A 137,272-nucleotide genomic window follows, 5' to 3' on the forward strand; every position below is an offset into this window, starting at 1 on the left:
GACAGGATACTGGGCTAGATGGACCTTTGGTAGGACCCAGTTTGTCCATTCTTATGTGTGACGGGTTGGATCACAGAAACCCCCTTGGGAGCTGCCAACTGATGTGCCAAGACTACCTCTGCTCCTATTTTCCCTGCCAGCTCGGGACCTCAGCACCCTGTCTTGCTGAGCCAGACACGCCTGTCTGCTCCAACACAGACCCAGGGTCTGAATTACTTGCCCCAAAGATGCAGACTTGACTGAAAGCAGCTAACAAGTGTTCTTATCTCTAACACTCAGATGCCCAACTCCCAATGTGGTCTAAAACCCAAATAAATCCATTTTACCCTGTATAAAGCTTATACAAGGTAAACTCAAAAATTGTTCGCCCTCTATAACACTGATAGAGAGATATGCACAGCTGTTTGCCCCCCCCACCCCAGGTATTAATACATACTCTGTGTTAATTAATAAGTAAAAAGTGATTTTATTAAATACAGAAAGTAGGATTTAAGTGGTTCCAAGTAGTAACAGACAGAACAAAGTTAACTACCAAGCAAAATAAAATAGAACATGCACATTTATGTCTAATACAGTAAGAAACTGAATACAGATAAGATCCTCACCAGTTCCAGAATGCTTCCTTTTACAGACTAATCTCCTTTTAGTTTGGGTTCAGCAATCACTCATACCCCTTGCAGTACTGTCCTTTGTTCCAGTTTCTTTCAGGTATCTTTGGGGGTGGAGAGGCTCTCTCTTTAGCCAGCTGAAGACAAAATGGATGGGTCTTCCCTGGGCTTAAATAGACTTTCTTTTGTGGGTGGAGACTCCCTTCTCTCTCCTATGCAAAGTCCAGCTACAAAATGGAGTTTTGGAGTCACCTGGGCAAGTCACATGTCCATGCATGACAGAGTTTCTTACCAGCCAAGCCACATTCCTGGGAAAGCCCAGATGTGGATTGGTATCTCCAAGTTCATTGTTGGCTTAAGTGTTTCTTGATTGGGCACTTACTGAGAATAGTCTTTTCTCAGGAAGCTAACCAACTGCTTCACTACAGCCTACTTAGAAGTATGCAGCCAATATTCATAACTTCAAATACAAAAATGATACATTCATACAAATAGGATTAATAGATTCAGTAGATCATGACCTTTACAGAGATATGTTACTTGGCATATGTAGCATAAAACACATTATAGTTATGTTATATATATAATATATTCATAAGCATATTTCCATAAAGCCTTATGGGTGGCACCATCACATTATGTTCTTATGTTCAACTAAGATTACTCCTGCCCATTAATATTCTGTTGGTGGCTTTGCAGATATTTCAGATGCCAAGAATATAAAATTTAGGTTTTTAAGGTAAGTCAAATTTTGGCCTACAAACTTGATGACTGATGAACAAACATAATGTTGAAATCAAATGCTTCAGTACATTGTTTTAATATGGAATCTTTGCTTAATATGACTATATTTTCATTATGGGCAAAAATATCCTTTTGGCACACATTTCAGAATCATTATCTAATGAAACCATCTTACCAAACAACTTCATTGAGGTTCATGAGATCCAGGGGGTTGAGAAGGGATATTCAAGGGTATTGTGGGAGATGGTGAGGGTGTGTGTGTGTTGTGAGAGGAAGAGAGAGAGAGGAGGGTGATGGTTGAAGGATAGGTATAGCACATTATAGACTTTACCAGTACACACACCTATGAAGATAAGCATATCAACAGCACCTCACAGGCACTGGTGTTGAAGGAGCTGTTAAATCTAAAAATCATCATGGACACTTGGCCTCCCTGTCACAAAGAGCAGATATTCAACATTAAGATCAGGTCAGTTCCTGTGCCATTCCCAGGTTTAACAGCAAATTGACTGGGGTCAAGAAAATCTGCTGCATGTTCTCTATGATCTATAAAAGGAAGATTAGTGACTATGGATGCTAATTAATGAGATTCTTGATGTCAAGAATTGGTTCCTGGAGTAAAAGCCTCTTAAGACAGAGCTGAGCAAACTATGGCCCACGGGCCACATCCTGCCCACGGGACCGTCCTGCCCAGCCCCCAAGCTCCTGGCCCGGGAAGCTAGCCCCTAGCCCCTCCCCTGCTTTTCCCCCTTCCCCGCAGCCTCAGCTCACTTGTTCTGCTGCCGGCACAGTGCTCTGGGCGGCGGGGCTGTGAGCTCCTGTGGCAGCGCAGCTGCAGAGCTGGCCCTGACCCAGTCTCTGTGCTGCGCGGTGGTGGCAGCAGCGTGGCCCGGCTCCAACCGGGCAGCGTGGCTGTAACGCTGCCAGCCACCGGTGCTCCAGGCAGTGCAGTAAGGGGGCAGGGAGCAGGGGGCATGGAGCAGGGGGGTTTGGATAGATGGCAGGGGAGTTCGGGGTGGTGGTCAGGGGACGGGGGTGTGGATAGAGGTCGGGCGGTCATGGGGGAACAGGGGGTTGAATAGGGGGAGTCAGGAAAGAGGGAGGGTTGGATGGGGTGGCAGGGGGCAGTCAGGGGCAGGGGTTCTGGGAGCCATTGGGGACAGGGAGAAGGGGTGGTTGTATGGGGCAGGGGTCCCAAGGGGGCCGTCAGAAATTAGAGGAGGGGTTGGATGGGGCGGCGGAGCTCCGGGGGCAGTCGGGGACAGGGAGTGGGATGTGTGGATGGGGCAGGGGTCCCGGGGGGGGCCATTAGAGAATGGGGGGGTAGGATGGGACAGGAGTCCCGGGGGACGACCCCCTCCCCTAAACGGCCCTTCATACAATTTACAAAACCCGATGCAGCCCTCAGGCCAAAACGTTTGCCTGCCCTTGTCTTAAGAGATACTTAAATTCACTGGCTTAGCATCTCTATCTTGCCACAATGATGGCTAAACACATGCTTCAGTGAGGTCTCTTTCCGTCTGTTTCTGGGATTATGTTGAGCTATAGCCGTCTGTGCTGTCATTAGATCACCTCCATCTTGCTAGTTTTATGTGTAGGACCAGAGTTCTAAGAGGCTAATGGCTCAATACCTCTAGCATGATTATCTGATGTCCAAGCTCAGACATCTGGTAGGGTTACCGGCTTAGGACCTCAAGTTTGCTGAGTTGACATATATGTTAACCATAATTCTGATCACAACTAATTTATTGTATTTGATGATTATATGTTTGTGTTTTAGGCATGTGAATGCAGGCTGCCTTAGCTATTTCTAACAATAATTACTTGAATTAGTGGACACTGTCTAATGTGACAAGTATCAAGCTGTCCAGAGTAGCTCATGAGCATGAGTGCCAACCTCAGGGCAGACTGTCAAGAACCAGGGCACAAACCCCAAACTGGTTGTGAGTTCTATACTTAGATTTCACCAACGAAGTAACAAGTGTGAACTCCTTGTGGTTAGGCTGCTATAGTGCTTGGAGTCACAGACAGTCTCCTTGGGTACTCCAGTTTATCTTGCCACCCAGGCAAACCTGCCTTTCTGATAGATGGTCCCTAACACCCAAAATCACAACAATATTCAGGTTACTCCCAGTCCCAAAGGATCAGTCACTTATCCCAGGTCAATTGCACCTTAGATCTCACACCAAAGATGCTTGTAGCCAATCCTATAATAAACTAACTAATGATTTATTAACTAAGAAAAAGAAATTAGAGTTACTTACAGTGTTAAAGCAGGTAAACATATACACACAAATGAATTAGCCTTAGGTTCCAAAAGGAATTAGAAATTGCTGCAATATGCAAGCTTTCTATGTCCTTTGGAGCTAACCCAAGCCAAGCAGTTTGGGGATCACTGCTTATGCTTACAAATACTGCCCTATCCATATTCCAAGCAGCATAGTGATCCTTCTGGTCGGGGATTTTTTTATTCCCTTTCTCCAGAGTTCACATTGTGATGGGATAAGTGTTTGCACCCATCTCCTCTTCATGGGTCTTGGGCAAGTAACAAAGTCTTTGTCCTTTGGTCTTTCACAATGGCTCATTTGGTTTCAAAGGCCCTTCTGGTGTGCAGGACCAGCCCTTTACATTATTTCATTCTTCTTTCCTGCTTGGTGAGTTACACAGTTACAGAAGTTTACAATGCAAACACTTAATGTAACTTTATATCATGGGATACGGATGTTATAAGTGAGATCAATACATGCCGCATCCTACGAGCATTTCATCCAGTCTAAGTACTAAACACATTCTTATAAAGGTAACATCTATTTTAACAATGCTCACACGTAGGTGAGCCAGGCTGGTTTCTGGCTATGCGTCTGTCAGTGTTCAGTGAGGCTTCGGGGCCTTGACTTGAGCTGGCATCTGATCTGCCAGCGTCACAACTAGTATTGACCTTTTTAAATCCTGACTCACATTAGGTGTCTGGGGTCAGGGAATGAAGATTCATTTCTTGCATGTCACATGTTAAACCTATGATTGCCTTGATTTTTAGTGTTTGTGGGATTTACGCTTGAGCAACCTGAACGATATGCAAAACAAAGATTTTAATTGGGAGACGGAGTGATACATTGTTATAAAAGTTAGAAATTGCTGACTGCAGGGAGGCATGAATCCTGCTTCCTGCCTTTTGTCTAACTTTTCTTTAGGTGATTTAATACCATCACTTTTCAGCTGTCTCTAGTGTAAGTAGCAGAGCCATGCATGAGAATTCTGCCTGTGCAGTGTCATTAAAAAACTGTCATATGATTTGTATATCTGTATCAACACAACACATTTTACAGTAACTCCTCACTTAACGTAGTTATGTTCCTGAAAAATGCTACTTTACATGAAATGATGTTCGATTTAGTTGGTGTTGGTCCTGCTTTGAGCAGGGGGTTGAACTAGATGACCTCCTGAGGTCCCTTCCAACCCTCATATTCTATGATTCTATGTTAAGATAATCCAATTTCCCCATAAAAATTAATGTAAATAGGTGATGGGGGTTAAGTTCCAGGGAAACTGTTTTTCACCAGACAAAAGACATTTTATATATATATATATACACACACACATACAGAGAGAGAGACACACACACAGAGTATAAGTTTTAAACAAACAATTTAATACTGTACACAGCAATGATGATTGTGAAGCTTGGTTGAGATGGTACAATGCCTTGTACTAAATGATGAACTAGTACTCGGCTGAGCCCTCAAGGGTTAACACATTGTTGTTAATGTAGCCTCAGACTCTACAAGGCAGCACGAATGGAGGGCGGAGACACAATAGACACAGGGCAGTGGCTGCAAACATTCCCTGCGGAAACTGAACCAATGCTGATGAACCCACGCTATCGTACTGGAGTGCACCACTCCCTCCACTTTTCAAAGTGCTGGGGGGTGTGCATGTGTGTGTAAGACAGAGACACACACCGTGTATGTGTGAGAGAGAGAGAAAGCGAGAGAGACAGATGCACCGTGTGTTTGTGTGTGTGTGTGTGTGTGTGTGTGTGTGTGTGTGAGAGAGAGAGAGAGAGAGAGAAAGAGACACGCATTGCCACTTTAAGTACGCTGACCCCACTCTAAGTACACTGCTTTTTTAAGTAGATCAACAAGTAGAGACAGCAGCTTTTGCCAGCAAGCTCCCTCCATCCTGAGCCATGTCATGTCCCCCCCTGCTCTGTGGAGATGGGGTGCAGGAGCAAGGGGGGACACCCTAACATTAGCACCCCTCTCCCCCCGCCCCCTGCACAGCAAGCAGGAGGCTCCCAGGAGCAGCACAGGGCAGGGGGGTGAGGGATACCTGAATTGCCCAGGGAACTTAGGGGAGTTGATAGGGGGCTGCCGACCTACCTTGATTCCATGCCCCCACCAGCTAGCTCCAACAGGCTGCTCTTCCTGCAAGCAAAAAGAACAGGAGTACTTGTGGCACCTTAGAGACTAACAAATTTATTAGAGCATAAGCTTTCGAAGAAGTGGGCAGTAGCCCACGAAAGCTTATGCTCTAATAAATTTGTTAGTCTCTAAGGTGCCACAAGTACTCCTGTTCTTTTTGCGGATACAGACTAACACGGCTGCTACTCTGAATCCTGCAAGCAGTGGACAAAGCAGGCGGCTGCCAAACAATGTTATAAGGGAGCATTGCGCAACTTTAAACGAGCATTTTCTCTAATTGATCTGTGATGTACCAACGAAACAGTGTTAACCGGGACAACGTTAAGTGACAAGTGAGGAGTTACTTTATCATTAAAATAGAGCATACATGAGCTGGTTTAGTGTCTGATACACTTCCCTAGGTAGCTGATAGAAGGACCTTAATCAACTTCAACAGGAGTTGTATTGGGCCCTTAAACAAACAGGACTTCAGCCATTTTCTCCAAGTTACTGAAGAAATTTCAACTAATCCTGGAAGGAAAGTCTGTTCAAGAGCTAGGAAATGTAGACTGAAAGTTAGTAAAGAATGTTTGAGATTGTAAACTAGAGAAACAAGAGACTGATCTTCAGGGTTCTCTCTCATTAATTACATGTAGAAGTGACTACCTGTGAAAAGTTTGGTGTAGGGATAGAATCCAATTTTCCAGGATGGCATTCAACTGTCCTAAACAGGAGACCATGTGTTCTCTTTCTGCAGTCCCCTGCCTCATTCACTACATATCTTCCAACTTCTAAAATAAATGAGGCAAGGGTCACTTGGGTGAATCATGATTCTTCCACTTGTCGGGGACTCAGAACCCAGACGGCAAGGTTCGTTGTCTGACCGCAGAGAGAGACAGGCAACACCAGCAAGGTCCAGTGACAAGCTCTTTATTGAGGAGTGCACACAACAATAGAGAGCGGCCCGTCTCCAGAGAGAACCAGCCACAGTTTTAACAACTAGTAGGGTTATATAGACAGTTCCATCGCGTCATAGTTAAAACAACCCACATCCCACCCCCTTTGTTAGCAAGAAACTTCTAGTATTCATGTATACCTATCCCCCTATAAAAGCAGCCTTAAGCAATTCATAATGTCTCAGCAACTTCCTTATCAGCACGGTTAACAAGCACCAGAACTAGGAGAAAGGGGGAGTTAAGAACATACAAAGAACAGAAACAGGGAATGGAGACAGTATATCTCCTAATCTGTCTTCTGAGCACACTGTTCTTAGCACACCTGGTACAGCAATGCAACTCCCCTTTTATCTCACTTTTTCAGCTTAAACACCTATGTCTTCGATTCTGCCCGGGGACTACCCAGAAACCTCTGTTGGCCTAATTCTGGTTAGGTTGGCATAACTGCTCTACAATTTTCTTTTTGGGCCTAACACACTCTTAGACCAAATGCTAGACTATAGTATCCTGTGTACCATCTGTGCTTACCCCCAACTAGTTTCACTGGACTCAGTACCTCCTAGTCTTCCCTTCAGGTGCTGTGACTAGGAGTGAATACAGTGACCGTAAACAGTCTGCTTAAAGCAAAGTACTGTTTAATCTTAACCGTAGGAACAGCAAAGCAGAAGAGAATGGGATTTAAAAAAAAACCAAAAGGCTTACATGCATATCTATCTTGAAATGGAGGCTTAGGAAAGCTAACCTTTCCTCGAGACATTTCTAACTTCTGGCAGTCTGTCATGGGAATCAGTTCCCTCCAACCGTCCAGCTCCCTTCTCTCAAAAGTGTCTGTCCATCAAACCTCCTGAGGTTTTGATTTCCCTTCCCCTCACAGAGACTGAGTTTCTCCTCAGGAAAACCTGTCTGACAGGTCCAGCAGGGCCAGCATATAAAAGGAAATGGTTCTGTGTTGTCCCTCAAGTGTTTGCAGAAAGGGGCCTATCAGGATTCACCTCCCTCTTCCTAGGTGCATTTTCTGACTAACCAGCACTGAATTAACTCAATATATGCAGACAGTAAACAGCGATAACTCGGTCAAGATACAATATTCATAAATTATTACTGGCATCTCTAAATGCATCAGAGGCATTTATTATGCTCAATACCTAATGTTTGTTAAAGTTCCAATATGTCCTAGAAGTATCACTGAGAATTCATGTAATAAAGGCTTGTGTTCAATGCCAATGTGTTCCCAGCAAATGATAAACGTTGGTAAAAGCTTTGCTTTTATGTAGTGAAATTGCTCTGCCTCTTCTGAATAGAAAATACTCTTTGATCCATCACCGTTCTGCTGTCTTTTGGCACTTCCATGTGAGTGCACCCTGCTTTCCCTGATATATCTCCTACATATTGCAATTATCGCACATCATGTTCTAACCAATGTGAAAGAAATGGGAAACAATCGATTGATTACCGATTTGGTTATTTTGTTCCCCACATCCCATAAGTTACTGATGCATATTTATAACCTTGCTCTAGTTTAATTGCATGGTTTTGATTTGTACATGGAATATAATTGCAGGTGTCCTGCTCCTGAGAATTACAAGTGCTTAACCATGCTTACACAAACCTCTGGATGTAATAATCTTGGCAGCACAACCCCAGCCACGCTACCCGATTACATAGTGTTTCCATGTATAGCCTTAGCTCCTTTGTCAACTCCGGTGCTCTCCAGGTTTGAGGGTGAGGCTCCATTGTGTGTGCCTCAGTTTAATGTTGTGCAGGTCACATATAAGCAATTACCTGTCCACTTTTTATTGCTAACAGTCATGATTTTCCAACCCAGCCTGCTGATGTGTTTCATATTAGCATTAACAACATTAGGAGCTCTGTTCCTACTGGCCCCAAAGGATGCTTAGAATACAATTTAAAAAGAACACAGTGTTCCTTGTGCTTTCCCAAATACATGCTGTCAAAGAGTACAATGCAAGGTAAAACAAGTTAAAAAGGTTGCCAGCAAGTAATACATTTTAATCATCTTTGATTTTTTCCCCTTCTTTCTTTTATTATCTTGAAAATGTGGCATGAAATCCTGTCCACATTGAAAGCAATGGTAAAACTCACATTGACTTCAGTGAGCTGGGTTTTCACCTGTGATCTTTTGTCCTTCTTCATCTATCAGAGATAAAATCAACAGGTTTTTCCTATATCAATAAGGTAAAGTTATTGACAGAGTCTCAGCTGGTGTAACTGACTTACACCAGCTGAAAATCTGGCCCATATACTATCGCAGGGGTCGGCAACGTTTGGCACGCAGCTCGCCAGGGTAAGCACCCTGGCGGGCTGGGCCAGTTTATTTACCTGCTGACACAGCAGGTTCAGCCGATCGCAGCCCCCACTGGCGGCGGTTCGCTGTCCCGGGCCAATGGGGGTGGCGGGAAGCCGTGGCCAGCACATCGCTCTCCTGTGCCGCTTCCCGCCGCCCCCGTTGGCCCAGGATGGCGAACCGCAGCCAGTGGGGGCCGCGATCGGCCGAACCTGCCGCGTCAGCAGGTAAATAAATCTGGCCCAGCCCGCCAGGGTGCTTACCCTGGCGAGCCGCGTGCTGAACATTGCCGACCCCTGTACTATCGGAACATATCTTGACACTTCTGTTTATTATATTTGTATTGCAATAGCACCTAAAAGCCCTCCATCAGGAATGAGGCCCCATTGTGCTAGGAACTGCACACGCACATAGTAAGATGTAGTCCCAGTTCCAGTGAGCTTACAGTCCAAGGCCCCTATGCTGCAAAGATTTGTGCATGTGCTTAAATTTAAGTATGCGTAATAGTCTTTGCAGGATTGAGGCCTAATATAACAAGCAATATAGGAAGAACAGGGGAGTGATCTAATAGAACTATCTACAATTTTATATGCAAATTATGTTTACAGTTTTAAAACAGAATTAAAATGTAAACTGTACCCTACTGCTCTTCAGCCCAATCATAATTAATTGGTGATTTATAGACATTATGGGAAAAGTGGCTATTGAGAAAGGATAATGCTAGTTTGGCTCTAGGAATAATATCTGCAAAAGTAGCACCAAAATACAGGGGTCTGATCGTGGGCTTTTTGAAGTCAATATTAGAGGTTTCTCAATGATGTAAGTAGGGCAGGATTGGATCCACTTTTTTGCTTGACGAATGTATTACTAATCAGGTGCTATATTAATAAAATTCTGAACAATCTTGATCATTACACCCCAGAGAACTTGCTTTATCAGATTATATTGATTATAAAATACTGTAGGTCAAACTTTGATTTTGTGAATAATACATTTGATAAGAGTTTTTACTTGGAGATTATGTATATTAAAGGTACTATCAAGAATGATAGGAATAAAATTTACACATAACTTTGTCTTGGGTTATGGATGTAAATGTGTATTGCACCTCAAAGAACAAGATTCTTGTAAAGTTACTTGCTCTTTTAAGGAACAAGATAATTGAAGAGTGGCTGTTTTTCTAGGGGAGTCCTACAGGAATTGGTTCTTGGCTGTTCACTATTTAGCATTCATTGCTGACAAACTTTGCAGATGACATAAAGATTGGGGGATTGGTAAATAATGAAGAGGACAGGTCACTGTTCTAGAGCAATCTGGATTAATTAGTAAACTGGGTGCAGGCAAACAATAAGCATTTTCAGTATAAGATCATACATCTATGAACAAAGAATATAGGTGATACTTTCAGAATATTGTCTATCCTGGGAAACAAGGGACTCTAAAAGAATACTTGGAGGTCATGGTGTATAACCAGCTGAAACGATAAGTGCAAAAGGGATCAAAAGGACTAATGCAAACCTTGGATGTATAAACAGGGAAATCTCAGGTAGGAGTAGAGAGGCTATTGTACCTCTGTATTTGACACTTGTACGACCACTATTGAAATAATATGTCCAGTTCTGGTGTCCATAATTCAAGAAGGATGTTCAAAAATTGGAGAGGGTTCAGAGAAGACCTGTGAGAATGATTAAAGGATCAGAAAACATATACCTTAAAGTGAAAGATTTAAGAAGCTCAATCTGCTTAGTCTACCAAAGAGAAAGTTAAGGGGGTGACTTGATCAGTCTATAATACCTGCATAAGGAAAAGAGATTTTATAATAGAAGACTCTTCAATCGATCAGACAAAGGCATAACAACATCTAATGGCTGGAAGTTGAAGCTAAAAAAATTCAGACTAGAAATAAGGCACTTTTTTTTTTTAACTATGGGTAATTAATCATTGGAAAATTTTACCAAGGGTTGTGGTGGATTCTCCATTACTGGTAATTTTTAAAGCAAGATGCCTTAATTTAAACAATATGCTCTAGTTTAAGTACAGCTATTGAACTTGAAGCAGGAATTAATACATGGAATCTTATGGACTATGTCATGCAAGTGGTCAGACTAGATTATCACAGTAGTACTTCTGCCCTTAAAATTTATGAAGCTGTACATATGTGTAACTGTGTTGACAAAATGGCATTCTGGCTTTGATGGTGGTGAGCACCCAGTGGAAGAGCTAGGATTTTGCATTAATATTCTAAGATCTGGTTCAGTTTTTGTTGTTAGGGCAGGCTTAATTTCAGACCTATCAACACATTTGTTCAAGGTCTCTCTTAATTCTTCCTGAGAATGAAGAACAGTTGTTGCTTTAAAAATAATTATCCTAACTTTTGAAAGGAAATTGCTTGTACAATTTTGTTACCTGTATGGAAAACTTTTAATGCATAATTTCTATTGTAAATCATGAAAAATCTCTTGGACTACAGATATACCATACTGCAGCATTCAAAGACCAAGAAACTCTTCACTAAAACAGTCTCTCAGTGCCTTTATACTGTAAATACGTTATCGCTTTACATACTACCTGAAACCACTTCACTCTTTTATGAATATAAGCAGAGAACATTAATATCCCTTTATTTAAGAAACCCTTGCATTATATATTACATTATCCAGTCAATGGATCCTAATCATGACATCTTTTGTATAGCACTTTGAAGATACTAGCACTACATAGGTGCTAATTATAAATTACTACTGGTGTTTGAAAAAGCCACACTCCCACTCACTATTGCAACTAGGAAGCATTCTGTGGTGAGCCCACAGCCTAAAACATCATTTTCTCAAGAATTTTAAAAATAACTGCTTCCAGCCTTTGATTGTGAAGGTAACCTACCAAATGTAAACTGATGCAGTTTTGTGTTCCTGAATCTGTAGGCAGAAAGCTCCAATGCTTCTTCTGCTCCTCATAGTTTTCCCAAGCAGCTACAGAATGAAATTGACAAGTATCTGAATAGTTTGGTTGCTGGTGTTCAGAACCCTGTCTGCCATCGTGAAACTGACAAGACTTATTTATTTTGATTGAGAGTATATGCCCAAACTAAGCTCCGGACACCCATATAAAATATTTCTAAAATACCTACAAAAATATTAAGTGACACTATCAACTAGTAAAACTCCCAGCCCAACAAGTTTACAGATAAAACTCACCCACTTAGAAAAATACTGAGAAAATAGATAAGACTTGCCATTTTAGTTTCACTTTGCTGCTGCTTGGGAAAGCTCTGAGCAGCAGCACAGACAGACACAGGAAGATCTGTACATTAGGTACAACCAAACAATGGAAATTGGATGAGGGATAGACTAGCTGAGATCTCCCAACCTCCACTTCTAATAGTAGCCAGGAGGACTAGGATAGCAGAGATCCCCTCACTCAAACAGCTAGTTTGCTCTTCCTCTTCACAGGTTGATGCCTCCCTTTTGTAAATGTAATGCAGGACATTTAGGTCCCAATCCTGCAAACACTTTTCCATCGACTTTTCCATTAATCAATGGGATTACTCACATGAGTAAAATTATGCCCATGCAAACGTGCTTGCAGGATCGGGGCTTTAGTTGCTATGGGATAACACAAGCAGCTGCATGGGAAGGTTTGATGGTACATAATTCTCCTCCTTCCCAACAAATTTCAAACTTTTTGATGCTAGGAGCTGCAGAATGAGGGGTTTTTTTTTTGTTAAGTTTTTACTCTTTGTTCAAATAGAAATTGCATTCTTTTTACTAAATCTTCTGCATAAAATCCATTATTGGACATTTTGTCTCTCAATAATTACTTCTATCAATAATCTTCAAAGTTTTCCATGTGCTTCATTGTCTGTAAAAGGATGTGTTACAGTACCTTGATAAACTACTTTCCTTCTGCTGTTCTATTTCTTTTGTTCACTGTTTGAAAGAGGAATCCAGGATGAAGGAAAACATTTATAACTAGCACAATGTAGTTAGTAACTGATCCCCTCTCCTATGGCTTACAGACTTTGAAGTAAAGGTGAATTCCAGAGTAATGGGAAATATTATATAACTGCATAATAATTTTCAAAATGTGTGAACTAATTCAAGATGTTAAGTAAGAAAATAATAAGCTGCACCCATATGGAAATTTGTAAAAGAAAAGTGAATTTTTAAAAAGTGGCCTCTAATTATGGGCACCTCTGTTTTTTTGGGTACTGAACTTTTCAGACATGAGTGTCTCAGGTTGGGCATCCAGATAGTGAGGCATTCAAAATCAATGGCCATTATCAGCTAGTTATCTTCACTTATGACTTTTCCAGTCTATGCTAGTTGAAGTAAAAATGTGGGTCAAACGAACACAAATACTGGCTACAGGATAGTGCTGGCTGGTGACTTAACAGGGATAAATGTGAACTTTTAAAACATGAATTTGATACAATTGAACTCACATCTTTACAGTGACCACAATATTCAAAAGAAATATTGTTTACAAATAAAGTGGTGGGACTTGGGAGACTGGAGAACTCAGGAGCTTGATAAAGGAAGTGATATGGAGACTTGGTGGGGTAATATGGTGAAACTCCCATGGCTACTGCCCATGGTCTGTATCACTTTGGTAGGTAAATAGATAGAGACCTTGTTTTTCATTTTATTTCATGTTATTTGGCATTTGTGAAAAATAACTTGTAAAATGAAATAAAACAAACAAAACAAAACTACCCCACAGTGGCAGCTTCTGTCCTGTGGTGGCTGGGCCCAGCTCCCCACTCCAGGCTAAGTGCACAGGGTCACAATGCTACTCATGTTTGGACCATCTGCCCCTCTATGAAGATGGTGGGGTGGCTTCAGCCAAATTTGAATGAGCGGCATTGCGACCTAGTATGTGAGGCACAGCATACATAGGGTGATATCGCCTTGCGAACCCTCCGGCAGGGCCTCCCATTCTGGACCCTGCTCCCAGGGCATCTGAAGATAAAACTACAGTAGAACCTCAGAGTTATGAACACCTTGGGAATGGAGGTTGTTCATAATTCTGAAATATTTGTAACTCTGAACAAAATGTTATGGTTGTTCTTTCAAAAGCTTACAACTGAACATTGACTTAATACAGTTTTGAAACTTTACTATACAGAAGAATAATGATGCTTTTAACCATCTTAATTTAAATGAAACAAGCACAGAAATACTTTCCTTATCTTGTCAAATCTTTTTTTAAACGTTCTCTATTTTTTTAGTAGTTTACATTTAACACAGTACTGTATTTCAATTTTAAGTAATCCTCTTGCTTCCTTTTAGTGTTTGTTATCCATGAAAAAAATGCCAACCCAAAAGCCCACTGATTTTAATGTCCATTCAAATAGCACTAAAAAGAATGCTGCAGTAAAACATACCAGCACTAGTCTTCATAATGACAATTAAAAATAAGTATCCAAACTTAATGTTCCTGCTTAAGTACTACAGGATAAACTATGTAGACTTGAAAAAATCTTTAATGGTACCCTGCTTGAGGTTGCTAACACACTTTTTTGCTGCCAAGGTGCATAGCTCTTGAGGCATCATTAGGTTCATTGGTGTGGCTTCAAGCTGTTGTCTTCAATTGCTTGAACAGGCAGCGAAGCACTCTTCTGCTTGCATGTGTGGGATCTTCTTGGTGTTTCTCCCCCTCCTTCTTGTCACGGTCTATGTCACTGTCCATTTCTCTGTGCTGTTTCTCGTACTAATTCAATTATCTCATGGTCACTAACAGGGCTGGCTCTAGGCTTTTTGCTGCCCCAAGCCAAAAAACAAACCAAAAAACAAACCAAAAAAAAAAAAAAAAACAAAAAAAAACAACCCTCCTGGAATACCGCCCCTGGAATTGTGCTGCCCCAACCACGTGATTGATTTGCTGGTGCCTAGAGCCGGTCCTGGTCGCTAAGAATAGGGTGTCCATGCTCATATTTATCTGCGTTTAGCCATTCCTTCCTGTTCCTCTGTGGTGATACCCAAAAGCTGTTGCTCTTCAGAAACGTTTAGTTGTTTTATTTCCATCTGATCCTTGTTTTCCCAATTATCAGGTTCAGTGTTATCAATACATGGTCAAAGTTTATTCCATGAGCATCTCAAAGACTCAGAGCCAATCTCACTCCAAGACTTGCACACATGTAGACAGCATCTTTGATTGCCAGCTGTTTACAAAAATCTGTAAGATTCAAATCACATTGATCCCAGTAATAATTGCCATAAGAGGTTTCATTTGTATCTACGTTTCATGTTTTCCAGAATGCCTTGGTCTATTGGCTGACCGTTTGTGATGTTTGGTGGCAAAAGCAAACACAGAATGTTTCCATCAATAGATTTTCAATGGCAGGGTGAGATGGAGCACTATTCATCAGTAGCACAGCTCGGCTAGGTAAAGATTTTGACATAAGGCAGTCTTTTACAAGTGGAACAAAGTTTTTAAAAAAACAGTCGGTAAAAATGCCATCCATCAAAGCACTGCACTGGCTGTAGTAATGGATGGGTAGAGCTGACACAGTGATGTCTGCAAAGCAGCGAGGTTTCACTTTTGTGAACGAACAGCAAAGGGAGCCATCATCGTGATCAGATCTTTACTCGATTTGAAATTCTTTGCCTGTTTTTCTGAACTATCTACCAGAGTCTTGTTTGGAAGCAGGTGCCAGTACTGGCCCATCTCGTCACAGTTAAGCACTTGGTCCTGGGTAAGTTTGTACTGTTCAATAAATGATTTGAAAGTGGTTTTTAAATTCACCAGTGGCATTCGAGTCAGCTGTCAGAGACTCCTTGCATCCCCAACTGCTGTATTTCATGCCACCATGTGCTTGCTTTAAAATTGTCCTCACCTTTGTCTGGATACATTTATCAGTAGAGTAACAGTCTTTTTTGTTACTATCACACCGGTTATAGGCATGCCTTTTGATCTTGCTCTTGCAAATCACAGATGCAGTGCCTTATTAAAATCAGCAACTCTGTGTAAATCTCTGGTCCTCAAACTTTTGTACTGGTGATCCCTTTCACATAGCAAGCCTCTGAATGCGACCCCCTCTTTTAAATTAAAAACACATTTTTATATATTTAACATCATTATAAATGATGGAGGCAAAACAAGGTTTGGGGTGGAGGCTGACAGCTCGTGACCCCCATGTAATAACCTCATGACCCCGAGGGGTCCCGACCCCCAGTTTGAGGTAAATACACCTGCTTTTTACTGCTTCACTGTCTTTGGCTTCTTTTGCAAATTGCTTTATTTTTTCCTGGCTTTTCCGAATATCAGTGATGGTTGATTTTCTGATACCCTATTCTACTTCTATGTGGCTGAGGCTAACACCATGGCATTGTCAAGTTTTTAAAATATTTTTAGCTTTATGTCAATTGAAAGTGTGACATGTTCCTACTTGCTACTGCTTGCCATTCTGCTTAGTCATGCAGCATTTGCTTTATTATTTTTTAACTCTGCTGATGCATGATTGCGTACTTCCAGGTCCAGATGAGGGGTGTGGGTTGACCGGTCAGTTCGTATCTCCTGTGTTCATATCTCAGAGGTTCTACTGTAAATTCCAAACAAAAGAAACCAAACGAAACATTGGAAAAACATCCCAAGAATGTCAGGGGGCTCCATAACCCAGGAGCGCTGTCCATAATCAGCGCTGCCGGAGGCATGGGGGCGTTTTGGTGGTGCTATGGGGCAAATGGGAAGGTTTCCTCCTATTTCCTGCTACTAGGTGTCTGGGTTGGTCAAGATATGGCCGGGCCTCAATGCCTGCACGGCTGCCCGAGGCTGGTGCAATGGGGCGGCTGTGGCACTGGGGCTGCCTCTGCAGGGGGCACATGGGGGGAGCCCTCGCTACTGTCCCTGTGCCGCGACGGTGCGATAGACACGCGTGGGGCCCGGCCCGCCCCCGGGGCGCAGCAGCTTGAGCGTGGAGCCGGCTGGTGCCCGGAGGGGCGGAGGGAGCTGCCCAACCTGCCTGGGAGCGCTCAGCTCCCTCCCCGTTCATTGGCAGGCTCCCCTCGCCGCGCTTCCTGCTCTGTCCGCCGCGCCGCCAGCAGCCGCCCCTTCCTCCGGGGGCCGCGGGGACGTTGCTGAGAGCCGGGAAGGTGCTGGGGGCCGGGCTGTCTCTCAGGAGCGGGCCGTGCCGCGGCGAGCAGCGCTGCAAACGGCGGAGAAAGGTGAGTAAGTCTCGGTGCCGCCGCTTTGCGGGTCTCCCCCACCCCGCCTCCTCCTGCCCTTCCCCCGCGGCGGGAGTGCATCCCTGCGGGGACTGCCTCGGTCCCGGGCCGGGCTCCTGCTTGGCTCGCTCCTCGCTGCACCAAATGCCTCGGCTGGAACGTGCGCGAGGAGAGCAGCCTGGCCATGGAGGGAAGGAGACCAGTTTCCCTCCCCCCTGCAGCTTTGGGGGGGGGGGCGGTCAGCAGGCTGGAGGGAGCCCCATGTGATACGGTCCCTCGCAGAGATTGTGTCAGTCAGCTGCCATGTAGCTAATCCCTGCTCCGCAGAAAGCTGGCAAAGTGTTTCTCGGCTCTTGCAGACTGTCTCTCTGGTGGGGAGTTTCTTCACCCACCACTGAAATGCAGCCACCTCTTGGGGGTGGGGTGGGGCATTTAAGTGAGCAGCCAACTATACTGAGGTGCAGCCCCCTGATTGGTGCAGGGATGGTGAGAAGTAAGAGAAGGAAGTAAAGTACCACAAGGCTATTCTGGAAAAGTGTCACCTTCTGATTCTGTTCCAGAAAGGGATTTGGGGAGGGGGTTCATCCTTTCTCCCGGGCTTGCCTATGGTCTATGGAAAAAGGAGCAACCCAGAGGCTGGATTTTAGCACGTGGAGTGGAGACTTGGCTAGGGAAAGGAGTGGTTGGAAAAATAAACTTGCTCAGTCATGGTAATTATCAGATGGGGTTTACTGCCAGATTGTGAATGTTTCATGTTTATTTTTATCTAGGGCTTGTCTACACTGGCAGTTTACAGCGCTGCAACTTTCTTGCTCAGGGGTGTGAAAAAACGCCTCCCTGAGTGCAGGAAGTTTCAGCTCTGTAAAGTGCCAGTGTAGACAGTGCACCAGCGCTGGTAGCTACGCCCCTTGTGGAGGTGGTTTTTTTTAGAGCGCTTTCCCGTTGCCTGTGTAGACTAGCCCTTAGAACCTCTGCTTAGAGTGGTGAGGGCGTGTGTGTGCACATATTTATTTACATTATATACATTTTTGTGTATTGTATATAAATATCCACTCCTGAGCAGGGAAGGAGAACTAATAATGGGTGACATTAAGAAGGTTGTGGTGTTTAATGCCTATTTTTCTTCAGTCTTTACTTTAAAATGTCACAGATACACAACATAAGTAATATTAACATGGGGGAGAAACAGATTTCAGAATAGGGAAAGAGCAGGGTAAAGAATATTCAGCTAAATTAGATGTATTCAAGGTAGCAGGGCCTGATGAAATTCATCCTAGGCTATTTAGGGAACTAGCTGAAGCAATCTCAGAACCATTAGTGATTGTCTTTGAGAACTCATAAAACAGATGGGTGAGGTCGCAGACAACTGGAGAAAGGCAAACATATTACCTATCTTTAGAAAGGAGAACAAAGGGAACCTGAGTAATTATAGACCAGTCAGCCTAACTTTGATACCTGGAAAGATACTGCAACAAATCACTGAATAATCAACTTGTAACCATCTAGACAATAATAAGTAATAGCCGGCATGGATTTGTCAAGAACAAATCATGCCTAATCAACTTAATTTCCTTCTTTGACAAGGTTACTGTCCTAATGGATGGGGAAAGCATTAGATGTGATAGATCTTAATTTTAGTAAGGCTTTTGACACAGTCCTACATGACTTGCCCATAAGCAAACTAGGAGACTGTGGTCTCTATAAAATTACTATAAGGTGAGTGCGTAACTGGTTGAAAGATCATACTCAAAGAGTAGTTATAAATGGTTCTCTGTGAAACGGGGAGGGTGTTTCTAGTGGGGCCTTACAGGGGTCTGTCCTGAACAATTCAGTATTTTCAGTAATGACTTAGAAAGGAGAGTATGCTTATAAAATTTGCAGATGACATTAAGCTGAGAGGGGTTGCAAGAATTTTGAAGGAGAGAATTAGAATTCAAAATAACCGTGACAAATTGGAGAATTGATCTGAACTCAACAAGATGAAATTAAATAAAGACAAGTGCCAGAGTATCAAGAAGAAGAGGTTAGGGACCCTGCCCTAACCTAACTGTTGCATGGATTCTAAATATCCACTGTTCTGTTACTAAGGACTTCCTATTTTTAACATTTCTCCCACTTGATAAGGCACTCCCCCAAAAACATATGAAATCAGTTGTCTAGTACAGTGTTTCTCAACGACCACTCCATGGAATGGCGCCAGTCCCCGAGATCTCCATGATACAGTTTAAGAAGGCAGCAAGTCCCTGCTATCAAAAAGGTTGAGAAACACTGGTAAACTGTTGAGTTGAATTGTTGACATCATGCAAGATGCCTAGACAAAGAAGTAAACAACTGGGAGCCACACTGTTCTTTGCTTACACTAGAAACCCAGAACAATTTAGGGATTCGAAGGCCTATTCCTATCTTTAACTCGGCTTGATCATGGGATGGGTCCCTTTCACTTAGGGCTAATCTACACTGGCAACGCTAAAGCGCTGCCATGGCAGTGCTTTAACGTGGCTTGTGTAGTCACGGCAGAGTGCTGGGAGAGAGCTCTCCCAGTACTCTAAAAAACCCACCTCCATGAGAGGTGTAGCTACCAATGGTGAGAGTGCGGCTCCCAGCGCTGGTGCACTGTTTACACTGGTGCTTTACAGCGCTGAAACTTGCTGAGCTCAGGGGTGTGTTTTTTCACACCCCATGAGAAAGAAAGTTGCAGCGCTGTAAATTGCCAGTGTAGACAAGCCCTTAAATTAACAACAGTTTGCTTAGCAGAAGGTGTTAAGAGGCAACATGCAGTGGTTGCAATGTTAATGCTTTTCTAAGAAGAGAACTTCCCCGGGTTCAAATGCCATATGCAGTGGCATTAGAAGAGAGAGACTGCAGCATCACTTTGGTGCTTTTTTTCTAGACATCCCTTTTACTCTCCTAACATTGTTTTATGTGGCATTTTTGTGGACTTGAGGCATTGTGAGATTCCGTTTTAGATGGTGGTATTAAATGGCACATTAAAAGTAATAATCATATTGTATAAAACTTTCCAATTCCCTGCTACTAGTCACACCCTAGGTTATTAAAACTGAAAACATAAGAAATCCGGTTTATGGGGATTATTTGTGGTGATTTTACTCTTTTGAATTTTATTGCTTGTGCAATTAAGCTATTCAGTCTTGCTTTCATTCATAGTCAATTTCACTTTCAGGTTCTCAATGTTGCAAAGAAATCAAAGGGAATATTTATTTAAAACAACAGTTGCTGTTGGATTTTCTAAATCACTTGTGAAAACACTTTTATTGGCTGTTAATTTTTGAAATGTATATGTAATTCTGAAACTTCAAACTATTTTGAGCCACAAACCTCTCTGGGTTCTGCTATCTATTAAGTATAGGGAGGACAAAATTGTTAAAGCAATTAGTTCTACTTTTGGCATCTCAGAGGGTATTAAATTAAAGGAGAAAATAAATATTCCTTGATTTAAAGTAATAGAGTAGTGGTAACAAAGAAGGAAGGAATAGTACATTTCAGTATTTCCTGGCTATTTTAACAAGCTATTTGTGGCTTAAGTTCTCCCTTTTATCATGGCTCTGAGCCCGTGAATCACAGAGGGGTTTCATATGATGCTTGCATCAGAATGATCAAAATGTTAAGCAGTTTAATTTGCTATGCTCTCTAAATGTTACCCATTCATTTCCTGTGGACTTTAAAAAGAGGTAATTTGATAGTTTGAACAAATATTGACTCAATGACATCACTCAACATCTGATATATTCTTTTTTTTTATTTATTTTTTATGACGACTGCCATCTTGGATCAAACCAGTGGCCCTCCTAGAGACAAGCACTCTGGACAGTGGCTATTGCCAGATGCTTTAAAGCAGTGGTTCTCAACCAGGGGTATGCATACCCCTGGGGATACATAGAGGTCTTACAGGGGGTACATCAACTCATCTAGATATTTGCCTAGTTTTACAATGGGCTACATAAAAAGCACTAGCAAAGTCAGTACAAACTAAAGTTTCACACAGGCAGGACTTGTTTATACTGCTGTAAACTATATACTGAATATAAGTACAATATTTATATTCCAGTTGATTTATTTTATAATTATATGGTAAAAATGAGGAAGTAAGAAATTTTTCGATAATAGTGTGCTGTGACCCTTATATTTTTATGTCTGATTTTGTAAGCAAGTACGGTAACTCCTCCGGGGTCCACCGGTGGGTGGGAGGCACTGTGGGGGAGCATAGGGGGCTGCCAGCCGTGGACAAAGCAGGCGGCCAAGCGACATTATAGAGGAGCATTGCACAACTTTAAATGAGCATGCTCTGTAATGGAGCAGTGACGTAACATCAAAACAACGTTAAGCAAGAGGACGTTAAGTGTGGAGTTACTGTAGTTTTTAAGGGACGTGAAACTTGGGGTTCACAGGACAAATCGGATTCCTGCTATGTGTTTTCTCAGTGTTTTCCTGTATATTTTTATGCAGGTAACTGGACACATTAATCTCATGATAATACCTGTATGATGGGGCTTACTTACTTACTTAATGTGACTTGCTTACCCATGAATCAAAAAGCTACTTACATAGCAATTGAAATAACTATATGTTGTACCACCAGACAGCTACATTGTACAAATTAATATCTATATAATCATGTTTGTAACATTTACTAAGTTGCTTGCTTAGCTGTGTAACAAACTGTTTCAAATATGCAGTGCTATCTAGGTACTTTAAGCAGGCAGAAACAGAGATAATAGTTTAACAGACTCTTGCCCATTTGGTGAGTAAAACTACATCTCTATTTCTGTTTTCAAGATGGAAGTTTTGCTGCTTGTTAACTGAAAGGGTCCTTTCTCCCTTATTCTCTGTTGGGAATGCTTGTTTTTAACCATGGGTCCTTCTTTGTTCTAAAAATAATAACTTCCTAGTAAAAGAATGTTATTTTACTTTTTGATGAATCTTCTGATTTTTAGTAGTTTGGGATCCTGTTATTGTAACTTTCAAAACTTTAGAGAGATCCCCTTCAGGTCTATCTACTTAGCCTGTAAGCTTTTGGGGAGAAGACTGTCTTCATGTGGTAAGATTTTTGTTTTGTTTTTTGATAGCATCTTCCACAATAAGGCCTTGATCTTGATTTGGGGTCTGGGATACTAACTTAATATGAACACTAAACTCTCAGACAGGTATAGAACAATGTTTTCATGAATATTAACTGTTTAAATCCAAGCAACTTTTTATGGAGTTTCCAGAGAGACAAACCCATTAACAATGCAGTTCTTATGGTAAAATCAGGACTTCTGGAGAGAACTATATATAAGCAATGGGCTATCACATTTGTGCATCGTAACAATCTATCAAATCTTTTGAAATCCCTTTTGAGCTTTCTGGCCATTCCACATGGGAAGGTGAATGCTGAATTTACAGTTCCTTCATTTGAACAGTGTGGCTGCCTTACTAGCAGTTAGTCAGCCAGTCTGTCTCCAAAGTAAATTATTCTGGCTTGCAAAATGACTTGTCTCTTCTACCTCAAACTGCCAAATCCCCCACCCACCAACTTAATGACACTTTATGAAATAATTGGAATGAATGTTGCAATATGCTTTGCAATATCTCGTGCCATATTGTATAATCTTTCAGTGTTTGCAAGTAAGCAAACGAGTAAGCATATAACTAAATACAGAGAATAAGTTAAAAATGAAAGTTTCATTTTGCTTGTAATTTGAGGTGATATTAAGCTAGATTTCAAATGTATATAAAAAACAATTATTCCATGTCATTTAACTAATGTGTCAGTGTGAATCATCCCTCTCTTGCCACCTCTTATCTTCGTCACGGATGAGAGCTTTTTGACTTTTTCCAAATGCTATGTAAGAGGAGTAAAGGCTTCCCACAGCTTTGCTGGAGCCTCCCTGAGAAGGACAGGTAGCATTCCACTCCATAGTGACACATATTCACATATGTCCCTTCACTTCATGCACTGACTAAATTGTCACTGTATCTGTCTCTCTCTTTTGGCCCCTATCGCTTTGTTGATCTTGTGTTGTCTTCTGTGTTTCATTTTTATAAACTTCCCCCCCCCTTTTTGCTGCTCCTTCCGTGACAGCTTCCACTCCATGTAGCTACACAGTGCCTGTGGTGGCCCCTTGGGACTGTGCTGTAGATTTTCTTAATCCTGCGCCATGTGCAGTGAAACCAATGGCTGACTTCTGTTTGGTGGTGCCACCGTCCCCCTGCACATGTGAAGTGCTCCCATAGCCAGCTGACTATATTTAAGTTTTTGTTGTTCCAATTAAGCCACACATGTTTTTTTTTTTTTTTTTTAATAGCAGGGAGGGAAGGCAGGTGTCTTTCAAGAAGCCACACTGTTGCAGCAAAGACAGGACAGATACCGGGTTATACAATTTTATCCGGCATTGCTTCTGCCCTGCTTGCTATTCAAACCCTAAAATAGTCTGGTATTTTGTGCATTCCCCTACCCCTCTTGAGGTTGGGGAAAGAAAAAAGAACAGGTGTTGCTTAATTGGAACAACAAAACCTTAAACATTGTGTCAACTATTTTTAAAGCAGGCTCTACTAGGGCACTGTAATACTGGTAAGCAATAAAATCAATTTCTCTGCTGTTCACTAGCTGCTGATATCCTCTTTCACCCTCTCTGTGATTTGGTTTACTTCCATCCATAGATCTGCTGGGAATTTCCACCATCATTAAATACTTAATAAGGTAGACACTGGGAATTGCATCCCATTGGGATAGCTAGTTGGTCTCTTTATTAAAAACACACCTAGTCAGAGAATGTACGAAATATTAATAGAGAATCCATCCCATTCAAATTGGGGCAATGTCCCCAAACTCTGTGTTTGATATTCATACCCACTGCATCAGGCTCACTTCTGTTTGTGAAATTCGAGCAGCACACAGAATCTTAGATGTAGCTTCTTTCAGAGAAGATACTTTATTCTGTAGCTGTTTTTTATTTGATTCTTGAGAGTTTTGGTACAAGTAATATAATGGATGTTCAGGCTGTAGGAAATCTACTATTATGTCTATTACAGTATGCCTTAAGATTCCAAATGAGACTGGGGGGGCCCTGTTCTGCTAGACCTCATATGGGCATTAAGAACAGATGCTATCTTGTGAAATACACTGAGAGGTATATTTATGAAGTACACTGACAGGCAGCTGTTTTTTTCCACATAATGTGATCATTTCTCTTTGCTCCTAGATTTATCAAAATATTCCATTTTATAGAAACAGCACTGCATGCCAAAACGAAGTAATTCCTATCTGATTTGGCACAAGAGAATTGTTAAATATCTTACAACTATGAGAAGATGCACAGACCAAGCGTTAGCAGTGTGTGGTTTGAACCTATATACCTTACTAATTAAATGTGCCCATTTAAGTCAATTGAAGTTTTATCTCGATGCTTAAGAACTTCAGGATTGTCCCTAAAATAGTCACATCTGATTTAATAGCTTTTTTTCTCCACCTCCAAAAGAAAGAGGTTCATATTTAATGCTGAACCTAACTCCCCAATTATGCTGACTACTACATGGTCGTTGGTAAGATCACTAGCTATTTAGAGATCCTTGAAATGTCAAGACACTACATTGTTGACTGAAGAACTGCAATGTGATGAAACATATTATTCTAACTGCTTCATCTAAACCAGGGGTCGGCAACCTTTCAGAAGTGGTGTGCCGAGTCTTCATTTATTCACTCTAATTTAAGGTTTGGCATGCCAGCAATACATTTTAATGTTTTTAGAAGGTCTCTTTTATAAGTCTATAATATATAACTAAACTATTGTAGGTAAAGTAAATAAGGTTTTAAAACGTTTAAGAAGCTTCATTTAAAATTAAATTAAAATACAGAATCCCCCGGACCGGTGGCCAGGACCCAGGCAGTGTGGTTACCACTGAAAATCAGCTCATATGCCACCTTTGGCACACGTGCCATAGGTTGCCTACCCCTGATCTAGACGCTGAGAACAAATCTCTGGGATTAAAAATTAAATAACAATCCAATAGAAAGCTGATACCTGAAGTATAATGTTGGTTGAGGCATAGGAAATTCAGCTTCTTTCTCAAAAGGAAAGCTGACACCTTAAATCTGAGGTTGGTTAAAGCAAAGGAAGTGCATCTTCTGTCCAACCCGAATGCATGAGAAAGACAGAACTTTCAGAACTGTAAAGTGGGTTCTATTTATTTATTCGAAGTTGTGTAGTTCAACAATGGATTGGCCCCAAAACATTTATAAAACTTTCCAGTGGGCAACTTCCAGTATCAGTAAAACATTGGTTTTAATTTAGAGAATGCAGGTGTCTTCTGGGGAGTGGGGGAAAGATACATTAGTAAAATATTTATTTAGCTGCAATACTAAAACAATTGTCTTTTTCTTCAGGGTCAACTTTTGTGTTCTTTGTTTCTGTGTATTTAAGTGGAAATACAATGTTTCATTCACTTATTTTGTTGTTTCGGTCTTTTAAAATAAGATATGAGGTGTGAGGAATGCACTCAAAGGAGCAGATCTAATATGTCATGAATAGCCCCATTTAGAGCAGTTTAATCTTTTTTCAAATGAAAAGTCATGCCTTTCTGGTATATAATGTACATCTGTCAAATAATCACACACACATTACTAGAACTAAGGAAGTAATTCACTGATCAACACATTCTTTCAGTCATGATAGTGGATCAGTATGTGTATATTAACTTCCCCATGACATTAGTAATTTGTCTATTTGTGATGGCTGTGTATTCCAGTGGAATAAAAACGCAACTATTTAAAAATTTTCAATGGATTTAATAATTACTAAATTAAAAAACACAAAGCTAATTCTGAGTACTAAAACTTCTACACAACACTTTTTAAAAAAGCATTCTTTAAAGTCACTAAACCAAGCATGTTTTTCAAAATCCCCAATGAGGTTTTCATATACTAAGAGGTATCCTAAGACAGCTCTTCACATCTGACCTAGGCAAGATGTTTAAATTCTGTCGTTGTTATGCTTTCTCCTCATGCCTGCAAATAATACATAGCACATAGTGTAGCACCATTCCCTGCCCTTTATGCAAATGCCAAACTTGTGCCACCAGAATCTACAACTTGCAAAAAAGGAAGCTTTAAATCTGTCATTTTGCAAGCACAGGAGAAGAGCATAATATCAGGAAGAAACATTATTCTATATTCTCTCCTGATGAAAGGAGCTGGAGTAGTCAATGTCACCAAGAAAAGAATCTGAAATTATACTAGCTTGGACAATTTTTAAAATGAAGACCTAAGTTAGCCTACTGCATTGGGGACTAAACTGATCACCAACTGGGATGAGATACCAAAAAAAATTCACCCCTTTCCTCCTTCTGCCAATGGAGTAGCATTGCCCAGTTAGCACCCAACATTAGCCACTGCCAGAGAGAGGTTAACGGACTAGGTAGATTTCAGAGTAGCAGCCGTGTTAGTCAATGAAACCTGTCATTATGCAAGGCACTGCATTTAGCCGTATGGACTAGGTAGACAATGGCTTGTTCCAGTATGACAGTTATTGTGGCTCTTTATTATCTCATCAGGCTTTTATGCAGTACTCCACACTGAAATCCAGTGAAATTTGCCATAAAAACTGATGGCACAGTATGGCCTTGTGACCTTCAGGTTACAAATCCAGGGGATAATGCTTTCCTTGCTGGGTATACTCCAATTCTTATTTACCTAACTAAGCTATTGTAGAACCACAGTTCTTCTTAGTTCCAGTGAAAGTCTGATATATTCATGAAATTGTCCTAGCAAAGAAGTATGTAATGTGACTTCTTTATTTTAATTTACAGATTTCCACAGTCTTTTGAAATGGTCGGGCTAGGAAACAGCCGTCGAGGGATGAAATCTCCACCTCTTCTAATAGCTGCGCTTGTGGCTTGTATGATCGTTTTGGGTTTCAATTACTGGATTGCAAGTTCTCGCAATGTTGATCTACAGGTAGTATTCTTGTACTCCTTCCTGTAGATTCAAATAGATATGGCTGCTAAAGGCATTTATTCTTTTGGACTGTATGAAAACAAACCAAAACAGGGCAAAACTTTGCGAATCTCCACTCCTAATAGTATCCCAGCAAAGGGGTGAAGAGAAGTATCTGTGAAAGGCATTGCACTAGCACTAGCCAGTCATATCCATTCAATTTTGCAGCTTTATACTGCTATTATAGCTCCATGATAAACTTCCCTTGTTATTAAATATTCAAGTTTGGTTTTGGGTTGATTTTTTGTTTTTGTTTTTTCAGTACATCACCACTGAAACACCACATTTTTGCTCTTTATCAGCTACTGCCAACTTTTTTGTCTCCCAAAATTTTCCTAGCCTGCTCCTGCATTTGGGCTTATGGCTGCCCTTGCTGCTTAGGACATTATAGAGTTATATAAAGAGGCAAGCAGCAGTTGGTATCAGGCAAGCTAAAATGCAAAGTAACTTTCCCAGATTTTTATTTCTATCAGACATAAGAAAACCTCTTTTTACTTTTTCAGAGGGGTGTTTAAAAATGACACTTTGACTGTTTTCAAGGCAATGATGTTTTCTTAAGGAAGATTTTGACTGCGACACCTACATTAGATTTCTCAAATTTATCTAATCTTGATGTATGGAAATGCGGTGCAGAACAAACTACTGCAGTTATGCAAGACGGAATGAATGAATGCTCAGGGCCCTTGTGGTCCTTGTTAACTGAGCTGGGGCTTTTTATAATGCTCATCAGACCTTACAATCTAACTGAGATTCAATGGGGCTCCACGTGTGTAATCTCAATTTGCTTTATAGACCTTGCTGAGGACTTGTGTCTTTGGCTGTTTTGTTGAGACGATGAATGTTCGAGATTAAACTAGCTAATGAGGTTCTGCAGGGAGTCTGGCCACATGAATCGAATTGCAAGATTGATGTCTCTAAGACAAGCTGCTCTTGAGTTATGACATTCTTCCTTTTTAACGTTGAAGTGAAATATTCCTGTTATTTTTCCATTAACACCTTATCTGATTACTGTCACAGTTGCAGGATAACTGCACTTATATCCCCCATTCCATGCTCCACTCCAGGAGTTCCCAATCAGGTCTCAAATCTCCAGCTATCACCTGTGTCTAGGTAAGCACCCTGTCCCACTCCCTTCTGTCTAGGAGTGTTTCAAAGTTGCACAGCCACTTACTGTACACTATGATACCCTTAGCAAGCCACTGTGCCTGAAGGCCATTGCCTGTGCTTTGCTTTCTCTCTGAGGGCTCTGAACAGTGTATTGCCAGCAGTTATCAGTTATCACACAACTCTTTTTAAGCAAACACATGTATTCATAAGGTGAAAGCATTACAGAGAAAATGCACAAAAAATTCCACAAAAGTTCCTATACGCACGCTAAAAGCAGAGGTCACCCATCAGACTTATGGGACCCTAGTAGACCAAAGTCTTTCCAACCCTTCTGCAAGGTTGGGGTCCTTAGACAGAAGGTCTTGAGACAGTTTAAATGCAGCCTTTTTAAGCCCAAACCCTTTTCTTTGTTTTCCTACTCTCTGGAAACTCAGTTTGAACCAGTATATGCAAACTTCCCTGGGGCGGTGGGGGTTGGGTAGCACCTCTCTGGAGATATTTATAATGAGAGTGATTCATTGTGATCACCCCCACTGTTTTAGTTCTTGTAGGAGCCATGGTAACCCTTCCCGTGGAGTAGAATACAATCATATATACAAACCCTGGCCCACAATGATACATACATTTAATACAAGATGTTCCCCCAAGATACTGTATCTAATTACAATATCTGTCACAATTAACCCCACGCTTTCTTCTAAAAATGTCTCCCCTGGCAGAACAGCACACCAGAACTATGCTGGATGGATTGGTTCATTTCTGGTGAAGTTGTGGGGAGGAATTGTCAAACTGGGTTTGTAACAGAAAACTCATCACAACCTTGTCTATGGAACAGATGCTAGATCTTCAGAGTTTACTGAATTTTAACTGGATTGACAGCCCTAGAAACCAAATCCTCTTTTCCTGCAGAACTGGTACCATACTGTGTCATGACTTAATGTCAGGATAAATTTTTCACCACTGCTTTTCCAGTGTGTCTTAGCCCTTCTCTGAGGACAGAATTTCATATCTTATGGGGTTAGTTAAGCTTCTTTAGTCCCTGGCCTCTCTGTGGTAGTTGTTACCTACCCATTAAGACCTAGGTTGAGACCATTAAGTCATGACACAGGCCACAAAACTGATGACAGATAGTGAATCAAAAGTCATTACCATCCTGGATCACACTTGATTCAGTAACATAGAGGTGAGTTTGCTATTATTGATTCCTACATTGTGCAGTGCCTTTCCCCAAAGGAAATGTAAAGTTCTTTACTTCCATTAAACCAACCCAGTGCCTTGGCAACAGTTTGAAAGAAGCACCATTCAGATCTTATGGGTTGGGCTGCACTTAGAGTCTTTACCATTACATTTCAAAACACTTTCTATTTACTCACACAGTTTCTTGGCAGGACTTTACTGCCATGCTGACTAAGATGGAATGAGTTTTCTCTGCTCCTGCGGTTTAATCATGAGCATTTTTCTCTGTTTTTCCATTCTCTCATCTCCTATGGTAATTGCAGTGTAGGAGCTTAACCCCAGCTCTAAAGGGTAGGCAAGTGGCTTCCTTAAACGTGGCTCTGTCTAGCAGGGCATACTGTGGAGTAACAAGGCTTCTGCTCTTGAAGACTCAGTAGATAAGATGATTTTGATACATCCTGTTAGATTCCAGACTGAGTATAAGCTTCAGTCTGAGGCTGTAGATGTTTTAATATGCTTGACAAATGCTGTTGAAATTTGTACACCCTCCTCCCCAAAATCTCTACTGATTCTAGCAGTTACACAACTTAGAAGGAAGTATATAAATGACTCTTAGAGAACAAGCAACAGAACATATGAGATACCTCCAGAGTGTCCTGCAAAAATTGAATCAATTCTTAAACAAACAAACCAACCCAAAATCCCCAGACTTAATTCCTTGGCATTTTCTCTATATATGATGGTGATATTTCTTTTGTTGAATCTTCCACTGGTTCTCAGTATGGTCTTGAAGCGATCCAGAAAAAAGTGTTAAACTTCCCATATTTATAAAGTTGGGTTCTTCACAAATATGTATCTTTGCCCTTCAGCCATACACCACCTGCTGTGGTCGTACCTATTCACACACAATAAGAAAGTCAGGCTGGGGCAGTACTTGCATGGGGGGTCAGAGGTTGGGTAGCTCTTCAAGAAATATCTATTGGTGATCTGAGTGGTGGTGTTCTTTCCTCTGAGACCTAAACACGTTCTGACCACTTAATTACTAAAGACCCTAGGGCACTTTTTGCGAGGGTGGGGGTTTTAACTCTGGTGTCCAACCAACTTGTATATTTCAATCTCTACTGACACTTTTCATGCAGGTTTCGTTATAAGGTATATGTGGTATTTGCTCCCTGCCCTAAACTGTTCCATGAGGTTGCTGTGTGTGGTTAAACAGCTACTGGTTTTCACTAGTGGATGAAGTGGCCTCTTAATAGAAATGGCATATTATTTTGTAGACTCTTTGTAGGCCATAGAGCTATCTTAAAGGTATTTTATGTAGTGGCAATGCAAGAAACCTACAGACCTATATTCTGTAAGACCCTAGCTTAAGCATTTTTATTTGGGTTGAAACATTTGTTTTTATTAATTATAATAATACAAATATTTAAAGCTTTGCTTTGCCCTCAGTGTGAGTGTTGTCGATGTGCACACTCAGATTCCCAAACAGACATAGAACTTAATTCTGCTGTGCCTGATTCTGGGACCAAAGCCTTTTAAACCCTCAAATCTAATCAGTGACAAATTGGAAATTCTTAAAAATCAATAACCACTCAATGGATTAGGCAACAACTTTGAGATGAGGGGCACTCCATAAATGCAATATAAAAAGTAGCCAGTGAAGATGAAGGTGGTAGACTGAAAATCCATAACAGGTGAATCAGATTTTCTCTTCACAGAAAGTTTGAAGTCAGATCATACAAAGAAATACTCCTTGTAACACTAACTTATAGGAACCATCTATATTTATCTCTTGTTTATCTGCCTCCTTTCAGAGTCGGATTATGGAACTAGAAAGGAAAGTCCGCAGGGCGGCAGCAGAGAGAGGGGCTGTTGAACTCAAAAAGAACGAATTCCAAGGAGAACTAGAGAAGCAGCGTGAGCAGATTGATAAAATCCAGTCCCTCCACGGTTTTCAGATGGAAAATGTCAATAAAGTGCACCAGGATGAGAAGGTATTCAGAGTTGTAACATAAATGATGAATAATTTTTAATGGAGAAAATAATCCTTCATGGGTGACAAAATGGGCAATACACCAAAATCTAGTGTCTCATGGATGCGTTACATGCAGTTATAATATAACAAGTATAGCACATGATGCTGTTGCTAAATAGCACTTTAGAAGTTACAGGTGGGATTTTCAGAAGTCCTTAGCATTGACCAAACTCTGCTCCTGTTTTGAAGTCAGTGATAAAAATAACTTAACTTGGCCTCATGATCCTATGCTGGTCCTTTCTGTGTCAAAAAACCTCTGTGTATATTGTTATTCATCATGATGGTAAATTCCAAAGGGTCATGGTCTCTTTGCAGGCTGAACACCACCTGGATCAATCTCTGGCTTGGTTCTTAAGGTAGTCTGGCTGGATATTCAGTTTATGTCCATCACTGCCAATCTTAGCATGCCACCGAAGCTTTTGGTCCCCGTGTGATCACCGGCCATGTAGGGGCTTTCCTTGGTAAACATGCTTTAGAATTCATTGGTCTTCCATTCTAATAATATACCCATACCAAGAAAGCTGGTGAAATCCAGCTGGTGCTGATGGAGGTGGTTGCTGGGTTAAGCTTTGAATATCCTCATTTCTGATCTTGTCCTGCCACTTGCTATGGAGCATCTGATGAATACGACAAGAACTGAAAACATCAATGCAGTGGTCTTCAGTCTTCCTCAGGACCTTCTTTTCACATGCAACAGCCTTTGTGTAACTGGTTTTCTGCAGCTTCTTGGGAAGCTTGATGTCATGATATCCCGACAGATGCCGCTGCAGGGATGGAAACATGGTAGCATCTGCTGTTATAGGAGTGTTCACAACTTCCAAAGTTGTCTTTGACTTTGCCCAAATATTTGACAGTTGTCACATGCTCGACATCTCATCCAGGTTGTAATCTCGAGCTAACGGCTGCTTGATGGTAATGTCCAGGGATTTTATTTTAACTGAAGAAAAAGTCAGACTGATGTGCGCTGCTCTTGCCTGACCAGACTGGCCTTCAGCTGCAGCCATATGCCAGATTGAGCCAACAAGATGATGTCATCAGCATATTCAAGATCTCAAAGTAGAATGGCGCTCAGCTACCTGCCACTGACAACTGCCTCCTGAAGCTTATCCACCAATCAGTCAATGCCGATATTGAACAATGATGTTGACAGGATGCAGCCTTGCTGAACAAACTCCCGTGGAAATAGGAAACCATTCTCTGTATCTACCATTAATTTGAACAATGCTTTGCATTCCATTATAGAGCTCTTCTGTCAATTCATAGATTCATAGATTCATAGATTCTAGGACTGGAAGGGACCTCGAGAGGTCATCGAGTCCAGTCCCCTGCCCGCATGGCAGGACCAAATACTGTCTAGACCATCCCTGATAGACATTTATCTAACCTACTCTTAAATATCTCCAGAGACGGAGATTCCACAACCTCCCTACGCAATTTGTTCCAGTGTTTAACCACCCTGACAGTTAGGAACTTTTTCCTAATGTCCAACCTAGACCTCCCTTGCTGCAGTTTAAGCCCATTGCTTCTTGTTCTATCCTTAAAGGCTAAGGTGAACAAGTTTTCTCTCTCCTCTTTATGACACCCTTTTAGATACCTGAAAACTGCTATCATGTCCCCTCTCAGTCTTCTCTTTTCCAAACTAAACAAACCCAATTCTTTCAGCCTTCCTTCATAGGTCATGTTCTCAAGACCTTTAATCATTCTTGTTGCTCTTCTCTGGACCCTTTCCAATTTCTCCACATCTTTCTTGAAATGCGGTGCCCAGAACTGGACACACTACTCCAGCTGCGGCCTAACCAGAGCAGAGTAGAGCGGAAGAATGACTTCTCGTGTCTTGCTCACAACACACCTGTTACTACATCCCAGAATCATGTTTGCATTTTTTGCAACAGCATCACACTGTTGACTCATATTTAGCTTGTGGTCCACTATAACCCCTAGATCCCTTTCTGCCGTACTCCTTCCTAGACAGTCTCTTCCCATTCTGTATGTGTGAAACTGATTTTTTCTTCCTGAGTGGAGCACTTTGCATTTGTCTTTGTTAAACTTCATCCTGTTTAACTCAGACCATTTCTCCAATTTGTCCAGATCATTTTGAATTACGACCCTGTCCTCCAAAGCAGTTGCAATCCCTCCCAGTTTAGTATCATCCGCAAACTTAATAAGCATACTTTCTATGCCAATATCTAAGTTGTTAATGAAGATATTGAACAGAGCCGGTCCCAAAACAGACCCCTGAGGAACCCCACTCGTTATGCCTTTCCTGCAGGATTGGGAACCATTAATAACAACTCTCTGAGTACGGTTATCCAGCCAGTTATGCACCCACCTTATAGTAGCCCCATCTAATTTGTATTTGCCTAGTTTATCGATAAGAATATCATGCGAGACCATATCAAATGCCTTACTAAAGTCTAGGTATACCACATCCACAGCTTCTCCCTTATCCACAAGACAGCAATGATGCTGTCTTCGCAGGGACGCAGAGTTGCCTATTAGATTCCACAAACTTGTAGATGCACTGAATGAAAGGCCTGATGGAAGTCTCTCAAAAATGCTGTGCATGCTTATTAAATTAAGCCATCTTCTCAACAGCTGCCTCAAGATAAAAATCTCGTTGACAGTGGAATGACCAGGTCTAGCTACACTGAATCCCAGCCTTTACCACAATGTGCATTGCTGATTCAAGACATTAAGATAGAAGTGATGATTTTCCCTGGAACTGACAATAACTTAGTACCATTATAGTTGCTATATTTGGCCTTATGGCCTTTACACGAACTTCTAAAATTAAAAATAGCAGCAAAAATTACAAGGATGTTTGTATTCCCTTGTGCTTACATAGGTGGTAATGGTTATTGTACGTATGTGAAGATCTTGCACATTGTGCACCCCTCCCCAAACCTAATATGATTAGCAAAAAAGCTCAGAAGTATTCAGATACTTTTGCAGAAGAACTAGAATCTGTGAATTTTGAATGCTTGGGGCTGGCAATTCTGCTTTAACAGATGGAAAATTCTTTATATGAAAAATGACACACATCTACTTTAAAATAATATTGTGACATCATTCAAATATAGCTTTTCTCAGCCTTTGTTACTAAAGTTCACTAGGGAGATGTTTGTTCCTCAAAGATTTCTTCTTTTGGAAACCATCCCTGATCCAGTAGTAATTTCCCCACATTGCTGCTGGATGACTTCTGCTGATGGGAATCATTTTGGGGTTATTTTTCCTGTTATGGAGTGCCTTCTGACCGATACTCTGAGTTGTGGCCTTCAGGGACCACCAGATCTCAGCAAACTGGAGGTAGCTGATTAAACAGGAAAGTATAAGAGCTGTGTTAAGATAGACTTGTGCTCCACTTGAAATTGTATGGCACCTTATTCTGGACCATAGTTTGCTATTCAAACCTTTGGATGGAAAAATACATCGTAAGTTATGAGATGCAACACTTACAAACAAAAATCAGCAGCGGGCATTGAGACACTATGGTGAGGGAGGCGATTTAAGAATCTAAATAGTGTTGGCTTCCTGTTACACCCCAATGTACTTTTTAAAAACCATGTTAAGATTTGTTTTCCTTGAAAAGGCTTGACAGACCAGGTTTATTATGTACTTTTATATATTTTATTTAAAAAATTTGCTCCAGTTTGAAATTAATCCTTGGATGTTTTAAACACAATGCTCCAGAAAGTGGTTAACACTATTTCAGATGTTAATGTAGACAGAATCCCAGCGAGCACTTTCTTGTGGTTGGGTTGTTGCCAGATTTCCTGTCTAGTAGTGATGGCTGCGGCTAGTGCTGGGTCCTGTGGGACCCATTTGCCCTTACTTTCCACAGTGAAGATACCTCTGTTTGCATCTCTGAACGTACAGCTCTGTAATGCTAGGTACAGCACCTCCCTCTCTATTTTTGGCATCTATTCATGTTCCATTTGTGCTCCTCAAGAAGCACAGTCAAATAATGTCACCAGAAAAATGACATTACACTCTGCCTAATGCATAGACATCAGCGCTTATGATATTTTGAAGTAATGTGAACTTTTGCATTTTACAGTTCCTTCCCTTTGGTAGATTTCCTCTGAACTGTGGGAAGATTGTTAGACCTCTGTTTTCAAAATGCTTTCCTTTAAATGGTCCCTTCTAAAATGCAGGCCTTTAACATTCAGTAATAGAATACTCCCTAGGGTCTGATGTTAAAACTACAAGGCCAGCATTGTAGCCCAAGTTATGTGAACATTAACAATCTGGGCTCTATGCTATCCTCTACTTTTGTGAACAGAGAGTAGCACGTTCCTGCATACTAGCACTGGAAAGTGTGTGCGCACTAGCCTGTTACACCTTCCAACTCGCCCATGGAAACCGTTTGTGATGTGACACGTGTTCAGTCTCTGCCGCTTCAGATGAGGGGGATGATTTCCATGGCCCCATGATCCCACCTTCTCCCTCTCTCCCTGCCACCATGTTGGTGATCTTAGCACAAGATCACACTGACTAAGCTGACATGGGTTCCCGCAATGCAGACTGGAAACCCTCTTGGAGAGGGAAAGCCGATGGAAGGATGGTTGCTACAGGAGCGTGCTGCTCTGCAATATTGACCTTGGCCTCCAGTGGAAATCCAGTGTACAATGGTTCTGTGGACTAAACTCCCTGCCATTGTGGGGATGGAGGGCAACCCTGCCTTCTATGGTGAAGGAGGAAGAAACGGAGTCCAGTTCAGTTTCCTTGTTCCTAGGAGGGAATGATGTGCATAAAAGAACACTTAGTCCTTTATGGGAGAGCTTATAAATTAGTACATTACTCCCTTTCTTCTTTCATACCCATGCATTTTAAAGTGCTTTGACTGAGAAGAGTAATGGCTTTACAAATGGGGAAAGCTCTCAGAAGAAATGCTCTCTTGCACAGAAATTCCAAGCTCTCAATTTTGGCAGTTACATGCAATATGGTTAGCTAACTCATATTTCAGGCTGTTCCATGAATGATCAGCATTTCAACAAAAACCTGATTGAAAACCAAAAGTATCTGATGTGAGAGAGGGGGGATTTTTATTTATTTATGTTTATGTTTTTGCAGGGCCCATGATGTGTGGGGGAAATAGGGAGAGTTCCATGGGCCTGGGAGAGAACAAATCTTTGGGCTGTAGATAGCTTTTACCAGAACAGACTCTCAGGTAACATGCAAGGCCAATCTATTGCTGCAGTTCTTTACTAGATGTATTGCCTTTTATTTCATTGTCCTACTGTCTGTGTGACAGTGGATGAATAACTTTCAGGAGTTAATTATGCACTGGATTAGTTGCATATCAAATATGTATTGCCATGATGGCAGATAGAATAACACAGAAGATTTTTGGAAAAGAATTGTGAGATCAAGCTCAATAGAGCCCATCTGCAACTGAGATCCTTCTCCCTCCACTTCCCCAAGGACCTGCAGGATAGCAGCTTGCAGGGTGGCCTGCTGAGCAGGCTGACAACATCGGGGCTACCCCTAGCTCTTGAACAGGGTTAACTGGGATGAAATCTACTTAAAATGGGTCAGATGCTGTCAACATCCGTGCCCTGTTGTGGCTTAGGGGTGTTAGGAGCTTTGCCCTACCCTAGTGTCTGGCAGAGAAAAAGCACCATGCCTTCTCTGAGGAGAGGCAGACTCTATATAGGGACCCCTTTGAGGTCAGCACAAAAGACTTCTCCATCTTAATACATACACCTGATGCCCCAGGGTGGCTGGAGTTGGGAGGAGGGGTTGTTGAGGTTGTCTCCTGGGTATTAGCAGGAGAGTCACTGGTTGCTAGGGGTAGATGGCTGTTCAGGCAGCTGGCTGCATGAGGATCCACCTGAGATGAAGGCAGTAGAGCTGGTTGGGAATTTTTCAACAATTTTTTTGTTGGAAAGTGCTCCATAGTCAAACTGGAAATGTTTTCCTTTTGTAGGAAGTATCATCTAAACTTTTTTGGGTTTCACAGTGGAATTTTGGGGGTGGGGACAAGAGACCATTGTAGCCAGTAGCCCAGAGGTTATGGCACTCAGCTGGGATGCAGGAGATATGAGTCTCTCTGCTGTGCCTGAATCAGAGCAGGAACTTGAACCCAGATCTCCCACATCCACTGTGAGTGCCCTAACCATCAGGCTGTAGAGCCCGTCTCTCTTCCATTCTCAGTCTTTCCTGTTAGAACTGTTCAAATTTTCAAGGATTAATCTAGATTTGGCAAATCACTTATGGCAATTCAGACAGAAATAGACTGAAGAGAACAGGAAGCTTACATGAAGTCTCAATGAAGACAGATAAGGAATCAGAATTTCAAAAGGGCCCTTTTGAATCCATTAAACAATTTTTTAAAGGAGACTAATATCCTCTCTAGTTATCACTCAGCATTCACAGCATTTAGGATGTGCACAGGTCCACCATTTTCTGTTTAAACAATAACGGGGAAAAATATCAGTTATATATGCTCTAACCAGTGTTTGGATAAACAGTTAGTGCATGTTCTAATTTTTTGTTGTGTTTGAATTTAAATAATCAATTTTAAAATTCAAAATAGGAACACTAAGTAGTTTTAAAAAGAATACTTACAACAGCTTTGTATATTGGATGTGGAATACATTTCCCCATTGCTTATTCACAGCTTTTCACAATGGCCACAATTGTTCTTCATACCTCCCTTGGGGAAAGGTTCAGTTCATATTGCATGCATCTGAGATATATACCTATCAATATGCTTTGTTTTAGTTCAGTTAGTGAGAAACCACAATGTGGAGAGAGGAAAATGATGTTGTCTTTAATACCCCACTGTTGTCTCTATTACTAGTCCTATATGTTTCGGCATTTATAAATGTGTATATTAAATACTTTTCACCTACATTAAATATGCATATTTACAGACTGTATTTACTCAGCTTTCATTGTTAATTGGTCTGAGCCGTTTAGTGTTGGTCACCTGAACATTAGAAAAAAGCAATAAATAAACTTCAGCATAAATACCCACAATTTTTCATTCTATCTTATAAATCAGTTTCTTAATGGAAGTACAAACACATCCTTATTTTGGAGATGTGAAAGAAAGTACTACCCCTTTAAGGGACAGGCTGGAGCCTACAGCCTGGGAATAATCCAGCAGGCAGTGCCCCACCCTGGGACTGAGCTATTTAAACACAGGAATGGGAAACTGAGGAGAGAGGGGAGTAGAAGCAAGGCAGGTTACAGAGAGTAGCGGTTTCTCTTTCTGGCATCAGGAGACCAGCCTAACCTGATTCAGAGACTTGAGTATGGATGTTAAATTTGGGAGCACTGAACCGAGATCATGATGAACTGTTTGTGGTAATAATTCCTATCCTGAAGCCTTATTAAAAAGGGAATGTGATATGTGTGTTGGCTTCTCTTTGTCCCATCTGTTAAAGCAATTCTATTGCTGCCCCAATCAGGGGAAGTTGCAGGGGGGCATATATACGTGTACCCCACGCAGCACACCTACACGCTTTCACAGATTCGTGCTGAAAATCTTTCTATTATGCCTTCTACAAAATCAAATAGCAGTAATTTCATGTGGGATTGTGCATTGCAATAGTCCTGTTTAATTTTACTGTTACCCTGTTGTTTGCTATGCCAAATTCTCCATTTTTAAAATGGTCCATGGAACATGAGCCAAACTGACCCTTGGCATATGGTGTTTTTATCTGAAAACATTTCTATTTCCCTGGGTTACATGATTGGAAGAAAAGAGAAGTTAACTTCTGCACTCAATAATTTTGTCTCCTCATAATTACATGAGCAGTTTCATATTAGAAATTTTGAAAATTTTCAGCATCATTAAGTAATAATATGGACTAGTCCCTTTGGATATTTTGAGAGGGTGTCCAAGGTACAATCAAATTATTCTGACTTAGAAAAGAAAATGCAGTACACTTGCATTAATTTGGTTAGTTTTTAAATACCCTTTTATAGATATTTTTGACATGTGATCTTGAAGCACACTGCTCAGTACTGACACTATTGATTGGCTGCCTTTTTTTTTGGTGAAAGATTATAACATCTATCAGATTCATAACCTGATTTTTTGGTTTAGTTCAGTCACTCGTGTTGAGCAGGTTTCTTTTCCTTCTTAGAAGCAGATTAAGAAAAGATAAATATATTATCTAATTCTGTAGTACATCTAGACTCAAATTGTAAATATTTGACTATTAGGAAGCTCATATGGTTGTAAAAGACTCTTTAGTCAAATCTTTGTAATAACCTGAGCCCCTCAAGCCTAATGCAAAAAATTGTGTACAAAGAGAATAATCGATAAATGTTATATACAGTACTCATAAAATATAATGTAAAACTCATAAAATATTAATACCCAAATGTTAATGAATATGGTAGAAATCTACAAAATGACATTTAAAGTTGTCTATCACTTTGTCCTTGGATCATGTTGTTTGGTCATGTTATTTTAGAGGCCTTAAGTAAGGGAATAATGCTATGGGCCTTATCCTCATCTCGTTTACACCAGTTGTATGTTGGGTGTTAGTCTGACCCCATTCTGATAGGGATCCTCCAGGCAATAAGGGTCAGTACTAGTTTGAATATCAGTAAATGTGAAGGTGAAATATATTCTATTTTCCTTCCCTCTCCGGTAGCTATTCCTCTGCATATTTAACTAATCATTCAGAGATTTCTTTAAGGTAATCTCTGTTTTATTTGGCCACTCAACAAATATGTTCTTGAATATTGGTTTTCTGATTTGCTGTGAAATAGCAACACTGTGGGCAAAATTCACCCATAAGTCTTTTTATGTCAATAGCGTTGCACCTGCTTACAACAGTGGTGAACTTTGTTAGCATTAAAAATTGTATTGAGCAATCATACTTCTGTGCAAACTTAGAAGGCCACGTGCTCCCGGAACTTCTTTGCCTTTCCATATCCAATGTCCTATTGCATGCTGTTTTCCCTCTTCCTTCTGCTACTAATATGGTGTGGGGGGAGGAGGAGGAGGAATAAGAAAAAAGGTAACTTAAAATAAGTACCTTCCATGTTAAGCTATGTAGTGCCACCATTTTTGTGAAGGGTGCAGGAGTTGACCAGGTGGAGGGAGAAAGATGAATAAGCACTACTGTATGAGAGGTGTAGGCCAGAACATAGCAAGTTTGTGGTGTTTGTGTTTTCATAATAGTGTCAAAAGGAATGGAGAGTTTGTACAGTACTGAGTATGGGATGGGGTGGCGGGAAGTAAAAGCCCATGAGCCAGAGGAAAGTTATACAAACATCGCAGTGTCCCCCTGTGGTTCGGTTTCATCCTCCAGCTCTACATAGAGGTGGTTTGGAGCTTTACCACTCTGGTTTGCTGGGCTCGCTGCATCACCCACATCCAGGATTTGTGGTTCAGTCAGGGAATCCACATCAAACTCTGGTATGGTGGTAAGTATCAGAGGGGTAGCCGTGTTAGTCTGAATCTGTAAAAAGCAACAGAGGGTCCTGTGGCACCTTTAAGACTAACAGAAGTATTGGGAGCATAAGCTTTCATGGGTAAGAACCGCACTTCTTCAGATGCAAGACTTGCATCTGAAGAAGTGAGGTTCTTACCCACGAAAGCTTATGCTCCCAATACTTCTGTTAGTCTTAAAGGTGCCACAGGACCCTCTGTTGCTGGTATGGTGGTGTCACTTCTAGCAAACATATGGTCAAGCTCTTCATAGCAAGAGCAGGCTGTAGTTAAATTGTACAGTTAAATTGTGTTTCACATGTCTGTGGCCACTCAGAGCTCCTTTTCCTTACTGCAGCACTGCAGAGAGTCTTGGTTATGCCCCTTTCTGAGCAGTGTTGATAGTATCTGCTTGTATACCTGTGCCAAGATACAGATAGGCAAAATAAAGCTCCTCTCACCAGAGCTCAATAAAGTCCAGAATCTCAGTCTGGGACCATGGTGCAGCAGCAGGAGGCAATGTACGGTGTGGTGGGGGGAGTAATCAGGAGTATGACACAAAAGTATGTGTGAACTCACCACAAATTGGAATTACAAAGAACTGCACCTGGTTATATGCAGCTATTTAAATGGTGATGTGACATCCAGTTAGGATGACCCTGGAGCTGTAGAGAGGACACAGCTGACCCAGGGAGCCAGAAAGCAGCATGGGATACTGGCAGGAAGATCTGACAGATGCACAACACTTGTTACAGGATGTGGTTATAGTCACACCTGCTTTGCCATGGGTAAACTCAATCCAGATCCAAGTAAACCTGCTTCCAAAGCTGGGTTTAATAACACACATTAAAACACTAGATAATATACAACAAAACATTTTGTTTGTGGACGAAGACATTTTAACAGGAAACATCTCAAGTTGACCTGCAACAAATTTGAAGTGTAGACAAGTCCTTATACATGGCTGATTGTAACATAAACCTCTGAGCCACTACACCTGCAGGCAGAGCTTTAATTGATTATGGTCTTTCTAGTTTAATTACAGTTCAAAATGACTTTGAATGTATTGTGACATTTTTCAGCTGGGCCAGAAGTTAGCCTTATATTTACAATAGATTTAGTAGTAAAGTAATGGACTTGTCAGTGTTCCTCCTCCAGTCTGGTTTTTATGTTGTCTTAAAAGAGGCTTTTATTTCTTTCATAGAGAAATGGGCTTCAAACACAGCATTCATTAACCAGAAGTTCTCAGATGGTCTGTGGATCCCATGCTGGTGGTCTGTGCAAAGCTGGCTGATCATGTGTTACAGGGTCTCTCATGTTCCAGTGTCTAAACTGCATTAAAAGAAGCTAAAATAAACTAAATACTTTCCCTTAAGCAACTGCTGTTGAAATCTCATCCTTGGGGAAAGTACATCATCAACAGAGATGGTCCACATACTCATAAATGGGAGCGGAGATTCTCTTTTCAAATGTATTTGCATTATGAACAAGTTTGAGAATCCCCGCATTAGGCCAATACTTAGGTTTCCAAGGCATGGAAATTCAGATCACATGTGAATTAAGAATATCGTATTGAAAATTTCTGCCTTTTCACATATGTAGTAAAATGGCTGACAAGAGAAAAGGGGTTAATGTACAATGATTGCTGTAGCGAGTTATAGCAACCCCTGCCCAGAGTGCATTTTATTCCATTCATACTGCCAAATGTTTCTTTACTTGTAATTGAATGTAGTGATAATACATATGCTAGATTGACGGCAATGATGACAAAAATCCTGTGTCCACAGAACACACACAGCGCAAGCGCGTGCACACTGCTTTGCAGGTTTGGAAGGATAGTTCATTCTTTATGCCCACTGTCTCCTTGGTGCCTCTTTTGAGACTGTTGACAAATGAGCCGATTGTGGTGATGTTTTTTGTGATGTGTTCTGTGGCTCACTTCTGGAATAAGATGAACTGAAACCACTGACTGCTGTCATGCAGAATAGTTGCCAGAAGCTGTAGACTTTTAATGTCCAACAGCCTTGACCACAGTCCAAACACTGAGCTAGAGGTAAAGGGCTTGGTCTCCCATTATCAATTGTCTGAATCATTCAGTCAGTTCCAAAGAGTTGTTTCATTCAGCGTTTAATTTTATTGAGAACAGGCTGTAACTTCTAGAGAGAATAAATGCTAAAGTTCGGTGGAAAACTGTATGGCTTAAATGCTCCATTATTGTCTTGAAAATTGCTTTAGACTTTTTTCACACAGCACTCTTGTTCAAAAGTGTAAAATGAGTCTGCAGCATACCGACAAGCCTAAAAGAAATACAATAGAGAAAATATGTTCAGTGACCTTGAAAGCCTTGGGGGAAAAAATTAGTTCACCTGTTGATGTTTTACTCTCATGACCTAGGATTGAAAGGCTATGTGGCTAGCATGCCTATTCAAATCATTTTCAAAGTGCTGAGAGAGAAGAGCATAAAGACACTAGAATTGAAGAATGTTGCCAGACAAATGGTGGGTAGATCTGTGTGGTGAATGGTGAAGGAAGGGAAATTTTAGGGTTTAATTTAAACAAATAACATTCAATAGCCACCAAATATGTAAACATAAGGCACATGGTTATCTTCTCACTGATCTCTCCTGAGTCTCTCCAACACACTTTCTTGTCTTTGTCTCATTACTGTACACTCTATGAGACCAGAGCTTGTGGTATTTTGAGAACTACTGCAGTCTTAACTAATAAACTATAATAGTAATCAGTCTAATTAATGTCTGATCAGTTTAATTGCTTATACAGCAACTTTTCCCCTAATGTGAAAACTACTCTGAAAATACAGATAAATTACAAAATGTTATTTCAGTCAATTGCTTTGGTATGTTTTGTTTTGTTTTGTTTGTTTGTTACCATTTCTTGTTACAGTGCTTCTTTATGTCTTAGATACACTGTGTACAGTCAGTGTTGAAAGCAGATAAACCAATTTTTCATTTTTCGGATCTGTGTTAGCCTGGTTTTAATACAGCATTGGCTGTTGTCATGGGAAATGCTGAAGGAATTGACAGATAACATGGAATGTTACAAGGGAATGCCTTTCTGGAGGATATGCTTTAGCCAAATGAGTTATTGGGTTCAATACAGGGGTAACTGGGTGAGACATAATGGCCTGTGATATACAGGAGGTCAGAACATACCGAATAGACCCTTCTGGCCTTTTCTGTGAAACTAGAAAACTCTCTTGCAGGAATTACTGTTCTCTTTAGGGTAAGTCATTCTCTGCCTACCAATTCAGTGATGTTGCTATACATTCCATTGCTTTCTGTCTCCCCAATGTGGACAACGGTTTCTACACAGACATGCTTTTCTCCCAGCAAATCTCTGGCAGTCACTGTAGCAACTGTCATCCAGCTGGGAGACGCTTCCAACTTTGATGATGATAGTGCTGCTTTTTGGTCAGGCATGTGAAAACATGATTTACTTGCTTTCAACAGCACTGATTGTAGTCAGGAAGTCTTTCTGCTGAGTGGCTTGAGGGCTGCTGTACTCAGGCACGGCTTGTGTACAGAGTTGCTAAGCTCTGAATTCTCCTCTTCTAGAGGTTGTATGCAATGCTTTATGTGCTGAATGAAATACCAAATCTAATCCTCCTCCTGGGTCTAAATTGACCTGGGCACAGGCCTGGCAGCCAGGCGCACCTGAGCTTCTCATTGTGGCTATTGACACTAACTTGTTCTCTGGCCTTTGGCCAAGTTGTTTACCTTTTGTGTGTCTATTTCTCCACATGCAAAATATGGGGAGATTGCCTGCCTACAACAGAGCAATCTGGTGAGGATTAGTTAATGTTGGTACAGCTCTTGAAAAATATAAAACTCTAAGTATTAGTGCAGCAACATTAAGAAACAACCTTCTGGCCGTTGTAAACATTTTCTTGTAAATTATTAAACAGGATTTGCTGCAAACATTAAAGTGCTTTTACTAACCAGCGTTTCCTGATCGCTTTCTATATGACCCTCTTATCATATTTTCACATTCTGGAGGGTACTGCAGCTTCACTAAAAGAGTCTTTTGTATGTGATGCATAAAGGATATGAAGTAATGCATTTTTTACCTGTGACTTAATAAGTGACCTTCCAATAACATGTACCTGTGCTTTCCCCTTTGAGATGATTACTACTCACCCTTACTACCATTCTGAGTAATATGAAATTTAGCAGTCATTCTATAATGCTTTCAGAATGAAGCATATTCTTATTTCCATATTCAAAAATTAGGAAAATAACATGGGAACATAGGGATTTCCATACTGAATTGGACTGCTGGACCATCTAATCCAGTAGCCTTTCTCCAACAATGGCCAGTACCAGATGTTTCCAGTATAAGAAATCCTGCAGTTGGAAGTTACAGAATAATCTCACCATAGGCAAAGCACCATTAATTAAAGGTTGGTTTATGTGGTGAAGCAATCAGGGTTTATAATCCTTCGAAAACTCTTGATTTTTTTTTTCTTTTTTTAAATCCTGATGAGTATAAGTCTGGGTATTCTTGTCATCCATATTAATGGTCTTTTTTTATGAAACCTGTTAAGCTTTTAACCTCAGTGATATTTTTGGCATTGAGTTTCATGGGCTGTGTGGTATTGTGTAGAAGAAAAATTTCCTTTTATCTGTTTGAAATTTGCTCCCTCCGCATGAAGATGTGAATATAACTTACTGGTTCCTGTAAACAATAATACTGTCATTACATTAAAATAACAGTTTGTTTGGGGAACTAGATGGTAGGACACAAATCTGGTTTAGGCTGCTAGTGAACAAAAGTCATTACCATCTGCCAGGTGTTTGAGATGAACTGGTGAACTCTTTCTCTAGCTCCTAGTGAATGGCTGATTACATTACAATAAGCACAATCAAAATTAGCACTATTTGGCATCATTATCACTAGCCTGCACAGACTGAATGACCATCTTGATCATAGAAGTGATCCTTCCAGTTAAGGCAGCCCATATACTGTATGGCAATAGCGCTACTTCTGTGAAAAAAACCTCTTTTGGGAATGGTTGTATCCTGATCTCTGAAATCTGTGAAATACTGGGTGCATCCTGGGATGAATAAATAGGAATCTTGATAATTTACATCCAAGCACAGTGAACAGATACTTCAGAAGATATTCAGATTTATAAGTCTAAATAGGCATGATCATCTGTCATCTTCAAAACTAAACTGGTTTCCTACACAATTTCTAAATATTAGACATTGAAGCTGAGTTCTCTGTTGGCATTTGTCTGTAACTATTTTCTTGTAGTGTTATTTTTCCCCTACACATGTCCAATTTCATGTGTGTGTATTTCTGCCCTTCTCCTCCCTCCTGGGATTACTGCCTTTTTAGTGTGTCTGGAGTTAAAGATATGGGAATGAAAGGGCATTACATCTCTCACTTGTCCCAGGGAAGGAAAAGAGGGTCCCATTCATCAGAGAAGTGGACTAAATATAATGGTGCATAATATAAAACCTAATAGTACAGTAAAGCCATTTCTCCTTTGATTTACTGACTTTGGTAGAGTTTTTATTTGTGTTGTTGGAATAATTGTTCTTTTGGCACTTTTTCCCTGCAATCCTGACAGTAGGCTTATTGGTTCTATCTCAAAAGAATTATTGAAAGGATGCAGTTTGGTGAATCTTTCTTAAGGGTCCAGTTGATTAATACACTCTAAATCTGATTGTTACTGTGATTGTAAGATTAACATGAAATGGAGACAATGGTAAACAAGTATTTAGCAGTGGACTCTTTAAACTCATAATTCCAATGAGTAACCTGTTTAAAATGTTGTGATCTTGCTTTATTTTTAATGATCTTTCATTGATTTGGGTAGTACAATTTTTTTTGTTTTTTCATAATCTAGGAATTGAAATAACATAACTGATCTCAACTGCACCTAATACAGCGTTTGTTTGTTTTTTAATTGTATCATATTACTTAGAAATACATTTTTGCTTTATTTTCAAGAATTACTTGATTATAGTTTTATTAAATAAGTGGTTTGATCAGCATTGTTTTAATACAGTTTCACTTTTTCCCCGCAGGCAGTGTTAATGAATAACATAACAACAAATGAGCGATTTATCCAGAATCTAAAAGGTACCTTTTTATTGTAGTTCTATTATTATCAGACAAGCCAGTTCTCTCAAAGACTCAGTCTTACTCCTATGTCTTTTGGGTGTGTGAGCTCTCCATCTTAAAGCCATGAGAAAGTGTAGGAACCACCATAAACTAGACCCTGACCATGTACAGGTTCCTCATGGGTGCAGGGCTCATGCCATACTGCCTTCAGTGGGGCTCTGTGTAGGCAAAAGGGTCCAACCATGTGGCTCTTAGTGCAGGACTCCACGGCCTTAGATATTAATGGCAGAAAATAACGAACATAAATAGAACAGACTCCCCCTATATTAATAATATATACTTGAACAACATATCTGTTTCCACCCACATAGTATAATCTTCTTTCAACTCTAAAATTCTATACTCCTATATATGGATGGAGTATACATATCTAAAAGGAAAATTTGGCCCTATTAATTATTAACCACTTTGACACTTTTAGAATCGTTGCTAGTGAGTTATGCCTTCTAGCATTTGGGCCATTGGTAAATATAATTGTCAGCCTCTCTGACGTGCTCAGCTTTCTGATGCAAAGCTTTTTGTCAGGAGCAAACATTCAGGGTGTCACCGCATGATGGAGGAGGTTCCACCACAGAAAACTACTAACTTACAAACAATCAGGCTTTGTGAACTGTAAACTGCAATTACAGAGGTTGAATGTGACGTTCCCCTCTGGTGTTATCTGGACTGGTGATCTGCTAGGTCACTCCAATCTCTGACTCTGAGAGCCAGCCTTACCCTGCTCTGCTGTGAGAACCCCCACTCCTGAGCTGTTCATGCACTGCCTCTGGCATGTAAGCTGCTCCTTGGATTGTGCAACTGAATGACACTAGCTAATATCTCTGGTCCCAGACACAACCCTAGGAACCTCCGTCTTGCAGTGTCCAGTTATGCCTGCTGGATGCTGCAAGCTTACATGAGTTTGTCAATTTAACAAAGAAATTGATATGTACAAGGCTTGTTATCCCAAGGGGAGTCTCTGACATGCTTCAAACCAAACTCACTGCTTCAGGTAGAATAAACAAACAGATTTATTAACTATAAAGATAGATTTTAAGTGATTATAAGTCAAATAACAAGTCAGATTTGGACAAATGAAATAAAAGCAAAACACATTCTAAGCTGATCTTAACACTTTCAATGCCCTTACAAACTTAGATCCTTCTCACCACAGGCTGGCTGGTTGCCCTTCAGCCAGGCTCTCCCCTTTGATCAGTGCTTCAGTCGCTTGGTGGTGATGTCTGTAGATGGAGGTGGAAGAGAGAGAAAGAGCATGACAAAAGTCTCTCCCTTTATTCATGTTCTTTCTTCCCTCTTGGCTTCGCCCCCCCCCTTCAGAGTCAGGTGAGCATTACCTCATCGCAGTCCCAAACTGACCAAAGGAAGGGGGGTGACTCACTGAGAGTCCAACAGATCCTTTGCTGCTGCCTAGGCCAGTGTCCTTTGTTCCTGTGAGGCTGGGCTGGGTTTGTCCCATACATGCCTTGATGAGGTGTGAACTGCCCTTCTGCTCTTAGAGAGTTTTTGCCTGGGCTTGCTTTAAGCCATGAGGATACATTTTCAGCCTGATAACTATATACATGAAATTATAACCTATAACATTACTGAAACAACAATTACTATAACAACAATGCTCAGTGCATCAGGAGCCTTCTGAAGAAAAACTTTGCATTAGATACCACACAATCATGTTACAAGGATGAACATGGGAGTGTAGGGTGTTCCCACGAGGTACAGAACATCACAGTGAGTTGTAAACTTGAATTTAGATAGTAGTAGGAAAATTACCATTGTAGCCTGCACTATAGTGACTAGTCCTTCAGTGACCTCTAGTCTGCTAGGTTGCAAGCCAAGAGCATCCAGAGAATATAGATGAGTTAGACCTCTCCCTTTGGAGGAGGGGAGGCAGAAAACCCTCCCACGTCCTCTTTGTTTTTGCTGCTGAGTAGGTGCCACAATGTGACTGTGTATTTGATCTACCAAAGTATCATGAATTTGGGTAGGGTGACCAGATGTCACAGATTAAATATCGGGACGCGGAGGGGGGAGGGGTGGAGGAAAAAAAAAGCCGCGGGGGCGGAGAAGAAAAAAGCCGGTGGCGGAGGGGGAAAAAAAAACAAAAACGGCCGGAGCGCCCCCCAGCCGAGCCGCGCTCCGGGTCCCTCCTGCAGCTCCCTGCCCAGCTGTTCCCGGGCTCCATCGCCCCGGCCCCGCAGCAGGGGCTGCTCCGCTCCACCCCGCCAGGGCTGGGACACTCGCCCCCGCAGCCCCGGACAGCCCCTCTCCAGCCGTGGGGAGCTCGGGGACCCGGGCAGGGGGCGAACCAGGCAGCCGGGCCCGGCCCCTCCCGGCAGGAGCGTGTCCACCTCCGACCCACCACACTGCCCCGCGGGCTGCAGGGCTGGAGCAGCCTCTGTGCTGTGCTCCCAGCCCTGGGCCCTGAAGGCGGCGGTGAAGCCAAGGGGCTTGCCCTGGTGACCCTAAATGAGCCTGGCACACTGAAGGGGTCTCCCAGGGACTGGTCCAGAGCACGAACATGTGGGTGCGGGAAAGGGCTGCTTCATGGTCCCGGTGAAGCCAGTCTGAGCAGTTTCCCTCCCATTTGCTACCTGACTCCGAGCTCTGCCCCCGGAGCAGGTTCTGGCTGGAGCGGAGAGCACAGGGCTAATTACCATGTTAATGCGGCTCCCTCCTGCAGCATCACTACACCAGGGGAGCGGGTTCCTGGGGCTGCGAGATCCGAGGGCCCTGGGCCGGCAGAGGCACTTTCCTGCTCGGCCCCAGCACTTTTCCAGAGCTCGCTCAATCCCCTGGATGGCGGCAGCAGCCAAACGATCCTCTAACCGCTGCTTGGTCTCTGCTCCATGTTCCCCCAGCACCAGCTGCTCTCCTCAACTGTGCAGTGGCCTGGGCAGGAGCCCTCTGGTGCGGCAAAGGGCTCAGAGCTGAGCCCCCTCGTTTCCCTCCTGGGGGAGCAGCCCCCTTGCCCGCCCGGTGCCGGAGCTGACTCTCCAGTTCCAGGAAGCACCACCCTCCCTCCCAGGCTTGCGCCGCCATGCTGCAAGCCTGGGAGGGAGGAGGAATTCCGCGTGGTTGGGGAAGAGGTGGGGCCAGGGCGGGGATTTGGGGAGGGAGCCAATGGGGGAAAGAGGGGTCGGAGCCAGGGCGCGCGGGGGGGGGGGGGGCGAGAGTCCCTCCAGGACGGCAAAATTGCTTGTTTGTCCAGTGTCCCGACCGCACATCGGTCGGGACGCGGGACAAACAAGCCAATATTGGGACAGTCCCGATAAAATCGGGACGTCTGGTCACCCTAAATTTGGGAGACCGAGAAAAGTAGCCAATAGAGCTTTCTTACTGTCAAATTTGCATCTTTGATTTTGGAGGGAGGGATTTGTTGATCTTAATATAATATTCCATTAAAAATAATAATCCTCTTTTGGCCTAGAACACTTGATAAAGTTACAGAAGGAATACGGAAAGCTACAACTGGATGTGTACCAGTTTCAGAAAAACCAGACTAACCTTCAGAAGAAATTTTCCTATGATATGTAAGTTTGTTCTTTTAAATACATGACTTACAGAATGAAAGGTCATAAGTCAAATTATTCTTTTGAAACCTGTACTTGAATACTGCACTTTTCCCCATAGTTAACAGTTTTAAAATATAAATGCGGCTAGTAGATATTTTGAGACTAGATAGCATTTTCAGAAAAGGAAAATACTATACCAGCTATGGTCCTGATTGGTTTCTGCTCATTTGTGTGAGTACTTGTGGCTCCCATCACCATAGTATTGGATCACTTCACAAACATTTCTGACTTGTGTTCCCCTCAGTTCTCTTGGCAGACAGGGAAGTACAATTATCCCCACTTTACAGATAAGGAACTGAGGCACAGAGAGACTAAGTGACTTGCCAAGGTCACACAAGAAGTCTGTGGGAGGGCCAGAATTTGAACACAGATCTTCCAAGTCCCAGCCAGGGCTTTAATCAGATTTTTGTTGTGTTTCCTGAAGTCGTCGTCATCATCTTCTTTTGTATGGCTAAAAACAGCAATGTTAGATGTCCAAGTCTAGGTCAGCAATCTAATTGATTGCTTTAGGTGACAGAGTGTATTGCTGAGATGCCACTGGGATGTGGATTGTTTGGGACACTGATTGATGAGGTGCTCCATAGTTTGAAGTCAATTTCCACAGTCAGAAATAGGATGGTGGCTCAGTCCCCCTTTATGGAGGAGGTAAGAGCATCTGCCATGTGATGTGTGGATGCGATTCGAAGTGCACATGTTTTTCACAGAAGTGAAAAGCCACTGGGTTTTTCATTTGGGTCCTTGAGGTGTTTATTTGGCAGTTAGTGTCCTTCCAGCTTGCTTGCTATTAATCTTCAGGGGAAAACCCCAAATCTTCAAGCTCTTGTGCTGCAAGCCAGAAAGGTTTTCTGGAGTTGAGTTTGAATCTCAGTAAATTATATAAGGACTTAATGTATTGAAAAGACCTTGTTAACTCAAATATGATGGAACTTTTGAAGAATTTTTTTAGATGAATTTGAGGTAGGTGGATATCTGCCAGTATGGGAAGCCATGGTTAAGGTGTTGATTTCACTGTGCCCTAAACAGCAATGGAAATAGGTACTCCTGAAGCATTGTAAGTTGTGAATAACAAAGTATATGTGCAGGGATACTGGTAAGAACTTCAATAACCCTTAACACTTCTATCTACTCACTAGGAGTTATTCCCTCCTACTGAAACTGTTTGAAAATACTATTTCCTGTACTAATTATGAGTTCTGTTTTTTTCCCTTTCTTGCTAACATTGATGTTCCTTTCTCTGTATCTTGTGAAGGATGAACCAATGCAACTTTCTTTGCTTGCATTCTTATAATTATTATGGATCTCTACTCAGTTAGCAGCAAGTTAACTTGTGCTTCCTATGCTGGCAGGACTGGTACTTCCACAGCAATGGAATGAAAAAGTCAGGCCCTATATAAGTAGTAGCTTACTTTGGTTTCTGATAAATCTTGACAACAGTCACCAAGAAGAAAATTTTTGCTATTATGGACTTGATCCTGCTGTTTTTATACAATGCAAAGTCAATATGAATTTTGCCTGCTTTAGAACTGAAGGATCAGTCTCTGTTTTGTTTCGTTCTGCTGATTGTACTCAATACATTTGTAAATTGTAGCTTGAGAACTGATATTTAGTATGTGGAGTGCCTCCTGCACAAGATTAGGCCCCATATTCGAGCTACCTTTCAAATAGTTATACATTACTAGGCTTTGTTTAGTTTATTTTGAATTGCATGTTAGGTATGGGTCTTCAGACTTCTAGCTCCAGAGAATTTGTGTTGAACGTTAATTGTCAGATGGTCTCAAATGAAAATACCTGTAAAACAATTGACCTTGTTTCTTGTATATATGGAAAAAGACAGGTGACATGTTAGTAAACTTTGTAGACTTTGTTTAAATTGTAGAGCAACTGACTTCCTGATGATTCACCCTGTTTACTTAGGTAACTGCTGACCTTATGAAATTGAAACCTTAGAATCATAGAATGTCAGGGTTGGAAGGGACCTCGGGAGGTCATCTAGTTCAACCCCCTGCTCAAAACAGGACCAGTCCCCAGACAGATTTTTGCCCCAGATCCCTAAATGGCCCCCTCAGGGATTGGATTTACAACCCTGGATTTAGCAGGCCAATGCTCAAACCACTGAGCTATTCCTTCCCCCCCCCCCCCCCGCTTATGGGTCTTGTACACGTAACCTGGTTTTCTAAATTTGTTGAACCCAACAGATGGCCAAATGTACCCATTGGCATGTTTAAGGTGTGGAAAGGGAGGACAGAATCATGTATTTTGGGCCTCTGCTGTATAATCCTCTGCTAGACGCAGGACTAGAGGCAGCGAAAATCAATTATTTGCCAGAAATTCCCATGGAAGGCTGAGACCTGCAAGAGCAGTTTTATACCAAACCCTAAATGGGATGTCTTTAATGCTAATGAGCCAGATCTTCACACACAGGAGTGAATCTATGCACAAAACTCCCCCTTTTATTATGCAGTGGGCCTCAGGCACCATCCACCCATAACCCTCTCCCTCTTCTTCCCCAAGGCTCTTCAGAGAGTATTGTGTGCTGTGTAGACTAGGTGTCAGGGATATATCACACAGTAGCCTAGCCCAGGTTGAAGACCTGGTAGTGTGGCACCAATGAATCCATGCTTCCAGGTTGGTGGGGGTCAGAACACTTGTGGATGTGTAGGGCCTCTGAGTGGCTTCTGGGGATCAGGCATATTTTAAGGGTGGGAGTGAAGGGGTTAGGAAACATGACCTTTTGCAATTCCAGCTCCCCAACAGGGGTAGCTGTGCGGAATCCCTATGGAGCTTTCCTCCTTCTGAGACTCCTCCCATGGGCTACCTGTGCAGGGGATATTCTGGGTTTATGGTTGCCCAATTATAATCTCAGTCAAGAGAGGCAGAAATTGTTTCCATAACTGCATAAGTTGCATTGTACAGACGTACATAGTTCTATTCATATGTTTCTTATTTTTCTAGCTATAGAAAATACTTTTCATGATTTTTATGGCACATTTCACAGGCAGTATAATGTGTCAGACTTAATGTTGCTGTTAACTTTTTATATTACCTGTCGTGCTTTCTTTTTACTGTTGCCTTAACCCTGCATTGCACTTTGTATTTCATTAGTCATAGAAATGTATACATAAGTGTGCTCAGTAGAGGGCAAGTCACACTTTTAAAATGTGTATGGAGAGAGAGGGAGAGAGAACTTGTGACATAGACATTCTAAAGGCTTAGGAATTATCATTTTCCATTTTATTTGTGTATCAAGCCTTTTGAAGAAGTAATTACTTTGTTGGCAAACATAAAAAGATCTTCACAGTGTTATTTACTCTTGAGGAAATAAATAATATCTTCTAGTTCATTTTAAGAGCAATAAAACCAAACATTGCTGTTAGCACAGTGAGGTCTATGGTGTGTGATAATGAAATAAACATGAGGTGGTGGTGATTAAAGAAAGGGCAGTTTCACTGTGCCTACATGTCTGCTGTTGAGAACTGCTAATCCTCCATGAGTTCAATTTAAGTTTAGTGAAGGGAAAAAATTAGGAGGGATAGTATCATTCAGTACCAGAAAATGGGTTAAAATTAGAAATAAATTTAAAAATTACTCAGAAACATGACTGGGAATAAATTGTCTTGTTTTAAAAAAAGATACAGACAGCAATGCTACAGCTCTGAATTGTGTATGTTAAATTAGAAGACATTGAGAAAATCAATTATTATAGTAGTCTCTAATTAACAGATTTGGTTCTGAATCTTGTGGGAAACATACTACTGTCTTTTAGGAGGGAAACTGTTCATTAAAGCCTTAGCACAACCTAGTCATTCAGAAGAATTTGTTACATCTAGGAATGAGAGTAGGAGCTCTTCTAGCAGTTCTTATGTTCTTAGCAAATTGCAATTCAGAAATGTGGTTTCATGCCCACAAAATGAAAGAGTCTTTGTTGTCTGAATTGCCGTATATTGGCAGCAGGTTAAAATGCTCTTTATTCAGTATAGTGTCTCTCATTTCCTCCTCTTGGAATTAGTCATGATCAGTAATTAAGCTCACCTTTCACCTTGATAGGAATGCAAACACTTTCACATAGAGTAAACTCCTGAGAACAAAGAGTGTATATTCCGTGTGCTTGTGATTCAGTGTGATAGTTCTGTTTGATGTACTGTCTTCTCAGGATGCAGCAGGGTACTTCTGCTACACTCAGAATTACAAGGCAGTGAGTAACAATTATTTGGACTATATGCCAGTTGAATGTTTTGTTATAAGAAAAGTAAGAGCAGGAAAATCTGCAGCAGACCTATTTGTTTCTATTAGTTAATCTGGTTTACTCTAAAATTATCTGAGCCAGCTGAGGTTACTCAATCAGGGTGAACGGTAAACAGAATGGAGCAAGCAAACCCCAAATGCTGGTGAATATTCCAATACTTAGATTTACCAAGCCAGCACAAAACAGCTTCTATAGCATTTCACTGGTTACTCAGAAGTCCAAATAATGCAGTTTCCGTAAAGTGCCCAGCCTTAGGCCTCCATCCAGACACACATGTCAGATATGACGAATATTACTGAAAATCTTATCTCATCATATAAAAGAAAGGTTCTTCCAACCCCAAAGGATCAGCCACATACCCAGGTCCAATTATAACTTGGATCTTACCCAAAATACACGCTTATAGCCAATTCTTATTAACTAAGCTAAAGTTTATTTAAAAAGAAAAGAAGTTAAAAGATCAATGTACATACAGACTTGAATTCAATTATTGAGGTCCAGATACATAGCAGAGATGACAGGTTTCAGACAACTCCCACCTGTTCATGCTCTCTGTGTGTGTGTATATATATCTCCTCAATATATGTTCCATTCTATATGCATCCGAAGAAGTGGGCTGTAGTCCACGAAAGCTTATGCTCTAATAAATTTGTTAGTCTCTAAGGTGCCACAAGTACTCCTGTTCTTATAGCAGAGATGAGTTTGTAGTTGCCAAAAGTCCTTTTAGAAATAGTCCATAGGTTATAGTCCAATGTCCATATTCAGGGTGGCTCCAGTCAATGACTGGGGATCTCAATCCTTATGGCTTAAGGTTTCCCCCTCTTGAAACCCAAAGCAGATCTGAGATGAAGAAGGAGCATGTCCCAAGATTTTTATACATTTCCTGCAGCCTTTTGGCCTGAGAAAACAATAGGCTTAACTTTTCTTCTCCCAAACATCACGGCAATTAGCGCAGGATAATTTATCCATTAAACAGTTCAGATACAGGTTACCACAACCTTCAAAGAGACATATAGACAATTTCATTCTCAAGTGTCATCATAAATGTTAATATTCCCTTTTTGATCTGTGAATTAAAGCTATAGCAATAGACAAGACTTGTTTGCTTACATCACAAGACCTGAGCAAACATCTACCCTTCTATCTCTAACAATGCAGACTTGCATTTCAAAGCTCTGTTCATTTACCTATCTTCCTAAACAGTCTCTAAAGTTCGGCCATGGGTCAGGTCAGTCTGTGAGTTAATTAACTCTTTCTGGCCCTGTCACCTTTCAATGAAATATTATATTACACTCATAACGTCACAGCAGCACCGCCCCCAGCAGCAGTGCAGAAGTAAGGATAGCAGTACCGCAACCCCTCCTACACTAACCTTGTGACACCCCCTACCCCGCAATTCCTTTTGGGGGTCAGGACCCCTACAATTCCAACACTGTGAAATTTCAGATTCATATAGCTGAAATCATGAAATTTACTATTTTTAAAATCCTGTGACCATGAACTTGACTAAAATGGACTGTGAATTTGATAGGGCCCTAGTTATGAGCTGGGTGAAATCTTGGTATGGGTTGAGGTTAAAACCTCATTCGTGTGTGAATGCGCCCATCTTTGTAAGAAACACTTAAGGAGCCACGTGTAAAACAGAGCCTAACAGATTCTGTCCAGGGTGGGGAAGGGTTCCACTGGGTATTGTGACAGGATGTGAGTTTGTGTGTATGTGAGGGAAGGCAAAACCTACACAAACTGAGAACCAACAAGTCAAAAGAGAGAGGCAGAAATAAAACAGAAAACCAAGAAATAGCCTTGTGAGCATTGTGTGACCCTGGAAAAAGCTAGAGAGAGCTTTTGGTTTTGGGTCTGGTGTTGACCAAAGAGGCTTGATTGAGACTGTAAGCTAAGAAACTGCGTCTTGTGCTTGATTCCTCCTGTGTTTGGAGAAGCAGGACTTTGTACATTCCTTGTAAATAAAAAAATAAAAAATACTTGTTTGTTCTCTTGAATTCTTATCTGAATGTTCAGTTGCATATTCTTCTAACTAATCTGTTCTTAAAATGAAGAGTTCAATATTTTGTTCAATCTCTGCAGCTCTAGTAAGTGAAAAATCATTACGACCCGGTGGCTCTCTGGTGGCCAATATGAAATGAGTTGGTGGTCTGAGTCTAGTTCCTAGTGGCCAGTTCAGCTCTCTGTACAGCAAACATGCTGCTATAATTGGCACATTTTATTTAGAATTGGCAGAGAGATCAATCGTTGACCAGGCCAGGAGGACCGAATTTATGAGTGGTAGATTTTCCAGGTGTGGATGGGGCACATTGATCGCCCCCACCAATGTGGAGAAGCTTGCCCTGCTGCTATGTGCACATTACCTGTCGTGTGTATGAACAGAGGATTTTAATCTCCAGAATTGCTGATCTGCAACCTTTCGCAAAAAAAAAATTCTTCTACAGCAACAACAATCAAAACTAAGTGCTTACATGAGTTGGCTTTATTAGCACATGCAGTATGTAAGCACACATAAAATGGAGAGTGAAGCAAGTCATTATAGGCCACAGTTAGCACCCTCCCAGAAGATTCTCAAAATCTCCCACATTACATAAAGACAATTTTAGATCTCCTTATCTCCCCCAGGAGTTAAGAAACTAATATTAATATAACTCATGCCTGTGCTCAGTTTTTCTACAGTCCGTGGTGTTCACTCTTACTAATTTTAGGTGTTTCCTTTAGTTCGATGACTTTCTTACATTTAGAAGTTAGTCAGCCAAATCTTGTTTTTGAACAGCCAAAACTCTCCTGGTGCAGCACAAACAAAATATTAGCAAAGGTCACTAACTTGACATTCAACAGCACCTCTGTCTACCTATTCCTTTCCTTTCTAGATGTGAAGTAAATGCCTTTTTGACTCTTGCATTAAAAACAAATGACCTGCTCACTTGGGATATGTCTTCACTGCAGAGTTTACTTGAGATAGCCAAGACCATCTGTGAGTCTCCACACTGGAAAGCCATACTTGGGTCATACCTGTGTTGCCATGTCTACACAGGTGTTGCAGCAACCTGGGTGAGGCACTAGAACTTTTGGGGACATATCCCCTGGTTCTCAGTGGTGCATTAAACTGAGCCACATTAGCAATTGTTTTGCAGTTTGTTGTGGCAAAGTTGTCTATCCTTCTTGGGCCCATGTACGTGGAACAGTTCTGAGCCCATCAACACAATAAACTAAAGCACTTCCCTAGCTCTGCTAAATTAACTTAGCTTCTCCCCATGCCTGCTGCATGAATGTATCAGCTACCTCCTAACGTTCCATTAATTCAGGGGAACATCATCAGTCCAACTGTTTCTATGCAGAATCAATACCCAAAGGCTTAAAACTAGTACTTGAAATGTGTAATTTTCCCCCATCCATCTTGAGAAGTCACATGCCAGCTGAGCTATTTGCAACATGGCTTTCTCTTTTAAGTGTTCACCTCCATTTTCTTGGCACTTGCTGCAGTGGCATTTCAGTAAAGAACTAAGAAAGGAGTATATTTTCATAAATGAGGCACATTTTGAAATAACATTGTTTCTTCTAATGGTAATTTATATCTAATACAAAATGCTTCTGTATGGGCACTGTTATACTAATTTAAATGAAATCATCCCCTCAGATGATTCTAGCCCCACCTCCTATTTCTCTGTTGTTGTTGTTTTTTCAAAGTATGCAAATGTAGGACTAGGAAATCAGCAAAATGGAAAAAGGAAAGATATGCACCGTTTGTGAGATTTTGTTTTTTTTGTCTGTTAGAGATGTTCGGATGACAGTACCTCTATAAGCTACTTGTTCTTTCCCTCAAGGTCCCAGTGCATCAGTCAGATGAAAGAGTTAAAAGAACAATGTGAAGAAAGAATAGATGAGATCACAAAAAAAGGCAGTGAGGCACCACAGGCCAAGGAAATCAAAGAATTGTTGAAAAATTCCAACAAAAACTACCAGGTAAGCATGTGTTTTGGTTTTTTGGTTTGGTTTTTTGGCAGAAACTCAGTTGTACCATTATTTAAGATGTCAATGGAGCTGTTCTATGTTGCTTTCTCCGATAGGGTGCTACTCTTTGATCCTTTAACATATAAAATAGCAACAGATTCTCATGATTTTTAACGTACTAGATGATCCTGTTATGCTTGGGAGGTTAGTGTTTCTGATAATAAATGAGGAAGTTGCAGCTTGACCTCTGTTGTCAGAGTGAGGCTTATCTAGGGTTGCCAGGTGTCCGGTTTTTGACGGGAAACCCCAGTTGAAAGGGGACTTGTGCAGTGTCTGATCAGCGCTGCTGGCTGGACCATCAAAAGTCCAGTTACCACAGTAATCCCGATCGGCCTCTGCCACCAGGAGGGTGGGAGGAGCAGCTGCTGCTGGAGGAGGCAGGATCCTGACAGTGCATGGCATTTAATACATTAAAATTAAAACACAAGTTTAAAAAACAAGCTTTAGAGTAATATGTTATAAAGCAAATTTGCCATTAATTGTACCTTAAAGGATTTTTGTGTTGCAGTTTCATTTTATAAAGTAAGCTGAGGAATGAAAAATGGTTTGTGTTGAGCCTGAAAAGTCTCCTATTTAGTTACCTAGAAAGTTGAATGTCAACTATGCACCACAAATAAATGTATTCAAGTTTAGCCTTTTTTTTGTTTGGCAATTATTCATTGTTCATTGTTAAAAATTGTTCACACATTTTGTGCAAACCTATTTAATCCTATGGGTTACTTCTGTACTATTTAGTAAATGAATGGTTTGAGTATTTGCTCTTTGTGCTGTGCTTGGTCACCCAAGTCAAAGCCCTGACTTTGACTGAAATTGGAAAGCCTTAACAAACATTTCCATAGTTATTTAAGATTTCCCCCCTTCCCCCCCCCCCCGACATTCTTGAAAACAAATTGCTGTATAAATGTTTGTAGAATACACAAAGGTGCAAATACCGTCCAAGTGAATTTGTGTGTTTTATTCAGCCATTGTTTGTAAATACTTTATTGCAGTATTTGTTCATCTCTAGCTTTACTGAAGCTCAGACAGGAAACTTTTTTGTGCATGGTGCATGTGATTTTCTACACTGTCGGGTTCCTATTTGTTGGCATTGACAATTTTATGTACTGTGCACATAAAATATTTTATATGCTCCCTGGCTTCTGTGAGCTTATGTCGAATTGTTCTTCTGCTGCATACATTGTAAACAAGTACAAAGAAGTAATAGCTTTATTACAGCCTAGTTTTCAAGTTGCAAGAAGTTGATATAATACAGCAGAACTTTAAGTGCTGCTCAGTTTTATGCTTGTAAAAGCAAACTAGCTTAGCATTTAGCCAGTAAAATGCTCATAGGTGTAAGGTTTGTTGCCCCTAAAATTTCAATGGCTGAATTTCTAAAGTGGCAGATCTTTAAGCTGATATTCTTTTACACCCATTAAACTTTAAGCAGTTCACTAGAGTAAGGGTTTCCTGGTATATGCTCTAGTGTTCTATCTCTAGTCTACTTGTAAATTAATCAGTGATGGCACTTGCTTTGCTTAGCTTAGCTGGGGGAGACTATGACAGTTTAACAGATTTCACTGTTAAGAACTTTTCTTGATACTATTTTTAGCCTAGTTCCATTGCATTACAGTGAAGCCTGTTAAACTGAAGCTTGGTTCTTATAATCCTGGGGTACCTACATCCTGGGGTTTCTTGGTGCATGCCCCTGTAGAGCCAGCCAATTGTAATTCCTTTTGCTGCACTCCTGAATTGGTAGACCAGAGTTGCTTCTTTATAGCGATGCCGCCTGCTTCCTCCTTTCATCTGAAACCACTTTATCTGAGATCTCAGAATGCCCCCTAAAGATTCAAATAAACTCAGAGGTGAAAGTAAGCCGGTACGCCCCGGTACGGCAAACCGGCAAGAGCCGGTTTGTGGTACTGGGGCGGCCAAGCTTCCCCAGGGGGCAATTTAAAGGGCCTGGGGCTCCCAGCAGGAGCTCGAGCCACAGGCCCTTTAAATTGCCACCAGAGCCCCACTGCTGGAGCCCTGGGGTAGGGCTGCGGGGCTCTGGCTGCTATTTAAAAAGTCCAGGGCTCCTGTTGCATCTACCGCCCCGGCCCTTTAAATAGCCGCGGGAGCCCCACCGCTTCCCCAGGGCTCTCACGGCTATTTACAGGGCTGGGGCGGTAGAAGCAGGGGAGCCCCAGGCCCTTTAAATAGCCCCCAGAGCCCAGGGGTAGCGGGGGGGAGGAGGGGCTCCAGCTGCCTCTGCCACCCCAGACCTTTAAATAGCCGCGGGAGCTCCGCCACTTCCCCAGGGCTCCCGCGGCTATTTACAGGGCCGGGGCGGTAGAAGCAGGGGAGCCCCGGGCCCTTTAAATAGCCCCCAGAGCCCCGGGCTGCTGCTGCTACCCCGGGGGGCAGGGGGAGGGCACTTACCTTACAGGGTGGGCTGGGGCTGGCTCTGGCTCTGACTCCCTCAGCCATGCCTCTTTCGCCCTAGGCCCCGCCCCTTCCAGGGGCCAGCTGGCCCCAGCGTACCGGTAAGTCACTGGACTTACTTTGACCCCTGAATAAACTGGACTATTCCATATTCTGTATACCACAGTTGGAGCTCAGCTGACGTTTCTTAGTGACTGATCCATCTTGTCATCTAATGCTGATGTCTGCTATGTAGTTACTTGTGCACACAGTCTCTGTATCAATGAACACTCATGCTGTAGCAAGTTGTGATAGCCGAAGTGGTCTCTGGCTTTGTAAAACATTTGCTGTACTAAACCCACACTTGTTAGCTGCCATCTGCCTTTGTGAACAGTCCTGATGGTGGTCACTCTTAGGGTATTATTTTGGCTTTCATCTGTCAACAGGTGTGATAAAGAAGCAGATGGTGCCAATGAGGTGGAGGAAGGATTACAATACTTTTTTGTAGGAGATGGCATTTAGGGGTTTACAAGATGTCCATCTAAACCCATGTTTGCCACTCACCCACTCTCTGGCATAAGGCTTGGATAAACTTGTGATCAGGCATTACGACAAGTAAACAACAGAAATATGTGCATTGAGTGCAGAGGAGAAAGGCAGGACTCCTAACTGGTAACATCAGAACAGTCCAAATTGAACTAATTCATGTATCTGAATTAGGCTGCCATAAATTAGTGTTCCCAAAACTTATTGAAAGCTGAGCCCTCCTTGAGAAAAACAGTAGTAGCTCCTCCAGCCCAGCAGGGCAGCCTGGGGGCAAGTTGCACTGCCTCTGTTCTGTATCCAAAACTATTTCTTGGTGCTCCAGAGGGACACGTCCTTCACCCTTGGAAACGTTGCTTCAGAGAACAATAGCTCCTGATGCACTATGCATAGCAACTACTGAATCTGATGATATTGGGTGGAGTAGTACAGGAAGAGGCATTATATCAAACTGTTCCGTTGGTGTACTGTGTGTGGAAACTGTGCTGCCTGTTTATCGGGGTTGCATTTTACTTCTGACTCCAATGAAGATTTCAGTTCAAGTCTATTTCTTGAATTGGTTTTGGAGCATTTAGATTTCTCTAGTCAGGGTTAAAAATGAAATATAAATCAGAGCATAGGAATAAGCATTTGGATGGACAAATCACATATGTCTGTATATGCTTTTAAGGGTAATATTCAGCTGCCAACTTTTAATCGACCAGAGCTCCAGCTGCATGACCTGGAAGAGCAGAAAGGAGATGAGGAGCAAGAGAAGAACAAAATTCCTGGAAATGTAGCTCTAGAAGCATCAAAACCAACACCCAGTGTAAAAAAGGTACCAGAGATTGAGTCTCATGAAGACAAAGGTAAGATTGGCTATTTACATCACTAACACCTTAATAGCAACTGAGGTGAGAAATGGCTTCTCACCATTTTTATTTTAAATGGTGTTTTAATTTAATTAAATGTATTTTCATTCTAATTTAATTAAACATAAAAAATAAATTTAATTACAGGTAGAAAAAATTGGATACAACTTAGTTCAGCAGATTGACATTGATCATTGTATTTTTTCCGTGCTTATGGAAAGTTAGAGTTAATAGCTAATGTCTGTCAAAATATATATATTTTTTAATTAAAATGCTTCCATTGGCTGAAAAATATGTTAAAGTAGTGGTGGCTACATCCACAAAGAGGACTTGGGCTCAGCATTGAAACACCTAACTTTAGGCACCCAGGCTCCCTATACGATGTATGGGGAGAGTTAGATGCCTAAGAATGGGATCCACAAAAGCCGTCAAGCTAAGTGGGGAGCTGCCTAAGAGTGGCAATAGGAAGTACTGAGGAGAGGTGCATGGACTAGACTTGCTCCTTAAAAGGACTTAAGCGCCCAACTCTGGACCAGATAGAGGCACCTATCTCCACTTGGGAGTCACAGTTGTGAACCCTCTCCTGGAGTTAGGACTGACCAGACTTAGGAGCCTTTCCTGCAAAAAACAGTGGTGGTGGGTCAGAGCGAGAATGAGTGACTCTGTAGCCTAGTGATTAATGCACTCTTCTGGGAGACCCAGGTTCCTGTCCCTGCTCTATTGCATACCCGCTTCAGTAGGAAAAAGATTGGGACCTGCCAGCTAGCCCAGTGGTTAGGGCACTCACTTGGGAAGGGGGAAATCTGTGTTTAAGTCCATGCTTCACATTAGGCAGAGGGGGATTTGAACCTGGGTCTCCCACAGGTTAGGTGGCAGCTGAGTTTCTGAGGATCTAAATTTTGGATTTAGACATCTGAAGTGACAATGAGGTGCCTAATCTTTGTGAATCTAGCCCTAGGTGTACACTGCAAGTAACAGGACAATGTTATGTTTGGCAGGCCTAAATTAGTATCCCTAATTTGCTATGGAAAAGGCGCTCTCTTTTCTGAAGACCTTCTGAAACAAGGACTTGACTTTAATAGCCTAACACATTATAGTTTGTTTTTAGTAGGTGTGACCCTCCTGCAACTGCTGGAAGTTATCCTTTAATCAAACACAAGTTATTGGGCTCAACGCAGAAGTAACTGGATGAAATTTAAGGGCCTGTGATATAAAGGAGTTTAAACTAGATGATCTAATGGTCCCTACTGGCCTTAAACTCTATGAATATGAATGAATGAATGGTTGCCACATTCTCAGCTTAGCATCACATACGTTTGAAATTCAATTTCCTTGTAAATTTTTTTTTACCATATTTTCTTAAAATACAACTCTGAGCATATTGCAGGTCTCATTCCAGAGAGCTAGTATTTCAATGTGACTTTTTTTAATAAGGATCTTCTTGTGAATTGTATCTCAAACCGCTGTAAGAATACAGCTACATGGCGAAAATGACGCAGCAGTGTATGCTGGGACCAGTAGTGTCCCTGAGCTACATCTCCATATTAAAGACAAAAGCAGCTACAGGCTATTTGTAGAACTCACATCTGGTGAACCTTGTAGTAGGCTGACTCTGTTTAAAGCCAGTTGCATTGCTAACAGTATAGTGTGCGCACACACACAAAAATAAGCTTTTTACACTTTTAATGCTGTGAGAATAGGCATTTACATAGAACATTAAAACTCTGTATTTAAATAGTTCTACTTTGTATGTGCAATTATTAATTGATCTCATTATAACCTGAAAGGGATTCAGACTTTTTCCCTATTTACTATAAAACAAAGACAATGCAGACTTTAAACCCCTTATGAAATACAAATCCTGCAGTGGTTTCTAATAGTACCTTTAACTTAGGGTACCCTGATTTATGCCTATACATTCTTTGGAGTTGATGCAGCTTAAAGAGATGTCCCTGCACAGGAAAAAAACTGAACGTGGGTGGGCAGAGGGCAGTTGATTCTGTTCTAGCTTTTTAAAGGCTTAAGCTTTGCTAGGGTCAAAACTCTGCTTAGTGCACAAACTGTGATTACATTGCTTTTCAGAAGGGACTCGTGATCTGGTTGCGATGAACGAAGAGGAGCCTAAAACAGACGATGAGAAGCTTTTTGTTGCTCAAGGACCCCCACACAATTCAGCCAAGAGTGCCATGGATCATGAGGAACTATCTCCTGAACTAGGAAAGGAACCGAATCCATATGAGGGGGTAAATGTTCCTAAAGAAGGTGATGCAGAAAGGGGGTCTGTCAAAATGCAAGAACCACCTGCAGGCCATGCTGTCAATCAAGAAAATGCTGCCAATGAAGAAGTGGAGCGGGAGCACCTCTTAAATTATGATGCTCAGCCGGATGACCAGGAGCCCAATCAGGATGGTTAGTACAAAGACTCACTCAGGCTATCTAGCTGCCAAGTGGCTTATGTCACAATGCAGTGGTCTGTCATGTGAGAGACTGGTGCTCAGAGACAAGTTCCCTGCTTTCCTTGCTCTGTGGGTGGAAGCTGGAATTTGTTTCCAGCTCTTATGCTTGTTAGTTGTATTCTGGAGTGGTTTGGGTCCAAATCTCCACTGGGATCAGCTGTCCTGCCTGTTTGGTACAGATGTTGGGCCATCTCTTGCTCTTTTACCTGCACCAGCACATCCATTGACATCAGACTCCTTATGAGTAATTCTAATAGGATTAAAATATATGTATAGTGAGGGTTGGGGGTGAAATGTTTTTGTTGGTTTGGCAAAAAACCACCACCCTGCTATTTTTAATAAATTAAAAGGAAATTCTTTTAAACAGTAATATTTCTGTTGGACTTGACTTGGCAGACTTGCACTACTATATATGTACCTGGAGACAAAGCAGTTTGAATTTACTCTGCATTACTTCACGCCTGATGAACTAGAGCCATTATGTTTTAGTTCACTGCTCAGTGTTTACCAGCCAGATCACTCAGTTTCTCCTGCCTATATAGTAACTGTCCTTAGGCTCTGTCCTTTCTATGGATTTGATTCTGTGAAGCATTGAGTCTCCTGTAGATGGCGCATACCCTCAGCTTTCATTGATGCTTTCAGAATCTTGCAGGATTAAGCCCAAAGGCTAAACATTTAGCAAGTAGTGTGTTTTTAAGCAGACATGAATTTTTGGCTTCAGTTATAGCCCAGGGATACACTAGAAAAAGTTTGCTGGTAACACTACTGACACACGTTCCTAGTGTTGATATAGCTTTTGCTGAATATAGTTTACCAGTCCTCAGGCCAAATAAGCAATACTACCAAATGCACTTTCATCCTGGTATAACTGCATCTACATTAAGGCTTTGTTGGTATAGAAATGTAATTTAAAAAAACCAATCACTCCCCTGCCATTACAATACTGGCAAAATGTCTAGTGTGAACAGAGCTTTATAAGTACATCAAAACTTCTAGCTACAGTCATCTTGCGAGTGGTGCAGTCTTAGGCTTGGTCTACACTAAACCCCCAAATCGAACTAAGGTACGCAACTTCAGCTATGTGAATAACGTAGCTGAAGTCGACGTACCTTAGTTCGAACTTACCGCGGTCCAGACCCGGCAGGCAGGCTCCCCCGTCGACTCCGCGTACTCCTCGCGGCGAGCAGGATTACCGGAGTTGACGGGGAGCACTTCTGAGTTCGATTTATCGCGTCCAGACAAGACGCAATAAATCGAACCCAGAAGTTCGATTGCCTGCCGCCGAACCAGCGCGGTAAGTATAGACAAGCCCTAAGTGACAACGTTCTCAGCTATATCTGGAATTTCATCTAAAGTACAAATCAAAAGCACACAGGCAACAGGATGGTGCAGAAGAGTTCACGCAGGCCAGAAAATGAAGATTGTCTGATTGTAGCAAAATGAAAAGACTCCCCCATTCCCAGTTTTGCTGCAAACCAGTTCTCTACTTTCCAGGTACTAGCACATATTCTCTTGCAGATAAAGCAAAGTGAAAGTAAGAAGCCCAAGATTAGTTTTCTGAACTTCATTACAGTCTTTTATACTCTTTGAATGTGATACATGTAGTTAGGCTAACTTTACATACAACACTTGCTCTTCATAACAGTCTTTCAGAACTGTCATGAAAATTTACCCGCATAAGCACAAAATCTCCTTGCCCACACTCGCTATGATAAAACTAATTGTTACTTACCTACCAAACTAGTTATTTGTCCCATGTCATTAGACAAACAGGCTTGCAAGGCTGTCATATGTGGACTACCATTGTGAATCCTGAAGTCCTGTGTTCCTGGGGCTTGTTTGAAACATCTTGCTGAACAGAGGAAGCTATTCATTATTTTCCTTTGCACACGCCACTAATAGCTACTACTGTTTTTGTTCAGTTTATCCTTCTTTGGTTGCCATTTACCATTTCTTTCTGTAACCTTTTGCTAACACTTGCTCTTCCTATTCCGCTGAACATTGACTTGTTTAGCATCCTGGGGTATGGGAATTTTAATCTGTCCATTGGACAGATTTGCAGCAAGGGAGATTAGGTTTGAGTGTTTTTCTTAATATCTAACTATAAGGATAGTTAATTACTGAAGCAGGTTATCTAGGGAGGTGATGGAATCCTTGTCATTTGGAGCTTTAAGAACAGATTAGACAAATATGTCATCAGGCATGGTCTTGGTGTATGCATTTCTGCTTCTCAGTAGGGGCAATGGTTAGATGACCTCTTGAAGGTCCCTTCCTGCCCTACATCTCTCATGTTATCAACCCTTCTATATACAAGGGTTATAGCAAACTTAGTTCTGAAATTGGATAGGCAACTGCAGCAAATAAGAATAGCTGAGAACTGAACCTCTAAGCAGAGGGTAATCAAATTTCAAAGGTTTAAGATAAATTCTACCTGTTGTAGAGTTGGAGTATGAGGGAGACTGTTTTTCTAGCAACAGTGCTCTACTGCAGCTGTAGCAAGTTTTTGGCCACTAACTAATGAAACTAAATATCTTTATAGATAAACAGGGAGCCGAAGCAGCGAACCAGAACAACATAGCAGTTGACTACAACTTAGATGAAAATGAGGCTGAATCTGAAACTGACAAGCAAGCAGCACTGACAGACAATGAAAATAACTTGCATGGTAAAAACCTGAGTTTTTTTTTTTTAAATCCCCTTGTACACAGGATACTGTATTTTTAGAACTGTCCCATTAAAAGGGTTTTGGGAGGGATGAAACTTACTGGCCTTCTATTCATCAGTTTAGTTAACTCTGATGCCTTTGTGCTTGCTCTGACTATAGCTGGGGCCAGACTTTGCTATTACCAATTTTACTCTGGTGCAATAAGACTTCAGTGAAGTTACTCTCAGTTTACATGAGAGAGGAGAAATGGACACTCAGTACAGTTTCATGGTATATGTAAAAGCAAACCATAACTAGATACTTGTGATCCAATCCTTTCAGTAAGGACAATGTTGTTTCTCTTGCTGCTGTTCCACCTCTTACAAATGGAATCAATTATTCCAACTCTTACAGTATTAAGAATTTCACTTTTTTCCTCCCTTAGTAGCCCAAAATCCTGAAGATCCGAATATGAAGAACCACTTATTTGATCAAGGTGAAGAGGAGAGACAGAGGCTGTGAATAAGGAAGCACACCATGTGTGACTCAATCACCTGCAAACAAATCCAACCATAACGATCCAGGTGAAGCTAGAATGCTTGATTGCCATCTCAAGGCTTTAAAGGGTCCCAAATAAAGTAGATTACGGTTGTGAAGTTTTAGTACTATGCTTCAATGGTTAAAATTATACTTTGTCTCTTACAGAGGTTTAAAGCAGTTCTGACTTCTGTCAAACTTTTTTTACTGTTTTAAAACCTTAATTAGCTAGCAATAATTGTAATACTTTTAAACAGTCAGCTAAGTTGTACAATCATACAACAATGGCATGAAGTAGGTGAAACAAAGTAATTCTAAGATCATATTTTGAATCCCTACCTGTGATTCAGATGCTAAATTTAGACTGATCCTCCCCCAGTAAATGGTACGTTTAGTCCTTATCGTCACAAAGGCTGGAATAGTTAATCTGACCCTCTCAAACTACTACAGGGCTTTTGGATAGCCTTTTTTCCCCTCCTGTAATATCATCTCTCTTCACCACAGAAGAATAGCATGGTTCCCATGGGAGGTCATGTCAAAGAGGCTGAACCTGCATTCAACAAAGCTAGCAAGATGGTGTGGATTAGCTTTACAACTCATTTTAGTAGGAAGATTCGGTTTTTGCCAAACTGACTTGAAGCTACCACTGTCTAAGGGAAGGCTAAAATGGTGTGCCATATATATTCCTTCCTTCACCCATCCACCATTGCATTTAAAGACATTTTTATGTGGGACTCCATGAGTAAACTTGAACACATTGAAGTTTATTATGCATAACAGAATACTTGCTCACTGTTATTGTACAATGTTTTTATTGTAACACGTTGAATGTATTCATTGTGGTAAACAAACATACAATACCTCCTCGTGCCATTAGGAAAGCTTTGGGAATGCTGGTCTCTCGTTGTTACTGCAAGGTGCCTGTTGAAGCAGGAGTTTAAAGTGGGGAAAGTCCACCACACCATCTATCACAGATTGTTTTAAAACAGCATGGTGAGAGCTATTAGCATCACACATACTCTCAGCTACCCCGGAGGTTTTGTCCTTGATTCCACTTGTAAATCCTGGTTGATAAAAGTGGGTAGGTTACAGGGATTTGGATCCTGATACTGAAGGTCACCTGTATGCCATAGTCCAGTGTTTCAGACAGAAAGGGAAAAGAAAATGAAAGCAGCTTGGATCCTGTAACTGCTTGTTCAAGAGGACTATTTTTATAACTTTAACAAATCCAAATCAACAGTTCAGATACTAATGCAGAATAGGAGACAGTAAAATAAGATTAGAGGAGAGAAGAGGTGGTAGGCATGACTAAATTGTACAAAGGACTGCACACTGCCTTTAAGTTATACTCTGCCAGCCAGGGAAATCTGATGCTTCACTCACTACTCATGCACTTTATTTCCTTTCCAGTTATGTACTGTATACCATAGCTCACAGTGCCAGTAATCTGGCTATAATCATTTGAGCACAATTTTTTTGTATCTTAAATAAAGGTAGTTGCCATACAATAAATAGGGCTGTGCTCAGAAGCTGCATTACACCTGGCCTTTGTTATACATAAATGAATGCATATAGACAAAATACACTTATGAGAGGTGAGAGTTTCTGAATAATGTAACTTTAAGCGGTCCTAAGAAATGCATTGCAATGTTCTCCTCTATACAGTAACAAAGGCAGACACAGAAATATTACATTTCTGAAACTTTTCCTCTCACAATACATTGTGTTCATGGTTTGGGGGTAGGCTATACAAACTTAAGAAAAAACACAAGCATTTTGTAGCGTGACAGAGGAATGGGAGAGACAAGAGGACACCACCTCTAAAAATGTGGGCAAAGTTGGGATGTATTGCCTTTGACAGTACATAGTTGCAGTTTTTAGTGAAAAGGTCAATTCTCTATCCCAACTCTCCAGCCATTAGGTAATATTACACATCAGACAGCTTAAAAAAATAAGATGGACATTAATTTATGACTGTCATGCATTACATGGGGGATTGAATCATCTGTAAATAAAAACTTACTTTCTAAATGGTTTTTGAAGGATTTGGATTCTAACTGTAATTTTTTAAAATGTAAAAGGCAAGGGGCTTATGTCAACTGTATAGAAAAGAATTTTAGAACTAAAGCTTTTTCTAGTGGGGCAAGAGAAATTAGATTTACTCAGAACTGTGGTTTTAAACAGCTTTGTATATTGCCTAAAATCATTTGTACTCACTTTGAGTTTCCTGAATGAAGTTATGAACTTGACAGGGTGGCGAACTGATTTTTGTTCTTGTTCAAAATGTTTTTGCAATGAAGCCTGATCAATTTTAGAAAAACATTTTAAAATAAAACTAAAACTTTTTCAGTGTGTATTTAACTAATTTTAAACAGGGTTGGCTTACTTTCAATGTTAGCTCCTAGTGTGGGGGGTTGAGGGGGAGGAGAGAGCTGATTCATTCACCCAATTTCTAATTCATGTATTCTATAAATGTGATACAGTACAGAAGTTATTGCTAGTTTCTTAACATGTTACCTGTTGACCAGCTTGTGTATTTCCAGTAGAAGGTGGTTTCCTTTGAAAGTGTGCAGTCCAATTTGCCTGGAAGTCTAGTAATAATAATTCTTCACAATGCAGAGAAGTAGAGAGGTCAGTACACTAAAGTATTTTTGTATTGAATTTACATAGGAGAGAAGTTAACTTAAATATTGATTTCTAATATATTTAGTCTGCCAATTTTGGGTGTTCAGTTTCAACTTTGATTAAACCATTTTGTAGAGATGGTTAGAAGTTGTCCAGCAGAACACTTTACCATCAATGTCAATTTATTGAAAGCTAAATGTTGTTTTTCAAGTGATGGTCCAACTGAATTTAGAAAAAAGTGTTTTATAATAAAACTCAGCCAAGTTCAGAACAAAACGTTTTGATAAACATTTCAATCAACCCCAAATGAAGGCTTTGGAACTCTTGATTTTTGGGAAATTTAAATGTTTGTTCCATTTTGGAACACAGACGTTTAAAATTACATAATTTCCCGCAAAAAGAAAAATCCAGCTCATCTTGCCTTCTGGTCTTGCTTTTAATCCAACTGTTATTCTTAGCACTGGCTTAGAGTGAGGCATAAACTCAGTCAGGAGTTCTGCCACTCCTAACTTTCACAAAACATCTGCTTGCCTCAAGAGAAGACTGTGTACTGTTGCTTTGAATGAATTTTCAACCCTCTTGTAACCAAAAAACCCTTCCCCTACAGTAGATCTGGGCAATGAGGTAGGCAAAACTTTGCAGAGAGACTATGAAGTGCCTGCTTTGCTTGCTGTATTACCAGTTTGACTTGACAAGTGCTTTGCAAACAGATCTACCTTTCCAAATAGGTTTATAAGAGTTGGAGTATCAAGCCATTTAAAGATTCTGGCCATGATCTTCAAGCTTCTTGAAAGGCCTAGACCCAAACTCCTCAAAGACAGGCTCTTTGTTACCATGATTTTATAGCAGTTCTGATCAGGAACAATGGAACTGTCAACTCCCAGAGTGGTGCTTACAGCTCCCTGTCCATGGTTTTGGAACTCCCTTCCATAAGAAATTAAACAAACTTTATCAGGTTTGAAACATGACCCAACTCTATTAACTATGTGTAAATGCTATGATAAACAATTTACTATACACTCATTCTTGCATAGAGGGAAGGTCAGAGATTAATGATGATTAGACTGGATGGTAGACAGATGTATCCAAGCACCTTACAGCAGTACCATACTATCTCATGTAGAAATACTGATTAAAGCAACTGCTGTGCAGTTGATTTGAGCAATTAGCCCCTTGTAAGTCTTCATGTCCAGACAGCTACAAAAGCTAGGTCTAGAAAAAATTCCTTAATGAGATTTCCCCCCCTCTTCCTTTTGTTACATCTTGGCTTAACTGAGAAGTGTTTATATAAATGTGAATACACTGCTTCTCCCTAAAGGTAACAGAGGCCCATTTTGCTTTTAAATGAAAAAAGTGAAATTATGTAAATCACATGGGATCAGAGTAAAGTAGCTGCCTCTGGAACAGCCTGTAGTTATAGCCATCAAGTGCCTATAAAAATAGTGCTCTTACACTACAGCTTTGCCGTTGCATCATAACTACACTTCATTCAAATAAGTAAGTTATTTGGCTCAATATACCAGAGAAATTGAACACTTGTTTCATACAGGCAGACAGACTCTCCTGGCCTTAAACTCTATCAGTCTATGAATATCTTTTGAGTTTGCGAGGCTGGGAAAAAAATCATTTTTACTTGTAAGCTGAGCAAATGTGATGGTAATTAAGATAAAAACCTGGAACCCCAGGGACAAACATATCAGATTAGTATCGTCGATATCTGTATATTAATGCAAGAAATATGGGGAACAAACAGGAAGAACTAGAAATAAACATAACTATGGAATAGCTGGCATCACAGAGATTTCGTGGGATAATATTCCAGAAGGGTACAGCTGGCTCAGGAAGGACAGGCACGAGGTGTTGCCTTGTATACAGTTTTGATATACACTTGGACTGAGGTTGAAATGGAAAGAGACAGAATTGTTGAAAGTTTCTGGGTAGGTGTAAAAGGGGTAATAAACAAACAAACCAGGAGTGATGTCATGGTAGGATTCTATTGTAGAACACCTAACTAGGAAGAAGAGATGAATGAGACTTTTTTTTTTTTTAAACTAACAAAAGCATCCCAAGCACAGGACTTCAACTATCCAGACATCTGTTGGGAAAATAATACAGCAGGGGACAAATCATCCAACAAGTTCTTGGAATACATTGGAAACAGCAATTAGGAGAGAGGCTGTTCTAGACTTGATTGTGACAAACAGGGAGGAACTGGTTGAGAATTTGAAAGTGGAAGGCAGCTTGGGCAAAAGTGATCATGAAATGACAGATCATGATTCTAAGGAATGGTAGGAGGGAAAACTGCCCAGTAAAGGTAATGATTTCAAGAAGGCAGCTTTAGCAAACTCAGTGAATTGGTAGGTAAGATCCCATGGGAAGTAAGTCTAAGGGGAAAAACAGAGAGTTGGCTGTTTTTCAAGGAGACATTAAGGGTACAACAGCAAACTATCACTGTGCCACAAAGATAGGAAATATGGCAAGTGACCCCGCTGGCTTAACCAAGAGATCTTCAATGATCTGAAACTCAAAAAGAGTCCTACAAAAAATGGAAATTAGGTCTAATTACAAAGGATAAATATAAATAAAGAATACAAGTATGTAGGGACAAAATTAGAAAGGCCAAGGCACAAAATGTGATTCAACTAGAGACAAAGGGTAATAGGAAAACATTCTACAAATACTTTACAAGCAAGAGGAAGACCAAGGACAGGGTAGACCCATTACTCAATTGGGGGGTGGGGGGTGGGGGGAGGGACAGGAGAGAGAGAGACAATAACAGAAAATGTGGAAAAGGCAGCAGTGCTAATTGTTTCGTTTCAGTTTTCACCAAACAGGTTAGTAACTACTGAACACCAGTAAAAATGAGGTAGGAGCTGTGGCTAAAATAGGGAAAAAAGTTAGATGTCTTCAAGTCACCAGGGCCTGATGAAATACGTCCTAGAATACTCAAGGAGTTAACTGAGGAGATATGAGCCATTAGTGATCATCATCAAAAACTCATGGAAGACAGGAAAGATTCCAGAGGACAAATATAGTGCCAATCTATAAAAAGGGGAATAAGAACAACCCAGGGAATTAGACCTCTGTGTTTAACTTCAGTACCTGGAAAGATAATGGAGCAAATAATTAAACAATCAATTTGCAAACATCTAGAAGATAATAAGGTGATGAGCAATAGTCTGCATGGATTTCTCAAGAACAAATTGTGTCAAACTGACCTAATAGCTTTCTTTGACAGGATAACAAACCTTGTGGATAGGGAGGAAGTGGTAGGTGGTATAGCTTTGACTTTAGGAAGGCTTTTCATACTGTGTCGCATGACCGTCTCATAAATAAACAAGGGAAACAACCTAGATGGAGCTACTCTAAGGTAGGTGGATAACTAGTTGGAAAACCATTCCCGAAGAGTAGTTATCAGTGGTTCAGTTACAATCTGGAAGGGCATATCAAGGGGGGTCCTTCAGGGATCAGTTCTGTTCATTATCTTCATAAATTATTTGGATAATGGCATAGAGAGAACATGTAAAGTTTGTGGAGAATAGGAGTAAATTCAAAATGATCTGAAGTAAATAGGATGAAATTCAATAAGGACAAATGCAAAGTACTCCACTTAGGAAGGAGCAATCAATTGCACACGTACAAAATGAGAAATGACTGCCTGGGAAGGAATACTGCAGAAAGGGATCTGGGGACTATGGTGGATCACAAGCTAAATATGAGTTAGTGTAACACTCTTGCAACAACAACAAGCCACCATCATTCTGGGATGTATTAGCAGGAGTTCTGTAAGCAAGACACAAGAAGTAATTCTTTCACTCTACTCCATGCGGATAAGGCCTCAACTGTAGTATTGTGTCCAGTTCTGGACGCCACATTTCAGGAAATATGTGGACAAATTGGAGAAAGTTCAGAGGAGAACAACAAAAATGATTAAAGGTCTGGAAAACATGATCTATGAGGAAAGATTGAAAAAACTGGGTTTAGTCTGGAGAAGAGAAGACGGGGGCATAACAGTTTTCAAGTATATAAAAGGTTGTTACAAGGAGGAGGGCAAAAAATTGTTCTTGTTAATCTCTGATGATAGGACAAGAAGCAATGGGCTTAAATTGCAGCAAGGGAAGTTTAGGTTGGATATTAGAAAAAACTTCCTATCAGGGTGGTTAAGCACTGGAATAAATTGCATAGGGAGGTTGTAGAATCTCCATCTTTGGAGGTTTTTAAGAACAGGTTAGACAAACATTTGTCAGGAATGGTCAAGTTATTACGTAGTCCTACTTTGAGTGCAGGAGACTGAACTAGATAACTTCTTGAGGTCCCTTCTAGTCGCACACTTCTATGATTCTATAATGTCACTTTCAGAGAGTCCTTGTTCAAACCAGAATTTCACTTTAACTCAGCTGCGCCTATCAGACAGGCTCTACTGTACTATATCATATTCAGCCATGAGTGTTATTAAATCCTTACAAACACCACTGTCAGTCAGAATTCATTAAAATGATTTATGATTAAATCTGTAATAAAACCAAATATCGTACAATGTTGTTCAATAATGCAGTTGATTAAAAACCATTTCACCCATAGAACATTATACAAACCACTTTAAAACAGCAGTTGTCATTCAGGTCATAGAAGGAAGTCAGACTAAAGATATTCCATACAACAGTACTTTTATCCAAGAGATCCATTTAACTTCTGGCTACAGTATAAAATACTCCATTTCAAAGCAGGTATCTGAAATACAGATTACAGTTCAGGTATCCTAATAATAATCTCTTGTCTTTCAAACAAGTTTCACAACTGGGAAATATTTGTGAGGAGAGAAGTCAAATTCTGGAGGAACCTAGAAGAAGAGAGAATATTAAAAGATTACTCTGACATACATCACTACTGATTTTATTCCAAAAGGGGAATTCATGGCATACTTATCTTAGAAGAAAATGCTAGTTTTGCCTACTTGTTTTTTTTTCTTGTTTTGTTTTTTTAAGATTTAAAATATAAAAACACAAACCAAGAAAATCCTGTCAGCTAAAAATCAACTTAAAAAAACCCAACAACATCAAAAGCTATTCTGAGTTGTGGAAAATAGTCTCTGAAAGACTAGTCATCACTAGTGAGGGGCGAAGAGGGACGCTGCCATCTGGGGAAGCCATCAGCCTTCTCAGTTAGAGCTTGTACTAAGATAGAGTTGGTACCAACAGAGAGAGGGGAAAAAAGAAAAGTACAACTGAACTGATACAAAATAAGGAGATAGATGGAAAAATTAAAATCTCACTGAGTCAGACATAAGACCTCATGTGGGCTGTAGCCCATGAAAGCTTATGCTCAAATAAATTTGTTAGTCTAAGGTGCCACAACTACTCCTGTTCTTTTTGCCTTGGGGAAGTCAGTCCTCTTATATACTGTATTGGAACCATGCACAAGTACTGAAGAGGTGAGGCACTTTTTTTATTTTTAATTGTCTTCCTGAAATTGCTTCTCTTTCCAAGTACACAAGATTGAAAACTAAAAATGCTGATCTACCCTTTTAATTGCTATCCCACCAGCACCTTGCTTCTTGTCCACCCACCCACTTGCCCAAAATGTGTGTTCCCCCTACTTCTGTTTCCACCTTCTGGATACTCCCTCTGCCCCACCAATGCTTTCCTCTACTCTCCACCTCACCCACTATCTGCCCCAGGCTCAGCTAATTTCTTCTGTTCACCCTCCCCAACCTGCTGCTGCTTCTCCCCAATCCTCAACCCTTCTACTGCTTACTTGTACTTCCTTGGACCCATTGCTATCAACTGCTCTCCCTTCCTCTTAATGTCTAACCCTATCCATACACATCTGCTGTTGCGTCCATCATTAGCCTCACCTTCCACATCATAGCTCCTGTCTTTGTTGCTATTTATATTCTAAATGCAGCTTCCCAGCTAATTTCCATCCCAATGTTCAAACATTTGAGGGAATAACAAATTTCAAAACTTGAAGTGACAGCTGGTCAACATTTATTTTTTAATTCTAATTTTTTTCCATATTTGGATCAGATTTGTATTCCCTCTAAGGCTTAGAGTAGTTAAAAACTGAACCTGTGCATTCAACTATTAGATCTGTGGCAGAAATGGAACTGTTGACTGTTATTCAGTAGTTAAAGACAATAAATTCAATTTGATTGTGATTTTCTTACCTTAGAATCCTTCTTGTGACCTCCTGCCAGCAGCTTCATGACCACAATGTTGGGTTTAGCAACTTTTAGAATTCGGTTGACCTAACAGAAAGTAGTAAAACTTTCAAGTGACAATTTATGGCCAAGAAAAAATAATTGAAAAAAAATCAAGCTGCTTTCAGAATATAATACTTTGACTGGAATATTGATCCCATTTTAAAAGAGGTCAAAGCAATTTGTACTAAATTTTCAAATTATATTTAACCAGTTTGATAAGGCAACTAACTATGTTTAATACAATAGCATTATTAATATAAAATAGACCATACAAAACATGGTATTTCATATTCATTCTCATGATTGTCAAACCTCTGCAGATTTCAAAGTATTATTTGTCAGGGGTTGACTTTGTGCTTCATGTTGCACAGGACACATTCCTTCCCTAACAAGCTGCTGTTCTTATACACCATGGTATACAGCGAGCAGCTCAATGTGGGAAGTTGACAATTTTAAATTAAATACTTGAGCACTTTAATAACTAAATTATAATTTTCTGATACATTTTAATTCATAACAAAAGTATTTCAGTTAGAACTAATGACAAAGCCAATAATGTATTCCAAACAAGAGCTTCTACTTCTGTTTCTCTACATTTCAGTTCAGCCTTACCTCATGATCTGGGTTCGGAATATTCTCCAGTATCATTTTAGCCTGTTGGAAGTGTTTGCTAGCTGCCATATAGAGATCAGAGGACTGTGGAGGGGGGCTGTATTTATTTAGGTCAGACATTTCCTAAATATCACAAAATATATATATATATATTAAAACTAATAGTCAACAACACATAAACCTTTCTACATTGATTTCTGATCCCAATCAAAGCAATCAAAATATTTAATTAAAACCATTTTTTTCTTAAATCAACTGAGTACTGGTTAAAATATTAACACCACTAAATAGCAGAGGTCAAATTAGTATTTGTTTTAACCAGTTAAATATCTCATGTATTTTAATCTTTATTAAATAGCTTATTATTTTAGAACACCAAAAAGTGTGCTAAGACACCTTACAGCACAAATAAATGACATGATCCCTGCTCTGGAGAACTTGCAATCTATTTGCAGCAGTGATGCCATCAAGTAGGCAGCAAAACAGTGAGGAGTAACTAAGGAGGAAAGACGGACAGGGGAAGAGCAGTAAGATTAGATGGTTATTAAGCACAGGCTTGCGTGCACAGGTTGAAGAAGTTACTTTTCCTTAAAAAAAAAAAAATTGCATAATTCTAAAGATAGGTAAGATGATATAGCCTTGTTGACACAGAAAGCAAGGACGGTCTGATCGGCATTATCAATGTTTCATTTTACAAACTGCCTTCATATTTGTTTCACATACCTTGCTTGCTTGCTGCAACAGTAATAATACTTTGGCTGTTCAACAACTACCTTTTCTAAATGTATATCATTCTAGCTGATAGTCTGTCAAATTTGATATCTTTTTCACACAAATGCACACATTACAAAGAGTAACAGCAACAAAACTTGGCAAAAAAGTCCAATTTTAGCAAAGTTCAATTCATTTTCCTTACTGCAAATACAGTGAATAGCCTCGTCATTCTCTACTTTGGTTAAATAATAACTTAGAAAAATGAAAGATACTTTTAACTTATAACACAGTACTTAAAGGCATGATACTGTTCTTCAATACATTGAGATGCATCAATATGTGCTATAAAATCAGCCACTAGGCATGTATGTGTACATGCAGGGCCTGATTTTACAAGAAATGTACAAACATATTGAAGAGCAGAGTTGAATCTAAGTGTTTTAAGATTGTTTGGAAAGAGTTCACCTTGAACTGCAGATAGTGCACTGGTGGTGGTGTGATGACACTGTTGAATGGAGCAAACCTGTGCTCATATCGAACTTGCTCACTATCAAGCTCAAATTTGGGTTTTCTCACTTTACCATCCATGTCAAAAGCGATCATTGTCTAAGGGGAAGGAAGGGAAAAAAAAGACCAAAGTGAAACCTTTAGCATTTTGTCATAACACACAAGCACTACCGCATCTTGGAATCAGCAATGGTACACACGGGAGGATGGGAAAAAAGGCATTCTGAAATACTTTTCCAGGCATTTGATGCAAAAAGGTTATAACTGTATTTCTCCTGTCTCTGGATTCTACTCTTGTCTATTTGTCTGCCTAGAGAATGGACTTTTCATATGTGCTTTATAATGCATCAAAGAAGTCAGGCAAATGGTTAGCAAGATAACTCCTCTTCTTTTTAATCTTGAGAGGGTGGAGTGATACATGAAAGAGCCTACTCAGATATCAAATCACCTCTGAAGCACTTCTGTTGGGTCAGCTAATATTTCACCTCTACTCACGTGTCAGAGAGCAGAAAATGGGGAGGCTAGGGAATCAGCATTCCATTTCTTTTAGCACTATATGGTACTTCCATTTTAACGTATCTTTAGTGCTTGTTTTATAATATTTCAGCTAGTATCATTTACAGTTTTTGGTATCCAACCTGGTTTAGTGACAGGGGAGGGCACTATCAAGTTCCAGTGTCTAAAGATAATGGCTTCAGCAGACTATTCATCCTTTCTCAAAAAAAAAAAAAAAAAGGGTGGGGGGATTTTAATGCTTAACACCACCATATAACAAAATTGAACCCTATGTAGACCATATGTTCAGTAATAAGTTACCTTGTACATCCCAGCACACATATTCTGATATGCTTGGCTCATGGTGATCTCTCTGCTCAGAGGGCGAACTGTAAATTCCATATACAAAGATTTTTCACTCAAAATAATGATACAGAACAAATGCAAGCAATTTTTTTTTTGCAACTACTAGTTCATTAAAATCGTTAATTGCAAATATCACATGGTTTTCCTGTCACCTTCTCTAAAAATTAGAAACTCTCCTTTTAAATTAAGACTTACAGACATGTTCATTTGGTCCACAGTTAAGCAAGGTACTTAAGTACATACCTAACTTTTATTCACGAGTAGTCCCTGGACTTTAATGGGACAATTTACATTCTCAAAGCTAAGCACAAGCTTACATACCTTGCGGAACTGGAGCCCGATAGAACTTCTTAGGAATAGAATAAAAATTTGATCTGACAATACATACTCTACCTCACACTCAGACAAACGTTGCCTTCATAAAGCTATACTTTTTGTAGGACAGTGTTTCCCAAAGCATGGGCATGCTCCCCTGGAAGTGTGGAACAGTAGTAATAAACATTTCTCTCACAGTGTGCTGCTAACATGGTGCAGTTGAAGGAGAGAGACAGGTAATTTGTCTTCCTGAAGAGAGGCTCAGTTTGCAAAGAGTTGGGAAGTGCTGGTGTATGGATTAAATCATATTCAATTAATCAAAAACAAGTTTCACATGCAGCCCCAGGCAACAACTCTGTTTTTTTTCCCTAATAGAAGACAGTAAGGACAAAACATTAACCTCACAAGTATAAGAATCAGGAGCAACTCTTTGGGTATGTCTGCACTGTAACATAAGACGGGCTTGAGCCTGGGCTCAAGCACAAACTTCCACTGCATCTACCCAGCAATTGCGCTAACCCGAGGTTTGGACCCATGGTCCCAGGTCCCGGCAAGGCTGGAGGGTCTGAGCCCTATTGCTTTGCAGTGTAGATGCAGCCTTGCTTCATTCAGGCCCCCGGGGTCAGCCAGAAGTATCACATGATTCCATGAGACAACTTCCTTAACGCTCTCTATCCCAATCTGCAATCCACTCTATTGAAAACAGAAGCCACCTCCCCTTTGTGAACAGCAGCAAACCAGATCAGCATTAACCCACTCTCTTCTGATCACCAATCTGTCAGAGAGCCTTCTGGGTTTGCAATGGAGAGCGAAACAATGAGGCCTTTTGCAAAGCGAGCTGCTTCCTGGTAACAAACAGGGCAGGCAGTAAAGTCTTCCCACCGTGCACCACAGTCCTAGTGGCCACATTTGGGGAAAGGGATGGTGCTAGGGACTCTGGGATATGCGCACTGCAGTGTGAATGCAAAAGCCCTAGGTTTGAGCATGGGTTAGAAAAGTACCAACATTGGGTTAAAATACAATGTAAGTGCTCATGCCCAGGGTTCCCTAACATGGGTCAGCTGACTTGAGTCCCATGAACCCTGGGCTTACATTGCAGTGTAGACATACCACTTGAGGTCAGTGAAGTTACACAGGTATAATGCCAGTATGAGAGAAATAAAAGACACTCTAAACCTATTATACCTTTTTTCTTTTTCTTTGTTTTCTTACTACTACGGCCTTTCTGCTGCTCTTCCATTATTCTCTCTTCTGCCATTTGAGAGCTATCAGCACGGCTCAGTGTTGACATCAGCCAGGCATAGAGAAACTCAGACAGATACCTACAATAAAAATAGTATCCAGCTATTACATACTACACAGCAAACTATATATAATGCGTGTGCTGTTATTACACATTGTGCATTTTCTTTCATGAAGAAAACAGATGGCCATGCTCAATTGATATTTCCTTTAGACGAATTGAAGGGAAAAAAAAGTCTCAACATCATAAACTCAGTGATGGTATAAAATGACTTTTGTTCTTTTGCTAGTTTAAATCAAAGCCAGGGTATCGTGTAAATATTCAGTTAGATGACTTCTAACCATTTCAAAAATCTTTAAAAAGACTTCAGGCTAATACTTAAATCCAAGTTTAGGAACAGTACATATTAAATTACAGAGACTAAGTATTTTAAAGGACAGGTTTCAGAGTAGATTATTGAATCTATTTCCCCATGTTAAGTATCCTCACACCTTCTTGTCAACTGTCTAAAATGGGCCATCTTGATTATCACTACAAAAGTTTTTTTCTCCTGCTGATAATACCTCATCTTAATTAATTAGCCTCTTATAATTGGTATGGCTACTTCCACCTTTTCATGTTCTTTCTATGCATATATATTTCTTACTATATGTTCCATTCTATGCATCTGATGAAGTGGGCTGTAGCCCACAAAAGCTTATGCTCAAATAAATTTGTTAGTCTCTAAGGTGCCTCAAGTACTCATGTTCTTTTATTTTAAAGGAGTCTCTTAAATTATTTTAAACTAGTATTTTTTTTAAATATTGACAATGCTTCAAATGCAGTTAACTCACACGATTAACTAAAAAAAATTAATCATGATTTTAAAAAATTGCAATTAATCGCAGTTTTAATCACACTGTTTAACAATAGAATACCAATAGAAACGTATTAAATATTTTTGGATGTTTTTCTACATTTTCAAATATATTGATTTCAATTACAATACAGAATACAAAGTGTACAGTGCTCACTTTATATTATTTTTTATTACAAATATTTGTACTGTAAAAATGATAACAAAAGATCGTATTTTTCAATTCACCTCATACAAGTACTGTAGTACAATCTCTTTATCATGAAAGTGCAATTTATAAATATAGATTTTTTTTTGTTACATAACTGAGCTCCAAAACAAAACAATGTAAAACTTTAGAGCTTACAAGTCCACTCAGTCCTACTTTTTCTTCGGCCAGTCATTCAGACAAACAAGTTTGTTTACGTTTATGGGAGATAATGCTGCCCGCTTCTTATTTACAACGTACCTGAAAGTGAGAACAGGCATTCGCATGGCAATTTTGTAGCCATTATTGCAAGGTATTTATGCGCCAGATATGCTAAATATTCGTATGCCCCTTCATGCTTCCATGCTGACAACGCTCGTTAAAAAAAAGTGTGTTAACTAAATTTGTGACTGAACTCCTTGGGGAAGAATTGTATGTCTCCTGCTCATATATTTCATGTTATAGCAGTCTCGGATGATGACCCAGCATATGTTGTTCATTTTAAGAACACCTTCACCACAGATTTGACAAAATGCAAAGAAGGTACCAATGTGAGATTTCTAAAGATAGCTACAGCACTCGACCCCAGGTTTAAGAATTTGAAGTGCCTTCCAAAATCTGAGAGGAACAAGGTGAGGAGAATGCTTTCAGAGGTCTTAAAAGATCAACACTCCGATGCGGAAACTACAGAACCCGAACCACCAAAAAATTAAACCAACCTTCTGCTGGTGGCATCTGACTCAGATGATGAAAATGAACATGTCAGTCCACACTGCTTTGGATTGTTGAGCAAAACCTGTCATCAGCATGGCTGTGTCCACTCTGGAATGGTGGTTGAAGCATGAAGGGACATATGAATCTTTAGCATCTGGCACGTAAATATCTTGTGATGCCAGCTACAACAGTGCCATGCAAATGCCTGTTCTTACTTTCAGATGACATTGTAAACAAGAAGCAGGCAGCATTCTCTCCTGAAAATGTACACAAACTTTTTTGGCTGAACAAGAAATAGGACTGAGTGGACTCGTAGGCTCTAAAGTTTTCCATTGTTTTATTTTTGAATGTAGTTATTTTTTGTACATCATTCTACACTTGTAAGTTCAACTTTAATGATAAAGAGATTTCACTACAGTACTTGTATTAGGTGAACTGAAAAATACTACTTTTGTTTTTTACAATGCAAATATTCGTTATAAAAATAAAGTGAGCACTGTATACTTTGTGTTGTAATTGAAATCAATATATTTGAAAATGTAGAAAACCTCCAAAGATATTTAAATAAATGGTATTCTACTATTTAACAGCGCAATTAATTGCACGATTAATTTTTTCATCTCTTGACAGCCTTAATGTCAAGCATTACAATTTTTAATAAGTAAAATCATGGATTATCATGTTAAGGAAGTGTATCGCTTTAAGGAATCGTGTAATTCAACCATTACACACAGAATTCTGAAAGAGATTCCTAAAGTGGTACTACATCCTATGAACAAAGTTCTGACCTTCTGTCAAACTAATAGCAAAGGTGGCGGGAAAACTGCTCTAGGAGTGCAGAGCATGAAGAGTAAAAATAAACATAAGTCTTCAAAAAAATTCATAGTTCAGTCGAGAAATGTATTACTGACAGAATTCTGATGAAAGCTTCAACCGAGTATTATTTTCTTCAACAAAAATATTTTTGTTGGTTTTCACTTACAGATCAAATTGAATAGGTATTTAGTACTATTATTTAACTAAGATAAGATGTACAAAGTCATTAAAAGTGGGGAAAAAAGACCATGCAACAAATGGATACTCATAATTGCCACAATGTATAAGTACCTTAATGGGGAGAAAATCCCAGGCACTAAAAGGGCTCTTTAATCTAGTAGAGAAAGGCATAACAAGAACTAATGGCTTCAAGTTAAAGCCAAACAAATTCAAATGAGAAATAAGGCACACATTTTTAACAGTAAGGGTGATTAACTACTGGAACAAACTCCCAAGGGAAGTGGTGGAATCTCCACCTATTGAAATCTATCTTCAAATCAAGAGTGGAGGTCTTTTTGGAAGATATGTGTTAGCCAAACACAAGCTGTGGGGCTCAAAACAGGAGCAACAGTGAAATTTACTGGCCTGGTATATAGTAGGTCAGACTAGATTATCTAATGGTCCCTTCTGGCCTTAAAGAAAAATCTACTAAAATCAAATAGCAACAAATTAATTAGTTACTATAGTGTTTTCTTCAAATGCCTTAGTTTGAAAGTAAATTATGAAATGCCAACATAGAACCAGTTTTATTGCCCTTACTACCTCTGGTAGCCAAATTCATAGACTGGCATTAATAGTAGTACAGGTATTATAAAATTAAGAATTGTCTCACACCCTCAGTAAGATGTGGAATCGGGGCAGAAGAACAGTGAAGAGGCAAAATTTGCAGATGACACAAAATTACTCAAGATAGCTAAGTCCAAAGCTGACTGCAAAAAGTTACAAAGGGATCTCACTAAACTGGATGACTGGGCAACAAAATGGCAGATGAAATTCAATGTTGATAAGTGCAAAGTAATTCACATTGGAGAAAATAATTCCAATTGTACAGACAATATGATGGGATCTAAATTAGCTCTTACCACCCACAAAATACCTTGGAGTCATCGTGGATAGTTCTCTGAAAACTTCTGCTCAACGTGCAGTGGCAGTCAAAAGAGCTAACAAGGTTAGGAACCATTAGGAAAGGGATTGATAATAAAAACAGAAAATATAATGCACTACCCACAGCTTGAATACTTCATGCAGTTCTGGTCACCCCATCTCAAAAAAGATATTTGAATTGGAAAAAGTACAGAGATGGGCAATGAAAATGATTAAGAGCATGGAACAGCTTCCATAGAAGGAGAGATTAACAAGACTGGGACTGGTCATCTTAGAAAAGATGCAGGGACAGGATAGGTCTATAAAGTCATGAATGGTATGGAGAAAGTGAATAGCTAAGTGTTATTTACCCCTGCATATAACACAAGTAGTAGTGGCTACCTAATGTACTTAATAGGCAGTAAGAAGACAAAAGAAAGTACTTTACACAATGCACAGTCAACCTGTGAAACTCATTGCCAGGGATGCAGTGAAGGCCAAAAGGTTCAAAAAAGGATTAGGTAAATTCATGGAGGATAGGTCCATCAATGACTATTAGCTAAGAGTGTCAGTGATGCAACCCCATGTTCCCAGTGTCCCTAAACCACCAACTGCCAACTTTTTATAAACACTCTGTAGGGGATTTGACTTTCCCTTACCAGATGTGAGTAGTATGCAGTCCTTTGAAGAGTAACAGTACAGTATGTACTATACATTAGAATTCATTTTCAACTGAGTTAAAAAAAAATAGCATTAAAATGTCAGTTTAAGACACGAGTGCTTTATTGGTCCATTACACACAAGCCATTTAAAACATTTTTCTTTCCTTTTAGCCATCTCCTCCTATGGAAAGAAGTTCAAAGTGGAAGGAGTATAATAGAAAAAGCATGCATATTGTTTCTGCACATTGCAATCTTACTTTTTCACTAAAATAAGTTGTCCAATAAAAGATACTACCTCACCCACATTGTCTCTCTTTTTCACTAAAAACAGAAGGTACTGCTCTGAATATAGATAAGGGATACATTTGGAGTAAGATGTTGTTTTTAAAATAGTCACTTTTCAGACAGCAACTTTAAAATGATCTCCCAACTCAATGTGTCTAAATGTGAAAAATATCTAATGAGATTAGCATTGTTGGAAGGGAAGAGAATATAAACCAGAAGCAGGTAGTGTTTTTTCCTTTGAAATCTATGCTGGCTGCCAGTCAGCATTGCTTCTCATGTGGCTAAACCACTTTCACTAAAGATGGTCTATTAGAACAAGCTAAATAAGTAGCCAAGTAGTGATCTGAACAGTGCATTAGTGAATACACTGTAGAGAACAAACATGGGAGAAGGGACGAGATGACCCAATAGTCCTCCCCCCCCCCATCTCTAATTTTTATGATGCAGTGAGACTAAATATTTTGTGCAGTCAGTCTGGGATGAGAGACTTGTTCTAAATCCTAGTTTAAACATTGGTCTAACACTGTTCTATACATTTACAGGCTGGCTTTGTGGGAACATTCCCGCCCCTACACCCTCCAAAGCTTTCAATAATATGAACTCTTACCAATATATGTAATAATACTCATGCATACTGTAAAGTTCCAATTCAAAGCCACTCAGAAGATACTGTATCATGATGCGGAGATTATGGTAGAGGACCCAGGTCCCCAAACAAGCCAGATGTTGCCTTTGGGGTTCCTGTTTCAGCAGCATGCTGTGAAGTGCTGCATCTACTTTCTCTGCCTACCAGAAAAAGACACAGCAAACTGTTCAGTAAAAATAGCACAGCTATAGGAAAGTGAGAACATACTGAGAAACAATATTCATGGTTTTGCCACAATTAAAACCCTCACAGAATTCTAAATGAAAATATGGTCAATAAATCCATATTACATATTAACAAAGGAAATCAGTTTTCACAGAACATGACTTCAAAAAGCACATAACTCTGGGTTATGTAATTTACTCACTGTCTGGGGTAGAAGAAAAAAAAAACACATTTTTCTATACTACACTGCCCTATTTACTGACAAAGGATTTAATTTTATTGACAGTTTTAATTATTGAATAATCAGATTTACTAACATTTGGCAAACCAGCATGAGTATTGTAGCCACATACTATGTGCAGCTGTGACCAGGAGCAACAGCTTTTTATGGTTACAATATCATAGAGGTAATTGACAATATTTTTGGGAACTTCCACAACACCAAATTGTAAAGAAATCACTAGAATATGACTCCGGATGAGAACTAGCATGTAAAATAATACAAAAATAAAGAATCTTCTATTGTTTTTATTTTGGGCTAAATGTCTGAAGTTTCAATTTTTTTTTTTTAAATACTACAATTGAGAGAGCCTCCATAGTCCTAAACAAAAGAACAACAACAACAAACTGTTTACTCAGGAAGAAACACCTCAAGAGCAATGCTGACAAACCCCTCTACTAAACACCCATATGGAACACCGACCCACCACAAAGGCAAAAAAAATCTTCCTATTCCACACTCCTCTGCTCTGTCCCTTAACATGCAAAGCCTGGAAAAGTAGTGTTTTTCATTATCTCTTAAAAAAATAAATCCATCTCCTACAAGTGAAACACAACCTCTCACCATGGTCAAATGATCCTCCAATTTGGAAACAGTTTCATAGATGAGTTGAGTATGTGTTCTTTAATGTTGGATGACAGGGAGGTAAATGTAAGTTCTATGTATTTTATAAATTTTACACTTAAAAAAATCAGGTTTGTTACACAAATTTACAATTAATATTTTATACATTCATTTTGTACAGATGCAATTTCATCTGCCTGCTGGCCTCCTGGCTGGTACATTACCTCATCCTGCAGAGTGGCAAATTCCTCAAGAATATGACCCAGTTTATCTCTCTGGCGAGCCCTATTGTGTCCATGGATTTGAATCAGACTACAGAATGGCTGAAATACAAGAACTACTGATGAATTTTAAACCTAAAGTTATCCCACATAATATATTTTTATTTACAGATTGAGCCCCAGTAAGTATGCAACCAAGCAGGATGTGTGAAAGGACTCATGCCTAAATACATTGTCTTAGATTTTCACATTATGCTGAATTTTTCAATACATGAAGCTCTTCAAACACAGATACTAAACAGTCATCTCCAAACTGGATAGAAGGATAAATATTTACACTTTTTGAAATACAATATGCGTTTGCTGGGTTACATGAAATTACTTCCCATTACTAGAGATCTATACCCATTTTATAAATTACTACAAAACCTGTCCCCCATACGATGGTCCTGGGATTGCAAATTGCAACAGTTATGTTTGTTTTCAAAAGGTTAAGAATTTAGGAATCCATGTTTAAAAATTCTGGCCTCAAGTTAGGTATCTCAATCTCATTTTCAAAGGTGCTGAATTCCTTTGACAGTGCCTAAATATGTATTAAAGGTCTTCGTAAGACAATTGACACTTACCCGAACACAATGGGTCACAAAGGAATCAATGTAGTCCTTAGCCTGATGGTTGTTATATAGACAACATCTATAAGGAAATATCCAGAGTGATATCAAGTGAAACTACGATTGCTCTAAATACTGACTGTTACCCAATTAAGTGGGGAGATTCTGACTTTAGCCATGTTAGAAAAAAAGAGGGCAGCCAGTACTACCGAGGTCATAAGAACCTAATAATGACCATCATATTGGTCAGACCAATGGTCCATCTAGTCCAGTATCTTGTCTTCTGACAGTGGCTGGTGCCAGATGCTAGAGGGAATGAGCAAAACAGGGCAATTTATTGAGTGATCCACATCCCCTGAAATCCTGTCCCCAGCTTCTAGCAGTCAGAGGTTTCTAGCCTGTCAGTGGTTTTCCAACTACAGTAATTCCTCGCTTAACGTTGTAGTTATGTTCCTGAAAAATGCAACTTTAAGCTAAACGATGTTAAGCGAATCCAATTTCCCCATAAGAATTAATGTAAAAGGGGAGGGGTTAGATTTCAAGAAATTCTTTTCACCAGACAAAAAAACTATATTACACACACACAGTATTAGTTTTAAACAAACAATTTAATACTGTACATAGTAATGATGATTGTGAAGCTTGGTTGAGGTGGTGAAGTTAGAGAGTGGAAGAGGTTGGGATATTTCCTAGGGAATGCATTACTGCTAAATGATGAACTAGCATTCGGCTGAGCCCTCAAGGGTTAACACACTGTTGTTAATGTAGCCTCACATTCTACAAGGCAGCACGAATGGAGAGAGGGGAGACAGCATGGCAGACAGAGACGGACACACACTGTGTGTGTGGGAGAGAGATGCGCATTGCCCCTTTAAGTATGCTTGCCCCCCCCCCCCAGTACATTGCCTTTAAAAATATCAGGAAGTTGAGACAGCAGCTGCAGCCAGCAAGCTCTCTCTCTCCTGATCCCTGTCCTGTCTCCACCCTGCTCTATATGGAGAGGGGATAAGGGGCTGGGGGGGTGGGCAGGAATAGGGGGAGGGGGACACCCTGACATTAGCCCCCCTCTTCCCCGCTCCCCTGCACAACAAGCAGGAGCTCCAAGGCAGAGGGCAGGAGCAGCACATGACTGTGGGGGGAGGGACAGCTGAAGGGAACTTAGGGGAGCAGGGAGCTGATAGGGGGGCTGCCGGTCCATCCTGGTTCCAAGCCCCCACCAGCTAGCTGCTCCTGCTGGGGAAATGGCCTTGGAGCATGGGGGCTTGTCCCTGCCCCCACGCCCAGCACTCCTGCCGGGGAGCGGGGTCGGAGCATGGGAGCTTCCCCACTTTCCAGCAGGAGCGCCGGGCAGGCACAGCAGGGCAAGCCCCCACTCCCCGACCCCACTCCCCAGCAGGAGTGCTGGGCGGGTGGAACACTATCATTTTTCTGGGGGCCCCCCATTTGGCCGGGGCCTTTGAGCACTGGCCCCGTTGGCGAAGTGGCTAATCTGCCACTGTAACCACCACTGACATGTTTAAGTGACTTCTTCAAACACAAACATTAAGAGTCTCTGCTTATAGAAAAACACATAATCAGTTGTAACTAACTGAACTGGGGTTTTGATTCTTGTTTTTAAACAGAAAGGCATGTGAAATATTTTGTACTGATGCTTAAATAGACAGAACCCAGGCTGCTCTACTTACTTAGGAGAAAGTACTGGAGGACTGACAAAAGATCTTAATGCATCTTTCACCATATCTTGTATGAGATGCGTTCCAAACACCTTCTTGTTATCCACAAGGAATGTAGTCTGGAAGGAAAAGATTTTTTTGAAGTTAATCATCTATTTTTAGAAATATACTTTTTTTTAAAATAGTTGATTTATAAAGTAACTACAGTAGTTAAATTATTTCAGAAATCTTATGAGAAATACACTGTTAAACAAAAAGTTAAATGGTTTGGTAGGCGAGAGACCCAAAAGAGTGGGGCATGTAGGGAGTCCTCATCCCTGGGGCAACAGGGGCAGTGAGCACTGCTCACCTCACACTGAGCTTACAATCATGGAGGCCCAGCATGCAAACTGATTATACAGCTGCGCTAATAACAGAGTTGTCCTCTGTTCTGAAAGTTTGGGGAGTGGGGAGGATCCTTTGGGGAGTGGCAGAGAAGAGGCTAAGCAGTGCCCCAGAAGGCAGGAGAAAATGCAGACAATAGGGGAGGTGTGGAAAAGAAACTTGCCTTGCGATGACTTCTATTAGCTGTATTTTCTTTTGCCTCTGATGCCACTGCCTGGTTCCCATTTTACTTTCTCCTCCATGACCACAGCATCCCCTTCCTGCAGAACTCTTAAAGTGCATGTGAAGCAGGGTCTGCTGGTAGGCACCTTAGGAGCTCCACAACTGAGGAACTTGCCTCTTAGAAAGGCAGAATCTCAGCTGACGTAAAGTGCAAGTGCAGTTATGACTTGAATGGAGCTATGACACTATGCAACAACCCAGCTCTATAAGAAGAAGGTGTCTGCTTCAATGCAGTTTAGGAGTTTTGCAAGTTACAGGCGCCTCTTGCAAGCCTCCCCAGCTGCTCACATTTGCTTTGGTCTGTAATAGCTGTCTTGCCTCCTTTCAGCCACGCCCCTAACCGGGGGTCATTGTTGCATATGTTCGCTGATGTGTCACACAGTAAATGGGGCCCTGCTAACAATGCTCCTTACCTACCCAGAGATTAGGCAAGGAGTAATGTTTCATTTGGGTCTACATTAGTGCCACTGTGAGGTAAACCTTCCTTCTCTTTTCCCTGGCCCAGCTTGACATTTAGGGCTAGCTGAAATTCTCAAACTGTTTTTCTAACAAAAACATGGCTTTTTGACCAAAATGAAAAATTTTAATTTTGGTCAAAATCTTCCTGATGAAAAACCAAAAACTGAAAAACATTTTTAGTAATTTGTGTGTCTTTAGTTAAAAAATAATCATTTTTTGTTTTCTTGAGAACAGATTATTTTAAGTCTAATAAGTTTTGTTTTTTTCAATCAGAGTTTTGTAGGTTTTTGGTTTTTTATTTAAAAACCAAAATATTCAGTGGAAAATTTAAAAAACAGCATTTCACAATTTCCCACAAAAAAACCCAAAACCAACATTTTTTTCCATGAGCTCCAGGATCAAAGATAATCAAGTTTTGACATCTGGATATAGGTTGATTAGATAGCAAGTATGAAAAGTTGGAACCAAGTGTGGGTAATAGGTGTCCATATACGAAAAAGCCCCGAATATCAGGACTGTCCCTATAAAATCGGGACATCTGGTCACCCTATCTGGATACCCCTTTTCAAAGCAAAGCCTGCTGTAAGAAGGTATTTTCCTCTGGGTCAATAAAGCTTACAATATTATTTCAGGGAACACCGAGGAGTGAAAAGGCTACAAATATTCAGTTCTTTCCCAACCTTCAGCTACTGATGTAGCAGTAGGAATATGCTATGGATGAAATTCAGCCATGGGGTGGAAGATGAGCACGAGGCTCTCTACACTAATTAAATCCCACATTGAGACTGCACAGGGAAGATGCAGGTGGAGATGCTTTACAAGAGTATCTGCACTCTCCTGGCTTACTGCAAGGGAAGTGGATTTAACTCTGTGTTTATACCATCTTCACAACACATTTGCTCAAGTTAATCAACAATAAATAAAAACAAATACTGTATTTAGACTGTCAGCTATTCAAAATAAAAAACATTTGATACAAAAAATCTGAAGAGTTCAATTTTTTGTTTTACATCTTTCATACTAATGATTGTGTTGATATCAACTATATAATTTGAACATTTAAAAACAACAATACTGTAAGTGATTATTTTATTCTAGTGTGGTTATAAAAATGTAATAGACATTTCATTATAAATTAGGACTTGCCTGTAAGAGAGATCTTGAGAGAACACAAGGCGATTGCTCGCTAAATTCACAGAAAAAATCCTAATTTACATTTAGGATGGAAAGAGAAGCAAGGTTAATATACCAGTTTGAAATGTATGAAAAAGAATTAAATCTTTAATATGAAATAAAAGTGTGAATAAGCTTAAACAATACATTTTGCAGTTGATATATGATTTTGTCTCAAAATACAAAAGTTGTTGAAATCCTAAATCTTATTGAATAAAACTAGAAGATTATTAAAATTCCTTCCAACTACCAACAGTATGATAAAATTATAAAAAAAGAGGCAGTATCAAACTGTTACGGTCATCTCCAACTTGAGTTGTGTAAATGACAGGATAGGACTAACTATTCAACTAATATTAACTGTTTTATGAAAATGATGAGTTTATTAGCATTACAGACAGCATGTCTAATACAAAGAGTTGTTATAATGTTAAAAAGATCTTTGTTCTCTTTCTTGGAACTCTGCCCGGTGCAACCATACCTCTTTTGTAATTCAATGAAATGTTAGGTTTGAATGTTTGGTCTACATTTTTATTTTCTATCTTAACTTTTATAGGCCCTAATTTGGGAAAGCCTCTGTTAAGCAGGAAAGAACTTATGCTTAAAGTTAAACATGTTTTTGCGAGTCTCTGAATAGGGATGGAGTTAACCATGGAGTTAAGTGTTTCTTTTAAATCTATGCCATAACTCGGGGTGGAATATTGGTTATCAGAATTCTAAAAATTGTATTAACTCACTCACTGCTAGCAAGAAATAAAAAAGCAGAAGAAAAATCAATATCCTCTGCAATACTGTAAGGCAGGGGTGTGCAAACTACGGCCAGTGGGCCACATCCAGCCCCCCAGAACTTTTAATCCGGCCTCAAGCTCCTGCCGGGGAGTGGGGTCGGTGGCTTGCCCCGCTCCGTGCATGCTGTGGCTCTGCACAGCTCCTGGGAAGCAGCTGGCATGTGCCGCCATCCCCCTCCCCCCCCCACCCCAGCTCCTATGCATAGGGGAAAACAGGGGGTGCCACATGCTGCTCCTGCACCAAGCCCGCCCCCCGCAGCTCCCATTGGCCATGGTTCCCGGCCAATGGGAGCTGTGGGGGCAGTGCCTGTGGACAGGACAGTGCACAGTGCCGCCTGGCCACATCTCCGCATAAGGGGGGGGGGGGGAGGAGATGGACATGCCGCTGCTTCTGGGAGATGCTTGAGATAAGCATTGCCCAGAGCCTGCACCCTTGTGCCCCCCCAACCTCCTGCCCCAGCCCTGATCTCCCTCCCGCCCTCCGAACCCCTCGATCCCAGTCTGGAGCCCCCTCTTGTACCCAAAACCCCTCATCCAGGCCCCACACCAGAGCCTGCACCCCCAGACGGAGAGCTCACCCCCCACCCTGATTCCCCCTCCCGCCCTCCAAACCCCCTCGGTCCCAGCCTGGAGCATCCTCCTGCATCCCAAACCCCTCACCCCACCGCACCAGCCCGGAGCCCCCTCCCACACCCTGAACTCCTAATTTCTGGCTCCATCCCAGAGCCTGCCCCCCCCCAGCCAGGGCCCTCACCTCCTCCCACACCCCATCCCCAATTTTGTGAGCATTCTTGGCCCGCCATACAATTTCCATACCCAGATGTGGCTCTCAGGCCAAAGTTTGCCCATCCCTGCTGTAAGGACTATATTGTGTTCTGCTGCATAGATGCAGCTTTCTTTCCAATTAGAACAGGAAAACAACTTAGTTAGCCCCACTCTGCTCCATCACTATCTGTAATTATGATTTTAGCAAGATATGGAAAGCAAAGGAATAGGAGAGGGAAAAAAAAGATATTTGCTAAAAGTACTAAGTAGCAGGAAGAAATGTAATTTCAAACTTCTAAGAAGGTATTACTAAGGAGGGAAAAACTGAAGTTTGAAACATACAACCTGTTCTTTGAACAATAACAAACATATATATGAAATCATTACTTTTTTGAAAGAGCTAGATAATAAACTCTTATCTCTATTTACATAAAGATAATAAGCAGTATTCACACTCACCAGTATACAGTGCAAATTAGTTAAATTGACCACTTCACATACAGTTTTTATTCGGTCTATAAGTTTCGAAAAATAGTTGACCATTTCTTCCCTTTTAATTATTTTTGCATATCGAGGAAAAGTTGGAGGGAGCAACCTCTGGTTAACAAGGGGCTCAAAACCCATCATAATAGGATGATCTTTAAAAAAAAAAGACAGAAGAAGAAAGATTTTATGTGATTTGGGTTTTCTGAACTTTTTTTAAACTTCCATGTATAAAACAAACCATTCTTCATTTATCCAAATTAAGTATCTTCAAAGGCATGCTGGTTATGAAAGGAAGCTATTCCAAAAATTAAAGGTACATTTTTCTCTTGTAAATTAAACTGACAATTACATTTAGATTACTAGCTATACTAATTACTCAATTATTACAACTATCATAAGAGTCATTATTTAAAAATGCACACTAGTTAAAAGTTCTTACTTTTCTACAAGCTAGTTGCATAGTCTGAACATCGTCCCATATCTTAGGGCAGGTCTACACTAGATGCGCTACCTTGGCGCAGCTGCATATAGTGCCAGTGTGGAGTGCACTTAGGTCACTGTAACTTGCGTCGCTCAGGAGGGTGTCTTTTTCACACCACTGAATGACGTAAGTTAGATCGACTTAAGTGGTAGTGTAGACCTGCCTTTAGTGCACTTAATAAAATGATCTCATCCTCAGGGTCCTGCCCACTCCTGGATCTGCTAACCCCCGTCACAGGAAATAGAAACATTTCAACTATATCCCTTTACACATGGGAGGGGTGTCCTCACATGGGTAGGGGAACACAACGGGGCCTTTATGTAATCCAAATGATTCACGTTCTTCGTTTAATCATCTACTTTGTACTATGTCAAGCTAAGTAATGGCGTTTGGCAGAAATGCAAATCTGCTCCTCGTATTACTAAATAGCAAATGTTTGCAAGTCTCTATAATGCTGGAGTCATATGATAGACTCCTTCAAAGCTCAAGGTTTGTTTAAAAAAAAAAGTGATCAAGCCTCCCATTATCTAAATATTTAATTAACATTTCTCTCATGAGGCAAAAACAAGTTTTCAAAACCTTTCCTCTTTTCAGAAATCTAACTAAGACATCTGTCAGAATTCAACAGAGAACTGGAAAAGTAATATTACTTTATGGCTAAGGGAGGTTGTTGTTTTTTAAAGTTGAATTCAAATTACAGTATACATCTGCATAGACAACTGAGTAAAGAAGCAAAACAAAGCACATAAAATATATAGTTATTGCATATTTTGGGAAGCAGGTCTGCTGTAAATGGTCAAGATATCAATTCTAGGTGTTTCAGCTTGCCAACATGAATGTAAAAAAAGAATCAATTGCTTAGAATAAATTAAGAGAATAATCTTATAACATGCAGGAAGGAACAAAAACGCACTATTTTTTAATCAACTGAGTTGGTGAAATACATGGATCAGAGATTTTGGTCTCAGTTACTGGATATCATAATGAAGTATGCGTAAACTGTGTTCAATGGTTGGCTCAGATTTAACCAGGATTAGTAGTGCCTGACATTCATTACCCTCTGTGGACTGGTTGGTGGCTTACATAATGAGTTATTGGTCTCAGTCCACTTCTTTTGGACATAATATACATCACACAAAAACAATCAACCACCACCCAACTAGCACCCTTTTCCATTAGGCTCAGCAGTGAGGCTTAGTATTAAATGGAATCCATGCTACCATCTCACTTTTGCAAATGGTCCCCCCTGCCCATGACAAAGCTGTGTGGCAGTATGAGGAATCTTATAGTCCTATATTCCATGTCCATAGTGTACTAATTGCTAGTCAGTTCATGAACTGAATTGATTTATACAAATTAACGTTTAAAAAAAAAAAATCAAGGAATTAAGTTTTTAAAAGAGCAGAGCAGTGAGTGTAGATATTTAAAGACTTTATATCATTGTATTGTTTTCTACTCTATTCCCATAGGTGGTTCTTCAGCTTTACAAGGATTACAAATAAGTTCCTTCTACAGTTTTCCTGTAAAGTCTGTCTAACTGCAGGTCTACACTACGGCTGGGATCGACACTCTGAGATTGATCCACTGGCGGTCGATTTAGCAGATCTAGTGAAGACCTGCCAAATCGACAGCAGATCGCTCTCCAGTCAATCCTTGTACTCTATCCTGATGAGAAGAGTAAGGCAAGTCGACAGGAGAGTATCTCCCGTTGATTTCTCCGCGGTGTAGACCCCTCGGTAACTCGACCTAAGGTACGTTGACTCCAGCTACGTTATTCATGTAGTTGGAGTTGCGTAGTGTAGGTCAACTTACCACATTAGTGTAGACATAGCGTAAGACTCTCTATAGTGAATTTCTCTTATTGTCACACAAGCAGAAACATCATTTAAAATTATATCCATTAAGAATTGCATCAGAAAAAATAAATTTATCGAACAGCGGATATTTAAAACCTTACTAATGGCAATCCTTATTTTCTACACATTAAAAATGTAAAATGTTTTTTCCTGCAATTTTATGAACACCCTATATGGATTCCAGCATTTCTCCCCAACTCAACATTAAATCAAGAGAGGTCTTCTTACTTAGTACTGGTGCTATTGTACTTATTAGAATATTTGTCTCTGCCAAGGAATAAATAGCCATACAATGTGGCTATTTAAGCACCCTGAATTATAACAAATTAGAAGCGATCAACATAATGACATTTTGTTTAGTGACAGTTTAAACCCTTATCTTCCTCTCTCTCTTGAAAAATAAAAATTGGTATAGACTTGCTTGGCAGCAGATCTGTGTTGAGCTCTTGTATTGAGCCAAAGCTACCAAAAAGGCAAATGTATACTATGCTGCCTCCCCCGTACTTTTATATTTTTTTTTAAACAGCATTTTGGCCTGGATACATTTCCATCAGAGATTTATTTAATATAGTAATTTATTTAAATAATAAACACACTTATGGGCTCTAGGCACCCTAACTCATACTTTGTAGTACAACAAAATTCCAGCAGTATTAAAATAGAAATTCAAACAGGATCTCAGCCACTATAAAAACTCCTTTCTACTTTGTCCTCCTCTTGGGAAGCAAACACTCAATCCTCTCCAAAAACATGTCCTTAGCAGCACACCCGAAAGGAAATTTGTTGTGTAGCTGTAGCTGTGTAAAAGCTATTACCTCACCCATCTTGTCTCTCTGAAAGGAAATTTAGCTATTTTGGAATAGGAGGAGCTAGTTCCAGAGTCTCTGAATCCTCATAGAGAATGCCATGTCACAATCCACTGCCATCTTTTTCATAACAAAGAGGATCCATCTTATCTGACAAGGGAGGGAGGTGATCCCTCAGGTAATTATTTAGTTGTGCTACAACAGAAGTAGGAAGGTTTAGTCTTGTGGTCAAGGCAAGCGCTTGGACACCTGAGAATCTGGGTTCAGTTCCTAGCTCTGCCAGACTTCTTATGTAACCTGATAAGGCTTCAACTGGAGTACTGTGTCCAGTTCTGGGTGCCACATTTCAGGAAAGATGTGGACAAATTGGAGAAAGTCCAGAGAAGAGCAACAAAAACGATTAAAGGTCTAGAAAACATGACCTATGAGGGAAGATTGAAAAAATAGAGTTAGTTTAGTTTGGAGAAGAGAAGACTGAGGGGGGACATGATAACGGTCTTCAACTACATAAAAGGTTGTTATAAAGAGGACAATGATAAATGGTTCTCCTTAACCACTGAAAACAGGACAAGAAGTAATGGACATAAATTGCAGCAAGGGAGAAGTAGGTTAGACGTTAGGAAAACTTCCTAACTGTAAGGCTATTTAAGCACTGGAACAAATTATCTATGGAGGTCGTGGAATCTCCATCATTGGAGGTTTTTAAGAATAGGTTAGACAAACAGCTGTCAGGAATGGTCTAGATAATACTTAGTCCTCCTGCCACAGTGCAGGGGACTGGAGTAGATGACCTATTGAGGTCCCTTCCAGTCCTACATTTCTAGGATTCTCTGATAGTTAACAGTGCCTCAGAAATAGCTGATTCTTGGTACAGAGCCGCTGAGAGAAAAAACAGCTGACAAGAATTCGCTGCCCACAAGGACTTAGACCCAGGACAAGCTGGTCACCGCAGGGCAGGGGTTGAAAATAAATCTCGACCCAGGGTCCAGCCATGCCAGACCACCACAAACAAACCAGATTTTTACAGGAACGCCAGAGTACATGGAAAGGCTGCAGTATGGGTCCCAAGCAGGAAAGGACTTTGGATGGGAAAGAGACTCTGAAACTGCTTGAGTGTGGCCCTAGAGAAGGCCCAGCCTATCACAAGGACACTATGTTCCAGGCAGGAGAGAACTACTAACCCTGATGCTTACCTCCTTTTGTAGTATCATTCTGAGCCTGGATACCATGATGCAATGAGTTGTGGATGGCAGAAAGCAGGTCAGCTGCTTGAGTCATTAGCTTCTGAGCTTCTGCAACTGCACTTGTCTGGAAAATATAACAAAACATTTTCACATGCTTCATGACCTACGTCTGTACGAAAGCAAATTTTGTAACCTTCCCAAGAATTGGAACCCAGATATATGGGATTTTTTTTTTTTTTTTAATAGAACACACTACATTTTTGATCCAATAGGTTTTAATGCATCTGTCCAATGTATAGCTTGTACAACCTCTAGATAACCCTTAATCAGTTAGACTTCAGTGATAAGCTAGTATGTGTCAGAAGCAAATTTTCTACCTTCTGAGTTTTGTCAGTTTATAAGGGAAGCACTCTTGCAACAGAGATAGTTTCTCTTGGTGGAAATATATCCCTCTCATTAGAAAATAAGGAGTCCTTAAATGTTCTATGTTAATGGATGCTTAAGTACCATAAAATTGCTTCAAAACGTTAGAAAATCCTGATGCCAAATTGCTGATTAGAAGGTAATGATTTATAGTCTACTGAAATACACAATGTTCTGACATTTTAGATCTGCACCTATTTTATTAGTATTATTGAGCATGTGTTTAAACTGCTTGCTGGGAACATAAATGTTCAGTTTTAAAAATCTAGGTTAACTGTCCTTGATGCAAGATAAGTATTACAGGTAAAATTTAAATATGCTGTTTTAGAAGAGATTTATAAAAACTCAACAGACAGAAAAATAGTCTGATAAAAACTTAACCAGGCCAGAAACTGATATTAACAAAAAACAGTGCAAGATAAATATCCACTTTCTGTAGCTTTGCCTTAACAACAACGAGGAGTCCGGTGACACCTTAAAAGACTAACAGATTTATTTGGGCATAAGCTTTCGTGGGCTAAAACCCACTGTAATTTTCACTCCATGCATCTGAAGAAGTGAGTTTTTTCCCCCCACAAAAGCTTATGCCCTTAGTCTTTAAGGTGCCACCGGACTCCTCGTTGGTTTTGTGGATACAGACTAACACGGCTACCCCTCTAATACTTGGCACAATGCCTTAACACAGAGCTGCTACAGGCTGCAAAGCAGATCCCAAATGCAATCAATCAATCTTGACCATGAACTAAATGAAGAATTTAAAGTGAGAAATATTTGACCACACGTAAAATGAATGGCCCAGTTTGTGAGCAGTCACCCATAACAGTTCTGAAGATCAGGATTTGGTTGTGGAACACAAACACATCTATCTATCGCAGCCCTGACATAAGAGCTAACGCTATTATTTATACTGCTGCTAATTAAATTCAGAGTGCTATTTCCTCCTTAATGCTCTATCCTCCTCTGCATCTAAAATACTTGCACCTGATTTTCACTGAGTTTAAGGCCCTTTTATGCTGTTCAGGGTGTAGCTGCTGCAGGTAAGTACTTAAGCAGGGAACTCCAGGACAGCCTGTAAGAGCTAGTTACCTCCCTCCACTGTACAAAGTAACAAAAACAGACAAATCTGAGGGAAATAAAAACAACTCTTAGTCTCATCCAGCCTACCCCAATACTATCTCTCAGCCCTAAAAAGGGTCATTTTCCATCCCACCCCATGGAAATTTCATGCTCATGAGCTGGTAGACTGGTGTACAGCCCTGACCTCTTCCTCTCCCAACGACCAGTGAAGCCTGAATAGAAATTCAGAACCTCAAAAAGGGAAAATTCATCATGATTTCCCACACAAAAATTATTGCTAGTCACCTGTTAATGACAGTCCTCCTGGAAACCCTATCTTTCAGGTTCCATTTGCTTAAAGAGAATTTTCCAGGTTCATCAATAGGTTGAGTTGGTTTGTTTTGTTATTACCTGATCAACAACATATTTCTGTGCAAGACCCTATAACTTCCTAAGAACTAAGTGAGGAACATATTGGTGCTGGTGGATAGCGGGCTGCTACTCTTCAGAGTTCACCCATGCCCCCAAGTTGATGATGCAGGGAGGTGAGCTACTGGAGTAAGATTCTCTAGGACAATTTTTTGCCCTCCAAAATGAAAACAAACAAATAAAACCCCAAACATTTCACAGGATCACAGAGTAAGTGCAGAAATATTGAGTATTTGTACCTCTTTTTTGGTGAAGGCGATAAGAACTGTCAGTAGTACACGGGTAAACTTCACTCTGCTGAATACTGCTAAGCACTGCTGATGCTACAACAAAATAAAAAGTACCAAAAATGAGAAAAAAGTACCCAAAAACAGTGCCAACCCTTCAAAAAAAAATTTAGCATTTATTTAATTAAAAACAAGATTTTATAAACTGCTCTTATCGACATACTATCTATTTTGAGAGTAGAAAGTATCTGCTTTCCAACTCTATTTGCAACTTTTTTGGCCTACTTATTTTCAAAGTAATTTCTGTTTCTGAAGTAGTGAACTGATGACATTATGGCACCAATAGTCTCCAACCTCCTTCCAACAGAAGAGAAAAACACAAACACACCTTGTGAGAGACCAGGAAGTTTGGTTGGACAGCTACTTCTTAAGTTGGTACCATTGATTCAAACTTAACGTTTTAAGTGCTACCACAAAAGTAATAACTATGCAGCTATTACAGCGAAGTGAATTCTTCCTTATTGTCTTGATGATCTATGTTAAAACATGTTTTCCTATTTTAGGACAAATTCTAGAAATTAGTTATTGAAAACATTCATCTAAGTAATATGAACTATTTCATACAGTCCACCAAAAAATTGTAAAAAGTTCATTACTTCAAGTTCAACTTCTGGATCTCTCTCTTCTCCTTGTCGACTTCGAGTGCTCTAAAATTGAAGGAGTTAGAAACACAACGTATTAATAAAATTGCAAAAGTGATGCCATTGTTTAGAAAATAACTTCGATATAGAGGTAAAAACATTAAATTTGTTTGGATATTTCTGATATCAGGTAAGATTAACATCAATTCTAATCTGAGGTTAGAAGGCATCTCAAGTTGACTTGTAACTATCTTTATAGGTATTTATATGACCCATCTTGCCATATGATCTGCGCAATCCACAATCATTAATAGAGCCTATCTTGACATCCCTCCCTTCCATGAGTAGAGAAACAGTATCCCCCCATTCACAGCTAGCAAACTGAGGCACAGGATAGACTGAGTGACTTTCTACAGTCACACAGTAATTTTGTAGTTGAAACAGGAATTAAATCCAGGTTACCAAGTCTCAGTCCAGTCTAGTAGACCAGACCTCCTTCACCAGACTATCCTTTCTATTCCTACTTGAAAACCTACAAACCTTGTCTGTACTAGCTAACAACATTCTGAATCCTGCTGTAGACAGTCTGATAGTGTCTTAAGCAAAAACGGGCATACAAAAAAAATTCAATTCTCCTCCACAGGACTATTACTGGGGGGTGGGGGAACTAATGTTTCTTAAATACTAATAATATGTTTACATAACTTGTCTAAAAGGAAACCATATTATTTGAAGTCTATTTAACATATAACAGAAAAAAGTAGGAAGCTAAAGAAAAACTACCTTTACTCTTCGTTGCATGTCATCTTCTACATCTTTTAGCATGCCTGGAAAAGTCACATTTTTAAAAAACCATCTATTATTCTGATTAAACTCAGATGCACACATGCAACATAGAGGATGAGGAGAGTCGTGAGCTTAATTCAAAATCTGAAGTATTTAAAGCACCTATTGGCCAAAGGTCATCACCAAAGAAGCTCTACTGGTGACATCAAGGGCTAGCTACCTGCGAGAAGTCTAACTCCTACCCTCAGCTGTTAAGGGGATGATGCTAGAATGCTTATTAAAGTGCTGTTCCTGAACCCATGGCTCCATCTTTTGTATCAGTCTCTGACTAATAAATGTTTGACAAATCTGAGCCTACCCATTCTCTGTCTCCAGCTGTTCCAAAGAAGAAACTCTCTCTACCTTTCGTCTCAGTGTCTAATTTTTTGGACACAGAGGACAATTTGCCAAAAGCAAATGCAATTTCAGAAATCACTGTTGTCAAATTGCAAAATTTAACACATTGCTACTGTGTCTAAGAATATGTATTTTTTTAGGAACTGGACCAACAGTTAGGTAACATATACATCAGAGGCATTCAGAGGCTGGAAATATTTACAGAAAAACAAATTCGTGAACTCCAGAGATCTACAAGTGTACAAAAAATCCTTATGTAAATGAAGGATTTAAGATGTTCAGAGCTGCAGGTTTCAAACTCCAAAAGTCTCCCCTTAACTACAGTACAACAGATGTGCACGGAAGTTAGGAGGGAGCAGATGCACAATTGAGATTGGGTGATATTAACTGTGTATTTCCACAATGTCTGTTTGTTAGAAGTTAACTAAATAATTTTGCACGTTTGGAGAAGACTAATGTTCTCTTAAGAGTTTTAATTTCCACTTAAGTTACTGTCAAAACAAGAGTTTGACTTCTCAATCTTACCACTGCATTAAAGCTAGTTCCATGCATGAAAATTATTGATTTGTTGTGATTAAGAATGTTTCTTTACAAATGGAGCTTTGCAACATAACATGAAGCTATTTGGCTTGACAAAGGTTAAATCTGGAACTCAGCCAATCTTAAATTCTAGGCATCTCAGAGTTTTCAGATTGATCCGAAACTAAGAAGTTTTCCTAATGCCTTAAATTTTCTCAATTTCTCTATATCAACGGTTCTCAAACTATTGGTTTAGTTTTGCTGGGACCCATGGCTGAAGCTGAAGCCTGAGCTCCACCTCCACCCAGGGTGGCGGGGCTTTGGCTCTGGTCTCCTCTCCCCCCACCTGGGGCAGCGAAGCTTGGCTCCATCCCTCTCCCTCTCCTCCCCTCCACTCGTCATATAGTAACTTTGTTGTCAGAAGGTGGTTGCAGTGCAATGAAGTTTGAGAACCCCTGTTCTACATATAGGCCAACTGAAAGAACAGCAAAAATAATGCACATACATGCAAAATTCTGACATGAAATGCCCACAGCTTTAAAACTACCTCGCCATTTTTCATTCAAAATTTATTTACGTTAATCACAATCAGATTTTACAAACAAGCCAAATTAGAAGATTCCAGTTCAAGCATTTTTTAAATTTAAATTATGCATATTGAAAATTTCTGACCAGAATATATGGGAAGAAAATAATGTACGTAATAATGGAAATGGCTCATATTTTATTCACATTTTAAAATGGATCTCTGAACTGAAAGCACGAAAATGTCAGGACTTTTCTTTTTCCCCAAAGTTCTGAATTTTACCTGTAACTCGAAGATCTGTCACACTATTAGCCATTTTAAACCCATAGGTCATGGACTGAAAATCTTCCTAAATGTGAAATGGAACAATTAGGTGCTTTCACCAAAAACAGCAATAATAATTACACTTAGCAGCAATAACTACATACAATAACATACAGCAGCAATAACTACACTTTACACTTTTTTCTAAATTTCTGCACCCAATGCAAAATTGCAGGTCTAGTCTTACACAGCAACCAATCGGAACTTCAGGAGGCTGGTTTAATATTTGTGGTACAGATTCCTACAAGCTAGTTCAGTTTTTAATATATAGTATATTAATAATATTTTTCTATAGTACTTTCCATCCATAAATCTCAAAGCACTTTAAAAAGTACTGAAGCCATTAACAGATTGGAAAATAATCACAGAGCAGAGAAGAGGACAAGATCTCCTGACTCCTAGTACAATACTGGGGAAGGGGAGGGAGAGAGGAAGGGTGCGGAGTGTAGCACATTGCCTCTTTATCCTGGCCAGAAAATTCAAAGCTAAACAAAAAAATCCTAATGATCAAATACACCTGGTTTCAATAGCAGGCAATAAGACCTATCTCCATCCCCGCATTAATAATTTTCTACTGACCTATGCCATCTTTTCTGTTCATATATAGGCTGTTTATGAATAAAAGCATTCTTATTTGCTCTCTCATGTATTCTACAAAATAGAAAGCAAATAATGAATTCAAGAAAAAGTTTAAGAGAAATTAGGTGACCAGTGATATTTTGTTCAAGAAAACTAACCTCTCTCCCAGACCATTCTACAATAATGTAGTCAAACTTCACTCTTCAAGCCATTTTTTTATTTCTGTAAAGCACCATGTGTAAGTATGGTGCTATACATATTGTAATCACAGGTCATACTGAAACATACCTCTTCAAAAACTGCAGCTTTATTTACTTTTTCTCTGGCAATATCACAGATTTTTAGGATCCCCAGAGCAAAAGCCTTCATGGCAGGATCTTCTATGAAGTCTGGATTATGTATATATAGGCAAGTAAACACTGTTTGTGCCAAGGAATGACCTTCCAACCATGTTATCTAGAAAGAAAATAAAAGTACATACTTTATTTCTGAGTCTGCAATTTTTTTAATATTCCCATTCCTTTTCTATTTTATCCTGTCTAAATCAGTCCTCAAAGAGATTTCATAACGTGCCAACCTTCCATCCAGCAAAAAGGACCAAATGAGGATATCTGACACCCATCAACATCTCTTCATCTGTTGGCTAAGGAGGTAGAGGTGGGGGACCAAAGAAAGGAAAGGGGACACAAACTAGAGTATTATGCACCACTTTACTTGAACAAGTAACAAGCTACCTCTACAAAGTTAAACAAGCTACCTCTACAAAGTTAAACAAGCTACCTCTACAAAGCTCCTAGTCCAAGGAGTATGGAAGTAAGCTTCTCACTGGACATGAATTACATACTATACATGTATTCCTCTAATGTTGTTCCATTACACAAGTAGTCACAATTGTAGTTTGCTGCTAAAATATATTAGTAATCTACAATTTCAAGTCTAAACATAGCTTCCTTTCCATGACCTCCTGGTAGAACATGAAACTCATGTAAATGAGAACAGAGAGAAAGCTTCAATAATCTAGGCACATCCTTCAATATCTTCACAGAATATTAAATACAGTAGAGTTTTGGTTTAAAACATGTCCTATGTACCTTTAAAAATTATTTTGTGGCATTTAGCACATACATGTTTACACATTCAATTAAAAATAAATTTACACATCTCCTTTACCATATATCTTTATAACCTCTTATGCATATAAAAATCTGTATTGTAGAGAAGTCAGTGAAAATATATAGAATTTGATCAGATTTCTAATTTAAATAAGATTCTATAATCTCTCTCTAGTACATTGTAGTCAAAATCCCAGATTTTTTTTTTTTTTAAACTAATGGGTCTTTTAGATCACAAGGTTTCTTGAGACCCTGATTACTGAACTCCAACTACTAACTGTATCAGCACCAGTTGTATCACTCCAACTACTAATTGTTACAGGAAATTTAAACATACAGTATGTAAATGTGTCTACTCAATGGATCAATATACCTAAAATCCTTCCTTACCAAGAAAACCTACATCTTTTTCATAATCACTTAAACTCCAGTTTTGAAAGTATTAAAACAGCATTAAAAGGAGCAAATTCTTACCAAGCAGCAAAAACAAGTATCCATTATCCCTATCAGCTGAGGTAAAGATAGATCTTTAATTTTAATGATGCCATCCTTAAAGAAAAAAAAAACATGAAAGTGACAGATTATACAAACAATAGATATGTCATTCTTTGCACAGCAGAAAGGGAATTTTAAAGAATACAATATTAATTTAATTTTAAAAGTTAATCAACTACGATATTTGTATTTGGTTGGTTTTACTAATCAGCTTCATGACTAGGGCCTACCAAATTCACAGCCATGAAAAACAGGTCACGGACCGTGAAATCTGGTCTCCCCCCGTGAAATCTGGTCTTGTGTGTACTCTTTCATACTATAGGATAAAAGTATATACACATGTACACTGCGTTTCTCAAACTGGGGCTCCCAATCCAAAAGGGGGTCTCAAGCCTATTGTAAAGGGGCCGAAGTATTGCCACCCTTACTTCTGTGCTGCCTTCAGAGCTGGGTGGCCAGAGAGAGGCAGCTGCTGGCCAGGCACCCAGGTCTGAATGCAGTGCCGCTGCCAGCAGCAGCACAGAAGTAAGTGTTGCATAGTATGGTATTGCCACCCTTACTTCTGCGCTACTGCTGCTGTTGGCACTGCCTTCAGAGCTGGGTGGCCGGAGAACAGTGGCTGCTGGCTGGGAATCCAGCTCTGAAGGCTGCGCTGCTCCTGGTGGCGATGTTGCCTTCAGAGCTCGGCACCCATCCAGCAGCTGCTGTCCTTCAGCTACCCAGTTCTGAGAGCAATTCAGAAGTAACGGTGGCAATACCATGACCTCCCCGCACACACACAATAGTTTTGCAATCCCCTTTTGGGTCAGGACCCCCAGTTTCAGAAATGCTGACTTAAGGGTTTTACATTTGTATTTTGCCATTTTTCAATAAATATTCATGCTTTGTTACAACTCTGAAATTTGAGATTTAAACATCTGAAATAATGAAATTCAAGATTTTTAAAATACTATGACCATGAAATTTACAAAAATGGACTGTGAATTTGGTAGGGCCCTATTCATGACTGTGGTAACCACACCTTTGGAATTCTGAAGATTTTTGCAGTAGATACCATGGTGATGAGCACATTACAAAAACTCACACTGATAGGTAGAAATAGACAAATATATCTCAGCAGTTTCATTCTAGCATCATTAAGCAGCCTGTAAAAGTTATAAAACTGGTTAAACTAACATTCAAAAATATATACCATAGATGCAAACACTGGATTAATAACCAAGGTCCAGTTTTACAAGAAACTTCATGTGTGCAAATGCCTGCAGAGAGCACCATAGACTGCAGGATCAAAGCCTAAAAGAGGATACCTTACCAGTTAGGAAGCCATTTGTTCGATGCACCCAAATCCATGTTTTGAAAAAAATCAAGAAGGTATTCTTAGAGATGCTTCTCTTTTGACTCTTTCAAAATGTTTGTTTTTCTTATCTAACTATGGTGACTGGATACCTCAAGATGGATGCAGAATCTTTCAATTTTACTTCATCAGTTCAATTTGAGGACATCAGTAGTGAAAGATCATCATCAGACTGCTGCTCCATGGCCTTTGTTAAATTACTTGGCCTCTGTCCAGTTCCTAGTGAACAGGAATCCACATTATCAAATCCAGTGTCAATTTACAATATTAGTAGAGAGACCAAGTACTAAATGGACAAGGAGACTGAAATATCCTTTCAGCAGAAAGGACTAGAGAATCTAATAAATCTTCATCTCAGAAGCATACATTTGGGAAGCATGGGGAAACTTATATTGCAGTTATCTGTATTGTACTTATTCTGTAGATGAATAGGGCTTCAAATTCTAAAGCATGTTATTTCTTCTGAAAATATCTGAAGGGAAAATATCATAATACAAGTTCTCTATTAAATGTTGAAATATTCAGTTTACATAGGTCACTAAAGTGATTGTTGAAATTAATTATAGCTATGATTTATTAAAACTCTGCTTTTTTTTTTAAACGCATTAAGAGCCAATAAAAAGGAGAAAAAGGAAGGAAGGAAGAGACACCAACCTTGATAGCTTGCTCAAAGTTAAGAACCTTTCGATTAACTTGGTTTCCAATCATGCCAGCATCCATCTTGGGATCCATCATTTCAATAGCAGACATGGCTTCAAAAAGACCAAAACTAAGGACAACAATGAAAAGCAAACAAACACTAAGTCTACAATCATTTAATTTGCACAAAGCAATGGATTTCCACACACTATCATCAGGCATCAGTATCAAAAACTACTAAATACCGAGACACTGACAAGTGATGTGTTTTGAGCTTGCCATTTGTCAACACACTGGCAAAGACTGTCAAGAGTAACTAGTGATGTTAGGTGCCCAACCTCAGCAACCTTGTAAGTACCCAATTTTTATGGAGCCTCAAGTCCTCTTGAAAATCCTGGGCTTTATTTTAAACTGAAGAGCACTTCTTTAGCCAAATATCCAATTACTAAGTATCTGTGCCTATGTGTATGTATCTTCACACACACACACACACACACACCTCTTAGAGACCAAAAATTATGCATATCGGATAGCTTTAACTGATTTTAACTAAAACAAACTGGTCTTGATTATGCCACAACCAGAGAAAACATTTACGTTTTCACCCCAACAAACAAGAAATACAGAACTCAAGTTTTAAGCCTCAGTTTTGTTTTTAAACAGTTTTATAAAAATCATGCAGAAACAATCCAGTTTCTGACACTATAATCTGTTGCTGTCATAATGGTTCATACAGCTAATGAACGTGTAAGATAACATTCAGGTTAAAGCCGGTGTATGGAAAACAACAGACAAGGCCTCGACTTTGGCATATAAACTATTCAGCTAGCCTGGTGCAGTGTTGAGAAAGTAGAAGCCACAAAAAATACTGCTGCAAAATGTAGGCTGATTCACGAAAGCATCCTTATTCAGGAAGGCATTTAAGCAGCTGCTTAATTCCTACTGACTTTAATGATTTGATATATAATTTTTGTACAAAAATATTATTTTTGAAGCATCTGATATACATTTTGTTATCTAATAATGTTATCTTTGTTAACATGGCATTAACACCTGAAAAATATTTTTCTGACAAGTTAAAAATACTCAGATGGTTAAAACAGTTTCATGGAAGTGATTTTGACATCAATGGACTCTAAGAACATGTTCAAGTGCTTTGCTGAATCCAAACCTTATTCCTGTCACCCTTACACTATATATTACCCGTTTCAGAGTAGCAGCCGTGTTAGTCTGTATCCGCAAAAAGAACAGGAGTACTTGTGGCACCTTAGAGACTAATAAATTTGTTAGTCTCTAAGGTGCCACAAGTACTCCTGTTCTTTTTATATATTACCCATTATTTATCCTAAAATGACAGTGACATTTTAAATGATAGATTTCATTATTCTAAGGAAACAAAGGAGTGAGAGCAGCAGAATAAAGACAACTTAAAAAAAAAAAAAAATCAGACTTTAACAAACACAGAATTGCTAAGTAAGGTCCATGGGAAGAAAATCTAAGGGAAGGAGTACTTCAGAAGAGCTGTCAGTTTCTCAAGGAGACAATATTAAAGGCACAACTGCAAACTATTCTGATGCAAAGGAAAAATAGGAAGACTAGTAAGAGGCCAATATGACTCCATCAGGAGCTCTTTAATGACCAGAAAATCAAAAAGTACACCTACAAAAAGGACAAGTACAAAAAGATAGCATATAAGGACAAAATCAGAAAGGCTAAGTATCTTGTTGGTCACTAAATACCAATACATATTACTCCCATTTCAAAAATTATATCCCTGTTGCATACTTACAGCTTGTCATGAAGCAGTTCTCCCAACTTCAGTTCTAAAAGGAACACAACAGGACAAATCATTAATTTGGATATAACTCTAAAGCAGCTCATCACGATATTTAACCAGCTTGCTCAACTGGCTAAACAGCCTTTACACTACAAGAAGAACAAGATACAGAAGAAAGGCATGCATTGTTGCTCTACCTTTGGATGTATATTATGATGCTGAAGGCAAAATAGAATACCAAATGTGATAGCATGACCCAAAGATCTCCTAATGCAACTGGCAGAGGACACAGGGATAGATGGGTCCCCTGGATTCACCAAAAGATCATCATGTAAGGTCGCTAATGAAAGCCTATATCACACAGGTCATCATAATCATTGTGAGAAATATGTATAGAAAAAACAAGAGGACTTAGGTACATATGTTGAAAATCATGTCTCTAGGCCTTGCAGCTAAAGGCAGGATACTCGAAGGTAGTGTGCCTAGAGACAAACCTCCCCAGACAGGAGAGAACATCTCCCTGGTGAACCATTGTGTATCTCACAGTAGAAATCTATTAGCACACAGAGGCAAATGCTAATGAAGATCTGGCAGAGACTCCAGAAGGAAACTAACAAGAGGTGGAAAACAGTGCGAGAGCAATGGGAAAATCCTGTTTTCAGGTGAAGGTCAAAGGTCTGTCTATCTGTGGGAGCAGAGAGGCATTCTGGCATCTTTCAATCTGTGAAAACAGGTTGCCAGTAAGACTGATTTTATGAAAAGGGGATCTCAGCCATCCTTAACTGAAAATGCTGGGAATCTTGTAAGCTGGTGCACGCTATTCCTTTGGAAGCATAGATTCTGACAGTTCTGTGAATGTTCAGTGGAACTGGAGCTGGGCACTTGCAGGACTTGGGGGTTGGTGCGTGGCTCTAGTCTAACCTGTACAGAGACAGCGAGGCCTGTGGAGTCTTGGAGGATAGTGCTTCGTGTTGCCAGAGGCTGATGGAATCAGGGAGCTGAACTACAGAAGGCACAGACAAGACTTCCACACACTAAGGACAGGTGGTAGCGAGGTGCCTCAGAACCAGGGTGCCCCTGGGAAGTGCCAAAGACAGATATGGCAATTTCCTGCAATATCCTCATAAAACCTTATTGAATTAAGTTTAAGTAACTTTGGGATCCATTTCATTAAATGCAAAGTTCATATAGAATTGTGGTCAGGATTGTATGTTACCTCTCCAGGGAACAGATGTGATGGGAGATCTGGGAGTCCAAAGGACTATACTGAAAATGTGCCAGACAAAAATGGACTGTGAGGACAGTAAGTGCATTTCCATGGAAACTCCTAAGGAGAGGTTAATGTAGATTCCTACCTTGGGTTATGCAAAAACCCATACACCCTGAAGAGAGGGTGATTGCTGATTATCTGTTCCCAGAGGTGGAGATCAAAGGCCTGAGCTATATAAAGAAACAGGCTGATCTGTTGGTTAGGAGTCAGACATTATGAACTTGTAATCATGGAGAAAACCCAGTTGTGGGTTTTCAAAGACTGACCTACTAGAGCCTGAGGGTGGAATTGGGGTGACTTCTGGTAAGCTTTTTAGCATGCATATAGGTTCTTTTATTATTTTTAATATGTTTTCATTGTAATGGTTTTACCTTAAAAATAAATGTGCTTGCTTAGAAAGAACTGGTGGTAACTTGTAACTGCTGGCAATTACACTGTTCATAGCCATTGGAGAGACAGCAAAGCACCGATGCTGGCCTGTTTAGGCAGTCTAGCTTGCTGGGAATACATCAGTGTAAATCAGGGAGCTGTGCAGCCCCTAACATCCCAATCAGGAGGGAAAGAGACAGAGGTCTCCTCCCAAGAGAAGCGATGGCTGAGAGTACCCTTGGTGGACTAAAAGAGGGAATACAGGCACAGTTACCATGAAATGTGACACCAACTGCTCAGTGCCATCACCCAAGGCACCCCCTTCGTGCCATTCCAACAATTCAAAGGGAACTTAAAATTGCTCTAAGACAGCATCTGAGGAGCCCCCTTATAGATTAGTATAAGGAAATCCTCAGTTGATGCATGCAAAATAATGTGTGTAATATACTGGTGGAAAGTTATTTTTGATTTAATGTTGCAACAAGGGTCAGTTTAAAAATTATGCACAAGGCAAATTAACACTGAGTAGCAATCTTAACAGTAACTGAAGGTATTAATTTTTCTCCCAATAACCTAAAAGTATTACCTCTCATGAGAAACTTATCAGTTTTGATTCAAGTGCAGAAATGAATAAAAATCAGCATTGGACAGTCAATTTCTAGGATACAGGGCTGTGTTCAATCTAGATAAATTTGGCAGTTCCAGAAAAACAGGAGGCAGGTCCAGTATGTATAAACAAGATTTCCCATCAAGAGAAGGATGGGGGAAAAAATGATTAACAACAGAACGAGAAAAACCATAAGGAGGAAAGCAGCCTGAAACAAGGAAGGAGGTTTATATCTTCTGAAGAGGGTTGCTAATCTCATGGACCCCAATCCTACTATAATCTTGACACAGGCAGACTCCTGAATCTGCATACTTCCAATAAAGTCAATGGAGTCTACCCGTACTGAGCTCATTGCAGGAGTGGAGCCTTAGACTAGAAGGCAACTTCAAGAATTATGTTTGGTCTTCTTAAAAATTTGAATCCTTAAGAGTCTGAGAAGTACAACTTACCTCTACAGGCCTCTTCAAATTCCTGGGTAATATCAATCCAGTTTGTATTACCCTTTTCCATCTTGTCAGGTATATTGAGCTCCCATCCTGAATCATCATCTTCTACTGAAGCTTTCATAACCATAATATTGCACCTATAAATACAAATCATAGATCAAGAATAAACTATAGAAAGTATTTAATGGGAGCCAATGCTTATCTTGCATAAAGAAAAAAAATGAACTAGTCAGATGTAAATTGAAAAGGCAACACTGAAGGTTCACCAGCCCATAATTTGACAACCCCTTTAAAAAGGATGTTATGTCTTTCAACATTTCCCCTGAATAGATTTTACTATATAAACTCAAAAACCAGGACTGCAAAATGTTAATAACACCACTCCTCGACTGGACAACCATTAATAAAGTTACATAATCAACCTGAAAGACAATCAAATTTTTAAAAAAGCTTAAAGGAATTTTGGGTATTAAAAATATCTCTCTCTCTCTCTCTGTCTTCCATTGCTATGCGAAAAACCCAAAACAAGAAGAATCTGTGAAATTGACTACACACGGAACAGAGTCAGGTGTACAAAGTAAGTCATTCTTGCAGTAATAGTAATCTTAATGCAACTTGCAAGCACATTCAGACTCAAATATTATTTTTAAACTGTGTGTCATAAAAGGTAACCTATAAAGAATAAATTATTAGTCTTGTGCCTGAGAAGGCCTGTAGGTTTCCTCCTCACCCCCTTGCTTGTTTTACTATAGATATATCAGCAATGTCAAGCTTAGTCTTTCCTGGTTTTGCTGGAGTTCCTCTGAGAGTTATGGATGATTCTCAGCACTAACAACCCTCAGTTAAAAGCAATGTTGGAAATTTAGCGAAGACTTCCCGTAAATAATGTTAGTCACTGAAGAACCAAAATTAAAGAGTTTTAAAACAGATAGTTTAAAAGCCCCTTCCCCTTCTGATTGCTCAGCCTTCACTCTCCTAGCTCTGGTGATGTCACCATTTCACTAGTTCTCTAATGATCATGGGGGGCAGAGAACAGTGCAGGGGGGGGGGGCGGGGGACTGTTAAAATAAATAAAAGAAACCAGACCTTCCTTACAGAAGCGAAGAGAAGATAAAGAGGCCAACTATTTTTCCCTTCGCTGGTCACCTGTGACGCCAGCTCCAAGCTGCTGCTGTTCCCAACGGGAGGAGACCACACGGGGTAGCACTGCCGGGGGCGGGGGATGAACGCAGGAGCCTCCGCCGGCACCACAGTGACCCTGCCCTGGCCATGGCCACACCGCGCGGGCGGCTCGCAGGCCAAGCCCCGCAGCAACCGCGGCACGGGACAGCGGCTGGCCTGGCGGGGGCCTCGCACGGTGCCATCACGGGGCTCCCCAGCAGGCAGCGCCCGGCTTGCGAGGGACTCCGTGCCACACACGCGCCCAAGCCCGGCCCAGCCCACGAGTGGGCCCTCCCACTCCGGACAGGGCAAGGCCCTGCCCCGCACCCGCGTTACTTCCGCACCACCGCATCGCGCCTGCAGCCATTCAGCCGCTCCGCGAGCCCAACGGCCGGGCGCAGGGTCTCAACCGCCAGCGCCCGGGCAGGGCGGGGCTTCACCTCTAGGGGCCGCGCTGGTCCCTGTGCCGGTCACGCCCCGGTCACCTCACCGTACCCGCTACCTCCGTGTCGCGCAGCAACGAGCCCAGCCACCCTCTTCGTTCGGAGCGCGGCCCTGCCGCTGCGCATGCGCAAAATCACCCCGAGCCCCCGGCAGGGCTGCATTACACGAGCTGGTTCTCACGCATGCGTACACACGCCTCCACCTCCCAGCAGGAGCGGGGTGGAGGGGCGTCCTGCGCATGCTCATGCGCAAACCTTATAAGCTGCGGCAGGGGAGCTTAGTTTACTCAGTATCGCGCGGAAGAAGGCTCAGTCAGCAGGGACTGTGTATCCGAATGTGGGGGAGACGCATGAAGAACGGGGCCCGAGAGGGGTTGTGTGGCTACGGGAGAAGGGGGGAGGAGTTGGGCTCCTGCACGGTGCGGTCTGGCTTAGACCCAGCAGCATGTCCCCATCTTCCTGCTTTATTAGAAGCCCCAGGATGAAGAGCGCACGGGTCACTTGCTGCTTTCAATCAGAGTAGATGGTAGATTCTCTGTCATTTGGAAGTCTTTAAATCAAGATTTGAGGACTTCAGTAACTCAGCTAGAGGCTATGAGTCTATTACAGGAGTGGCCCAGTGGGTGGGTGCTTGCAATATGCAGGAGGTCGGACTAGATCACGATGATGCTTTCAGGCCTTAAAGTCTATGGCCAGGTCTACACTACCCCCCTAATTCGAACTAAGGTACGCAACTTCAGCTATGTGAATAACGTAGCTGAAGTTCGAAGTACCTTAGTTCAAATTTACCTTGGTCCACACTCGGCAGGCAGGCTCCCCCATCGACTCCGCGGTACTCCTCTCGCCGAGCTGGAGTACCGCAGTCGACGGCGAGCACTTCCGGGTTCGACTTATCGCGTCCAGACTAGACGCGATAAGTCGAACCCAGAAGTTCGATCGCTCGCCGCCGAACTACCGGGTAAGTGTAGCCAAGGCCTATGAGAGCCAAAGGCTACAGCTCCGTCAGCCTGTGTATTACTGTGATTACTTCTCATGTATTCCTAACAGAGGAGGGAGTGATGCCTGTAAATCCATAGCACAACCATGAGCACTTCACCCCCACCACGTCCCTGCTGTGTAATCTGTAGGCATCCTGGGCTTTACCCAACATCTTGATCACTTGGTCCACCAGTAACACTGGGTACTTCTATGGACCTGGCCATCTGAGAACCTCAAACCACTTTACAAAGTTAACATTAATGGATTTATGTAAAGCACCTACCAAAGTGTGATCATCATAGTAAAGATGAAATAGACCAAGTCCTTGTCTAGACTCTCAGCTGACTCCTGGACTCACAGAAATGAAGGGTTGGAAAGGGACCTCAAGAAGTCATTTTGTCCATTCCCCTGCACTGAGGCAGCAGTAAGTATATCTAAACCATATCTGGCAGATGTTTATGTAATCTGCTCTTAAAAACTGCCAAAGATAGAGATTCCACAACCTCCCAAGGTAACATGCTTCAGTGCTTAATTATCCTTATAGTTAGAAAGTTTTTCCTAATATTTAACCTAAATCTCTCTTGCAGCAAAATAAACCAATTGCTTCTTCCCCTACCTTCAGTGGATATGGAAAACAGTTGATCCCTATTATCTTTATCACACCCTTTTACATATTTGACAATTGTTACTGTGTCTCCTCTCTGACCAGTGATTTTCAACCTTTTTTCATTTGCGGGCCCCTAAAAATTTTTGAATGGTGGTGCAGACCCTTTGGAAATCTTTGCATAGGATATATTAACAGGAATGTCATATGAGAGCAAGGGTCGGCAACCTTTGGCACACAGCCTATCATGGTAATTGCTGGTGGGCTGCGAGACATTTTGTTTACATTGACCATCCGCACACATAGCTACCCACAACTCCCAGTGGCTGCGGTTCACAGTTCCCGGCCAATGGGAGCTGCGGGAAGCGGCACGGGCCTCAGGGACATGGTGGCCGCCACTTCCCGTAGTTCCCATTGGCTGGGAAAGGTGAAGCGTGGCCACTGGGAGCTGCGGGGGGCCGTGCCTGTGAACGGTCAACATAAAACGTCTCGCGGTCCGCCATCAGATTACAATGATGGGCCATGTGCCGAAGGTTGCCGACCCTTGTATTAGAAAGACAAGGTGGGAAAGGCAATATCTTTTATCGGAACAACTTCTGTTGGTGAGAGAGACTTGGACTACACTACTGAGTTAGGTTGATGTAATGCAGCTTACGTCAACCTAGTTATGCCAGTGTCTACACTAGAATGCTGCTTTTGTGGGAGTAAGTGGCCTGCTACATTGATATAATAACTCCACCTCCACAAGAGCCATAGTGCCGTAGGCGTCGAGTTATATTCTTTTGTGGTGCCCGGGCTCCAGGAATATTCAGGGCTGGGGGCCCTGCTCCACCAATATTTGGAGCTGGGTCTCTCCCCTGGCCCTGCCTGGATCGGGCCCCGGCCCCCACGCGTCTCTCCCCCCTGCCCCGCTGTGTCCCTGCCTGAGAGAAAGCGGCACGCCCCTCTCCCGTGTCTGCTTGTGCTGCCCGTGTAGCACGTTTCTACGCTCAACTACTGTCTGCTGCCCCAGGATCCTAGTGCCCCCCATCCGCTAATGGCAGGGCAGGTTGCCCTTAACCTGCACTTCCGCCCTAGCCCTGAGTCTCTCCAATGCCCCAAACCCCTCAACCCCAGCCCTCATCCCCCCACATCCTAATCCTCTGCCCCAGCCCTGAGCCCCTCCTACATCATGAACCCTTCATCCTCAGCCCCACATCCCTCATCCCCCCGTACGCTAATCCTCTGCCCCAGCTCTGAGCCCCGTCCTGCATCATGAACCTCTCAGCCCCAACCCTCATCCCCCCGCACACTAATCCTCTGCCCCGGCCCTGAGCCCCCTCCTGCATTATGAACCCCTCATCCCCAGCCAGAACCCTCATCCCCCGCATCCTAATCCTCTGCCCCAGCCCTGAGCCCCCTCCTGCATCATGAACCCTCATCCTCAGCCCCACAGCTCTCACCCCTGTAGCCCCTCCTATCCCCAAACTCCCTCCCAGAGCGTGCACCCCCTCCCCCTTCCCACACACCCCCTCCTGCCCCCAGACTCCCTCCCAGAGCCTGCACCCCCCTGCACCCCGTCCCAACCCCAAACTTCCTCCCAGAGCCTGCCGCCCTCACCCCCTCCTATGCCCCCACCCCCAGCCCAGAGCCTGCACCCCCTCCTTCACACCCACCCCCTGCCCCAGCCCGGATCCTGAACCCAGCAGTCAAACTCCATCCCAGAGCCTGCACCCCAGGCCCCCTCCCTCACCCAAACTCCATCTCAGAGCCTGCACCTCTCCTGCACCCTAATCCCCAGCCCAGGACCTGCACCCCAGACCTCCTCCCTCCACCCAAACTCCCTCCCAGAGCCTTAGGCAGGTGGGGGGCGGAGTTTGGGGGGATGGAGTTGGGGGGCAGGTTCTGGGCACCACCAAAATTTCTACAAACCTGCCACCCATGCATAGTGCTTATGTCAGTGTAGTTAGGGTGATGCCGTGTCCCTGTAGACACTGCATTACTTACATTGGCTCTCATTCTTGTCAATTCCAGGGCTGCCTCCTGCTCAGAGCAGCAGCTGGGGCTCACAGCTGGAGCCATGAAACCGACAAGAATGTTAGTTTCACTTCTGGTAGGCTTCAAAGCCCAGTGCTGGGCTCACAGTTGGCTGCCCCCACCCCAGCTGTCATCCAGGTGCCATGTTTACAGCTGGTGCCCCCACCCTAGGGTGACAGCCCAAGCTGTGAGCCCAGCACTGGGTTCAATTTCACAGCAAGGAGCGGTCAAATGGTGAAATTGACATTCTTGTCAGTTTCAAAGCTCCAGCTGTGAGCTCCACACTGCTGCTCTTAGCCAGAGGTAGCCATGAAACTGACAAGAATGCCAATTTCACTTCTGGTAGATAGGCTCCGTGCTGTGAAATTGAGTGGGCATCAGGCTTGCAGCTTGGGCTGTTACCCCAGGGCAGATGGAGGCTCCATTTATGAGCCCCACACGACAGTCAGTGCTTCGCATTCGGCTGTCAATGCCCACAATGCCCGACTTCAGTCAGTGCAAGCACTCCTGGTGTGGACTCCAACAGCCGACTGAATTACTGTGGTGCTGTAGGTCTACCTAAATTAAGTTGACCTAATTTTGTAGTATAGACGAGCCCCCAAATTCAGTTTGTGATCCACTATAACCCACAGATCCTTTCTGCAGTAGCACTGCCTAGCCAGTTATTCCCCATTTTATATTTGTTCATTTGATTTTTTTTCTTCCTAAATATAGTACTTTACACTTGTCTTTATTGAATTTCATCTTATTGATTTCAGACCAATTCTCCAATTTATCAAGATCATTTTGAATTCTAATCCTGCCCCCCAAAGTGCTTGCAACCATTCTGAGCTTGGTGTCATTTGTAATCCTTTTAAGTGTTCTCTCTACTCCAACATCCACGTGATTAATGAAAATACAGAATAATATTGGACCCAGGATAGTCTTTTGCAGGCTCCCATGTTAAGAATTGGTTCAGCTGCACCCACTGCTGATACCTGTTGACAACAACAGGCAAATTTAGTAATGTAAACAAGGCAGGGAGATGCTACTAGAAAATAGTCATATTTCATTTGATATGAAGATGACGATAGTATCCAGCTCAATACGCTGTTGTAGGGTGAGATCATTGTTCTTGAGTCAGTTTAATTGTGTCCTGTTTCATTATTTTAATTATTTTATTTTCTGTTCCTCAAGGAAAATTGTTAGGTTAGCTTTCTTATAGAAGGAAATGTTTGGTTGTTGACCCAATTTCTTGTTTACTGGTACAATTCCACAAGTGTGGAAATCTGTCTCTGAATATCAGATCCCAGGCTCAGATCAGTTTCTTTTTGCTTCTCATGCATTTTGCTATGCTTTGCAGGATTCATGTTTTCTTTCCAGTGCTGTTAGTTCTATTTAAACAACCCCGCCAGCCAGAATTGTGCGGCATGCTGTGGTCCTGTAGAAGCAGAACCTCTGTTTTCCATCAGTATAGAAATATGTCTGTCCCTATGCATGGAGGCGGGAAAGAGGGGATTTTTCTTGCAAAGGGTTGAGGAGATATGGATGAAACTGGGAGAATAAGAAGCTAGGAAAGAGGCAACATCCGAAAATAGAAATTTCTTGAAGAAAATGGAGAGTTAAAAGAATTATTTAGAGAAAAAATTAAGTAAGACATTTATGTACTGAACATTGTGTAAGATCTAGAATGAGAGAAAACAGAAAAAGAGGAAGGAAAATATACACCAAGCCATAACATGTAAGGAAAGAAAATGTAAAGAAAACAAGATGAAAAGGAGAAGGAAAACTAACAAAAAGTGAAACATCATAAGTAGATATTCTATAAAAATGAAATGGAGTGTAATGGAAAAATGTGACTAAACTACACATAAGCAATATTTGATTTTATATGTTTGAACAAAACAAACAAAGTTTTAGCTTTGTTTTTTTAATATCCTTCCCACAGCAATGTCACAGCACAGAATGGACACCAGTCTCTTCCATTCCTCTCTGTTATTTGCTGCTGCTTCCATTTGCTCTGTGGACTTGAGATCCACTATTCTGCCCTTCCTGCTAAGGATTCTTTTTAAGGTTTCTCTTGGCACCCTTGTTTCTTCTTACTAGGTGATTTCCACTGGATAACTTCATGTGGGAGTGGGAGTCTGTGTTGGCATCTGGAGTACATGCCACAAATATGTCTAGAGCTTCCATCTGATTCTGGTGGAAACGATCTGCTTGTTGGTGATTTCTTGGATTTCTTCATTGGTGATGAAGTCTTTCCAACCAATGAGCACAATCTTTTGTAAGCACTTATTTTTGAAGGCATTTAGTTTTCTGTCTAACATTTTAGTAGCTCTCCAGCTCTCATAGCTGTATGTTAGCACTGAGATTACATTTGATTGAAAATTCTCAGTTTTGTTCTGGTGCTATATATCTTTGATTTCTATATGTTATTGAGTTTAGAAAATGCTATGGATATCTTTTCTATCCTAGATATCACTTCCTTCTTGAGGTCTCTGACTAATAGGATGCTGCTCAGATAGATGAATTGTTCTACTCTCTGTCTGAGTTTCAAGGATGTTTGTTTTAGCAAAACTAATTATGACCCCTGCTCAGCATACTATTTTTGCCAAGTTATCTGTCTTTGTTTGTAACTTTTTAGGGGTATTTCTCAGTAGCACAATATCAATAGGAAAGTCTAGGTCTTCTAGGCATTTGCCTTCTACTCATGCTATACCAGTGTTTGTGTTGCTAATACACTTCTTCATTATACAGTCTATGGCATTGCCAAACAACAGTGAAGATAAAATGCAGACATGTTTTATGCCAGACTCCACATTGAACCACTCTTTGTCTGGTTGATAAACCTTAGCGAGCAATTTGCATCTCTGTACATGGCCATGACAATACTGACAACTTGAATGGGATTCTGTAGGACTCAAGAATATTCCACAATGTATGTCTGTGCAGGCTGTCAAATACCTTTTGAAAAATAAATGCAATTAATGAAGAGGGAACTTGCCATTCTATACACACTTCTGTGATAGTCCTTAATGTGAATATCTGATCTACATAGGATCTCTTGGCCCTGAATCCAGCCTGTTCTCTAAGCTTTATATCTTCTGCCTCTTTTGTCCTGTGTTGTATCCCACTGCAGATGGGTTTCCCTACAACAGAGAGTAATGTAACCCTCTCCAGTTGTAAGATCACCCTTTTTGCATATTCTGACAATGATTCCATGTTTTACTGGTCAGGAGGGAATTGAAACTTAATTGAACGGTTGGGGGGTGGCAGCAGATATCCTTCTTGTGGAGCCCCTGTTGTAGAGTTTCAACAGCATATTGCAGGCATATAGTAGTTTCATCATGTTACGAACGAGGATGTCAGGTACCAGACCAGCCAGCCTCTAATCTCTTCCCAAGTGATCCAACACAGGCTCAGATGGCATACATCTGCTCTGTATGTTGGAGTGCATAGCAGCCCACAAGCTTTGTGCATTTGATCCAACAAAAGCTGGATGAAGAAGACCTTGCAGATGGCCTTACACACAGTGGAGGGATGTTGTGGCTTCCAGCCTTGTCTGCGTTGGCCTTTTTATAGAGCAGGCCGCAACATTGGCAGAAGACTGGGCTCTCCAAAGTGTGCACTCTATGTTCCACATGCAAGAGAGTTAATTAAATGAATGAATTGAAAAGCTCTGTCAATTTTGTTAGGCTGGAGATATCAAGTACTTTTAGCATTTCTGCTGTAACTTGATCATCTCCCTCCACTTTGTTACTTTTCAGCTTTTTGATTGCAGCCTGTACTTCTGACATCTCTATTGGCTGGTCTGGTTCACATGTTTCATCAAAGTCTGGTGCTGAGATGACTCTGGGTCTATTGAGGATATCTTTGATATGCTCTGCCCCTCCGTTTTTCTATTCTACCTCAGTTGTAAGTATTTTTCCATCTTTGCTTTTTATTGGCCCATGTCATATTTTGAAATTTCCACACGGATTTTAGTCACTTGGTAAATGGCGCTGTGGTTTCCTATCATAGCTGCAGCTTCAGCTGCTAGGTCTTCAACATATCTTCATTTATCTTTCTTAGCATTTTATCCACATAGAATTATAATTCCATAATTTCATAATTTAGAATTCAATTTCTGTCACTGACTCCTTTGTTTAGTGCAGGTTACTTTGGCTTCAGTTTCATCATCCAACAAACTGTGGTAAAAATATCCACTTTACAGAGGTATTATAAAAATTAAGACTAACATTTTCAAACCTGGGTGCCTAGAGTTAGGCACCACTATCCATATATGGCCAGTTAATTATAAGTGACCTACTTTTTGCAGGTGCTAAGCACATGCAGTTCCCACTGACTGCAGTTGGTGTTCCAAGGTGCTTAACATCTTTTAAAATCAGGCCATTGATTTAGGTGCCTGTGATGTAGTGGGGATTTCCCCTTGTTATGTTGTATGTCAGCCTATTTGAGTCTTACTGTTTTGCATGAATGCTGTGTGTGCATCAGTTTCCCTGTGTATTGCACCAATATCTAGGTGGTGTGACTTTTGCCGAGGCTGCTCCAGCTGCCTGCACAGATGCTCTGGCTGCCCCTTCATAACCTGAGACCCAGGAGGGGGATGTGACCAGGCGACTCTTGGCCCGGGAAGCGAGAAAAAAGGCCGAAGGAGGAGCAAGAGGCAGGGCAGGGGCCAGGCAGCTGGAAGCGAGTCAGTCTTGGCTGGCTTGGGGTGCAGAGGGAGGGCCAGAGCCCTGGCTCTGGGCTCCCCTCCCACAAGATGGACTTGGCTGAAAGTCACTGATTTCTGTGCTAACAAGTTCCGTTTTATGCTGGCTGAGAGTCACGTGTGACTGCGGAGTTGGGGTTTGTCAAGGCTGATTCCCCACTCTGGCACTTCAAGTGCAGAAGGTGGGGGCCCACAAAGAGTCTAAAAATTAATACTGGCCACTGCAGGCTTGTATTAAACTCCCAAGGTTACAGCTTTTCTCTGACCTTAGATGGGTAGATGCTGCCACCACCCAAGTGCAAAAACCCCTTTGAGAACCCAGGAAGGTGCACTTGGGAATTCCTTCCTGTAGGGTACCTTCAAGTCCTTTCACCTACCCTCCAGGGAAGAGCTGAGAAAGAAAACAAAGGAAATGAGTTGTTGCCACCAGCTAATTAAACAACATGCACAAACCTCTTTGAACACAAAATTTCAATCCTGTTCTTAAAAAAGGTAAAATTTATTAAAAACAAAAAGAAAAAAGATACATCTGGAAACTCAGGCTGTTGGTAGATTTAAAAAAAAAATACAAAAATTAAGAATCACGAATAGCTTTCTTGAGATCCAGCTTACAAGCAAAACAAAAGCACCTGGGGTTAGCACAGAAGAATCCAACAAGCCATAAAGAAATAAAAGAAATAGAGTATCAGAGGGGTAGCTGTGTTAGTCTGGATCTGTAAAAGCAGCAAAGAGTCCTGTGGCACCTTATAGACTAACAGACGTACTTGAGCATGAGCTTTCGTGGGTGAATACCCACTTCGTCGGATGCATCCGACGTGGGTATTCACCCACGAAAGCTTGTGCTCCAATACGTCTGTTAGTCTATAAGGTGCCACAGGACTCTTTGCTGCTTTTAAAAGAAATAAACCTAATCATGTCTTTCTAGACATTTCCTGATCTACTTACATATCTGGGGTTTAAAATTAGTAGTTTGTAGGTATGATCTGTTGATTTTCCATACCTGGCCCAAAGCTTTTTACAGCATAGTTCCAGTCCTGTCTCTCCTCTCTGAGAGAACAACATAGACAAACAAAGGGAAAGTTTTTCTCCAATTTTAAAAAGTTCTAGCCTTCCCATTGGCTCTTTTGGTCAGGTGCAGCCCACTCCCTTCCTTTTACCTATGCAGGGAGACTTTTTAACCCTTTACAGGTAAAGCAAGTAGAGAACAACTACTAAAAGGGATTATATAGCTAACTGGCTGGCTGGGTGTCCATAAAAGGGAAATACCGCCCACCCCTTTTCATTTATCACAGGGTGCAGGGCCCTCTGGCTTCCCCAGGAGCCCCGCCAGAGTCCTGGCTGGCTCTGTATGGAGTAGCTCCAGAGCGTCACCCAGGTGACTCCGTGACAGTGCCTAAATATGCAAAGATGCCTAATTTTAGACACCCAAATTTAGAATTTTTGCCATAATTCTTTCCTGTTTGTACATCATATTGAACATATAAAGCACATTATTCATTATATTTATTTATTTATTATCTTTTTATTTTACATTGACATATGAACTCCTACATACATTCAGCAGGAATCATGCAAGGACGGTGGTGGGCCCTTTGGTTCTGATGGATCTAATTTGGAATTTAAATTTGATCCCTTTTGAAGGGTCATGTTCTGTGCCCCTGCCGGCCCTGGGGCCAGGAGGAGCTCACTCTCCCTCCCTCCGCCATGGCCCCGTGCCAGGAGTTTTTTGCTATCCTCTGTTCCTCCCCAACCCCTCAGGGCCCCAAGAGGAGCTCGCACTCCCCACTGCGCCACGGGCCCGAGGACCTGTCAGCTCCCACTGCAGCCCTGGGGCCAGGAGAAGCTCGCGCTCTTCCCCTTCTGCAGTCCTGGGGCTGGAGGGGTTCTGTGCCCCTGACAATTTTTGAGAGGCCTGTTCCCCTACTTGCCCCCTCTTGTGCATGCCCCTGAGATTCTAGGCTGATTTAGGCTTAATAAGAATATGATATAGTGTTGTACTGTAGGGATCTCTTAAGGAACCACAGTGATGTGAGATTAAACTTTTGCCACCAAATTGAATGGAGCGTTGGGTGATTTCCTTGTCTCTGGAGTTCACCCCCTATTGCAATGAATCATCCCTGCCAGAGGCTGCATATGGGGTTTATGCAAATATTTTTGATGAGCAACTTCTTTGCCTTTGGGATGTACCATGTTGTATCAGATACTATGTATTTTACACAGGAGTCCCAGGGTCGTATATCTCTATACTTTTCCACAAGGGCTTTAATCTTTCCCCTCACCTTTTTCAAATTACACAAATTGAATGTTTTCAATATACTCTGGACATTTGTCAAAAACAAAATATAAACATGTCCAGCCAGTGCCCCAATACAATTTTCTTACCAAGTGGTGTTGCCTCCTGGATCATAAGGCAGTAGCTATATTTAAAAGTAGAGTGACCAGATAGCAAGTGTGAAAAATTGGGACGGGGGTGGGAGGGGTAATAGGAGCCCATATTAAAAAAAGCCCCAAATATCGGGACCGTCCCTATAAAATCAGGACATCTGGTCACCCTATTTAAAAGGGAAACAAATTACTATCTCCTCAACTCACCCTTAGGCCTGGTCTACACTATGAGGTTAGGTTGAATTTAGCCGCATTAGGTCGATTTTTTAATGTATGCGTCTACACAACCAATCCCGTTCTGTCAACCTAAAGGGCTCTTAAAATCGACTGCTGAACTCCTCCCCGACGAGGGGAGTAGTGCTAAAATCGACCTTCCTGGGTCGAATTTGGGGTACTGTAGACACAGCACTGTGCAATTCGATGGTATTGGCCTCCGGGAGCTATCCCAGAGTGCTCCAATGTGACTGCTCTGGACAGCACTTTCAACTCCAATGCACTAGCCAGCTACACAGGAAAAGCACCGGGAACTTTTGAATTTCATTTCCTGTTTGGTCAGCATGGCAAGCTCAGCAGAACAGGTGACCATGCAGTCCCAGAATCGCAAACGAGCTCCATCATAGAGCGAATGGGAGACACTGGATCTGATTGCTGTATGGGGAGAAGAATCTGGCCAGGCAGAACTCTGATCCAGCAGAAGAAATGCTGATATATATGCCAAAATCGTACAGGGCATGGTGGACAGAGGCTACACCAGGGACACATCAGCAGTGCCACATGAAAATTAAGGCGCTCAGGCAAGCCTACCAAAAGACAAAGGAGGCAAACGGTCACTCCGGATCAGAGTCGCAGACATACCGCTTCTATGATCAGCTGCACATGATTCTAGGGAGGGACCCTACCAGTACCCCAACACTCTCCATGGACACCTGCAAGGTGGCAGCCTCTCACAACACGGATGAGGATTTTATGGATAATGATGAGGAAGAGAATGCCAGCAGGCAAGCGGAGAATCCGTTCTTCCCGGAAGCCAGGGCCTTTTCCTTACCCTGGAGCCAATACCCTCCCAGGACCTATTGTTCCCAGACCCCGAAGACGGAGAAGGCACCTCTGGTGAGTGCATATTTGTAACGACACTACAGGGGTTAAAAGCAATTGTGTTTAATGTTTGATTTGTCCTGAGCAACTGGGATGCATTCACGGCCAGTACGGCTACTGGAAAAGTCTGTTAACGTGTCTGGGGATGGCATGGGAATCCTCCAGGCACATCTCCATGAAGCTCTCCTGGAGGTACTCTGAAAGCCTTTGCAGAAGGTTTCTGGGGAGGGCTGCCTTATTTCATCCTCCACGGTAGGACACTTTAGCATGCCAAGCCAGTAGCAAGTGGTCTGGAATCATTGCAGCACAAAGCATGGCAGCGAATGGTCCTGGGTTTTGCTCGCATTCATGCAACATTCAGTTTTTATCTTTCTGTGTCAGCCTCAGGAGAGTGATATCTTTCATGGTCACCTGGTTGAAATAGGGGAATTTTTGTAAGGGAACAGTAATCCCCTGCTTGGTGATCCCCAACACATTAGACCCTGGTCATGCTGAGCTGTTTGTGCTTGGCTAAAAGGGATCATGCCGGAGAATAGCCACGCGGGATAGAGGGGTGTGCTGCACATCCACCCCAAAACTGCAGCCCCTTCTTTTAAACAGCAAACCCAATCGGCATTGGTTGCTATGGGAAAGGAGAGCACTGCAGTTTGAAACCATTCCCACATGTTATGAATTGGAAGAAGCCAACCCCGCGTATCCTTTGGCTTACCATGGCTGCCTGCAAACCGAATTCTGTTGCCCAGCCGTGTGTGATGTGTCACCATAATGGCAGGCGCTCAAAATAAAAGGCAAAATGCGACCTTGTACCTAAGACACATGTGCTGTCTCCTGTGAATTGCTTGATTCACTGTGAGAGAGTCTCCCTTTTGTTCACAGAAATGTATCTTCTTAAAATCTACTTTCCCTTCCTCCCCTCCCCCCGCAGCTGCAAATGTTTCTATGCTCCCTGCATCAACTCTGTCCCTGAGGTTATCGCAGATTAGAAGGCGAAAAAAACACACTCACGATGACATGTTTTCAGAACTCATGCAGTCCTCCTGTACTGATAGGGCACAGCTGAATGCATGGAGGTATTCGGTAGCAGAGGCCAGGAAAGCATACAGTGAGCATGATCGGAACACGCAGGAGGAGATGCTGAGGCTAATGGAGGAGCAAACGGACATAATTAGGTGTCTGGTGGAGCTGCAGGAAAGGCATCATAGAGTACAGACCCCTGCTGCATCCATTGTGTAACTGCCTGCCCTCCTCGCCAAATTCCATATCTTCCTCACCCAGACACCCAAGAATGCCGGGGGGGAAGGGAAGAGGCGGGAGGCTCCGGGCATCCTGCCGCTCAACTCCAGGGGATGCCCCAAGCAACAGAAGGCTGTCATTTAAATAGTTTTGATTTGTAGTGTGGCTACAATAAGCTATGTGGCCTTCTCCTTCCCTCCTCTCCCACCCCACCCCATTATCAAACCCTTTGTACATCCGGGCTACCTTTTACTAGTGGGAAAAGCAACTCACACAGTTCCATGAAAGTGGCCTTATGCATGCAAAAGTTTCGCAGCCATTGGGAATCATCCCATACCTGCAACACTATGCAGTCCCACCAGTCTGTGCTTGTTTGCCGGGCCCAGAATCAGCGTTCCACTGTATCAACATGCCCCAATGCTGCCATGATGTCCCAATTGCCACATCCTGTGCTTTCAAGAACATCTGTGTCCATATCCTCCTCACAATCTTCCTTGTGCTGGCAGCTCCTAGCTAGGCTCTGCACATACTGCAGGATAATGCACGAGGTGTTTAAAATGTTCATAAAAGCAGTGTGCAGCTGAGTGGGCTCCATGCTTGCCCGGCTATGGCATCTGCACAGATAACCCAGGAAAAAAGGTGAAAACTGATTTTTGCCATTGCTTTCAAGGAGTGGGGGAAGGAGGGGAGACTGACAACATGTACCAAAAACCACCCGCGACAATGTTTTTGCCCCATCAGGCATTGGGAGCTTAACCCAGAATTCCAATGGGCAGTGGGAACTGTGGGGATAGCACTCTGCCGACCTAATGCACTTAGTGGGGACATGCACGATCAACTGTATAAAATCGCTTACTAAAGATCAACTTCTATAACATCGACCTAATTTTGTAGTGTAGACATTCCCTTACTGTTGATAAGCACTCATACTGTAGGAACTCCGTGTTAATCACAGGTGAAAAAGGACTTTTCTGTGAGAGTGTTTGTTAAGACAATAGCAGCACATTATTTATATGAAAAGGATTGTGTTAGCCTAATTCAGCATTATTTACTGTAGCACTGAAGGATGCTGGAAAGTTTAATGAGCTTTGTGCATCTAATCGAGGGGTTCACATACTTCATTGCACCGTGTCCCCCTTCTGACAATAAAAATTACTTCATGACCCCAGGAGGGGGGATTGAAGCCTGAGCCTGCCCGAGCCCCAGTGCCTGGGGTATGGATGGGGGCAAAGTCCAAGCCCCACCACTCTGGGCAGGGGGGCCAACTCCAGGGCTTCAGCCCCTAGTCAGGGGGCCTGCAACCTGAGCCCTGCCGCCCAGGACTGAAGCCCTCGGGCTTTGGATTTGGCCCTGGGCAGAGGGGCGTGGGCTTCAGCCCCAAGCCCCAGCAAGTCTAAGCCAGCCCTTGTGACCCCATTCAATGGGGGTTACAACCCACTTTGGGGTCCTGACCCAGAGTTTGAAAACCGCCAATCTAAGCCAACCCCCATGGCAAGATTTACAGGTCCATGTGCACTTTTATCAAAAGATCTCAACATCAAGGTTGTCTTCATAAAGAGCAGGTCAATTGTATTGGGACTAACTAATGGAGCAAGGAGACATGGGGGTTCTTAAAGGTCAGTTATCAGGAACTACAATAATAGGAGAGACAGTCGTGTCACAAAACAAGCACTGAGTTTAAGTTTCCTATTACATTAGAAGACTGTAGTCCAGGTCATATCTTATGGTCATTCCACAAATATGCTTATTGTATAAATAGACTAACTTAATGTTTAATCACAACCAGTTTTTCAGAAATCTACGTTGCTCATGGGATTAATAAAGGAATGCAGATTCTTTCACCCATAAATCACTGTTTATAATCCAGTTCAGGCTGCAAAGTAATGATTCAATGTTAGCTGTTCAGTGGCCTTTGTGAAGTACGTTGTGGTCTCAGTAGACAAAAGTACACATCACATCTAATTGGAATTAATTGTCAATATTGTTGGCAAATGCAAAAGAGGCCAAAATTTAACTGAGTTGTGGATACTGAATGATCTCTTCTCGTTCTCCCTCAGGTTGTTTCTCTAAGTTAGGGATGAAGTACATTGATTGGACAGAATGGAGAAGCTTGCGCTGTTGCTGCCTGTGTGGTACCTTTCTGAGGTATTGACAGTGACCTTCTGGTATTTTTGAATATCATTGATGCATTTTTAATACCTACTGAAGTTGAAATGTTTAACACTGAAGTGATCATTTACTTCCACCATCTGCAGCACTGTCAATGTCCTGCAGAGCACCCAGAGAATCCAGGAGACGAACCTCTCATTCCGGATGTTAATCAAAACAGGAAAGAAAAATAACACAGAAACAAATTCTCAGGCATATGCTGTTCAGGATGTGTTGTATGTTCCTCTTTTGTTGGTGAAGATGGGAAGAGGTTAAAAATGAGGCTTGTAATGTGAAGCTTGCTCCAGCCTTAACTATGGTGTGGCTCCTGCTGCTCCATAATATGGTACCTAAGGAAGAGGGAAAGACTTTCTGAAACAGAATGTTTGTTTTCTCATTTACAGAAAGGGGAACCTGTGCTCTGCTTCAGTCATCCACATGACAATTCAGGGTGCTATCATTAGGCCACCAGCTGTTTTTGCCCCTTAAAAATAAATCAATTTCTGAAGATACAGATATATTTTGTAAAAGCTTGTAATGTTTTGATGATTTCCATTTTACACTGCAGAATCTCATACTGAAATAGCATGGATTTTTTCGGAGATTTATAAATAGGCCTGATTATTTAAGTCCTTCAGTGTGCAGTTAAAAAAAAATAATAATCCTGCAAAATAGTGACACTTTTGATCTCCATAAATGCAGAGACATCTGCAGATTTTGGAGTACTGCACCCAATAAGGTCAGTTAATTCAATACAAAAACAAAAGTTACCAGTAGGACGTAGCTATTTATATTGTGTTACATTTTCCTCTTGCTCTGGCAATGATTCTTAATGTCCGCACAATAAACAGAAAAGTAGATTCCATTGGTGAGTTTCACCCTCACATTTGCTGCGGTAGCAAGAACCAAGATTCTCTGTATATGCACTTAGACACCAATTGTTTAATTTATTAAAAAGTGCAGAAAAATAATAATAAATCTGTTACTTTGAAAAGGATTACATGAAGCATAAGCAAAAAAGCCAAGAAAATGTATCAAATGCATCATGGGAAAGTGGGTCACCTGCTGCAAACTATTATTAGTAAGCTTTCCTCAAAGACTAGATTCTTCATTGTCGTTTTTGAAGGTCACTCTTTTTCTCTTCAGGGAAAACTTAATATAATGCTGAGTTGTTTCAAGGATTAGCATTGCTTTGGATACCCCTGTCAATTTCAGTAATTGAAAAATGCAGCTAGATGAAAGTGCATGAAAATCTAGTTTCTATGGAAGGTGTACATCAAATGGAAGGAAGATGACCTTCAGCTGGGCCAAAGTCTATTTTAATTCCTGCTGGTCTTGAAACATACCCACGTAAGGCGGAGTTAACATTAATTCTGTTGTGACTATTCCCAGATAAAGGATCGGATCCAAAGCCCATTGGACTGAATGGAAAGATTGCCATTGACTTCAGTGAGTTTTAGGTCAGTCCCCAAGGTACTACTCAGTGTGATTAAGGGAGTCAGAATCTGGCCCATTGTAATGAATGAAAATGCTTACTGTGCTGCTCAACAGGAGTAAAGGTGGCAAAATATGATCCTCGATGCACAAACTTCATGATTGGGGTTTTCAGTGGAAAGAAAGACTTCAGTGAAAGTTCTTACCGCTTATAAAAATGAGGCTTCTTATTTAGGTACCTAATTTGGGGTATTCCGGTTTGAAAATGTTGGCCTTAATGGTTTATTATGTGTATTTGAATTGTGCACATGCCTTTCATGCACAATGCTTCATTTTAAAAACATACTACAAAAATCATTCGCAAAAAAAATGGAATAAAAGACTTAAATATGAGTATCTTCCCTTGTACAACTGTACACAGAATAATTCTATAGCTCTATAAGCTGTGAGCCAGTATATGCAAGAAGAAACACGATAAATCACATTTTACTTAAGAGGTTTGGAGGCTTTCTGACAAATTGGATTGGTCTCTTGATGGGTCATTCATTTATAATACTATGTCAGAAATAAATAATAGCTGAATGGACCACAGATGTCAAGCTGAACTGAAATGCTTTTGTATGCGTTGAAATACAACATATATCGGAGCAAACAAAAGATCTTCTTAGAGGTGAAAAAATAACAGAGGCTATGTTATAAATCTACCAAGTGATCTAAGGCCTAAAAGAAATGACATCAAAACAGATAAAGAACAATCAAATGTGTTCAGAGACACAGATGAGTGTTTGCTTTCAAATGAGAGAATGATAAGAACTGACAGCAGTAATTATTGTCTGGAAGTGACTAGTTTCAGTCACTGTATAGAGCTATGGAGTAGATGAGGCAATTATAATACGTTAGGTTTCAAATAGAAACTGTGAGCAACTACGTGCTTACAAGGGAAGCTGAAGAGCAGGCAAAATCTTCAATCCATATGTGTCAGGGCTCAGTCATTTTTTTAATCTTCAAAAATACTGGAAAATTTGTTCACCAGATTCTGAACTGCATAAACTGGCATAGCTCCACTGAAATCAATGGGAGAACAGAAACAGACAGCAACTGCTGGAATTTGGGGCTACCAAAGATACAGTGATGACTGACTTGCTCTTGCATCCACGTGAAGATCTGCAAGAACACCTCATACAGCTCAGATGGTTTCACTAGGACTGTTATAGGTGATGTCCTCATTAACAGTTTTTGGCTGTCAACAGTCATTGATGTACGAGTTTGCAGAAATGCCGAACATGAAACTATCAGCTTCTGCTGACACAAGTGTATCTCCAACTTTGACATTAGCTAGTTAATGAGCCAAAAATTAGCCCGATTCATCCAAAAGCTCTTATTAGAACCAAGTTATCAGATAACTAGCCATTCTGAACTGCAAAAAGCCGTTAGACTGAAGTCTCACTTCCTTTGTCATCTGATGAGGAATGGTGTTTTTTCAAGCCATCAGTGCTGACCCTACCAGCTTAGTGCTGGGCCCTTCAAACATCAAGCATGGGTCAGGGAGAAGATGCTCACAGCAGTTTGAGCTAAGAAAAAAAGTGAGGCTACAATTAGAGTCTTCATTCAAAGACACATTTGTTGAGAAGAAAAGCAAAGGCCATATAGATTTGACTTCAAAATGTCCTCAAATCATTGTGTAAGAAAGATAAGGAATCCTGGTGGTTGACTCAGGCAGCCAGTTTAGAACAGGCTGATGCCAGGCATAGGGTTGCCAACTTTCTAATCACACAAATCCCCAACATCCTACCCCACCCCTTGTCCTGCCCCTGCCCTAAGGCCTGGCCCCGCCCCTTCTCCAAAGCCCCGCCCCATTCACTCCATTCCCCCCTCCCTCCATCGCTTGCTCTTCCCCATCCTCATTCACTTTCACCAGGCTGGGGAAGGGGGTTGGGGTGCGAGAGGGGGTGAGGGCTCCAGCTGGGGGTGTGGGCTCCGGGTTGGGGCCAGAAATGCAGGGTTCAGGGTGTGGGAGGGGGCTCTGGGCTGGGGCTGAGGGGTTTGGAGTGTGGGAAGGGGCTCAGGGCTGGGGGCAGGCGGTTGCGGTGAGAGAGAGGGTGCAGGCTCCAGCTGAGGGTGTGGGCTCTGGGGTGGGGCTGAGGATGAGGGGTTTGGGGTGCACCCAGGGGGCTCGGGTACAGGCTCTGGGAGGGAGTTTGGGTGCAGGAGGTGGCTCAGGGCTGGGGCAGGGGGTTAGGGTGCGGGAGGGGGTGCGGGCTCCAGCTGGGGGTGTGGGTGCTGGGGGTATGGGCTCTGGGGTGGGGCCAGGGATGAGGGGTTTGGGTGCAGCAGGGGGCTTGGGGCTGGGGCAGGGGGTTGGGGTGCAGGAGGGGGTTTGGGGTGTGGGCTCCGGCCGGGCGGTGCTTACCTCAGGTGGCTCCCAGAAGCAGCCGGCATGTCTGGCTCTTAGGTGGAGGCACGACCAGGCGGCTCTGCATGCATGTGCCTGCATGTGCTGCCCCCTACAGCTCCCATTGGCCACGGTTCCTGGCCATTGGGAGCTGTGGAGCCAGCAGTTAGGGGGTGGGGCAGTGTGCGGACCCCCTGTGGCTGCTCCTGCAACTAGGAGCCGGACGTGCCAGCTGCTTCCAGGAGCCGCGTGGAGCCAGGGCAGGCAGGGAGCTTGCCTTAGCGCCGCTGCGCCACTGACCAGACTTTTAGTGGTCTGGTCAGCAGTGCTGACCGGAGTCATCAGAGTCCCTTTTCAACCGGGCATTACGGTCGATAACCAGATGCCTGGCAACCCTAGGCCCAGGCAAGATCTCCACAGCCTCTGTTCAACTGTAGTGTCTGGGGTGGAAGTTGGCACCAGTTTGCCCAGTAAAAAATCAGGATGGCAGCAACAGCCAGAGTCTGCAAGATCAATTGTATTGATGGAAAGATCATTTCAAGATGCTCCTCAATTGTCCATTGCCTCCAGTCTCTGTTCTATTTGAGGAGGGGAAGGAAGTTCTGGCAGAGCCACCTTCCTTCAACCAAAAAGAGATCTGGATCGCAGTCCATAAGCTGGCACCAAAATTTTGTAACATCACCCCTGAGTTGCTGAAGACAGGTGATAGTATTGTTGTATTATGGCTACATTAGCTCTTCCAGTCCATCTGGAGCACTAATATTATCCCTGATGACTGGAAGGAAGGGTGTTATCCTACCTCTGTTCAAAAGGGCACTAAGGCCAAGTGTAGCAATTATAGTGGTATTATGCTACCACTTTAAAAGTATTTGTTTCTGTCTTAATGTCTCAAATTAGTGACACATTTTGAGGCACAGGCTGGACACTCAGTGTCGTTTAAGACTGCACTGTCGGCCAGATCTTTACCCTGAGACAGCTGAGAAGATGTCTGAATATAATAAGCCATGTATGCAAAACTTTTTATAGACTTCTGTCAAGCTTTTGATTCAGTGCATCGAGCAAGCTTGTGGGATCTGATGAGGTGACTCAACATCCCTGGGAAGAGAGTGTCATTGACAGAAGCGCTCTATAATGGAACAGAAAGCTGTGTTCGAGTCATGGTAGATACACGGCATTCCATTTCCATGGGAATTTGGCAAGGCTGCATCCTGTCACCATCATTAATATTGGTATTGATTGGTGGATGGGTAAATTTGAGGCGGCAGCTGTCTGTGGCATTGAGCTGAACACGGCCTTGTTGGTGAATTTGGTGAATCATTGCAGCAGATGGCTGATCTGGTCAGGGAAGGAGCAGCATGCAATGAGTTGGTTATTCATCTGGATAAAACTGTATTCTTGGCCATTACCATCAAGCAGCCTCTAACTCTAGATTACAGCTATCTTAGCATTAGCCGGTCCAGATGGGATGTCAAGCAGGTGGCAACTATTAAATACCAGGAATCATCACAGACAGTGATGGAGGATGTTTGAAAAATGTGGATGCTCATATAGCAGCAGCTGATAGCATGTTCAGAACTCTTCAGTGGCTTCTGTGGAGTCAGTGTGACATCAAGTTTATCAAGAAGCTGTGGATCTACAGAACTAGTTATATGAAATTTATTATACAGCAGTGAAACATGGGTCGCTGAGGAAAGCTGAAGAGTGGTGGAATGATGTTTTAGATTCTTATCATCTTTGTCACTGCTCCATATTAAGTGGCAGGACAAGATCAGCAATGAAGATATCTGTACCCAAACCCAGGAACTGCCTCCCTTAGCATGGGTTTGGTTTCAGCAGCTTTCCTGGTATTATTAGGATGGAAGACCAGTGAATCATGAAGTTCATTTACCAAGCTACACAGTGAGCGATCATGTTTGCCAAAAGCTTCAGTGGCATGATATGATCGCCAGTGATGGACATAGACTGAACATCCAACCAGACTGTCTTAAGGACCTAGCTAGAGTTCAATCCGAGTGGCACCTGACCTGCAGGGAGGCTACATCTCTTTGGGATTTGCCTTGATGAGGAGGATGAGAATGACTGAAGTTAATGGAGCCACACTGATTTACACAAGCTGAGAATCTAGCTCTATCCTTTTACATACAAATTCTTTAAATTAAAACATTTTGGAGATGTTCCTTTATTCTCTTCTGGATGCAAAACTCCACCACTACACCCTTTAAGTTATTTATGATTGTCTTAGAATATATAGGTCCCGATCCTGCAAATCTGAATGACTTGAGTAATCCTTACTCAACCAAGAATACTACTATTTATGCAAGTAAGGGTCAAATGTTTAGGACCTAAACACTTTTTAGAAATTGAGTCCCTGTGTTTACTCTTGTCATTTTATTCATCCCACTTGTTATTGTATCAACAATATATCAGATTAGTGTGACATATCTAGTTGTCTGAACCCATAATGCCTACTTCTGCTCCTCTCATCACCACCAAAGGTACTTGTAGATTGCTTTTTATTTGCTGTAGTAATTTGCCTGTAAATTCCTGGATCTCCCTTCTTATCATATGCATTTGTAACAAAATTTTCTATACACATACTAAAATAAGGGATTTAGTCTGCAGTGCTGCTCTTAGAAATGACTTTCTTTTTGCAGAATATTCTCCCCTCCCTAGCACTGTATTATAACGGCTGTTAATCTCAGAAAATAGCAACTGGCTCTGCATAAAATTTGCACTTACAGGCAATAATATAATTTGCAGTTGATTTTGAACAACACAAATGTAGTCTGTTCTAAATGAAATAAAAGTTAATTATATTTTACAGTAACTTTATGCATGTTTTAAATGAACAGGCAGATGTGATTTTCTTTAAAATGCTTGTATGATGATTCAGAACCAAAATAATAATGAAGCATCCGGTTACTTTGAACACAGCAAATAAACTAGCACTTAGAATTGTACTCTACTCTGAATGTGGCTTTCAGTCTTCCCTTACTGAACTCCCCAGATACACTAATCATTTGTATGTATCATACTGTTCCAAAGCAGGAACAAAACTGGGGCCAGATCCTCTAATTCCTTATTCATGCGAGTAAGACTTTTACATGAGTTAGTTACATTGGAGTCAAAGGGACTACTCAGGTGAGCAAGAGTTGCATGATTGGGCCCTAATATTACACATCATTATAAATGCGGAGCATATATTTAAGAAACACTCTTTAATAGTTTCCTAGAAATAGCTTTCAAAAGTAGGAATACTTTGCCTACTAAAATACCTGGGTTTTACAAGTAAAGGTGCCAATCTTGCAACCAACCCACATACAGAAGTTTAATTGAAGTAAATGGGAGTTCACATGTAAAAGGCTTGCAGGTCCATATATAATTAATATAAAGGTGAACTGACAGGTTCATACCTGCTAAAACCTTTGATCACAGTTATATTTATCTCCTGCATTAGTTGATGACATCCCAATGTCAATAATTGGTTGATTGATTACAAAAACAGGAAAAACATAGCAGGGAGTTTCCACGTGCTGCTATAGGGTACTGGCTAATTATGTCATCAACACTTGCAGAAAAAACACACGATCCCCAGTCACGTTTCCATTGTAATCAGTGTGTGAAAACCCCTGTTTGATTTGAAAAATAGCAGGATCTGATCCTTTAACCCTACTTATATATGCTTATAATGATTTGGAATTTTAAATGATTTATTTTTTTAAAAGTCCTTCAGTTCAGGTAATGTGAAGAAAGAGGACATGACGCTGAATGAGAGAACAGGGTAGACTAAGAAGAAAGGAAATGAGACTGATCAATTAAAAGTGTTATTTCTGGGTAATGACATATTATTTGTAAGAAAATAGAATGTATAAAATAACTGTCAGATATTAAATGAGAATTTGCCTGAGATACAAAATACTCTGTAATACTGAATGATTTCAAATGGCCTTCTTACCACCCCCTCTCCCCACATTCATCACAAAAACAATTATT

General features: G+C 41.1%; 2 protein-coding genes and 2 long non-coding RNA genes across 14 annotated transcripts; 1 reads left to right on the top strand and 3 right to left on the bottom strand.

Annotated features, from left to right (window-relative positions):
* Nucleotides 1-8,735: 8,735 nt before the first annotated feature.
* LOC135984378 (uncharacterized) lies at nt 8,736-12,026 on the bottom strand. The gene is made up of 3 exons (XR_010602321.1): nt 11,894-12,026; nt 10,584-10,688; nt 8,736-8,862 (listed from the first exon to the last, which is right to left on the bottom strand). It is a non-coding gene; the product is annotated as an uncharacterized LOC135984378 (long non-coding RNA).
* A 4,836-nt stretch (nt 12,027-16,862) lies between these two features.
* On the top strand, nt 16,863-87,813 carry GOLM1 (golgi membrane protein 1). 6 transcript variants are annotated; one of them, XR_006175458.2, is made up of 12 exons: nt 16,917-17,175; nt 26,980-27,127; nt 31,264-31,443; nt 46,938-46,992; nt 50,459-50,561; nt 58,677-58,815; nt 62,459-62,636; nt 64,722-65,048; nt 67,635-67,760; nt 68,185-68,323; nt 70,805-70,907; nt 85,845-85,972. XR_006175458.2 is itself a non-coding variant. In XM_005304307.5 (10 exons), the coding sequence occupies exons 2-10, from the start codon at nt 26,999-27,001 to the stop codon at nt 68,259-68,261; spliced, it is 1,314 nt and encodes a 437-aa protein (XP_005304364.2). In that variant the 5' UTR covers nt 16,863-17,175; nt 26,980-26,998; the 3' UTR covers nt 68,262-70,622. The 6 variants fall into 6 exon arrangements, 2 of the variants coding, with proteins under 2 accessions (XP_005304364.2, XP_065455500.1); XR_010602319.1 differs by lacking the exon at nt 85,845-85,972 and adding an exon at nt 82,905-83,704; XR_006175462.2 differs by lacking the exons at nt 70,805-70,907; nt 85,845-85,972 and adding an exon at nt 87,795-87,813.
* Nucleotides 75,387-114,640, bottom strand: NAA35 (N-alpha-acetyltransferase 35, NatC auxiliary subunit). Of its 6 annotated transcripts, none has more exons than XM_005304309.5 (23): nt 114,299-114,640; nt 112,701-112,834; nt 110,018-110,051; nt 108,244-108,358; nt 106,215-106,289; nt 104,917-105,084; nt 104,008-104,074; nt 102,282-102,325; nt 101,514-101,564; nt 100,870-100,953; nt 98,732-98,846; nt 94,369-94,547; nt 92,330-92,389; nt 90,131-90,237; nt 88,461-88,527; nt 87,838-87,936; nt 86,566-86,744; nt 81,298-81,434; nt 79,753-79,820; nt 78,895-79,035; nt 77,716-77,838; nt 77,068-77,148; nt 75,387-75,741 (listed from the first exon to the last, which is right to left on the bottom strand). In XM_005304309.5, the coding sequence occupies exons 2-23, from the start codon at nt 112,822-112,824 to the stop codon at nt 75,682-75,684; spliced, it is 2,178 nt and encodes a 725-aa protein (XP_005304366.1). In that variant the 5' UTR covers nt 112,825-112,834; nt 114,299-114,640; the 3' UTR covers nt 75,387-75,681. The 6 variants fall into 6 exon arrangements, with proteins under 6 accessions (XP_005304366.1, XP_023956924.2, XP_005304367.1 ...); XM_024101156.3 differs by having other exon boundaries at nt 114,354-114,511; XM_005304310.5 differs by having other exon boundaries at nt 114,349-114,492.
* LOC135984377 (uncharacterized) lies at nt 105,150-105,539 on the bottom strand. Its single transcript, XR_010602320.1, has 2 exons — nt 105,409-105,539; nt 105,150-105,362 (listed from the first exon to the last, which is right to left on the bottom strand). It is a non-coding gene; the product is annotated as an uncharacterized LOC135984377 (long non-coding RNA).
* Nucleotides 114,641-137,272: the final 22,632 nt, after the last annotated feature.

The sequence above is a fragment of the Chrysemys picta genome, chromosome 6 (assembly GCF_011386835.1).
Source record: "Chrysemys picta bellii isolate R12L10 chromosome 6, ASM1138683v2, whole genome shotgun sequence".
NCBI classification, from domain to species: domain Eukaryota; kingdom Metazoa; phylum Chordata; order Testudines; family Emydidae; genus Chrysemys; species Chrysemys picta.

Excerpts from the sequence above, each read along its gene's own strand:
- GOLM1 (XM_005304307.5), top strand. The coding sequence starts at position 26,999 with ATGGTCGGGCTAGGAAACAGCCGTCGAGGGATGAAATCTCCACCTCTT. Across the intron at positions 50,562-58,676 it reads AAGAAATTTTCCTATGATAT|GTCCCAGTGCATCAGTCAGA; the intron begins GTAAGTTTGTTC and ends CTTTCCCTCAAG. Across the intron at positions 67,761-68,184 it reads CAATGAAAATAACTTGCATG|TAGCCCAAAATCCTGAAGAT; the intron begins GTAAAAACCTGA and ends TTCCTCCCTTAG.
- NAA35 (XM_024101156.3), bottom strand. The coding sequence starts at position 114,463 with ATGCAGCCCTGCCGGGGGCTCGGGGTGATTTTGCGCATGCGCAGCGGC. Across the intron at positions 86,745-87,837 it reads TTGCCACTCTGCAGGATGAG|GCAGAGAAAGTAGATGCAGC; the intron begins GTAATGTACCAG and ends TTTTTCTGGTAG. Across the intron at positions 75,742-77,067 it reads GTCACAAGAAGGATTCTAAG|GTTCCTCCAGAATTTGACTT; the intron begins GTAAGAAAATCA and ends CTCTTCTTCTAG.